A 125,901-nucleotide genomic window follows, 5' to 3' on the forward strand; every position below is an offset into this window, starting at 1 on the left:
CTTTGCTCCCTAGGAAAAGAACTTCCACAAGGTTTAAAAGAAAACTTTATAGAATAAAAAAGAAAGAAAAATATTAAAACAATCAATCTTGCATTAAGAAATCAATAAGGTCTGCTTATAAAGAAGATTAAAGAAACAGTCTGATTTAAAAAGATAAGCCAATAAACCAGCAAACAAACTAACATCAGTAAATCACCCAAAGACATCATAGCTGATAAACATTAAGCGCGGACTTAAGAGTGAAAATAATATTAGGAGAAAGTAGAAGACGACTTGTTCCTCATACTAAGAAAACAACAAAAGACCCCGAGTATAACAAATTCCCGCCCCTGACTTTAAACAATCCAGTTCTCTGATTGGTCCTCTGGTCAGGTGTTCGGTTACCCTTTTCAGGTAAAAGAAACTTAACCCTTACCTTACCTATCCATTTATGACAGCTTGCTACACCTGTTCCAGAATACTACTACTTCTCTTGAGGAGAAAAGCTAAATGTATATGTAAGGAGGAGCAGGGAAGAGTAGGAAGACTTTCACATTTATCTTATGGCCCAATGGGCACTATCAAGGGCGATTGCAGTGAAACTCCAATTGCCTAAATCTAAGAGGAAGAAGGCTGGCATACTCTACTATCCAGTGATATAATTGGACCTGTCAGCCAGGGATAATTGGTTTCTGGTTGACTGAACAAAGGGACAATAGCATCCCTTTATTACGGGAATACTTGTTGTATTATAATAGGATCTCAATGAATAGTTCACTACTGCAAGATAATTTTCGTGTCTTTTGGTGTGCAGTGCAGTGGGGTGCCCAGCTATGCTGGGGCTTCTGGAGAGCCAAAGATTGTTTCTGTGCAGGGGAGGTATGGTTTTATTTCCATAATTGGAAAATGACCTTTTTGATACTAGAAGTATTTTCTCATAAGGGGCTAACATCTTGATTGTGCTTGTGCCCCTCTCTCCCCCCCGCCATTCTGCTCTGCAGACCCCCAGTGCAAGTTAAAGCTGCAGGGGGCAGCGTTAACATACAGAGCAAATGAATCCTCACTAAGGGACTTCATGTACACACTCTTCTCTCCAACCCGCCCCCTGACTCGTCTTCCAACCCCTAACTTGCCTCCTCGCTCCACATTACACTGGGGGCATCATAGCTCTAGTTGAGGAGGTGGTAGCAGAAGGTGGTGGAGGAGGCACAGGAAGTGGCATAGCCAACACTGGCCAGAGATTTTCCCCAACACCGGGGAAGTTCTCTAGGAAGTTTGTCCACCCGCTCTGTTTGTAGCGCAACAAGAACTCAGTGGATGCAAGAATCCAATCCAAGGACTATGATCTCCTCAGTTTTCTTTACTTACCTTTCACCTTTTCATGGTCTTTCATGTAGATCTTTGAAAATAAATAAATGAATAATTATGGAGCTTCAGAACAGTATAACGTGATATTGAACAGGAAATAAGACTCAGAAGGTTATGCAACTAAGCACAAGATTTCCACTGTTGGAATTTCCATTGAAATCCAGGGGAGTTTTGAGTATGCACTGATGAAAGGATTACCCCTGAGTAAGCATTCCACACAGTGTTAATATAGCAATACTACTTCAGGGTTTAATACAACACCAGCAGAGTGTCAAGCCTATTAAATTAGAGATTAACTTTGACCTTGTCTAGTGATTGAAACTTATCTATAAATGTAAGTTCGAGACACATACTGATAAGATAGAGATGAGTCTAGTTTCAGTGTGGTTTGTTTTTTCTGTAAGGGATTTTACATTTTATATTTCACTTTATGCTTCTTTTTATGGTCATTTTTGGGGCCATAACTCTGAACTATTTCAACAGAAAAATTACCTTGAGAAAAATCTCAGACACCAAGTGAAAGCTCCACCTAGGCGGGGAAAGATGCTGCTCACCTAGCTCACTGTTTACCAGGTTCCTGGAATAGAAGTGGGTTTTCCTGAATTTAAGTCAGCTACTAGACAAAGTACAGAAGATTTGTATAAAAAGAAGTCTGATACTTTCCAAGAGACTTTGTCAGGTTTCAATACACAGGAGTAATAATTTATAGGAAAATTGTAGAAATCTGAACCACTGATCTTAAAACTATGAGCTAGTTTCACCTAGGGTTCACAATGGCACAGGGTCCCTGCAGGAGAAAGTGTGCTTTCAGGGAGTCTGCGGCAGGGCAAGGCACATGCAACCTCCTTTCTGCTTGGAGGACTCCCTAAATGGCCAGCATAGCTCCAGGAGAGGACAGCTCTGATTGAGGTTATGCTTATTCAGCAAACACCCAGGCAGCCTCTGCCAGCTCCCTGAAGATATTAAAGCTACCCTCTGCAGAAGAAATCCTGAAGCAGCACAAGTAGCAGTAGTACTGCCAGTGGTCCCTTGCGTTGATCGCTTAGTGGGGTAATATGCCAGCTTGGCACAGTGAGAGAATCTGACCCTCATCTCTGCACATTGCTGCTTCTGGTGATATAAAAGAGGAGAGGCTTGGTCAGTAGGTCATGTATGCCAGGAAATAACATTAGTATTACAAATCTCTGGCTGATTAGTGTCCCACTGAGAACTGAATTGGGAGACCTAGGCTGTCTTTTCATGGCCTAGTTGAAATTGCATCTTGGTAGCATTTTCCCCAATAGGTTTAATTCAGCACAGTTTGCTAGAAAATTTGTTTAAGCCTCCAGCCAATATTTTGATTCTCTTTCTTCATGGCCTACTTTAAAAGTTTTGTGTGAATGTGGCTACTAGAAATAAAATACAGAAAAATCTTAGAAAAGAGGACAACCCAAGTTTCAGTCCTTTTTTCTTCAGACACTTATTCCTCACTGCTGAAATGAAGGAATCAGAAAACAAATGTCTGAATGAAAATATGGGTCATGTTTGAGAGACGTTAGGCTAAGAGTGACCATTAGAAGTTGCATGTACTGTATATCTTCAAGACTTGTAGGGATGAGAATTCTTACCTTGGATAAGACAGAAACTATGGGTAAGGTGAAGACTATTTGTCAGAAGTGAATGTGGATTTTTATGCTAGTGGGTTTGTCATGAGAATATGTTGTGGACAACTGCTGGAGAAGATCTTAGTTTCCCCATTAATCAATGGGACTTGCTGTCACCTTTTAAAAGTTGCATGCTTTTTTTGTGTAATTTTGCTTCTCTTAAATTACTGTTAGGATGATTGGATATAATGATCTTACTACTCACTGCATTAGATCCTATCTGAATTTTTTTTTTACTAGAGCCTGGATGTGAGATTTTTGATCTGGAAGCATGTGTGTAGGGTTGAAACCACCACCTTTAATAACATTGCAACTTAGGGCAAAGCAGAATTCCCCTGATTTTCTAGTATTGCAGATGCATTGTGTTTTTATAGACCTATTTGGTCTATGGTTAAAATTCCATAGGATTACTCATTTTACTGAAGTGCTGTATTTCTAAGCTATGTAATGTATCACAGGGCTCACAGCTACAGTGCAGTGGACTGAAGTTAAAGCTGAGGCAGGTAATTGGATAGCTGATGAACATAGGTAAGGCCAGTGGGTGTGTGCAGAGTTCTTTGTGGCTGATAGACAAATGCAAATACTGAGCTCCATAATGCAAAATAAAAACAAGTTGAACTTTACCTAACTGTGTTGCAGTCTCTTTTTAGTTTGACCTAAATAGCAGCATTTCTTGCATTGTTACTTTGCCTGAAGTCTTCAAGGTTGTACTAAAAGCTATTTTAGGTTCAACTCCTCCTTCCACTCTAGTTCATATCAATGCTTATCTGGCATTAATCTTATTCCTCTATTTTATTATTTTAGAATATATTTTACTATTCAGTCTCATGAAGAGATATTATCAGTCTGGGTATCAAAAAAGATTACTATTTTTTGTCAAAAATAACTGACTGTTAGATCTTGGAGTCATCGTGGATAGTTCTCTGAAAATGTCCACGCAGTGTGCAGAGGTGGTCAAAAAAGCAAACAGGATGTCAGGAATCATTAAAAAGGGGATAGAGAATAAGAAGGAGAATATATTATTGCCCTTTTCTGACTGTCTCTGCACACTGTGTGGACATCTTCAGAGAACTATCCATGATGACTCCAAGATCTTTTTCCTGATTTGTTGTAGCTAAATTAGCCCCCATCATATTGTATGTATAGTTGGGGTTATTTTTTTCCATGTGCATTACTTTACATTGATCCACATTATATTTCATTTGCCATTTTGTTGCCCAATCACTTAGTTCTGTGAGATCTTTCTGAAGTTCTTCACAGTCTGCTTTGGTCTTGAACTATCTTGACGTTTGTATCATCTGCAAATGCCGCGCTCATTTTTACTCCTTTTCTCAGATCATGTATGATACTTGAATGGATTGGTCCTAGGACTGACCTTGGGGAAACCAGTAGTTATCTCTCCATTCTGAGAATTTACCTAATTCCTACCCTTTGTTCCCTGTCTTTTAACCAGTATTGTATATTATTAACGTAGCATTGTATAATTTTTATTCTTCATGAAAGATAAAACTGACAGTAAGTCTCGCCAAGAGGAAGAGAGTCCTGTCTGCTAAATTTTATACTGTAAGCAACTCAGGGCAAGAACCATGGTTTTGTCTCTGGTTTTCACAGCTATTAGTGTTCAACTAACAAATAATATTAGCAGTAATAATGAAGAAGAGGAGGAGATAAGCAGGTGTTTTAATTCATCTGTTTGTGGGGGAGGGGAGAAAATCATTGCTTTTGGCCAAAATCCATCCCGAGAGGCAACTCCTATTGCTATCAATGAAAGATGTGTCTATTTTGGGGGGATAATTTGGAAATTAGTATTGAATTCTGTGCAGAATGCACATTACTTCTGTTTGGACTGGTTTTTTCAGCTTAATATTTCTCAATGAGAATAGCAGCTGCCCGAGAAAATCCAAACCAATAAAAAGATTTTTCTGAAACTGCAATAATAATGTTAAAGTAGCTATCCAGCTTGTTCAGTAGAGAATAAAAAACACCAATAGGGCTGAGGGAGGGAGATAATACTAAGTACTGCTCCTTAAATGAAATCAAAGCGCCACATACACGGTTCTAGCTGAAGTCTGGCGGAACTTAAATAATCAGCAGAATAATCCAAGTTTAAGCATGCTGAGTTTCCCTTTACCCACATAAGGAACTGGCTTGTGAAATTATGGTCTCTAGAGGAGGTAGTAGTTGTAATCCGCAAGCCCCATGGATCCCAGCAGCAAAGACAACCATGATGTTGCCAGGCCACTTCTGCAAAGAGATTTCCTAGTATTTTCTCCCTGCTGGCAGCCTGTACTGCCTGGGGGTTACCCACATCCAATCTTATTACTTTTAAATTGAGAAAATTTGATATGGAAGAGTGAGACCTAATAAACATGAAATCCACTACATGTTGTGATAAGCATGTGTAGGACTCTTCAATCACCTCATTCAATGCACTAACTGCCCCAATTAAAACCATGTGGGTGAAACCAGACAAATACTATGCTCTCAAATGAACTCCCGTAGGAAAATGATAAAAGGCAAAAATACCCTATCATGTGTGGATGAACACTTTTCACAAAGTGATCACTCTATACCTGACCTATCAGTCATCCTCCCCAAAGGAAACCTGCACAACACTTTCAAAAAACAAGCCTGGGAGCTTAAATTCATAACTTTACTAGACACTAAAAATTATGGACTGAAAAGAGATGCTAGATTTATAGCTTATTACAACAATGTTACCCACTAATCCCCCTTTTCATCCTATCACTGCAGGGATGTTAAGGGACCACTTCACTTTCAATGGTTCCTTAAAATATGTGCTAACTATTTATGCTAAACTATCTGTTCAAACTTATATTTAGCTGTGCCAATCTAAGGTGTGTCTATACTTACAACTTATGTCGGCATAATTTATGTTGCTCAGGGGTGTGAATAAACAACCCCAATGAGCAACATAAGTTACACGACATAAGCACTAGTGTGGACAGCGCTATGTCAGTAGAAGAGCTTCTCCCGCTGACATAGCTTTTGTTGCTCGCAGAGGTGGTTTTATTATGCTGAAGAGAGACAGCTCTCCCGTTGGCACCAGATGTGCTGCAGTGGTACAGCTGCATTGGGGCAGCTGTGCTGCTGCAGCACTGTATGTATGGACATGCCCTTGGTACTTTTCCCAGACGTGAAGAAAACTCTGTATAACTTGAAAGCTTGCATCCCTCACCAACAGAAGGTGAGCCAATAAAAGATATTACTTCAGTAAATCTTTACTTATTTTATTATTAAGATTTACTTAAGTAAGATATTACTTATTACTCTGTCTCTCCAATATTTTGGCATACAAAGAAAATTAGATCTTTACCTTTCGCACAAGCAAAACCACAATGACTACTGATTGCTGGATTGTTATTTAATGACACCATTATTACATTTTTAGACCAACAATAAAAATGAGGGAAAAAGTCGAGACATATTTCAAGTATTATTTGAAAATTTAGCCCTGAATTTTAAAAAGATAATCTTATTTCATGCAATATTAATCAAATGCAAAACTAAAATATAACCAAATATAAAAGAGCAGGAGAATTCAATCATTTTACATAGTTGGGTTTAAAATATGAAAGTACAAACAGACAATAAAAATAGCATAATGGTTAATGAGAGGATATACTATTGATGAATAAAATGCATTAGCCTACCTTTTTTCAGTACTAATTCCTGAAAACCACCTCTTGCTAACTATGAGCAACAGAAGTCACTAAAGATATCATTTACAAATCACATCCATAATTACAGAGCAAGGATCCTGTGGAAAAAGCCCAAATTTCCATTTGTGTAGCAGTTCGCATTTATTTGCAGCTTTCATTAGTATTCTAGATCATATTGTCACCAAGAACTAGTTCTTTGTGGAATGGTGAAATGACAATTAACAGAAGTATAGAAGCCCCTTGATATACTGATAAATTGCACCCCCAAGTGGATACATCTTATGTATCTCTGACAGTTGTAGTTTCTTTGCTTCTTTTTTTCAATTTCATAAATACTTTTTGTAAAGTGTTTTTAAACTCTCAAGTGGAAAGCACCATAAGGGCAAAATATTATTATTACTGAAAGATATTTTACTTTGTCAGCAAGAACTTTCTCAATTTCTTTTTTTTGTGAACAGCTATGGTAAGCACAACACAACTTTGCACTTATACAGCCTTTCCAAACTATCCAAACATTCTTTCTTTTGGATGCGTGTGTATGACTTGTGTAGATCAGTGGGTGCTCCATATGCATTGTGGAATGTGCCCATATACACAGCACAACTTGAACTAGCCATGTTTACTTTATTCACAGATGTCAAGTTTTCACAGGACTCTCCTTTAGTAATATTTTTTTGCATAGAAACCATACTTCAATCAGTCCCTGCTTTGCCAAAGTTGGTAGTCACATGATCTGTAATTGTGTATCATAGCTTTTCTTTTTTCAGTGCTTAATTTGTAATGAAAGTTGTGCTGGGCTCAAGCGATTTTTTTACATTCATACAGGATACAGCAAGCCCAGAGGTGCAGAGACTATGAACCGCCAAGCCTAGAGGAGCTGCGGCTCAGCTCTGTCGCAAATTAAGCACTGTTCCTTCATAACATAAGAACATAAGAATGGCCATACTGGGTCAGACCAAAGGTCCATCTAGCCCAGCATCCTGTCTACCGACAGTGGCCAATGCCAGGTGTCCCAGTGGGAGTGAACCTAACAGGTAATGATCAAGTGATCTCTCTCCTGCCATCCATCTCCACCCTCTGACAAACAGAGGTAGGGGACCACATTCTTACCATCTCCTGGCAATAGCATTAATGACTTAACCACCGATAATTATCATTTTTTTAAACACTGTTATAGTCCTAGCCTTCAAACTCCTCATGTAAGGATTCCACATATTGTGCTCGTGAACGAGAAATCCGTCCTGCGTATTTAATGTTTTAAACTGCTGCCTATGAATTCATTTTACCCTAGTTCTTGTATTATGGGAATAAGTAAATAACTTTTTCTTATCCACTTTCTCCACATCATTCATGATTTTATATACCTCTATCATATCCCGCCTTAGTCTCCTCTTTTCCAAGCTGATGAGTCTTAGCCTCTTTAATCTCCCCTCATATGGGACCCATTCCAAATCCCTAATCATTTTAGTGGCCCTTCTCTGCACCTTTTCTAGTGCCAGTATATCTTTTTTGAGATGAGGAGACCACATCTGTACACAGTATTCGAGATGTGGGCTACCGTCGATTTATAAAACGGCAATAATAAATTCTCAGTCTTATTCTCTATCCCCTTTTTATTGATTCCTAACATCCTGTTTGCTTTTTTGACCGCCTCTGCACACTGCGTGGACATCTTCAGAGAACTATCCATGATGACTACAAGATCTTTTTCCTGACTTCTTGTAGCTAAATTAGCCCCCGTCATATTGTATGTATAGTTGGGGTTATTTTTTCCAATGTGCATGACTTTACATTGATCCACATTAAATTTTATTTGCCATTTTGTTGCCCAATCACTTAGTTTTGTGAGATCTTTTTGAAGTTTGTCACAATCTGCTTTGGTCTTAACTAGCTTGAGAAGTTTAGTATCATCTGCAAACTTTGCCACCTCACTGTTTACTCCTTTCTCCAGGTGATTTATGAATAAATTGAATAGGATTGGACCAAGAACTGACCCTTGGGAAACACCACTAGTTACCCCTCTCCAGTCTGAGAATTTAGCATTAATTCCTACCCTTTGTTCCCTGTCTTTTAACCAGGTCTCAATCTCTGAAAGGCCTTCCCCTTTTATCCCATGACAGCTTAATTTATCTAAGAGCCTTTGATGAGAGACCTTGTCAAAGGCTTCCTGGCAATCTAAGTACTTCTGTCGTTATGTGCCAGCTGTTGGCATTTGTCTGCACACTGGAACCAGTGAGGTATCCCTCCATCCTCCTACTGGCTGCGTTTTACTGGTACTGCATGTGTAATTTCTAGATTGTGTCTAGCCATCCAGCGGTCATGTCGGGGACGCTATAGCTCTGCTTCTCTAGTAGTTACAGCGCTGGAGAGAGAATTGCTGCGTCCGGGCGCGCATGTGGGGGGGGTGTCACCAGTAACGCGCTTTGGAAAGTGTAACATTTGCTTCCACGGACACGCAGCACCTAACCGGTGGGGCGGAGATGAGAGAGAACTGCGGCTCCCCCTTTTCCTGCCTCAAGCTGCCCCTCCTCTCCAGCTGTCCCAGCCACGGGGCAAAGGAAAAAGGTCCTTGCTCCCCTGCCCCGGAGCGTGACAGAGCCCACACCCTATAGCTGGCTAGGCAGCCTGGGCGCGGCCTAAGATAGGTCAGCTTGGCAGGCAGGCTCCGCCCCGCTCCCTGGGCGGGGCTTTCCTCCATAGGGCTGGCTGGGCAGCGCACACGAGACACTACGTCCTCCAGCCACGCAGTGACGTACCAGAGCCGCTCTCGCTACCAGAGCTAGCCCCGTCACCCGGACGTCGAGGTGTTCGTTCCCAGAGCGAGGCTACGTCTGACACGGCGCCGGAACCCGGAAATGGGGGGCGGTGGCTCTCTGTGCGAGCGTGACGGTGGAGGTTAGCGACTGACAGGCAGCGGCAGGGGAGCGCCCGGCCCGGGGCAGGTGTGTGGTGCTGCTGCTGCGTCCGCTGCTGCGCGGCGCCTCTGCGCCTGGCAGGCGGATCCAGTGGGGCGAGGCGAGCGCTTTACGCCTCCCGTGGCTGGAACGTCGCCCGGTGTGGAGGGGCGGGTGAGCCCCACAGCCCGATGGGGCCCGGGACGGGGTTCCGCGGGGTTAGGGACTCTGCTCCTGTTCTGAGGCAGGGGGAATCGGGGACCCTCCGCGGGTCCCGGAGCTGGGGGCAAGGGCGCTCTCGTCCCTACACTGTGGCTGAGGGACTGTTCGGCTGCCTGGGGGTGAGGTGGAGGCCCCCTCCCCCCCTCTGTCCTTGGGGACCGTGCGGCGGTGACCCCAGCTTGTCTCTTGGGGGGAGACAAAGGCTCTCAAACGCACAAGGGACGTGCGGAGCTGGGGATTTGACTTTTAGAGGCAAAACGACCCGCTACCTGAAATCTTTTCGCCAAGCCGCACAGGAAGTATCACACTCCTGTTCTGCCGGAGCGCAAAACTCCCCAGTCCGGATGTCAATAGGAAACTGGAGTATTGAGCACAGAATATGTGATTGGTTGGGCTCAACGTGAATACACCCGTTTCGAGTTCAGCGAGTCTGTCACCCAGCCAACATCAGTATGAAAAGTGCACAGTTAATACGGACAACATTTAATGTTAATAATGCTGGGTTTTGGTTTTAACTTTGTTCTGGCTCTGAAAGGATCCTGCAAAGATCAAAACAAATCTGTTTAAGAATGGTGTCTAGTGTCTCTGAGCATTTCACAAACTATAGGAGCGCATGCTTCAGCTGACTAATAAATAGATATTTCATATATCAGTGCACAGCAATGTTACAGGATAGGCTAGAATGGGAAGAGAATAGGTTTTAATAATTTAGTAAATGCTTAAAGTATGCAAACCCATTAAAAGTAAGTAGAAATTGTATATAGTGTTAGTAAGTGATATGATGATGTGTCCCAAGTGTAATTATTATTAATATTCTTTTACAGATTATGAAAATATTCTGATCAATGTGTTTTAAAAAAATTCAGAACTGCATTAAGGCTTCACCAAAAATCTTTTTGGTTGCTTATGAAGTTTTTGGTATTAAAGCTGCACTATTGAAATGAAGAAAAGGAGAAAGTTCCCTGGAAATCTAAATGAGAAGATACATCTTGGGCATGAGAAGAATATTTCTGATGGGGTTCTTATAGTAGATTCTGACCAAAAAACTGTCTCCAGATCTGCAGAAGTAGCTACTGCAGACCAACTCGAGTGTTCCCAAGAACTTCCTCCATCACCAGAACAAAGAAAACTTTTAAGTTCACTGCAGTATAATAAAAATCTACTTAAATATTTAAATGATGATAGACAGAAACAACCATCTTTTTGTGACTTACTTATAATAGTAGAAGGAAAAGAATTTAGTGCACACAAAGTTGTTGTAGCTGTTGGCAGTAGTTATTTTCACGCTTGTTTGAGCAAAAACCCAAGCACAGATGTTGTCACACTGGATCATGTAACTCATTCTGTTTTTCAACATTTGCTTGAGTTTTTGTACACATCTGAGTTTTTTGTATATAAAAATGAAATCCCTTTAGTGCTGGAAGCAGCTAAATTTTTAGATATTATAGATGCAGTCAAACTGCTTAATAATGAAAATATTTCCGGCATACAATCTGAAGCGGTAACTGAAAACCCAATACCAGCTGAAACTCTCAGTGAATTGACTGGTAAACTATCAAATAGTCACCGGTGCACTTTTTGCAGTCGAAACTTCTGTTACAAGAAATCCTTAGAAAACCACTTGGCTAAAGCTCACAGATCCCTTCCACTGGAAAAGAAACATGGTTTAAAAATGATTGAGAAAGCAGACTTTTCTACCAGAAGATCTACAAGGAACCGTAAATGCCCAGCTAAGTTTGATAACAGTGATAACGAAAGCAGTGATATCTCTGACAGCAACTTGGATAAAGTCCATTCTGAGAGAGACATATCAGTTAAAAATGAACGTGAAGATAGTGGAAGTGACTGCAATGCAGATGAAGAGGGTCAGGAAGAAGAAGAAATATCAGATGAAGAGTCTGATGCTGAAGAGCAAAGTAAAAAAGAACATAATGATACTGAAGTGAGTCCTGAGCCGGTTGATTCAGTAGGAAATATTCCTGAAGGTTTAACTCCAGTAATCATTCAGAGTAGTAGCAAAAAACTATTGCAGTGTCCCAAGTGTGACAAAACATTTGATCGAACAGGTAAGAACAATTAAAGTTTTGTCTCCTTCCTCTTTACCACATGGTGCTACTTTCAGGTGGAAAATAAACTGAATTCTTTTTTACTTTAATGTTTATAGAGAATTAGCGTTTGTTTGCTAAAATTTAGTATGAAGTGTCAGTCCTTATAGATCTTGAAAATCAGAAATTATCATTACTGTAGCACTAAAATTAGGAAGTGAATTAATAAGAGTGCTATTTTTAAAATCCTGCAAATGACAAATCTTTCTCTTCCCCCAATCATGGTCCCAGTTCTTAGTATACAAAAGAGGCTTGAGGATAGAGTGCAGTAACTTATTAGTAGAATGAAAGGTAAATTGTAAGAAATCTGAAACATGGGCTTGACTTTCCACCAAACTGTCCAACTTTAACTGGTTAAGTAAGGTAGCTGACTTTTCTGTTGGAGCTATAATATGTAAAATGCTACATAAGCAATTATTTCTTATGATAGAAACACTGTCTCTCCCCAGCACGTGACTTCCTGATGATGAAAACACTTGAATGTACAGTTGTAATTCATAAGCAAGATAGATGAGATCTGTTTCAAAATGAGCCTGGTGTGCTTGTACAAACATAGTAACTAGTTTTATAAGATGTTTTGACGTATCTGCATGTCCAATAAAGTAACGCTAAACTCGCTTCTAGATTTAAACTGGGTCTGATTGCAATATTAAGTGGTCTTGCCATTAGTAAATTTAAATTTTGTTGAGATCTGAAGGCAGAATTTTTCTTGTGTGGGTCACTAGTAATAGTGGTTACTTAATTGCATTTTTACTTACAAGACGTGATCCATTGAGAGATTTTGTCAAATTAAATTTTATACCACTTGTTGAGGGACATGCTGGCTGAAATTTTAGATGTGGGATAAAATAACTCTGCTTTTACTGAGCCAGGTTAAAGTCTTTTAATCACACATTATGTTCTGGTTTAGGTGTGATAAATGTTCCTCCAGCACTTCAGTCTGTACCCAGAGCTTCCCCACTATCTAAAGCATGAGTCGGCAACCTTTCAGAAGTGGTGTGCCGAGTCTTCATTTATTCACTCTAATTTAAGGTTTTGCATGCCAGTAATACATTTTAACGCTTTTAGAAGGTCTTTTTCTATAAATCTATAATATATAACTAACTAAATTATTGTTGTATGTAAAGTAAATAAGGTTTTTAAAATGTTTAAGAAGCTTCATTCAAAATTAAATTAAAATGCAGAGCCCCCCTGGACCGGTGGCCAGGACCCAGGCAGTGTGAGTGCCACTGAAAATCAGCTCACGTGCTGCCTTTGGCACGTGTGCCATAGGTTGCCTACCCCTTTTCAAAACTGAGAGTCAAATCGTGCCTGCCTCATTCACATAAGCAGTCGTGTTGACCCCATGGATTTGGCTCTGAGTTTTTTCATCTCCCTGGGTATTTTTCATTTCAGCTGGGATAGTTAATGTATTGCTAAGCTTTTGATTATGAGGTGTTGAGCCGCCTCAGCTGATTGCTGAAGTCATGGGAGTTATGAGAGCAGCATCTCATGAGATCAGGCCCTTTTTAAGACCACTATAACACTACCACTGTAAATTTTTATCATCCTGAGATCTGAGTGTTTATAGTCATTATATGGAAAAGAAAAGCTGACTTACGTGTTTAGACATATAGTGAAATGAGCAAGCTTGCTCTGATGGTATTTGAATTTAATCATTAAGGCAGGAAACCATTTTGGTTTCAGACCTTTCTTGTAGCAAAGCATTATTAGCTAGATACTTGATAGCTTTTATATAGTGCTCTTTATCTTCAAAGCACTTACAAGCATTAACTAGTTGATCCTAACAACAACCTGGTAAGTATTATTATCCACATTTTACAGATGGGGAAACTGAGGCAGAGGTGAAATGAGTTGTCCAAGGTCACAGATTATATAATAATAACTATTCAACATTTTTAAAAAAAGGTGAGATCTCTCTTTTAACATAAACTTGTGGAAAATTCTCTCAATTTTATAACAGTAGTTGTGGGTTTTTTTGTTTTGGGGGGTGAGGGGGAATACTGAAAGTCCAGACTACAGAGCCTAATAGTCTGAAGCTTTAGGGTTTTGTTTTGTTTTTTTTTTAAATGAAGTAGTTTGAGTGGTAGCACAAAGTCAATCTTTTTTTTTTTTCTCTTTGCACTTTTGTATGGTAGAGCCACAAAACATTTGTGTTTTAAAAAGGGGCTTGGGGAGTGGAAGGAGGAATAAAAATCTATCTTCCATTGGTCATTTTAATAACCACAATACACTTCTTTCTTTGTTAATAGTGTGTCCAAAAAGTAGTATGTAGATGTTCTGACAGAGAAATAACCCCCTTCCAGGCCAAGGCCCTACTGTTTGATTCCACAGGTGCAGATCCATATTGCAGGATTGGGGTCCAATTTTAGCCAAGTCATGAATGAGAATGAAAATCAGTGTAGAAGGAATGGAGAGATTATTAATTATTGTAGTATTGTTGTAATGGCTTGGGACTCAGTCATGGATGAAGTATGAGGGTCTCTATCTTTCTTAGTCTTTGATTATACCAAAATAAATGGCATGAAGCTCTGTTTTTAAGTTTCCAAACTGTTTCCTATTTTGAAAGAGGTACTTTGTGAACTGGGTTATTTTTAAAAAAAAAATAAATAAAAAAATGCATCTCTCATTAGTCTAAGATAGAGAGTGCTTTACAGAGATCAGTATGTAGGCTAATGTATACAGGATGTGGTAACAGCATACGTGGAGTAAATATAAAACACATTTTTAAAACAGTGAAGATTAAAATATTTTGGGAACCTTTATTTGATTGATGTATATAATCCCTATAAGCTACCCCGTGAAACTCAGTAAAATTGTATGTATGTATGTGGAATATGCCTAGACCTCCGGAGGGTTGGCTGAAAGCATTTAGTGCATATAATATACAAGGACACCCTGAATTGTGTAAGGCCCCGTATTGTTTTAGGCTTCAAAACACTGAGTGGAGATTCTAACAAAAATAGAAATGTACTGAAGATGATAAAGAATGTAAGTTAGTTTGTTTGCCAGTCAGTTTGTGTCTTTAAGCAGACTGTAGCTGATGATTGTTCTATGTTAAACTAAGACTCTATTTTTTAGGGAAGCTCGAGATCCATACCCGTGCGCACACAGGTGAGAAGCCCTTCGAGTGTGATATTTGTCATCAGCGCTATTCCACAAAATCTAATCTGACAGTTCACAGAAAGAAACACAGTAATGAAACAGAATTTCATAAGAAGGAGCACAAATGTCCATATTGTAATAAACTGCATGCAAGCAAAAAGACCCTAGCAAAACATGCAAAGAGGTAAGTATGAGCAGGGTTGTCGTTACACTTCTGCATATTGTATTTTCCAGCCCTAAAGCTGTGGTAGATAAAAACAAAAAAATTGGAAAACTATTTAACTTTTGGTTTCTTTCTAGAATTGTTTTTAAAATTGCACCTCTTTTAACAGGACATAAGAATTAACAGCAGTAAGCCACCTTCCATATGAGGTGGTATAAGGATAAACTAGTCAAAGTTTGTACGGCACTTTGAAAATGGAAAAATTATATAACGTATTAGGGTACTGTGAAAATGATAGTAGAAAGCTACAGTGACACTATAAATTTCAGCTAGCTCAAGAAAGATAATTACAGAGCGCATCAACTTTAATAAGTATCTCCCTTTTTTTAGGTAAGATTGTGAGGTTTTGTTTTGTTTTTTCTGGCAAGGCAAATCTGATAATATCCAGAATCCTCCTGTTTCCCTGATCCCTTTCAGTGTGGTGTTAAGTTGGGCTTGATGCAGGGACAGCACTGGTTTTGGTGGCAATGATATATCCTCCTGGTGAATGAAGAAAATCAAATGTCCATGCAGAATCTTAGATCTATGAGATGCACTTAATTCAGTTAACAGTGAAGTATTTTTATTTCCCTGTAGACCGTGGCAGGGATGTATTCATTTAGTGGCTCTGTTCTTTTTAAGAGGATCTCTAGAGTGGTATAATACAAATGATCTGGCCTATAGACTAGCATGAGGTATTGCAAGATTCCTTAGTCCATTTTTTTTAATATGCTACACTTTCAGGGTTCCAATGTCATCAACCTGCTGATGACAGCTTTGTCAGTTCATTGGATTGGAATGGGTAATGTTTGACTGGCTTTCATGCTTTACAGCCAGATTTGAGGCCTGCATCAGCTTAATCTGGGTGAACTTCAATTTAGATACAAGTGATAATGTTCCCTTTCAAATAAATACAGACTGTTAAGAGGGTGGAATGTAAACTAGGTTTAACATGTATATTAGAGCTGTCCAGGGCCATCTGTGAAATTATATTTCTAGTCTGGTTTGGGGCAGATATAAATATATTTGGAATTATACCTATATTGACCTGATCTTAACTTATGTGGTTTAATGCATGTAACTTCAGAATATGTTGTGTCAAGCAATAAATATTTCATATACAGCATATTTGAACAAAGGCTATGTTTTTAAAAAAAGTTTGTCAAATGTGGAGATAAGTAGACTTGGGAATGACAGGAGAGCTGCACGCTAGTACTGCTTGCTATGCTAACTAGCATGTGTTAATATAAATAACATAGCAGTTAAGAAATTTATAGCTAACCTTACTCATTTTCACTGATTTTTCCTCTTAGGTTTCATCCAGAGAACATACAAGAATTTCTTTCCATTAAAAAGACAAAGAGTGAAGGCTGGAAATGTGATGTAAGCATTAATTTGATTGTACCAAAAAATCAAACAACTTGAGGGGTTTTTTTCTACTGGGTTTTTTTATAATTAGTTTATACAGAAATTGCTTTAATGATTTAATGAGTATTTTATTTTCATTGCATTATTCACCCTCAGATCTCAATAAGCTGTGTAAGCCCTAGTGAAAGTTAATACTTGTGTTGATCAGGTTGATATTATTAAATACTGTGTTTTTAGAGTGTGCATAAGACTCTGTGGCTGTATAGAAAGTACCAGATTTCATTTTACAAAATATGTGGCCATTAAAATTACTAAAGTAGATATCTTTGCATATATTTCACATTAAATAGGAGTTGAGTGTTATGACTAGCACAAAGACAAAAAATAAAGCCAATACTGAGAAACTAGTGAAATACCTTATCTTTAAAAGTGGGAACAAAGAGGACACTGGGAAGTTATAGACCAGTCAGCTTAATTTCTATGCCTGGAAAGATCCTGGAAGGAATTATTAGCACAGTTTGCAAATACCTAGAGGATAATAGGGTCACAAGGAATAGCCCGCATGGATTTATCAAGAGCAAATCATACCAAATGAACTTAATTACCTTCTTTGACATGATTACTGGCCTACTGGATAGGAAAGCTGTAGTCATGATGTATCTGACTTTTAGTAAAGGTTTTGACACTGTTGCAACTGATGTTCTCATACACAAACTAGGGAAATGTGATGTAGTTTAAGTTACTATAAGGTGGATACAAAATTGGTTGAAAGACTTTACTCGGAATAGTTAGCAGTGGTTGTCTGTCAAACTGGGAGAAATATATATCTAGTTGGGTCCCACATGGATCAGTCTTGGGTCTGGTATTATTCAATATTTTCATTAATTACTTGGGCAATGGAGTGGAGAGTGTGCTTATAAGATTTGCACATGACACCAGGCTGGGAGGAGTTGGAAGAATTAAAATTCAAAATGAACTTGAGAAGTTGGAGCATTAAGCATCTACAAGATGCAATTCAATAAAGATAAGTCAAAGTACTGTGTAATAGGAAGGAAAAATCAAATGCACAACTGCAAAATGGGGAATAATTGAATAGGTAGTTAGTGCTGCTGAAAAGGACCTAGAGTTTAGAGTGGATCACAAGTTTAATGAGAGTCAAGAATATGATGCAGTTTCTAAAAAGGCTACTATCTTTCTGGAGAGTCTTAACAGGAGTGTCACATGTAAGACATGGGAGGAAATTGTCCTGCTGTACTTAGCATTGGTGAGGCCTCAGCTGGAATGCTGTGTCCAATTCTGGGCACCATACTTAAAGAAAGATATGGACAAGTTGGAGGGAGCCCAGAGAGAGCAACAAAAGATTTAGAAAACCTGATCTATGAAGAAAGATTTTTTTTAAAATAGACACATTTAGTTTTGAGAAAAGAAGACTGAGGGGGACCAGATACGTATTCGGATATGTTAAAGACTGATATAAAGAGGACAGTGATGGAAATTTCTCCATGTCCATTGAAGGCAAGACAAGTAGCAATGGCAGTACACTTCTGATTTTTTTTATCGTAATCATACACTCCATACGCTAAGGTATATTCTTGGAGGTGTTCCGGCAGGGGAAGACAAAAAAAAGTATCGTAATATGGGCAAAGCTCTCCCCCCACCCCCCCGCATACTTTCTCATTTAGCTGTATGCTGATACCAACTGAACAATAATCAGATACCAATATAGGCTTTTTAGTGCTCTAAAGGTATTGTGCAGACCTCCTAAATCTAGTTTTAGATATAAAGCCATAGATACCTTTTCTAGGTTTCCCCAAGAAATTGGGTATCAGTAAAATAACAATTTAGTATGAAAGCTTTGGCTGTGTGACTTCTCTCCCCTTACCCCCCACACTTTTTTTTAAAAAGAGGCTATAGAAACATTTTAAAAAAAAATACCTGAGTTTGTCTCTAGCTAATGTTTGACCAAGTATTTTGTCATTTTAGATTTGTAAGAAATCTTTTGCTCGAAGACCCCATTTGGAAGAACACATGATTCTTCACACTCAGGATAAACCTTTCAAGTGTACCTATTGTGAAGAGCACTTTAAATCCCGGTTTGCAAGATTGAAGCATCAAGAAAAATTCCATCTTGGTATAAAAACCTCCTTCTGACATGCAAACAGTAGATATGAAGTAAAACAGTCTTCCTCCAATGGGTGCAGAGTTTGATTTTTTTTTCTCCTTTGCTCCTGTTAAATATTTTATTTTATTAGATGTCTTAAGTTTTGAGAGCTTTAAAAAAAAAATAGCTTGATGATAATTTTTGATTTTTTTCATTAAACTGCAATGATATTTTTAAAAAATATGAATCCATATAACTGTACCATGTACCAAATCCAGTGTTGGACTAGCTGACTGGGAAATTCTGGTTATTAAAGGTGTAGGTATGTTAATCACCTACAAAGTACATGTGTTGCCAGTTCACTTTATGATAGGCAGCACTGTTATACAAATAATAGATAATTCTAGGTGGGAGAAATATTCCATGAGTCTGGAAACTTTAATAAAACAAAATCCAAAAATATAAGATTAATATAAACTTCTAAAGATACTCAAATTATTATGAACTGTTCAGTCTCTTGTACATATTTTCTGATACCATAGCAACTGAGATATGAGATCTTAGAGTGATAGCTGTCTTAAGTCTGTATCAGTAAAAACGAGTCCTTGTGGAACCTTAGAGACTAACACATTTATTTGCACATAAGCTTTTGTGGGATATAACCCACTTCATCAGATGCATGGAGAGGAATATACAGTAAGCAGGTATAAATAGACAGTACATGAAAAATATGAGAGTTGCCTTACCAAGTTGGGGGGCGGCTCAGTGCTAATGAGGCCAGTTCAGTTAGGGTGGATGTGGCCCACGTCCAACAGTTTACAAGAAGGAGCGAATATCAATATCCACTTTGATTGAATTGGCCTCATTAGCACTACAAAAAGTAATTTTCCCTTTGTTGATATTCACTTCTTCTTGTCAACTAGAATAGTTTTAGAAGAATCCAGGCAGATTCACATCATGGTTGTATATTATTAGTACTGAATTGTTATGTTTTTTTATGGTAGATGTACATGAGTTCAGAGCATTAGATTACCAAACTTAAATTTAATTGTTGACCCACAAATTGTAAAAAATACTCAAATGCTTATATTTTACATACTGAAAATTTGAGGCATGTTATAATAATTCATTAAACTAGCCTTGTTGTATTGTAGCTTGATTAAGGCATGCATCAGTGACCCAAAATATATATCTGTTTGTGACTTAATGTAATTACTTACAACTAATAACAGTTCTGGTTATTTTCTTTCAGGCCCTTTCCCATGTGATATTTGTGGTCGTCAGTTCAATGACACTAGAAATCTAAAACGCCATATAGAATGTACTCATGGGGGGAAGAGAAAATGGGTGTGTTTTATATGTGGAAAATCAGTCAGAGAAAGGTAAGAAGGAATATCTCAGTCAAGGCATGGCATAACATGAGATTTTAATATAGAAAGTAACTAGCTTCGAGAGTATGAAATCAGTTTAATTTCAGAGGGTTAATAAGCCAGTGTATCAAAGAAGCAGTGTATCTGCCACAAACAACATACGCATTTATGGTATTATTTTAAATATGAGAGTGGAGACCAGAGGTGACTGACTGCAAAACACCAAATATAGAAGACCTATTGAGGAAGTCTGTTGGCTATATTGGAATGTGCTGCATTGTAAAAGAACATCTTTCATTGGCTACATAACTGAAGAGAGATTGAGATTTTTCTGCGATTGGTACATTGCTGAGAGTGATAATGAAAAACAGGAAAAAGAGAAACAATTTCTAGGAGTGGCTGGGGGAAACTTTGAGAAGTTCTGAACTTCCATTACTGCCTCCCTTCAAAATAAAAAAAATAGATTTTAGAAAATTGATTGGAAAAACTCATCTTTTTTCCGCTTCATTTCCTAAATGGATTAAAACTTATTGATTTCTAGCCGTGTGCAATTTGAATATGGGTAATAGCTTCTGCCATTCCAGGAACTATATGCATGGTAAAGATATATAACCATAACAATAATGCCAGATGCTTAACTTTTATTGCAGAACACAAGCATTTTAATATAGCTGGGTCAGTGGATGGCTCCTATAAAAACTATAAATATGTACAAAAGTAGAATTCGTGTACTTCAGGGGTTAATATTTAACTGATTGTATGAGGAAACTGGTGTGAGTGGGTTTTTTGTTCTGTTTAAAATGAAACAGCCTTTTCACATAGCTGTGCAAAGCATCTGAGCTAAACCAGGCTTTTTTTTTTTTTTTTAACTGATTGAAACATCTTACATTAAACCTGATATTAGTTTACCTTTTTACATGAAATTCAAATATATACTTTTCCCTTTTGGAGAAGGTAATTTTTATTACTTTCTTGGTTTGACAGAAATAATCTCTGCTTTTAGTTATTGGGGCTGAGATGTTACACACATCTTAAGATATCACGCATATAGAATTTCTGAGCTTATGTATGTTCCCTATGGACTCGTTTCAAATAGCTGACTGCTCCAACTGAGTGCTGTTGGAAGAGGATTTGGCCCAAGTGGGACTAGTTTTGTTAGTTTATTTTTTTAAGCAGATAAAGCAGTCAAGCAGAACTCAAAGTGGAACATCAGTGCTTCTTAAAATTATAGAACTGACGGGCATGAACGCATTTAAATAAAACATATACAAATATAACATGCCAGTACGTAAGTTACAAAAGCCCAGCATTTTTTTCAATTCCCTGTAACTCATTTTTACCTTCTAACACAAGCAGTTGGTTTAAAAAAAAAACCAAAAACCTACTTTGCATTAAGATGGGTTTATAGATTTTATGTAGTTTGTATATGTGCACAGAAGTAAATATATTTGGAGTTACTGGTTTCAATAGCAAACTTAAAAAATCACAGTACTTCTACTGAAAATATTTTACCTATTACTGATAACATCTAGAATTATTAATTAAAAGAAACTAGAGAATTTTTTTTCTTTCAGACAGCTTATATATTTGACAGCACTCTGTGAGTAGTCAGTTTCACTGTTTCAGTTGTATAGTCAATCATTTCCCTCTGTTGCCTGAGTGGCATCACAAAGTCACAGGAGAAGAATTAGAAAAAGAAAAGAGGAAACTGGCGGGGCTGCATACTTTCACATTAGTGAGTATGTGAATTAGGCTTGCAGTGAGGACTATAATTTTGATTTTTCTCTTTTTGACTTTAAACTACAGATTGCAGTAACTTTTTTGCATTGAATTTTCTTGTCTTCGTATAAGAAGCAAAGAGAGGTTCCAGTGATATACACACACAAATCCAGAACTTTTGGGTGCATGCAGTGAACCAATATCTTAGGATCAGACTGAAAAAGAAGTTGTGCTGGGGAGGGATAAGCCATCATTAAGACACAAATTGTCAATAACTGTGGGGACAATATAGAAAATATTAGCAAAAACCACTTTTTGTATAAACATGCATTCCTTACGTGCTTTGATATAATGTGTCCCTTGAAGAGTATCTTGTTTCCAGAACAAGCCTGTAGAGAGAAGATTAGACATGATGACTGAAATTCAGGAACTTTATTTGTTCGTATTCTACATAATTTAATACAAATACTTGAGTATTTAATCCTCTGTTTACCTAAAGTGATGCATCAGGATTAGAGAACATGATTCCATCTACACTTTAAAGTAATAATAGCGCTGAGTTTCTAAAACATTGCTTGCTTTGTTTGTTTGTGTTTTTGTTTTAACCTAGAACAACTTTGAAAGAACATTTGAGAATTCATAGTGGGGAGAAACCTCATCTTTGTAGTATTTGTGGGCAGAGTTTTCGTCATGGAAGTTCCTATAGGTAATGAAGCAGATTCTAATTCTGTTTAAAGAGATTGTTACCACTTTCTAGATGGTGATAGTTATAGAGAGATCTCTCCCCCCCTTTTTCCCCTCACACACCTTGCAGAATTATGTTGAGAATGTTTGATTTGGGTTTCCAATACGAGTAAACATTTTAAAAAATTGTTTTTTAACTTAAAAGAAATGTGGGGAATTTAGATTTATATTAGTGTGTAAAATCCTTTTTATTTTTAATTATCTAAATTTGGATCTTAAATTACATGACAGAATCCCTTTCACATACTAAACATATCACAGTTTCAATGACGAACTTCAAGAAACAAAATGTTTGCATTGTTCTTTTCCTCAACTTCAGTAGAAATTGTTTTATAGTTGACTTCTTCCAGACCTTATTCAGAGTTTGAATAAGTGCTGTTTGGGGGACGGAAAACCATGGCAAGTAATGTACTGCAGTTTCCATGTTCACATTCGTTAAGGTGAAGCTATAATCTAAAAAGTAATTAAACAGACATCCTGAGTTCTCAGTGACTTCCATATCAAGTTTGCCAAGCCTTACAAGTAAACAAGAAAAATATTACAAGTACTGCAAATTTAATTTGGGATTTGAAAGTAGAGCTGTCATCTTTCTGGCTCATTTAAGAACAGTAGATGATTCTGCAACTGGAGGTTATTTAGTTGTGTGAGCCAGAATGGAATCCAGCTTCATATCCTACAGCTGTACTAGTTCTGCATGCAGATCTGTTGAGGAAGATGCTATTTTTATAATAAACATGTTAAGCTTGAACAGTGACAAATTTCTCTACATATTAATATAGACTTCATCTACGAGTTCACCATAATGACAAAAGATATGAATGTGAAGAATGTGGGAAAACGTTTATTCGGCATGACCATCTAACAAAACACAAAAAAATACACTCAGGTAGGCTATATCTTTGGAAGCTTGATCAAAGTAAGTAAGAGTGAGCAGAAAATTAATTTGGGATGCTTATACTTTCTTTAAGGTTTTAATAAGAGTGGTATTTAAATCTATTACAAATGTTACTTATCACTTTCAGTGTCCTATGGTAGGATTTATTTATCTCTTCAAACATTTGCGAAGTTTAAGAGTAGAATGTTTCCTCTGTGTTAATAGAGAGAGCTGAGGGACAGTCAAAAGATGTAACATTTATTTGTTTAAAAAAGCAAATGTGATAAAAGAGGATTTTTTTGAGTTAAGATTTCTTTTGTATTAGCAGCTGTTTGAAACATTAACACTGTAACACAAACAAAGCTGTCATTCACACAATCTCTGAAGTTTTCATCCTGATCACTTTAATATAGAGTTCAAATATGGGAAAATGACACTTGAACTGTGTGTTTCTAAAGTTCCCCATTGTGGATTGGTAATTAGGAAATCCTGCATATGGGGAAAATCAACTCTGAGCACAATAAAGCAGGAGGAAGAACAGAAGAAAGGGTTTTTAACCACTCCCCTCCTGCTCAGCTATTTTGCATCTTGAGGCAAATGGAAAGAAGAGGATCAGATCTCTAGGGAAAAAGAAATATTGGAACCATTGGGGATTTCTTTCTTCCTCCAGAACATGCTCCTAAGGGAATATAAGATTCCCCAGAGGGTGGAAATTACTTTCCAAAACAGTGTGAAGATCTGAAAGTGATCAAGGACTAAACTTTGTGAGCCCTTGTTTGAATAAAACAGCTTATTTAGTATTTGAAACCCTAACACCCACTATAAAACAAAGAAATCTTTGAAAACTCAGATAGCAAAAAAAAAATCCCCTTTTCTACTCTATTTGCCTTTTTTCCTTTAGAAAGTTACTTACTTTGACTGTCCAAACTCCCTCTGATTATATGAGAAGAAATATTCTGCCACTTTGTGAAAGATCTCAAGATGACTCAAAAGAAACATCAAGACTTTTAAACAACATAAAAGGTAACTATGGAAAATCAGAAAAAGGATTAACATTTGTATATAGCACTAAGTTCTTAAAACTGATTGTTGAACTGGCAGTGCAAGAGATATAAGTCCTACATTTACTCCAAAATTTAGGCTTTTTCAAGGCTCTTGGAGCTTCGATTGTAAAAGGTGGAAATTTCAAGTCTCGTGAAAGAGGGTGAACTTTCAGTCATTCTTTTGCCTCTTACTCCTCTTCTCTCTGTGGTAGTATGGGGTAACGTCCCCCAGCCGTGAAGATTAGCTACCATGTAGGAGGAAGAAGAGATTAGGGAGTGAGGAACCAAAAATGAAGAGATGGGTAAAAACTACGTCTTCCTGGATCAGTCCAAGGTCATGAAGTCACTGCTTTGGGTAGTAGAAAATCCTTTTGAGATACGGAAGAGCTTTTGGTTGTCTGGAGCCTTTGTTCAAAACATGGTTGTACTTTTTTCTGAAACTTGAATTCTTGTTACAACTTAATTTATATTTGTTATTGGTCTCCTTTTAAAGGTGAAAAAGCACATCAGTGTGAAGAGTGTGGAAAGTGTTTTGGCCGTAGAGACCACTTAACTGTCCATTACAAAAGTGTTCATCTAGGAGAGAAAGTGTGGCAAAAGTAGGTATTTTTTTAAAGTTTAAAAATTTAAACATTTCCATATTGTAAATGAAATTGGACAAATTTTCATAAATTCTGATATGTGAAATATTAGTTTTGCCTTTCTCTGTAATTCCATTATGCCAAGGTTCTTAAGTGACCCTAAAGCCAGTGCCAAGATCTGTGTTTTGAAATGGCCATGTAGAAATCATAGCCATCTTGACAATCTAAACAAGACCTTTTTCATACTATAGTTAGGCTGAATAACCTTAAGATTTAAAAGGGATCAAATTTAGTTCTTCTGTCAGTCTAGTTCAGTAGTCTGTGAGCTCTCTCAAAGTCTTTATACTTTTAAGGTGGAAAACCAGAACTAGCTTTCAGGACAAACGCATTGCTTTCAGTATTCATATTTTGAATAATTTACTGTAAATCTTAGCTAACAGAAGTGTATAAAATCAAATACAGGGTTGTTTAGCTTTTATTTTGTCAGTACTTAAATTCACTGCCTCAGTCAGCTTGTTTCATTGTCACTTTTTTCTGCTTGGGAGGAAAGGAACATAAGCCAGTCTTAAGGCTTGTCTTGTAGCATAAGTTGCTGCCAAACTGAAGACCAAGTTTGGATGTTGACCTGAAGAATCCCCATCTGAAACCCAAATGTGTCCTGGAGAGAAGTTTTTTAAATAGATTTTGTCTGAACACAAAGTACTAGACTACTCTTTACAGAGTAGTCTAGAAAAAAATCTAGATGGCCCTCTGATAGGTGGATGCCTAAAGGAATTGCCTGTCCTCTCCAGGTATGTTTTGTATTGTAATATAAATGTAGAGGGAGAAATACAGAAATATGTAACTCTTATGCAGTTTGTGGAATCTTTAAAGGCTATGTACCTATTTGAGACATTGGAAAAACCTGATCTTCTAATGTAAACATGTTTTTTCTTCTTTGCAGATATAAAGCAACATTTCATCAGTGTGAAGTCTGCAAGAAAGTTTTTAAAGGGAAATCAAGTTTGGAAATGCATTTTAGGACACATTCAGGTAAAACTTTATCACTCTGTGTAACTGCCAACTTGGATTGACTGGAGGAGATGATGATAAATTATCACAGGACTGACAGAATCCTTCTAACTCTTCAGGCTTTGATCGTTTAGGGCAGCAGTAGCATGAACTGAGCTCCCTACTGCTTGTTGTATGCCATCCCTTGCTGAGTGTGAATACTTCCCTCTGAATGTAGTAGTCTGTTGTTTTTAGACTTCCCTAGGCAAAGGTGCTTCTGGTTTTGTATGTGTTCTACTGATGCTCATTGTATATTCTTACCAAATTTACTCATACCTTCTACTCAGTCTGGAGATCATGGGAATACTTGATTTAGGTTACAAACTGAAATTAGTATTTGGAACCCAACTACCGGGGAAAGGTTAGTGTCTTAATACACTCAGCTCTGCTTCCTCTGTAAGAAAGTAATTGTTCACTAGAAAGATCTACAGAAAATGCAAAATAGAGGTTCTTTAGCAATATACAATAATGTGAATGTTATTTCTCTTTGTTAGATTTATTGACTGGTCCCCTTTGTGTGCACTTGGCAGAAATCTGAACTAGTTGGATTTGACAAGAATGCTATACGGATATCACTTCAAAATAACTTTTCTGTTTTTACTTAGTGAATTTTATTCTCAGATGCCAAACATTTTTTTCCCCCAGTACAGCTACTTGAGAACCATGTTTATTATATAGTATAGCCCGGGGTAGGCAACCTATGGCACGCTTGCTGAAGGCAGCATGTGAGCTGATTTTCAGTGGCATTCACACTGCCCAGGTCCTGGCCACCAGTCCGGGGGGCCGTGCATTTTAATTTTATTTTAAATGAATCTTCTTAAACATTTTTAACCTTATTTACTCTACATACAATAGTTTAGTTATATATTATAGACTTATAGAAAGAGACCTTCTAAAAACGTTAAAATGTATTACCGGCATGCAAAATCTTAAATAAGAGTGAATAAGTGAAGACTCAGCACACCACTTCTGAAAGGTTGCCAACCCCTGGTATAGCCCCCCATCCCCAACCATATGATTTCTACATAGTGATACTTGACTTCACATTTTATCTATTAATACTGACTCGTTTTCTTCTACAGGTGAGAAACCATACAAATGTCAAATTTGTAGCCAGTCTTTCAGAATTAAGAAGACATTAACAAAACACATGGTTATTCATTCAGATGCTCGACCTTTTAACTGCCAGCACTGCAATGCAACATTTAAACGAAAAGACAAGTTGAAATACCATATTGACCATGTACATGGAACAAAGGCTGCAGAAGAGACAGTAACCACTTCTGAAGAAAAAGTAATTTCCTTGCCAGTACAGTACACCCCTGATGACAAAGTTTTCCAGATTGAGTCTAAACCATACATGGATCAGCCTGAAGTTTACGAAACAGAAGTCAAACCTATGCTACAGAATGTACCAGCAGGAGTATGTGTACCAGTAACACTGGTACCAGTTCAGATGCAGGAACCTCAAGCTGATCTAGTACAACATACCACTACTCTCTCACCCCAGTCTCATGGCATTCTTCCGCCACAGGCACAGCAGCCAGATTATCAACGAACAACGGATTTGGCATTTCTGGAAAAATATACTCTCACTCCCCAGCCTGCAAATATAGTTCATCCTGTCAGACCTGAGCAATTGTTGGATCCTAGAGAGCAATCTTACCTTGGAACTTTACTGGGGCTTGATACAGCTCCAGCTGTACAGAATATGTCAAACAATGAACATTCATGATTGGACCCATAACATTCCACCAAACTTCCTAAGCCATTAGCCACCAGAAGACTAATATGGATACTAAGTTAGTTTATTTGGACTTCTAGTATTCTGAACAGTTTTGTTGAGTGCGAGGAAAAAATAGATTTGTTTGCGTATATGAACATTAAGACACATTTTGATGTATATTTATAGTTTCTTGTGGTTTTAAAGGCTTTTAAAAATCTTATAGGTCTTTTGAAAACAGGTTCTCATATCTTTTAAGGATACCAGCTGCAGCAAACTTTAATCCCATACCTGGCCATTAATAAAAACAATTGTTCACCTGTCTACATCTTACTTTCCAAATAAACCTTTCTGTGGATAATGGAAAATATACTAGAAGGGTTATGGCCAATTCATTAGGGTCATGATTGAAAAAGAACATGAAACTAAACCTCTTAATGATCCCTCACCTTAAGCTAAAATTTAACTGTATCCTAGACAAACCTGGTTACATGTTTTTTTACTGTAATTCATATCTGAATAGTGTAATTATGAATCTGAGACTATAAACTATACTTGTGCTCTTTAACATTGGTTCAGTCTTCTAGAACGTTTCCAACATTTGGGCCTTGAAAGGTTTAGAGACGTGTTGATAATACACTGAAACCCTTGGGCAGTAATAAAAGATTGGAATAGTTCATCCTTGTTCATGAGCACAGAATCAAACCAAGCTGAAGCCCTCACTGGTGTGGCCATTTCTACTTTACTGCTGTGTAAAAGTAATTTGAAAAGTAATTTGCATAAGTTTTATTAAAAGATTAATGAAATCAGCAATTATAAATCTTGGATTGGCTTCTGGAAAAGAGAGTGAAAGGAAATCCATTTGTTTTTTCACCTTACTTGATATACGTCGTATATAGGTGACAAATAATTAGGAAGAGGAAGGATGATTAGAACATGTAAGGGCTTTAACTATTCTTTTACTGTTTTCTTATTGTTTTTTCTAGTGTAGAACCATATCAAATCCACTATCTAGAACAATTTAAATGATTAAATCCCTGAAATTCTCTTCTGAGTGGAGCACTGCAAATCCATGGATATCTGCAGATCATTTTTGTGGATTGTGGGTCAGATGCGCGTACAAACTTTGTATCCGTGCAGGCTCTATTTCTAACCTCATTACCGAAATAATAGTTTCCTTATTTTAGACTCAGTCAATCTTGTGCCAAAGGAAATGCATAGAATCATACTGGTCTCTCAGTTATGTCTCATTAGGGATTACATTTTAGACTAAACTTTCTCTACTTCCCATAAAAATCTGGTTTTCTCACTTTTATTATTATTGTAAATTATTTATATCCAACTTCTAAATTATGAAACGAAGTTCATTTGCCATGGTGAGTTATTGTTAAACTTCTGCATTTGGTAGGAGTATAAATAGTTTCTGAAAAAATGTCAGTATCCTACTTCTACAAACTCTTAATGGCCCTGTCTTGTAAAATGCTAATCACTTTCTGTGAGGTGTTTGAGTGCTTTTCAGGATTGGGGCCAGAGATGGGTGTTTGGTCACGTGTAGAGGCTTTTCAACCTCACTGATTCTCATCTAAGTGCACCAAAGATTTCTATTAGCTGTTGAATAGTACTAGCATGCATAGAATTTAAATGTATCATTATTTAAATAATGACTTGTCCAAAGAAGCACAATAGAAGTCCTAGACTTACAGATCTTTAAAATTCAGTTCCTATAGTAGGACTAAGTGTATGTTTAACTTTTGTGTTTATATGTACAAAGCAAGATGAGATAAATACTCTGGGAATGCTCATACTGAGATTCTGTATGTATGTCAGGTAAAAAGATGAGTACTAATTAACATAAAACAAGATTCAGCCCACTGAATGCCATCTTCTAAAAAGACACTGTCAAGTACTGTGCTTCCTGCTTGTTCTGTGCCCCCCCCAAAAGACCACCATACTTGCATTTCAGTGCACAAAAATACTATTTAATATGTATCTTTCAAGTTGACAAGCACAGGAGTTTTTACCCCTCCGTACACCCATACTGTTTGTGAAACACAAACCAATGTGGTTTCCAAAGGTTATGCTCATACCATCAAAGATAAACTGACAACAATGCTGTCAGCACAGTTCTGAGACTGACATTCTAACTTTGCATTCTTTACTGACTCTTCCTCTGAAATGAGTGTGGAGAGATTACAGTTAAACAGTGGCGTAAAAATATTGGTAAGGTTTTTTTGTTTTGTTTTTAAATCCAATCAGTCTGGAATACACTTCACATTATTTAAATGTTGAGATTGAATTTTGGGCATATATTAATGTTCTGTTGAGGTCTTTCATGATTGTGCCTATTTATCCATTGACTGGTCACTGTAGTTGATTTATTAAAGCCGTTATTTTCAAAAGTGCCTAGTGACTTTGGATGCTCAACTGGAGACATTTTAAAGGTGTTTACGTTGGGTACCCCATATCACTATGCTTTCTTAAAAATGTTGGCCTAATAGTTAATCAGTGCAGCTTTACAGTTAACCAACCTGCTGGTCAGGCTCAATTGTTGCTTGAAGGGAAAAAATAGTTCATGTAGGAAAACTTACACAGAAATGCTAAATTATTAAACAGTTTTTTTCATGTGCTGGGTTTTGATTCTCATGGCCTTATGGGTATAGTGAATTTGCATGTGAGTCAAGTAAATCACGATGGACTGGTTCACCTCTACCTTGATATAACGCTGTCCTTGGGAGCCAAAAAAATCTTACCACACTATAGGTAAAACTGTTATATTGAACTTGCTTTGATCCACTGGATTGCGCAGCCCATGCCACCCCGCCACCCCCCCGCCCCCGAGCACTGCTTTACCACGTTATATCCAAATTCGCGTTATCGGGTGGCGTTATATCGAGGCAGTGTTGCACTTCATTCTATAAGCATGAACAGATGATCTTCAACCTGAGAGACCTATTTCTGAATAAAATGGTTTGGATTGGGAGAAAAATATGAACTATCTTGACTGTACAGGTCAGAGCTTCTTGGCCATCGTACTTTCATCTCAATAAACACGTATCTATACCTATATAACTAGAGCATATTCTATAAGCATTGAGAGAGTGAGTGTTTTTTACAATAAAGACTGCTTTAATCTTGTAGCATTGACTCAGCTCACCACTTAGACTCGCTTCGTCATTCAGCTTTCTCTTTAAAATGTCACTTTCTGATCAGTGCCAAATATTTAAAAGTTTTTTTTTCCTCCCACAAAAACAGCTTTAGAAAGATAAGTGGAATCTTCATTTGTGCTCTTCTATCTAAAAGGGTCTCTGTGAAATTTTCTTGAATCTTAAAAAGGAGTACTTATGGCACCTTAGACTAACAAATTTATTTCAGCATAAGCTTTCGTGGGCTACAGCTCACTTCTTCGGATGCTCCTCTGTAGTTTTGCAAAAAAAATACTGCATTTATGTTCTGTTTACATATTGCACATACATTTAAAAAAACTTTGATTTTTTTTCCCTTGTATTTACCGGGTTACTGGTTATTCCAGGATATCATTTCTTTGAATGAGTTATATTTTTTTTTTTAAAGAGATTCTTCCTGAGCATTGCTACTTTTTCTACAGTAGTATCGTTTTCCAAGGCTGTCCTTATTCTGAACAACGGCAGTGGTAGTAGTAGTGATAGTGGTATAGGTTGGCTTATATTGTGGTATACCTTGAAGATAAAATATTTTACATTTAATTTGCATATTTTTAAAGATGAATCATGTCTCAAATACCCCTCAGAAATTAAAGTCTTAAAGTGTAAAGACAACTGATATACTGTAGTGAACAATCCTGGTGAGAAACATACTGGGAACAGAATTTTCTGGGAACAGGTCACTTGTTCCAATATCCAAAAACATAATGCTTCAGAGCAAGTCAATAACCTCTTCATAATGTGCTTGACCAGGTGTAAAATGCATTATGATGTAGACAGAGAATGAATTACCCTTTTTTTTCCCCCCTTTTCTTTTTTGTGTGTGTGGTTTTTTTTTTTTTAAGGTGTAGCTTTCACGTAAAGCAGACATAAACTGCGAGAATATAGTTGCAGATTAGAGCTTTTTTCCTTCTTGGAGTGGGGATGGGGAATCCATTCGTGGATATCTGCATAAAAATAACAAAAGCAATTCAAGATCAATTTCCATAAATTGATCTCACATGAATAATAACGTCAGGCTTCTGGAATGGATATGGTGCGTGTGTGTGTGTGTGTGTATCCTTATGATTTCTGTCATCTTTAACCTTGCTTATAAGATCAGGAGTATTTAGGACATGTCGTCATGGGCCTTTTCTTTAACAAGCTAACATGCATAAGTATTGATTGAATGTTACTGCTGAAAAAAGGGGCAGACACTTTGATAAAACCCATAACTGTCCTGTCTCTATTTTATGATTATTCTGGTGCATTAAAGGTAACAATATTTTCAAATTGTTTGAAGTCTCCCATAACAAAGCATTTTGTTCATTTTAAAATGTTAAACGTTTTATATAAAAAAGCAAAATAAAAATAATTTGGTAATATTTTGCCACTGTTATATGAAATATTGTGCTTTTTAGTGTGGTCTGTAATAGGTTGATATTTTAGGTGGAAGTCTTTAAGTTCAATTGTCCTTTTTTAAGGGAAAAATCATTCTGCTATAAGGCATTGTAACTAGAATAACTCAGTCCTGTTTGTAATTGTTTGATATTAAAAAATTTAAAGTTCATTTGTCCTAATGTTGCTTGCATTTCAACATTTCTTGCAGGAGTGGTTGTGTAGGGGCAGGATTTTATAACTGTACTATGAGAATTAAAGTATGATTTGATTATATCCTGTCAGCCACCCTTTTTGAATAGCAGAAAGGAGTGAACAGACCAGAACAATCCTTATGACTGATTATGGTCACCCTTTTGTTGTAGGATAAGTTATGTCTACTATGGTTTCCCATATGCATTACAAAATTGGGCTCTCTTTAGTTCTTTGTTTTAAGGTTTAGATAGTAAGAGACAGAATTCTGTATTGTATCTATGTTAAGTAGATTAGGGGAACACTGAAGGCCTGGGTCTCAATGTAAATTGTCTTGGTTATTGGTTGTAAAACTTTAGCAAGGTTTAATTTGCAATGCCTTTTTGCTCAATATAGACTAACACTGTATTCTCAAAGCTCTGTTTGAATGAGGAATGTATGCATCAGAAAAAAATGAGTGAAGGCTATTGTTATAGCCAAATGGCCAAGGAAGGAGTGAAGAGACTTAACCATCAACACGCATCCATAATGAAGAGAGGGCAGATTGACAACCCTAAGGTGAAGGCTGGCACCCCTAAGGACAGTTGATTAAATCTAAACAGGACAGGATGACCCTCTCGGAGGTGTACTGGAATGTTAATATCAAAAAATACACCAATTAAGAAGCAAAGAGTCCTGTGGCATAAGCTTTAGTGGGTAAATACCCACTTCGTCAGATGCACATGCGTCTGACAAAGTGGGTATTCACCCATGAAAGCTTATGCTCCAGTACGTCTGTTAGTCTATACGGTGCCATACGCCTCTGTCACTTTTTACAGGTCCAGACTAACACGGCTACCCCTCTGATACTTGACACCAATGAGAAATAACCCAGTCACAAACTGACACAGCAAAATCCATAGACTTCAACAGAAAAAAAACCCCTATGAAAAACAGTGTGCTCTGCCATGGGGCTTTGGGTTCGTCTTGCCACTCTCCAGAAGCATCGGATCACGACTGCCAGAGCCTGGCTCCCCTCTGCAACCAATCTGGCTGGCCACTAGATTGATCAGACTCTGAACTGGTAACTATAAACATCAACTGGCATGCATGTGTGTGTGTGAGAGAGAAACTAAAAAGCATATGCTAACTGTTATATTTTCAATAAATGTGGCATATTTACCTTTTCCTCTATAAAAGATCCCATGTTCTTTGTATAGCATAACAGTTGTCAGTCTAGATTTGAACTGATTTTAACAGCATGAAAATGCAGTAATCTGCATATCTTTCAGATTCGAAGATAAACTATCTGTTTTTTGGGGGGATTTTGTCAGATTTGTGGCTATCTCATGATCTTACATTTTAGTTTGTAAATCAAACCAAGGGTTTTTTCCTATATTAAATTTAATCTGATCTTTGAATGTGAGAAGCCTTGTTTAATAATAATAACTTTTTAAAAAGACTTACTAAAGTCATTTGTAGTTCATCTATCAAAGGAACTGCACTTACTGTGCAAATTAAGGTAAAATCTCCAAAACTAAAACAGGAATAGATATTCATATACCCAGTTATGCCTGATTTCTTAAACTACGTGCAAGCAATAGACAGTAGAGGTGGATAATGCATTGGCCATTCCCAATGGGAAGTTAGGGGGGAGAGTTTCAAAGTCCGGTTTGTGCCTTTTGAAAATCTCCCCCGGCCTGGACAGCTTCCAAAATGCCTGGGTGAACTTAGAGAAGTGAAATTGATTGGTTTTTTTTATGCACATAAAAATCACATGAACTTTCTACTTGGTCGTTTTAGCTGTTTGCCTCTGAATTGGTAAACGAATGCACCTTCGAAGGATCAGACAGTCTGGATGTTGAAGTTATTCTAGGCTTTGGACTTGACAGGCTTGATCATGAAACATTATTCAAATCCAGCCCAGGTTTGGACTAAGCAAAAGTAATTGCCATTCTTGGAACCATCATAATTGGTCATCCCTTTTTATTTTTTTTTTGACATTCCCGACATAAGAGAGGGAAATAACTGCTTTTAACCTGAAAGGTGATCCTTCTCACTCTAGATCCAGCAAACTAGCCATTTTAGATTTTTTGGGGGGGATGTTAAGAGTCAAATACAGGCCTGAGGTTTGCCAGTGACGTAATTTAAAAATACTGTCTAACATCTGTTGGAGGAAGAGAGACTATAGAAATAGAGGCAATGGCAATTTGAATAAGGAAGTAAAAATATATGTTCCTATTCATTGAAAGTTGCCAAATGAAAGTATTCACACAATATTACCTGTGAACATACTCCAATTCTGTGCATACTCCAATTCTGTGCACAATTACCTTGTGACATACTTTTCATCAATTATCTGACAATAACATAGCTGGATAATCAAGTCCAGCAGTGGAAGTGTGAAGAAACTGGCTTGGAGAAGAAGGGTGGCAGTAGCTCAGTGAAGATCTCATGGTATGCCTACCTGAAGCTATCAGCCTTGTGTTTATCTGACGTTGCAAACACCTATTTTTCCAAAGATATTACCATCTCACAAGCTGTTTTGCTAATCTAATGTTGTTGAAAATCCATTATACAGGATGTTTGTTAGCATACAGTGTGTGAAGCCAGCATGATTGACACCAAAGGTTTTTAAACTATATTAACCCTAGTTGACATCCTACATTCTTTACGAAAAGTGAGTCAGAGATGGCTTTTCTAGCACTCTGTCACCATTTGTGTAAGTAACTCATTTTTTGGGTATAATTCCTTGTAAAAAATCACTTTCTAGGCTGACTTTAGCCCAAGAAAAATTAGTTGTGTTCTTAACATGTACTAACTGGTATCTGAGACCTTAAGGATTGACTACCCTGCACTGTTAAGTGTGTGGGGGGTGGCGGGAGGGGGGGGGCACATCTGGCTGGCTGAAACAAGAGAATGGTACTTTATGGCTGGAGGCAGGGGGATTAAAACGGTTGCAAAAGGGGCCCCTGTGGTCGCTGTCTCATCCCCTAGGAATGCAGAGTTTAAAAGGGGCAGCCTAGTGCCTGAAGCCTCCCTTTTACATGGAGAAATCTGAAGCAAAATGTCCCCCAACAACTGAGCTGTGGTAATTGGGTTAAGGGCTGGTTTCAGGGTTTTTGTGTGGGGTGCACCCAGTGCATTTTCACTTCTCTCTTTTCTGTTGGGCTCAGCACTAACACTGGGAGAAGGAGGGGGGATTCAAAGGCTGCACAGGGCATATGTAGTGGGGTTATGGTAGTTAAGGGTAATAGGCACGCAACTGGGGCATGGGGCTGGTGCTAGGCCAGGGGTTGTTGGGCCCCAGGGCTTTCTGTTTCATTACCAAAGGCATTCCTCCCCAGGTTCATGGCTTGGTGGAGTCTAAGGGCAGCAAACTTCTACTTCAGTCAGCAGGATTTTTCATGCAGTTGGTTAAGACTGTTGTTTTTAAGGTTGCAAACCCCAAATGCTGTGAAGACCAAGTATATAGGATCGCCCGGAGAACTGTTGTTCATTCTTCCCAACTGATTACCAGCTGTGAGGGCAACACTGAAAGCAGGGGTGTGTCAGGGTAGCAACAAATGCATGTGGGGTTGGGTGCTGACATTGGAAAGGTGTCTACATCCATCATGGCAGGTGTGCTTATAGATTATATTTTGGGGCACATGCGGTGTGTTCATGCCAAAGCGATAAGGAAAAGGTCTCAGGAGAAACCAGCATAGGGGTTAAATCAAGTGCCCCCCAACTCAGCTGGAGATGTTAAGGTTACTCATTTGGATGTACCTTAATAAAGCACATTGGGGGCACATTTCTGTGGGTTTAGGATTCTGTTGATGGAGACTATAAATAGTACACTGTGACACCATGTCACCACCCTACTATTCACCATTGTCATATAATTAGGATATGTTTTGTACAAAGTACGTTTTTTGAGGTATCATTCTAAAAGTCTTGATCTACTAGACAATATCTTGTTGGATTGTATGTGTTATTGTCTAATGTGAAGTTATGCAATTTGGCTATGTCTGTATTACTGAACCATGGTGTGAGGTTGAAAGTGCCCACAAGCAGCCTTTCGAGTGTGACAGTAAAAAGGCCAAACAATGTTAATGGCTTATTGAGGAAATGCACACACACAAAAGGCTTACCCCAGGAACTGTGTACAGTAGAAACTTCTCACAGATAGCACTATACAATGGGAACTATCTGACTCAGGTCACAGCAAAAGAGCTTTCCAGCAAGTGGGAAGAAGATATAAAAGGGGGACAGTGACATCATCAGGGGCCCTTTATTCTCCTTGCAACAAGATACCTTGAAACACCTGAGTGGCAAGGACTGAAGTGTGGGAAGTGATAGTCTCAGGCTAGAATTATCTTTAGCTTGTGTATGAAAACCTGGGAAAGCTAAGGCAACTTGTGCTTTAAGAATCTGCCAGCCTGTTTATCACTCAAGGTGAGAATTTGCTAATTTCTATCCTACCTATGTAGTGTGGTGTTGGTGGTTGTTTACTAAGTTAATCGGCTTTGATCTATTTGCTATCCCTTAAAATCTAACTTTTGTAGTTAAACTTGTTTTGTTTATTTTAAAACCCAGTTTGTGAAATTCATAAGGGAGAGAGAGGAGGGCCAAAAAGCTGTGCATATCTTCTTCCACATTGAGGGAGGGAGTGAATTTCATGAGCTTACACTGTACAGTTTTCTGTGCAGTGTAAGACCATACAGTTTTGGGTTTGCATTCCAGAGGGGTGTGCACTTGAGCACTGGGCAATCCTGTAGCAGAAAGACACAGACACCGAAATCAGCAGCTTGCGTGTGTGTGTGTGCTTGCGTGCTAGAGAAGGCTTGAGGGCCTGGCACAGCAGGACAGGGTGAGAGAGCCCAGGCTGGTGCAATGGGCGGGCTCACCGGGACTCCAGTGCATCAGGTGGCACCTTGGAATGGGGGACAATCTATAACAACACTGTCAAACAAAACCACTTTACATACCCACCCATGACTGAATGTGCTGTCAAACAAAACACATTAAAAGGTGGGGCATGCTTGGGCTACATGGTTTAAACAACAACAACAAAAAAAGGGGCTGTTCCACAGGAATCAGTTGAGGGCAGGGTAGCTGGGCCCTTCATACAAAGAGCTGCAAGTTATGTGCAGTTCAATCTCATGGGTCTTGGTCTACACATAGGATCCAGAATAATATCCATTACTTTATTCCTTTTCCTGGATTTATTCTGGCATAGCAGATGCCTTGCCTCACTTTTGCATAACAGGGTTTGGAAGCTGGCATCAGGAGCCGGCCAAGAACCTGGGTGAATTCTGCTAGCTACATGGAACCTGGGGGTAGGATGGCTAGTGATGTAGCATGAAGATCCACTGCCTCCTTTCTGATGGCAGAGCTATGGGACAAATCTTAACATATTTATGTAATTACAGGAGTGGAAAGGCTGGTCACCAAATGTCCACTTACACTGCAGTGGGTGCTGCAGTGCACAGGGTCACAGGAAACCTGTCAACTGGAATCCTCAACTATCTTGGAATCACCTCTCAGCTGTTACATTTGTCAGTGGGCTAAATAGTTATCCATATCCACACAACAGTCTTAACTCAAAGTTTGCTGGCAGGGTGGCTGTATTCCAATGGTCCCGTGAAGCAGTCATGCGGGCACATCACAGCTAACATTCTCAGGGATCTAAATGGCCTTGCTCAAAGCAGCATTCTTAAAGCAGTTTTGGTACTTTCAGAATCAGCAAGCTGATGCCTGGGTTATGTAGGAGCACTTTCGAGGGGGAGCTTGGAACTGGGTGATGTACATTGGGAGGGGCAAGCAGGAATATTAAACTTGCAATGACCAGCGACTGATCAAGGAGACTGACAGCATTTATCTTCTGGAAAGGCTGAGAACTTGGTTCTGCCCTATGGAATTTGGTTCTCAGTCATTCACAGTCAGGGGTCACAACAGCAGTGGTGCAGCAGGATACAGGGGCACAGGCAATTCTGACAATTGAGTGTTGACATTTGGAAGCATACAATATGGTGTGCAATCTCGGGTGGTCAGTCACCATTAATGTGTTGTGATTCCATTCCAAATGCCCTGGAGGTTGTGGTGTGGGTCTGTGGACACAGGATTATTTTTCTTATGCACATACGCAGATGTCCTAGAGGCTTTAAGGATTCGCAGCCAGGGTCCAGGGATGGGGAAAGTCTGTGCTGGCATGGAAGGAGAAACATGTTATTGGACCAGTTCATGCCACTGCTGTGCGCTAAAGGGCCTATCAGCAGTCACTGACATGATGTGGCACACATTGGAAAACACTATTTGGGAGTGTGTAAAGGAGTTCAATTACTGCCCAGAACAAGAAGGGACTTGATGCAGATACTTATTGTCAGACATGTATTCATGCAGGGTCTGCTGAGAGCCATGGAGCGCCACCTAGGTGCACAAGGCTTGACAGAGTCTAAAAGGGGAGGTGGCCAAATCCCTTGGAGTCATAAAAGGCTCATCAATTTGGACATCCTGGGGAACCAAATTATGCAGGGAGGATGAGGTTCCCTTGTAAAGCTTTGGAGTCCATTTGTTTTGGCCAGAATAAAAGGGGGAGGCAGTAAAAGATGTCTAGGAACCGGACTGGGTTTAGGGGAGGGGAGGCAACCAAGCTAATTGCTGGCGCCTCCTTGTGGTGGATGTCCAGTGCAGGTAGTCCATAGGAAATTTATACAGTGACCGGCAAAAGAAGTGTTCATTAAAGGAATGAATAGGGGGGCGGTTGGGGACTCCTATGATTGGTACAGCAGGGAGCCAACCCCCACATTCTTATAGCCTACCTTAACCCTCTTATGAGGGTAAGGTCCCAGCAATGGATTTGCTTGAGGAACCTGGGTGGCAAAAGAGGGAGAGCTGGTAAAAGCCCCCTTGAGTAATTACAGAATATGCATGGGGTTACCTGCACTGTACACTTTTATCTGCTGGGTAGTCCCAGACATCTAATAATAAAGTTGTGGCCTGATTAAGCCCATGTCAAATGTCTCCTACGCTTCTTGTGGTGTAGCCAGACAATACAGTATTCTCCTGCTTTGTGGTTTAACCTTGTCTTCTATTTAGTTAAATTAACCTACCTTTAAGTTCCTCAAAGGAGGTACCTGCATAAACTGGCTTGTTAAATGTCATGTGCATCCATGGTACTCTAGACTTTAATTATTTTAGCTTCTTAGTCAGAGGATATAGGGAAGATCCTACTTCCACTGAAGTTAATGGCAACTTTGCTATTGTAGAATTGCCAATAGTAATTATATGGCAAACTAATGTTGTGTGAAAGTAGAATGAATTATATTGTAAAAATAAGAATGGATTAAAGAAATGTTGTACGTACCTTTAAGCAGAAATAAGAAATGTTGAAATACAGGTGCCAGGAAAAGAAACATTAGGCATAAACAATGGTGCTAATGGCGAAACATTAACAGAAGATCGGTAACAAATAGTAAGGAAATAAGATATGCATGGCTAGCCCAGGTAAATTTATCAGATTCTGCTTCCTTAGTTATCTTGTTAAGTTCTCGCCCTTTTATCTCTATAAATAAGATAGTTTTGTGTCCATGGGAGACAAGTTTGTAGAAATTTTGGTGGTGCCCAGAACCCGCCCCTTAAACTCCGCCTCCACCTGCCTAAGGCTCTGGGTGGCGTTTCAGGGGGGATGTCTGGGGTGCAGGTCCTGGGCTGGGGATTAGGGTGCGGGAGGGGTGCAGGCTTTGGGACGGAGTTTGGGTGCAGGCTCTGGGCTGGTGGTGGGGGTGGGTGTGCAGGAGGGGGTGAGGGCTGCAGACTTTGGGACGGAGTTTGGGTGCAGGCTCTGGGCTGGTGGTGAGGGTGTAGGAAGGGGTGAGGGGTGCAGGCTCTGGGCTGGGGCAGGGGGTAGGTGTGCAGGAGGGGGTGAGGGGTGCAGGCTTTGGGATGGAGTTTGGGTGCAGGCTTGGCTGGTGGTGGGGTGTAGGAAGGGTGAGGGGTGGCAGCAAAGGCTCTGGGAGGAGAGTTTGGGTGCTGGGTGCAGGCTCTGGCTAGGGGGGTGGGTGTGTGTCAGGAGGGGGTGAGGGCTGCAAGCTTTGGGACGTGAGTTTGGTGCAGGCTCTGGCTGGGGTGGAGTGTAGGAAGGGGGAGGTGGTTGCATGCTGGGCAGAGGATCAGGCTGCAGGGACAATGAGGGTTGGGGCTGAGGATGAAAGGGTTTAAGTGCTGCAGGGGGATGAGGGCTCCTGGCTGGGGCAGAGGATTAGGGTGCAGGGGGATGAGGGCTCTGGCTGGGGATGAGGGGTTCATGATGTGGAGGGATGAGGGCTCTGGCTGGGGATGAGGAGTAGGGTGCAGGGGGGGATGAGGGCTCTGGCTGGGGATAAGGATCAGGGTGCAGGGGGATGAGGGCTCCGGCTGGTGAAGAGGATCAGGGTGCAGAAGGGTGAGGGCTCTGGCTGGGAATGAGGGGTTTGGGGCATTGGAGAGACTCAAGGCTAGAGTAGAAGAGCAGGGTAAGGGCAGCCTGCCTTGCCATTAGCAGATGGCAGGCGCTAGGACCCTGGGGCAGCAGACAGCAGTTCTGCCGGGAGCTGTTCTCTGGCAGCAAGAGCAAGCAGGGATGTGGCGGAGGGGGGACACAGGGGGAGGGGTGGAAGGCAGAGGCCGGAACCCACTCCAGGCAGGGAAGCGGTGGGGCGGGGCGGTGGGGGAAGACCCGTGGGGGCCGGGGCCTGGACGTGATCCACTAGGCAGAGCCGGGGGAGAGACCCAGCTCCAAATATTGCTGGAGCAGGGCCCCCAGCCCTGAATATTCTTGGAGCCCGGGCACCTTGAGCCCATATAACCTGCCGCCTATGTTTGTGTTAGTGCTCACATTATCTGGGTGTTATTAGCAGAGCGCTGTGCTAATAAAACAGAGTGGTCTGACAAACTGTGAGTCCTGAGTCTAACTGTGACAGTTGCCTCCCATTGCATTAAAAACTAGAGTATAGGGTGGATATTTGCTGCTTTAATAGTAACAGGTGAGAACCAGTATGTTAATGTCATGCAGACTATAGCATGAATGAAGTTGACAATTACAAAAATATATGCTCTATCATAGTAAAAACTAGTATGTTCTGATGCATGGGTGTGTTTTCAGAATTGATCAGTATTCAGCAGCTCCTAAATCAAGTGGACAGATGTTTTAAAAAATATGTAGCCCACAGTGATAAAAAGGTTGAGAACAACTGCTCTAAAGGCTAATGTACAATTAGTGTTATATAAATACAGTAGTGTAGACTTGGATGCAGTGTTGTAGCCATATTGGTCATAGGATATTAGAGAGAAAAATAGGTGAGGTAATATCTGTTATTGGACTAACTTATCTTGGTCATCTCCTGCCCCCAAAGAGCTCAAACGCTTCCCTCCCTCACCAACAGAAGTTAGTCCACTCACCTTGGCTTTAGTGTGTAATAGTGTACACTACACCTTATTTCATAAGATTAACAGATTTATATTTTGATCATTTTGCAACATAAGTGATGTTGATTAATGGGGGAGGGCAGAGACAGCAGCAGCATAAGTCATAGACGTCAAGCCTAGAAGGAAGTGTTAACCTAACCGTGTAGTGTGGACTAGGTATAAGGTAAGGCAGCATATGGTGACCTAATTAATTGTGTCAGAGTACACACTTATACTAGCAGGATAAGGCTGTAGTTGTAGTGTCCTCTTATATCAACATAACTCCACTTCCGGGAGAGGCATAGTGCTTATGTCAGTGTAGTTAAGGTGATGCAGAGTAGACACTACCTTATTTACATCCACTCTTAGTTGTCTTCTCAATCTTACAGCTCCATGCTGGAGCCCTGAAATTGACAAGAAAGCAAGATGGCTAGAGCTGGGCTTGGCGGGGTTCCCCACTCTTGTCTGTGAAGCTATTTAGAGGCTTCCCCTCCCTTTGCGGAGAAGCCCGGGGTCTGCCTGCTGGCTGGAAGCAGGGAGTGGAGAACCCTGGGGAGGGGGCAGTAGGGCTCCCAACACCCCCGTTGGTGGTGGAAACCCCCTTGGACAGATGGAGGGGAGTGTAGAGGTCAGCCATCGCTGTAATGACATAACATATGTCACCGTCAGGCTGGAGTGAAGACATGACCTTAGACCAGTCTGCCCTCCCGAGGAAAGGCATAGCTCTTGCAGTAGCATGTCCATTACACATGGGCATAGGCGCCGACTCTGTGGGTGCTCCGGGGCTGGAGCACTCTGGGTAGGGTGACCAGATGAGATGAAGAAAATATTGGGACACATGCAGGGGGGTCCACTGGCACCAGTCAATTGTTTATGGGGCTGTGGGGGCCTGCGGGCCCCATCAGCTGTTCAGCAGGGCTGTCGGGGAGCCAATCAGTTTTTTGCAGAGCTGGGAGTCGCTGTTGATAGCTGTTTCTTGGTCTGAGCTACTGTGCTGATGAGCGTGGCCAAAACAGCTCTTTCCGGCAGTGCTGTTTAGCTGTTTTTTGGCCACCAACCAATCAGCGATGGGGGACTCTCCTCCTGGGGCAGGGGCTGAGTGACCCAACCCCCACTGGTGCCGCCCCAACTCCTTCTCCTACATGCTTCTAGTGGGCAGTAAGCTGCTTTCTGTGGCTCTGCAACTGAGCAGCTCGCAGCCTCGCTTCAACCTCTCAGCCAACTAAAGGCAGTAGTAGGTAAGTGTATTTCAAAGGGGGTCTTGGGGTGACAGTGGCTGGGGGCGACAAACCTCTTCCCAGCCCCAGCTGGCTGTGCTGAGAGCCGGCATCTCATTGCTGGAGGGGTTGCGGTCTGCATGGGGGGGCACCGGCTGCAGCCCAGCTCTCTGCATCTGGCAGGGAGCTCAGTCAAAGGCGTCTCCAAAAACATCCCGGGGACCCCTGCAGCACAGAGAGACTGAGAGTACCAGCCCCCACTGGGCAGCTGGACTGGGACGGGCATGGAGGGGAAACGTCTCCTGGGCTATTGCGGGGTGTGGTGCCCCCCTGCTTGCCCTCCCTGCCCAGGCAGAGATGCCTGCCTCTCGGAGACAGTGGTCATGTCCATGCAGTGCACTTGGTCCCCTTCCCCTGGCATCTGGGTGACTGTCTCCTATGGGGATGGGTGGGGGTGGAAAGGAAAAAGCAGTGGGGAAGGAGGAAGGGATGGCAGGGGAGGGGAGAGAGGGAAACTCAAGCTATCAGGGGAAACCTTCCAAGCAGTGCAATCTCTGTCTTGGGGTGTAGATGGAATAGTCCCTCAAGGGAAGGGCTAGTGTGTGACCCCTGGGGTACAGCCTGGGCTGGAGCTATCTCCTGTTTAGGCCATGTGCTCTGGAAAACACAAGTCCAGGCATCATGTTGGGGGGAGGAGGGCATTGCTGAGTCCCAGGGTTGAGTAATTCTCTGGTGATGGTTATTGAATTGCTAATTGTCATTCATTTGCTGCACAAATGGCTGGTGATGGTTGTGTAACATCCACCCAGCCATTAGGTCAAGTGCCTTACTGTTTCTGGGGAGTTGCCTGCTGGCAGGGCCGTCCTTAGGATTTATGGTGCCCTAGGCGAGATTATTAAACTGGTGCCCCTGTGCCTGTCTTGCTCTTAGAAACACAAACATAAGCTTACAGTATTGGAAAACTTGCCATAGGCATGTTACTAAAAGCAGTTTAACTTAATTAAGCACACTGTAATGCTGATGAACTAGCACTAAAAAGTAGCATTATAGAAAAAATTCTGATTTGACAGAATGATGCAAATAATTAATTTTTTAAATTCGTCAACATTTTTATTGGAAATGTATATGAAGAGGTATTGAAACAAGGATTAGTTTTTTAATTAAAAGCAATCTGTCTGGCTTTTTTGGCTGCAAAAATCAGTAATGAATGTCATCATATGACAAAGACAAAGTGATGGCTTGTTCGATTGTAAGAATTAGCAAAGACCAGTCAAGTGTTCCTGACTCATTGTAGAGCATGGAGATAGTTTTTAATGAGCTTTAGTTTTGAGAAACTCCGTTCTCCTGATGCTACTGTTACAGAATTGTCAGTAGAATATGAGTTGCAAGTTTGATGGTATGAATAAACTGTACAATGTCCATCATTGATTTTGCATTGTGGCAACAACTCAATTCTTCATACAGTTCAAGTCCATTTAAATCAAAATGATCACCATGCTTCAGAGAGGCTCTCTAGGTCAGGGATCCACAATGTGGTGCCCGCGGGCGCCATGGTGCCCACAGGGGGCTTCTCAGTGCACCTTTTTGCATACTGGCCAGAGGACGAGCATCTGCCGAAATGTCTGCGCCGAAATTCGGCGGCATTTTTTGGCGCCAATGCCTCTGGATGACACTGCTTGCCACCGAATTTCGGCAGCATTTCGGCGGATGCTCGTCCGCCACCAAGGTTGGGGACCACTGCTCTAGGTTCTTTGCACTTTGTCATTAGTTGCTCTTGCTTTCCTATTTCATTTGATTTAGTCCCTTCACAGTTCTTTGATTTAGTCCCTCTCGCCCGTTGCAGTCTGAGTAATGAACCCAAGCGCACGGGGTGAGTTGGCTCAGCCGAGTCTCATGCCCCGGCTGACTCAGGCCTCGGCCAGCCTGGGTCGTGGGGGTCATCAGCCAGCGAGCGGGTGCTGAGTAGGGCTGGTGATCCCAAGTGCAGGGAGCAGCCGGAATCCCAGAGCCAGATGGCTTCCATTCAGCCCACCACTGCTGTCATACAAAACGAGCTCCACGTGCCACCTTTGCCGGTGCCGTAGGTGGCCACCCCTGCTCTATACACTAGTAAGGAGATGAAGCATCTTACAGCTTGTAGGGCTCTATTAGCAGTAACGCTATAGAAAGTCAGCACATTTTTTTTTCTCTACGAAAACTGGCCCACTCCTTCCCTACCAACTTTCACAATAATCATCCAACAGCTTAATTTTCTGTTTTTTGGCTAAGATATTGATTTTTTAAAATATTAATATATTGAACTGAATCAGGACTTTTAGCAAGCTTTTTGGCAACAATTGCTCAATGCATCAAAATGGCAAACAGTACTGCTTTCATGCTGGCCTACCCCCGCCTTGGATTCAACGCTGCAGTAGAGAGAGATAGTGGAAATGAGGACCCCAAATCCACTCTTGGTGGATCAATGGCACACAGGCAAACCCTCAGGTCCAGCACATGCAATGGGCACCACCGCAGCCACCGACCATGGTGAATTACCACCAGCTCTATCCAGCAGCGGCACCCATGGACCACAGCAGCTCATCTGCCTATGACGTCCCCCTGGATGATGATCACTCGCGTCGGGGAGAATGCCTCCCTACGTAGGGTCCGAATCCAATGTCCTATTTTGATAGCCAGTCTAACATTTGGCTGTGTTTATTAGGCAGCATACCCCCATAGGTCCAGATAGCAAGTTGAAAATCAGGAGCGGGAGGCATAGAAAGCCATATATAAGAAAAGACCAACAAATAGGTACTGTCCCGTATAAAAGTGAGCATCTGCTCACCCTACCCCACCTCCTGTCCTGATTTTTCGCACATTGTATGTATCCCACCCGCGTGTTGTGACCCTCCATCCTGGCTTGCCTGGCGACGTGATGTTACTCTTCACTTCATTCCTGCAGGTAAGGCACGCACCTCCCCCCCCCCCCGCACCACCCACACAGCCCTGACAGCCCTCACCGGTGAAAGAGTCCACTCAATGGTAGCATAGCGCACAGTTTGTATATTTTGGTGCCCAAAATGTGTGCCCCCGCCGCCCCACCTCCCCGCTGCACACCTGTAAGCGATTAAAATAAGCCACAATGCTCGGCACCACCAATACAAGGTCAATAAATGTGAAAGTCAGAGCAGCACTTGCCTGCTCAATATACTTATAGTATTTTGTTGACTTGTTATGAAAAGTTGATGTTCTAATGTTTTCCTGAATATGTGTGGGGTGCTCAGTTTCCCCCGCAAGTGCCAATTGAAGGTGCGGACAATAGAGATCCAGAAATGACAAAGCCGCTAGAGGGGGAGGTCAGTTTGGACTGGCTGGAAGAATGGGAAGGCCGAACTTGTCGTGCTCCCACCTTCCAATGACCTGAGTCCTGTTTCTGTCCTACAAGTTTGTTTTAGACTGTGAACCTTCGTCTATAATCTGTATTTACTGGCTGCTAGAGTCACGTCTGACTGAGAGTTCTGTGCAGGACCTCTGTTTCCCAGACCGTGCCTGGCACACTCGTGTGGAAAGCGCACATTGGGCATGCTGAATGCTCTGAGTCAGACAGAGAGTGTAAGCGTCTTCTCTGGAGACAGTCTGCCTCAGAGAAGGATGCTCCCCCAGTCCGACTGCGTTAGGCGAGTGTCCAAAGCACTCCCGCTCCACACCTTCGATTTCCTGATGTCCAACAACACTGACTCATCCTCCTCTGCTTTGTCTCTTTTCCAGCATTGGAGCCCCTGATCTACTTTGTTTCCTCCACACCTTCGTTGGCCCTTGCGGAGTGACCAAGAGCCATCAGTTGCCAGAGACAGGGTTGTCGCCTTCTCGGTTCAGAGGGCATACACTGCACTCTAGGGCTCTCACAATCACCACCTATCACCATGGTTCTGAGAAATGCATAGGGAAACATGAGGCACCCACACGATATGTAGATTCAGATAAGCACATTTATATTTATAGAACGTCCCACTTTGTACACCTGTATAGTTAAAGCATGTAAATAATCAAGATTTGTGTCAACAATGATACTCCAACTGACCATCAAATGGGTTGCACGTTTTTCACGTCAAGTGAGGGCTTGTGATGGGTGGATGAGGTTCACCCTGCAGCAGGTGCTCGGTTGGGCGCTGCGGGCAGCGGCTCTGGGTGGGGCAGGCTGGGGATAAGGAACTTGGATGCAGACAGGTGCCCAGCTGGGAGAGACTCATCCCCCTCCTTACTGGAGCAAGGTCCAGGGCGAAGAAGGACCCCTCCCCCCCTTACCCCGTGCACACTCTTGAAGCCACGGTCACGAATGTCCTAGGACTTCTAGGCAGAAAGCCCACGCCTCCCCTATGATGGGTACCGGGCAGGGGGTTGCCATCCTGTGTGGCTTCCACACCCCTGCTGCTGCCACCGGTATGGGGTGGTTGGAGAGATGTCCCAAGCAGTGTGCCCCTCCCCTCCCTCTCCCTCTTCCCTCCGTGGCCTACCTACCTGCCACTGATCTCTATAGCCTTAGGCAAAAGCAGCACAAACAAAGGGAGAGACACTGGCTGTTTTCTTTCAGGCAGGGAAGCTTCGAGGAGGGGGCAGGGGAGAAACCCCAGCTCCAAATATTGGTGGAGCACAATCCCCAGCTTTGAATATTCCTGGTGCTTGAGCACCGGCTCGAGCCCATATAACCTTCCACCCCTGCAGGTGAGTTCCTTCTCCCAGCCCTTCCCAGCAGCCAATCCCCTCCCTCAGACTGTGCTGCATTCAGCTCTCTCTAGGACCCTGCAGCTCTGCTCTTACATGCTCCACTGCTTCCCGTCTGGTGCCCCAGACCTTTTGGTGCCCTAGGTGGCTGCCTATTTTGCCTATGGCTAAGGACGGCCCTGCCTGCTGGGCTACTCCCAAATTTGCAGCATATTTCATTAACACCATACAACACAATCTCATAATTTCATATACTTTAATGATATGCATATATCCACAGAACAGTGGGTTTCAGCAAATCATAACCTTTCCCATGATACCTTACATGGCATATTTTATATGAAATATAAAGAATATATACAAATGATGAATATGAGGCTTACAGAGCACAGACCACTACTCCCCCAAGGTATAGAGCAGTAGCTCTACAAACTTTTTTACTGGTGACCTCTTTCACACAGCAAGCCCCCTTATAAATTAGAAACACTTTATATATTTAACATCATTATAAATGCTAGCGGCAAAGCAGGTTTTTGGGGTGGAGGTTGCGACCCCCCCCATGTAATAAACTTGCGACCCCCTGAGGGGTCCCGACCCCCAGCTTGCAACCCCCCCCCATGTAATAAACTTGTGACCCCCTGAGGGGTCCCGACCCCCAGTTTGAGAACCCCTGGTACAGAGTGTCAGCTAGAAACTCTAAGGCTTGAGACTTTTAAGAGGAGACTGGACAAAACATCTAGTAAGGATCAGCCCTGCATTGGCAGGAAGATGGACTGAGCCAGGATGATCACAGAGGGCTTTTGCCCCTATAACTTCTATAATTCCATCTCACTCTCCTGGGAGTACAAATTCTGGTACTAAAGACTTGGTGCCTGGATCCCATATTACCTTGCACTGGGATTGGGAATTAATGTCCTGACATGTAACTCCTCCTATTGGGCCACTGTAGATCCTGCTGTTAGTACAGCTATTTGCCGGTGCCCTGGTGTTTAGCTGAACCTTTGGACTCAGTCCCTGAGCGTATCCTCACTAAACTGAAAGCTAATCCGACACTACTGTCCTGCTGTGTGGATCCCAGTGTGCTTGTACTGTGAATTCTTGGCATGCGCACATGGCTATACTCATCTCATTGTGCTGGTAGTGCTATTTCTTGGCGTAATGATGACATTATGCTAAGATGAATCCTGAAAATAGTGCCCTGGTATGACGCTCACTGCGCTGTTTATGTGAATCCTGCATTTCTGTATGCTGTGTTCTTCTAGCCCTGTTGTTCCCAGGAAATCAGCGCAACAATGTGAGTGAGGGAATCTCTTTTATTGGAGCAACTTTTGTTGGTGTGAGAGAGAGACAAGCTTTGGAGCTTTCACAGAGTTGCTCTTCCTGAAGAGGTGTGTGACAGCTCCAAAGCTTGTCTCACCTGCCAACAGAAGCTGGTCCAATAAAAGAGATCACCTCACGCCCCTTGTGTCTCTAGTGTGACCAGCCTCTCCACCAAACAGGCAGAGGTGCTTGGAGGAGGGGGTGGAGAGGAGCGAGCCGTGGGCAGGCGGGGGAGGGGGTGGAGCGGGGCCCAGAGTCAGCACCTAGGCACACGGGAGTGGGCTCCGGCTGGTTGTCAGCCACTTGGGGGGTGGCAATAGCAGCTTGTCACGCAGTCAGGAGTGGGGGAGGGGCGTGACGCTAACTGCCCCAAACATGACGCACACGGAATTCTCCGCGGGGAATCCTCTTTCCTTCCGCCTTGTGCTGGGAGCGGCGTGGAGGGAGCCAGCCCGCTGCCTGACCTGTCCCGCCCTCTGAGCGAGGCGCTCGCCCGCCAGCAAAGGCTACTCTCGGGAAGCTCATCTCCAGCCAAACAACTCCGAGCTGATGTTTAAATAAAACGCCGGGTTCTGATTGGCGGAGGGGCTGGAGGGTGGGCCCTGTATGGCGATTGGTGGCCTGGAAGAGACGCTGCGCTGCTGGTTGGTGGGCGGGATGTGACAGGGCTGTGTGGGGATTGGCGGACCGTGGGGGCGCTTGGGGATTGGCGGTGGCGCTGGGTTTGAATGGTTGGCCGGGGCGGTTAGTGCCGTGTTGCCTGTTTGTGTTCGTGAGGCCGGCTCGTGTGGTTCTTCTGGGCTGCGCGGGGACTGGGCAGCGCTGGGTCCCAGCAGCAACAAGCCGCCGATGGCTGCAGAGCTGCTGCGCAGGGGAGGCGCCATTGCCTGCGAACCGAGCCCGGGGCGGCGGAGGCGGCGCTGGGCTGGCAGGGACGAGGAGGAGGAGGACCCCGCCGTGCTGACTCTCACCCACTTCTCCCGGCCGCCCTTCCTCAGCTTCGGCAGCCTCCGGCCCGGCGCCTCCTGCACCCGGCTCCTGGCCGTAGACAACCCCAACCTGGAGGAGGTTGATGTGGCTGTTGACCGCTTCCCGGCTCCTTCCACGGGCTTCAGCCTGGAGCGCCGGCGCTTCCTTGTCCAGGTATGGCCGGGCTCGGGGAGCGCCTGAGCTGCTGCCCCGCACGGCTCCGCGTCCCCTACCACACCTCTGCGGGGCGCCCCTGGCAGCCCCGTGTCTGGAGGGGCTCGTGGGGGCGGTGCTGGAGGCAGGGCAGAGCCGCAGGCTCCGCTGCTGCCTTCCCTGGGCGAGGGGTCTCCGGGAGAGCGGGCTGCGGGCTACCCACCTTGTCCTGCCCCTGGTGGTTTCTCCAGGAATTGAAATTAGGGGCGGGTGTTCAGATTTGCAGGGTGTGTGTGTATGTCAGGGCTCATGAGGGGTGAGACTGTGAAGGTGGGCTGTATGGCACCATAGTAAAAACTAAAATATGTTTCATGACCATTTTATTAGATTTAACTCCTGTGTTAAAATCATCACACAAATTAAAGTTGGCTACTCAAGCTTTGTATGAAACAGTACGTCTGTATCCTTCTTGGGTTCTTGTTATAGTTTTGCAGGACTCTGTTAATGAACTTCTTGAATGCAATGCGTTCATTTTTGGTGGCTTCTCCTGTGTTTGGTACTTCCATTCTTTCAACTGATATTCTCCATAGTTCATTCACATGGTCAAGCAGAAGGCAACTTCTTTCAGAACACAAAATTCTATTCAGTGATGAAAAAGAAGGCTCAACTATAGCTGTTATGACTGGGAGTAGCAAAAGATGAATTCCTACTTTCATACCAGGAAAAAGAACACAAAGATTGGGTCGAGCCACTAGTGATGATAAAAAAGAAATTGAAGTCAAATCAATCATTCATTCATTCATTCATTGTATGATATTCCACTCTGTGTTCAAATTCTCTATTCTGTCCTGATCACATGGCAGCCCCATTGCTGGTAGTGCCTCACTTCACTCAACTGTTGGTGTTTTGTAGGCCAGGCATCTGTAAAACCTACGTAGAGATTGAGCAGAATCTAGAAGTCGCTGTGGTAGTTTTTTAAGAATCAGGTCTGTGTACTTTTTCAGTTGTCTTAACAAACACTTCTTGTTGTCGTCACTTAAGGATTCAATATAAATGCCTTCATTAGTCAACTTCTGGACTGAAGTCTTTGCTTCTTCCAGTACTTTTTCAGTGGATAGCTCTCTGAGCCAAATGTAGCTTCTATTGCTGGACAAAGATCTACTATTGTAGCAGATGCCTGGACTTGTTGCCTCAACAATAGACTTACGACAGGGAGAATGGCAATAGTCTTCTCTGAACGTAGTAGCAAAAGTAATCCACCAGCCTCACTACTTAGATCCATCTCATATTGGTAGATACTTTCCAAAGCCAGTAATAATGGCTAGAGTAATTTTAAGATAAGAGCCAAGGATTGCTCGTGAGAAAGCTAGCAGGTTTTCCCAGATTGGACTAATCTGAACTTCAATCCCAGATATATTCTATAGTTTCCAAGATATTCAATCTTTTTGGACTCTTGCTGAAAAAAGAATATAATGAAGACCTGAAATTTATAGCTTTTAATATGTCTTTTGAAGATTCTGCAGCTCGTGCTAGTGCTAGTTGGAGTAGATGGCCTCTGCAGTGTGTATAGGAGAGATTAGGGTTACACTTTTCTCTGAGCAAAGTTTGTACTCCACCATGTCTTCCAGAGAAGTTTGCAGTGTCATCAGATGCACAAACAGCCATCTGTTTGGGGTCCAATTGACAAGCATTTAACTCTTCTAAGATGTGGGTTGTCACAGATGCAGCTGATGTGTCTTCTATATACTGAACCAGGCTAAAAATGTCAGTCGGTACTGACCTGACCGACAGAAGATAAAAACATGATTAATATTATGCCCATTTGCATCGTGCTTCCATCACCATGAATGCAATTTTTGAATGTGTTGAGTTCTTTCACATTTCAACTATTGAAAAGTCTTTCACTGGTGCAAACCACAGCTTCTACCACAGTTGAGCTTTCTGCAGAAATAGTGAGCATTGCGCTTGTTCAGTAACCCAGTGTTCAACTTCAGGATGAACAAAGACCATGAACATGGAACATTCGGCCTCCAGTTTGTATGTTGGCATCTCTTGCTTAAATAGAAAGTAGTATCCACAGCCATTTTGTTCACATGAACTGGGTGTCTTCTACATTCTTCAACAGCCCATTACAGTACTTCAAAATTGGCTTTGAATGCTTGTAAGCTCTGCATTTGAGCACTCTAGGCCTGTTGCTTGCAGCCTTTTCCGTAGTTTGTCAGCATGGATTTACTGATCGGTTTTGATAAACAAAAGCTCCTCCACTTTTACCAATTATAGCCATGGAACTTTCCTCTTGGTTAGCTTTTTAGAAAGGTGCACCCAGTATGCCACTTCTGTAACTTCAAAAGAATGGGAACACTGTGACCGACAAACATTGGATCTGCCCTTTAGGTTTTAGAGATCACACCGTTCTGTTCGGTAGTAGCTGTGATTGTGCTTTGAGCTGTTGGATGTAGATGTATCACTTGACCTATCCACATCAACTCAGATGTTGATATAATTTTGGTCTTGATGTTTCTCACCTTTGTTAGTTTTTGAGGCCTTTAAGTGGAAAAATTGTTGTATTTTCTTAATTCTATTTAATTCACTTTGACTCTGTTATAACATATAAAATGAGATATCATAAAATAAATGTTTTGTCAGATTTAATGCAAGTTACACCAAAAACACAATAACAGTCACTAGATTTCTAACAAAAAACAAATAAAAAAAAAATTTTTTTCATTAAAAATAGTGTTTACATTAACATTGCACTTTCGAAAAAGTAAGCCATCATGGGATAAGAGGGAAGTCCTCTCATGGATCGGTAACTGGTTAAAAGATGGGAAACAAAGGGTAGAAATAAATTCAGATTTCAGAATGGAGAGAGATAAATAGTGGTATCCCTGAGGGGTCAGTACTGGGACCATTACTATTCAACATATTCATAAATGATGTGGAAAAATGGGTAAAGTCGGTAAACAGTGAGGTGGCAAAATTTGCAGCTGATACAAAACTGTGGAAGATAGTTAAGTCCCAGGCAGACTGCGAAGAGTTACAAAGGGATCTCAGAAATCTGGGTGACTGGGCAACAAAATGGCAGATGAAATTCAGTGTTGATAAATGCAAAGTGATGCACATTGGAAAACAATCAACTATATATACAAAATGATGGAGTCTGAATTAGCTGTTAACACTGAAGAACAAGATTTTTGAGTCATTGCGGATAGTTCTCTGAAAACAACCACTCAATGTGCAGCGGCAGTCAAAAAAGCAAACCCAATGCTGGGAATCATTAAGAAAAGGATAGATAAGAAGACAGAAAATATCGTATGTTCTCTGTATAAATCCATGGTATATGCACACCTTGAATACGGTATGCAGATCTGGTCACCCCATCCCAAAAAAGATAATTGGAATTGGAAAAGGTACAGAGATGGGCAACTTAAATGATTAAGGATATGAAACAGAAGGAGAGATTAAAATGACTGGGAATTTTCAGCTTAGAAAAGAGACGACTAAGGGGGGATATGATAGAGGTCTATAAAATCGTGACTGGTGTGAAGAAAGTGAATAAGGAAATGTTGTTGTTTAATCCTTCATATCACACAAGAACTAGCTTTCACCCAGTGAAATTAATAGGCAGCAGGTTTTAAAAAAAAAAAACAAACAAACAAAAACAAAAGGAAGTACTTCTTCACACAACTTGAAGTCAACCTGTGGAACTCTTTGCCAGGGGATGCTGTGAAGACCAAACTATAACAGGATTAAGAAAAGAACTAGATCAATTCCTGGAGAATAGGCCCATCAGTGGCTATTAGCCAGGATGGGGAAGGATGCAACACCATGATCTGAATGTTCCTAGCCTGTTTGCCAGAAGCTGTGAATGGGCAACAGGGGATGGATCACTTGATGACTACCTGTTCTGTCCATTCCCTCTGAAGCACCTGGCCTTGACCACTGTCGGAAGACAGGATACTGGGCTATATGGCCCATTGGTCTGACCCAGCATGACCATTCTTATGTAAAAATTCAAGTGATTTTGTAACCCATCCTCAGGCAAAATCTATCACTTGGGCAACACAACTCTGTTTGCTGGATACCTAGGTAGATTAGGTGTGAATATAAATAAAATCTGGTCCTGAAGCCTTTCCCCTCAGCTCATCACTAGCTGTCAGGGAGAGCTCATTTAGACTTTGCTTACAAATCATCATTTGAAATTATTAGGTTAGCCAACATCACCAAAATGAATGCACTGACATTGTCATAAAAAAGAAATAGCTGTATAAGGAAGCTAGTCTATGTTCATAGTTTTCAAATCTATTAAACTTTTTCAGATACACGTATTTTAACACACACTGTATATGCTTTTAAAGTGTGTGTTAATGTTTCAATTTCAATTCAAATTTCCAAACAGTCACTAAATTGGCATGTAACAAGTTCACAAAACTGGGGGGGGGAGGGGGTGTTGGAGAAATTCAGTGGGGAGGGTAGGGAAATCACTGCTGCCCCCTCCCTGGGGTGCCAAACTTGTGTGCTGTCAAAGCCACTGCCTCACCAGGGCCCCTGCCCCGTACACTAGTGTATGTGTGGGCACCTGTTGAACAGCCAAACCTCGCTCGGTGGATTCCCTGAACATCCCTTGGTTACGTGCCCTGTGCAGGCGTGATGGAGTTGGAGCTGCCTGTAGTAATTTATGAACCTTGACTGAGTTAATCTGCGATCAGCTTTGCCAGGGAAGGGGGAGGATAACCTCCCCTCCCCCAATATGCTCAGGAGCAATGCGTTCATTTCCATGCCCTGGCTCAGGCCCTGTCAGGGGGAGGAGTATCAAAAGCTTCAGAATGGTTTAAAGACATACTCGCTCTAGAAGAGGACAGATAGTTAAGGGGGAGAAACTGACCAATCAACTCTGCAGGGGGTAGGTGTCTCCAGGAAGCTTAACCTATGTCTGTTTCAGAACATTCAGGCTTTAGGTAAGATAGACATGTGTTGCCTTTTGTGTGTTTTGAAAAATTTATGCTTTCCTAGTCCTACTGTTAAGATAAAACATTCTAGAGTAGGTCTCCCATATACCAGGACAGCATCCTGTCTATGGGCATTTTGAGGTAGGTCTTTCTCAATCTCTTGTATGTGTTCTTTGCTGTTCCTACTCTTAAGATAAAACATCATACAATTTAATCATAAGGCTGTTTTGGTCACTGCTAGACACAAGCTCCCAGTGGGAAGAACCACAGATGGGGTTGTGACTTTGTCTGATATGACCTAGTAAGGAATCCTAGTTATTTGTCAAAAAAACATTTCCTGAATCTTTTATGTTATCTGTATTTTTACAGACATACTTTCTGACATTTAGTTTGAAATAAATGACCAAAAATAATTGAAACTGGTGTGGTTATTTTGACAAATATAATATGCAGAATTTTAAAATATTGTGTTTGGAATTTTTAATTTTTTGGTGCAGCATTCTCCCAGGAGTATCTTTGTAACAGCAGGTAGGAAATTTTGGCAAGCCCCTTCTCCTGACAGCAATATTTATCTATATTCAGTATAGGGAGCAGAATCTTCTGAGAAAGTGACAGCTGCCACAGTTTACTACCAGTAGTGCAAGTAAATGTGTTAAATGAGTTAATTGTGTATGGAACCTTTTTAGCATAAAAAGATGTATGGCCAGATTATTATTATTGTTGGTTTTTTTTTTTTTTGCTACAAGGACCAGCAAAGTATAATGAGATTTTCAGGCATTACATAATGCCAGTCTTTGGTTTTCCACACTGCTGTCTTGTTTCTCTCCATCATCATCTGCCTGTTTTGCTGCTATATTGATTCAAATATCAGAGCGAAAGTACAGAAATGGTAATGATAGAAACTGGCATTTTTCACCCTACTGGTGTTAGTGTCAGCAGAGCAGCAAAATGTACAGTTGGGTAGCTCACCTGGTGTTTGGCAAGGATCTTCCCTGAGTTCAAACTGTTCAATGAATTAATTTTAATCCCCTGCACCATCTCAAAGTTGAGCTACTGACACATGAGAAGGATACTATCTTCATTATTTTTCAATAACTTTGTTGGTCTATCTGCTCTAATCAACACAGAACTTAGAACTTGGGTATTTGAGCTAAATGAGAACAAAATTACTTAGAAAATCTAAATATGCTTATTTAAAATTTTGCTTGCATTCTGATCGTTATTTAGGATATTTAACAATATTACTCTTGCATGTCTGTAATTCACCTTCTTGCTTACAGTGCTCTCATATAGCCCTTTTCACAAGCATTAAAATATATGTATTACAAAATATGAATGAAGTACTGATCTTTTTAACAGCTAATAATGTTACACCTGCTAAAATTATTTCTTTGCGATGCTGGTTCTGGCGGGACCCGCCTGAGAGTGCCAATTCAGGACAAATTGCTTAAAGCAGGGCAGTTACAGCTCAAGGCTGGAGTTTATCCATCTCTAAAGTGACGCCAGCCAGCCAGCCAGAGAGGACTTTGGTTTTACCCCACTGGCTAACAATAAGTCACACAAGCAATTCCGTTAGATACTCCAGTTTCCCAGTATCACCACCAGTGCCACACATTATGGGGACAAGTGGTTATGAAAACCAATACCCCCAGTAAAAGAAGAAAGTTTCTCTTGATCCCAAAGGGCCAAGCCCCAGACCCAGGTCAATATACATATCAGATCTTACCCACAGATCACGCTGTTGCCAATCCTTTAGAATCTAAAAACTAAAGGTTTATTCATAAAAGGAAAAAGATATAGATGAGAGCAAGAATTGGTTTAATGGCATCAATTACATACAGTAATGGTAAAATTCTTGGTTCATGCTTGTAGCAGCGATAGAATAAACTTCAGATTCAAATCAAGTCTGGAGTACATCCGTAGCTGGGATGGGTCATCAGTCCTTTGTTTAGATCTTCAGGTTGTAGCAAAGTCCCTCCAGAGGTAAGAAGCAAGATTGAAGATGAGATGGAGATGAGGCATTAGCCTTTTATAGTCTTTTCCAGGTGTAAGAACACCTCTTTGTTCTTACTGTGGAAAATTACAGCAAAATGGAGTCTGGAGTCACATGGGCAAGTTCCTGCATACTTTGCTGAGTTACAAGGCATATCTACCTTCTCTCAATAGGTCAGTTGTGTAGCTGATGGTCCTTAATGGGCCATCAAGCAGGCTAGGCAGAGCGGACACCAACTTGTCTGGGGTGACACACTAGACGCATAGCATAAGTTTGAAATACAAACAGTATAGAACCAATATTCATAACTTCAACTACAAAAATGATACACACATATAGACAGCATAATCATAACCAGCAAACAATAACCTTGTCTTAGATACCTTATTTCACCCCCATTATACAAGTTTTGGTGCCACTACAGGATCTTGGTTGCAACAATGATCTATATGGTCCCAGTTCAAGTCAATAATGTGACAGCAGGTTTTCCTGTCTGGGGATTGGTATTGTTTTGAGCAGGGGGTTGGACTAGATGGCCTCCTGAGGTCCCTTCCAACCCTGATATTCTATGACTCTAGGAAAATCACATCCCTTTCTTCTTATATCCATTCTATCTCCTGACCTCAGTATTGTATATTTGTACTTTCTCACCTGTCCTCCATCATAACAACTAAATTCATCTAATAAGTCAACATCTTTAAAGTTGGGTGCATAAATTTAGAGACACCAATCCATATTTATGCACTCAGTGGCTGAAAATGTAAGCCATACTAAATAGCATTTATATAGCATTTTATTTAAAAGCATTCACAGACACTAACACTTTTGTTCACTGCTTCTTTTTTAAATGATCGATTCTCTTAAAAATATTTTCATGTCCTTACAATGTTTTTGTTTTACCGCTTCATTCTCTCATAGTCTGGAGAAAGAATCTTTATTTCTATAACATGGATGCCATTAGAAGAAGGAAAAGTCCGAGAACTGGTAACTTTTATTGTTAATGGTATTGTAAAACATCAGGCTGTGTTGCTGGGTGTTGCTGAGCAGCCTCTGAAGAAAAAGGTAAGAAATGTATTTTTAATTACACTAATTATTTTGGTCTTATTTGTTGCTTGTTTGTGAGTCAAAATTTTGCAATGTAGCAAATGTTTCTACTAGTGTAGACGTGGATGAATTATTGAATGGGTATCCTCAGTAGGAGCCCTCAATAACTTGGAATTTGCTCTCCTTTAACCTGAAATAGCCCAAGTCCGGTGAACGCTGCAAAGTTGTTCTTTCCCATTTGAAAGTGGTAGAACATCTTAAGGGTGAATTATTGGAGTAGAAAAGTGGCTTTAGCTTATTTTCCTGGTTGGTTTGATTATGGATTATATTGCATAGTATTGCTGTGCTTCAGCTATGTTGGTGTGTTGTTTTTGATGTGGGCATTTTAAAGTTTATGATAAGTGCATAGAGCATGTGGCTACGTATTACTTTTTTAGTGTGTATCTATTCAAAATAACTTATAAAAACTATGTTTTTAATTTTGGATTGTTATTTTTTTTATCTGTTAGCTATCAATTCATTATCTATGTGGATGAATATATAAGTGCATTATATTTAAAAAAAAGAAAAAAAAAGCTACTTTGGAAACTCCCTGCCCTTTTTTTTTTTTTTTTTTTCAGAAGAGTCTTTGGGATGCTATTAAAAAGAGAAATACTTCAGAAAGATCAGTTTCTACAAGAGCTAAGAAAAAACATTCCAATGTTAACAAAACTTTTCGTGTTTCCAAAAAAACAGATACAGTTAAAAGCCCACTCCAATCCTGTGAAAATTTGGATGTGATACGAGGTAGCATGTCCCCCCCAAAAAACTCGCTTATCACTTTAGAAAACAAGTTACCTATATCTCCTATCAGTCCTGTATTACAAGAACATCATGATACCATTTGCACACCTCTTTCAATGAGAAGATCTACTACATACTCAGTTCTTGGTACAGTGGTAAATGATGAATTATTGCAAGAAATACACACATGTAACATCAAGAAACTTCATTATCCTAATGAGGAAATAAAATCCTCAAGTATACACAGTTCTTCTGGATTAGTACAAGCACACAGATCAAATACACATTCTCCTGTTTGTGCTCCGGAATGGAAAGCAGCCTTGCATTCCTCTTTGAGTCAAAGGAGAATTTTGAGTCCAGATTCTTTTATAAATGACAGTTATCAACTTAATGTAGAAGTTGTAGCAGAGCAAGTTGCTCCCATATTGTCACCCGATCAGTTTGTAAAAGACAACTTAGCTATAGAATCAGTGTCTCAAGTCCACGTATCTGTTTCACCATCCTCTTTATCCTCCAGTATGGAGACTTGTATCACAAAGAAGTCATCTTCAAAACAGAAAGAAAATGAAGAAATGCAGTTCATAAGTGTATCTGTAGAACATAAGTTTCCAAATAACGTCCTTGATGAGACGCCCGTAGTGAAATCTCAGTTATTTCATTGTACCAAACCTGAACAAAATCATCTCAGTTTTCCTCTTTCTGATGAGGCTCTTCAGATTTGCAGTTGCTCCCAAAGAGAACAACCGAAAAAACGTCCTGTGCTTTCTGCTACTGTCATAAAAAATAAGTTGTCTCCTGCTGAAAGAAAACGAATGATGACAACTAAGCCAAAATCTAGAAAATCTCTTAATATGATAAGGGAAGGTGTAAGTATGGTTCCTAGACATTCAAAGTTAGAAATACTCCAGAACCTTCCAGTTATAGATCCCATCTCAGATGAAACCAAATGTCACAAAGATGAAATACATGCATCTTCCGTTGGATCTACTTTACATAGTCGTAAGAGGAAAAATGAAGTACGCTTGGAAGATATTAAGGCTACAGTTACAGAATATGTGGAAGAAACAGAAACCAAAAGAATCTTTACATCTTGTGTTGACAGTAAAATAAAAACTACTGTAAGACCACCGGTTTCTAAGCACATAAGCAGAGAGAAACTAAACCACAGAAAGAAAGCTGGTGAGCATTTTTCATTTGTATTCTCTAGTGAAAGAAAATAACGTTAAGTGTCTGTCTATTTTTCTAAAATGTTATAAGGGGCCCCCTAGAACTCAGCATTTCCGTACCTCTTTCTGCAGCAAGTATGATGATACTGTAGCAACTTCTCAAGTTGTCTGGTAGCAATAAAGCTTGGCTATAGAATACACTGTCTGCATTCATTTAGCAGACGTCACTTAACTGGTATCTGCTAAATAGTCTTGTAGTGTGCTAGAAGACTTGTCATATTTAGCAACATTGCTGGGGAAGTACTAGATTTGTTTCCTGTGGCTTTGTGGAGCAAAGCCTTGGTTCTGACCAGTTTATTTCAACAGGCAAGACATTTGGATAGAGGTGGTAGATGAAGGGGTGTCATGGTACAATTCCCTACTCTGAACCTTAGCGTCCAAAAGATGGGGTCCCAGCATGAATTCCTCTAAGCTTAATTACCAGCTTAGAACCTGTAGCGCCGCTAGCCAACAGGAATTCCATGCCTGGTACACTCTGGTCCCCCCCCAAAACCTTGCCCGGGACACCCAAGACCCAGACCCTCTGGTCTTAACACAAGGAAAGTAAACCCTTTCCCCACCGTTGCCTCTCCCAGGCTTCCCTCCCTGGGTTACCCTGGAAGATCACTGTGATCCAAACTCCTTGAATCTTTAAACAGAGAGGACAATTCACCTTCCTCCCTCCTTCTCTTTCCCCCTCCCAGACTCTTCCTGAGAGAGAGAGTAATCTTGACACAGAGAGAAATTAGTCTGTCTCTCTCCCCCTTCCCTCCTTTCTCCCCACCAATTCTCTGGTTTTTTTTTTTATTCCGGTGAGACCGCAGAGGACTTGGTCTGGATTCACCAATCAGGTTCTTAAACAAGAAAAGCTTTTAATTAAAGAGAGAAAAACAGTAAGAATTATCTTTGTAAATTTAAGATGGCTTAGGTACAGGGTTTTTTAGCTATAGACACTGGAAATACCCTCCCAGCCTAAGTATACAAGTACAAATTAAAATCCATTCAGCCAAATGCACAATTGAGCCCCTTCCAGCCAAATACACATTTGCAAATAAAAAAAACAAACATAAGCCTAACTCGCCTTATTTACCTAGTACTCACTGTTCTGAACTTAAGAGCCTGTATTGGAGAGATTGGAGAGAAACCTGGTTGCACGTCTGGTCACTCTCAGAACCCAAAAAGAACAACCACCAAATTCTAACAGCACACACAGAAACTTCCCTCTCTCCAGATTTGAAAGTATCCTGTCCCCTGATTGGTCATCTGGTCAGGTGACAGCCAGGCTCACTGAACTTGTTAACCCTTTACAGTCAAAAGAGTTATAAAGTACTTCTGTTCTATTAACTCCTACTATCTGTTTATGACAAGGGGATTTTAAGATGGGGAGAGGAAGTGCAAGATGAGCTTTGGTGGGGCTGTGGAAACTCTAGCATGGAATGTGACTGTCAAAAATGCAAATACTTAGTATTAATGCATTTCAAAAAGTTTGCTTAAATGTCTCAGCTGATATTCTCTGAAAGACTATTCACAATGGCTCACAGGTGTGAATGCATTTCTGGCGCCATAAATTTCTACATGTTCTCTGCTCACTGGGTTTCTTGCAATTGGCTCATTTAGCAGTCTCACATTAGTATAACTCTCTTTGGTGTGCTAACACTTTTTATAATTTTCTTAAAATATACATCTGCTCTGACAAGTGACCCTCATGATGCCATTTCTTAAAAAAGGAGTCCAAGTTTTATCCGTTGTGCAAACTCACCATGGGAGCTGAAAGTTAGGACGGGGTTTTCCTGCCCTTGTATAACTGCCTGTAAAGGTTCTTGCAGGTGAAAATCTGCTCTATTATATCTCTGCAATCTGTCTTCAAAATATGTTCACCATGGTCTTCATAGGGTTATACAGATATAACAGCACAGAAGAAGCGTGACGAGAGAACAGTTTGCCCCAGCCTAAATAAAGCTACATTTCACTAGTGAAATATATCTTTGAAACACACCTACCCAATTTAACTTATCTGAGACCAAGCCTTGTTCTTCTTGAGCAATGTGTTCACATGAATGCTGAATGTGCTTGGCTCTGGAACAGCACAGGAGTTCAGAATGAATTCATATCCTGCCTCCTTCAGTGATGAACACAAGGTAAAATCCCATTTTATAATGGGTAACTGATTCAGAGGCTAAACAACTTGCCCAAGATCACATAGATAGTCTGTGTCACAATAGGGAGTTGAACCCAGGAGGTCCCATGGCCTGGGCTAGGTCCCTACCCACTAAACCATCCAGATAGATGCCAGTGGCTTAGAATTTTGAACTTTGGAAATTAATACCTTGTGCTGGTAATAGACTTTTAAAGTGGTAGTCCATTAGGATGTGTATCTTCTGAGAACAATTACAGGTAATACTTTTTTCTCAGTGTGATGAGGAAGCATGGAATACATTAGTGTTTTTTAACAGACAACTTATGCTTCAATTTTTTCTTTCACTCTTTACAGTTGCAAAGCAAAGCAATTTATCTGCATTCTTCTAGCATTCATTAGCCAGAAAACTTATGTATAATATGCTTACATAGCATTTAGAGAATTAATGTTTCTCCATCACAGAAGACATTGAAATATTGTTTTTTTCTTTTCCTGAAACACACTGAAGGATGCTAATTTAAAGATAAAAATAAAACCTCTAATCAACCTATACCAGCTAGAGTTAAGGAATTTTCTATAGCGATGATCTTTCAGAGCATGTTATACCCCTATCCATAATTTACAGGGTTGGTAAAGAATGGAGTCAAGGCTATAATCCTTAACTACACCTTGCTTGCTTGTTGGTGGTAGTCTCAACTATTTATCACTGAAGGGTTTTTTGTTTTTTTTTCCCCACCTGACATCTGATATTTTGTTAACATTTATAGGTTCTTTGTCTAGAACTATCAACAAAACTACTAAACCAATTGATGGTGTGGCACAGTCTCAGCTGACCTTCGTAAAACCATTAAAAACAGGTAAACAGGTTTACCATATCTATGAAGTCAGAATTTTTCTTGAATTGAATGTCATAAATGAACTGGACAAACCTTTTGGCTAATAGTTTTTGTGAAAAGTGTAGTTCTTGTTGATCCAAAACTGCTTGCGAATTCATGTAGACTTTGCCAGATAGTTATGACTGAACCAAAAAATCAAAATGTTTTGATAAGCTGAAAATGAAAGTTTGTTTCGATAATATTGAAACAGGTTTTTGGGGGGTTGGGGGTGGAGCCACAAAATGGTGGGGAGGAGGTGGTAGTGTGATGATGCTTTCCTTATAACGTTTAGCTCAGTGGTTAGAACACTATTCTGGGATGTGGGAGTCTCAGGCTCAAGTCCACATGCTAGAGGAGGTCTCCTGTATACCAGGTCAGTGTCCTGGCTATGGGGAATTTTTAGGTGGGTCTTTCTCAGTCTTTTGTATTGAGACAGTTTCATGTTGTATAAAATATTAATTGGAGCAGGGACTGGAATTTGACTCTCCCACATCCCGTTGGAGTGTTCTAACATCCAGGCTGCAGAGTCATTCTCACTTTCTGGCCCAATTAATATTTAATTAGTAATGCAAAGTGGAACAGTTTCAGCAGGAGAGATTGAGAATAATCCTTAACCCAGAATACTCCCTAACTCAGTAGTTGGGGCACATACCTGGGATATGGGAGACCTGGGTTCAAGTCTTTGCTCCACAGTGGAGATAAAGGGGATGGGGCTGTGTGAATGGTTCCTAAGGCTTTGTCTACACTACATAGCTTTTAGTGACACAGCTGTGTCGCTGACAGTTGGTCAGTGTTAGCCTCTGTTTTACTTCCACCCGCGACGAGCAGTGTTCACGTTGTTGACAGGAGAGCGCTCCTGCCGACAGTGTGCTGTTCACACTGACACTTTTGTCTCTCGGGGAGGTTATCATCCCTGAATGACAAAAGGTTTGTCGCGCGATTGCCAGTGTAGACCTGGCCTAAGTCCCCTTGACAATGTAGCCCCTTATTTCTAGATTTTTTTTCACCTCTGTTAATAACTTGTTTTATGGTAAACAGATGTGATTCTGAATACACTCATGGAGCAGATATGTGGAATCAAGTGTGATGATAAATAATGCTTCAAAGGTTTTTCAGTATACTTAAAAGCACTAGGCTACTTACCATTACCGCTAATATTGATAAAGCACTAGATAATAGTATGAACTGACATACCAATAACTGTCCTTGTCTTGAAGAACTTATTAGTTGAAGGTGACAGCAAGTACAATAAAAGTGGCATGTGGTCTCTAAATACTTTCCTCATAATTCCGAGTCACTCAAGTTAAAGTGAAGAATGACATATTTTTAGGAAAAAAAACATAAATAACTTTAAATTAAACTTTGTCTATTTAGATAATCTTTTTTTCCCCCTTTAAGTCATTCCTAGGCATCCAATGCCTTTTGCTGCTAAAAACATGTTCTATGATGAGCGCTGGAAGGAAAAGCAGCAGCGAGGCTTTACCTGGTGGCTGAATTTCATACTTACACCTGATGATTTTACTGTAAAAACAGAGAGCTCACAAGGTAAAGTAGGTAATTTGAAATAGTGCACTTCTGCTAAATCATGGGAACACTTTAATGTCAATATATAAGGCAAAATTTGCTCCAGGAGGTTTTTTAATTAAACTTGTATACGATGAATGAAACCACTAGCTAAAAGCTAGTGTTAATTAAGCTTTCGTTAATTTATCTGTGTGTGTGTTTAAGTAACTTTTCAATAAGGGTAATTTTTATATCAAGAGGTGGTTGGTTTTCTTTTTTTTTAATTCCCTCTGCATTCCCCCCTTCTCCCTTCATGAATTTCTGTCCTGAGATTGGAATGAAAGGAAATTCAGTTTGCATCCCTATTTTCAGAGCTACTTTGAACTGTAGCGTTAACATTTGGGTATCTGTGTTTCAGCAGAGGTTGCACTGAATTCTGAATGCTGTTTTGAAGTTTTATATGCTTCTGTATTTTTTTCCATGTTCTTTAACTGAAAGTGTATGGTCTCGAAGTTTGATTTTTGTCATGTGGAGTTCTATTATACTAGATATGTCATCTGTGTATTAGTGTGCATTTAAATAGAAATAGCAAAAATAATGAAATCTTATAAAACAGATGCTAATTTACCTTTATGTCAGATATATAGACCTATTTTTCTTTTTTACTCTCTTTTCAATTAGTAAATGCAGCTGCACTTATCTTGGGAGCAGAAAATCATCATAAAGCCAGTGTTCCTAGAGCACCAACAAAAGAAGAAATGTCCCTAAGAGCTTATACTGCTCGATGCAGGTTGAATAAACTACGACGTGCTGCATGCCGTTTGTTTACTTCTGAAACAATGGTTAAAGCTATTAAGAGACTGGAGTTTGAGATTGAAACTAGACGTTTGCTAGTTCGGAAAGATAGGCATCTCTGGAAGGATATTGGTAAGAATGTACAAATGTTGTTGATATTTAGTATTTTTGGTAAAATAGAATTGTAAGTGTAGCAAGTAGAGTAGAAAAACTTTTTAACCAGGTGGCTTTGTAACAATGAAATATGGTTTAAAAATGTTTGCTGAATTTAACATATCATACTTTGCATTCATTTCAGGAGAAAGACAGAAAGTCCTCAACTGGCTTTTATCTTACAACCCTTTGTGGCTACGCATAGGTCTGGAAGTAAGCAATGCTTCTTATGGATACTCTATTCTTGTAAAGCCTGTGCCAAGAGTGGATCTCAAGTTCAACTGTAGCTGGCAGGCAGCTCTAGTTTATTAGCAGAACAATTTCATATTTCCTTTTAACTCATGGTTGTCTTGTTAGAAAAGAGAATATTTCATCGGGTAATTTAAAAGTGCTTTTCTGCGAGGAGTACTCTGGAACTGGGCTGGTGCTCCTTTGCTGTTGGTAAAGTAACGTTACCCTTCAGTAGTTGGTAGGAAATTGACGCCTAACACATTCCCACTATACTGCAGCCAGCTATGTTGGGACTGGTTGGGGAGCTCCCGATGGAAGCAGAGAACGCTTTCCAGACACCAAAGAGCCAGTAGATCACATTGATACTAATTTTAACTTTTTAGATGGGCATTGCATTTGAGATACCTTCTGGAATAAAACTAGGACTGAAACATTGTTTACTGTCTTGCAGATTAATCTGTGTTCAAAAAAATGGGCTAGGTTACTAATTTCTTGGCTAGTGAGAAACTCTTAAATAGTGTATTTCTATTTATTTTGAATAGATCCTACTGAAAATCTAAAGAAATAAACGATACAATTGTGAGCATTTTTTAACTTTAAAGTTTCCTTTATTTTTTGTTTTTTCCCATTAGACTATTTATGGAGAACTGATTGCTTTGGAGAGTAATAGTGATATTATGGGCTTGGCAATGTTTATTCTCAGTCGCCTGCTTTGGAACCCCGATATAGCAGCTGAGTACAGACACCCCACTGTACCTCACCTTTATCGGGATGGTAACTACTTCTTTTTAAAATAGACTTTTTAGCATTTAACTTTGCATTCATAAATAACATCTTTATGAACTTAATATTTTTAGGTCATGAAGAAGCTTTGTCTAAATTTACACTGAAAAAATTGCTGCTGTTAGTTTGCTTTCTTGATCATGCCAAACAGTCTAGAATCATTGACCACGACCCTTGCCTTTTCTGCAAGAATGCAGAGTTCAAGGTGAAGTATGTTTGAAAATATGACTTTGTATGCATATAATATAAAGTTGCTTTTTTAATATTAAGACTTTAGTACTATTCACACTCAGCAAATCTTCCAGGAGGTCACTAGCTATGTAAGACTTACCATCAGGACTTCTGAAGTGCCTATAATTTATAGGGAGAGCTCAAAAGCCTTGTAGTATAGAGGAGCTTTCCTTCTCTTTCTGAGACTCAATACTGCTCTGCCACAGTATTTGTCATCTGAAGTTAAATCCTCTTGCATTTTAAAAGTTTATCTGAGGGCTGTCCTACAATATTTAGGACATGCAGCCTAGCTTTCTGGAACAGTCTGTCTTGCTAGATGTTTGATTAGTAAATAGCCTCATTTATGTTCAACTAAAAACCATTTTTACTCTAGTCAGTTGATGTCATGGTATAAAAATCGTATGGAGTCTATTACTTAGATTGCAACACTGTTTAATGAGTTAAATGCATGAATAAATAAAAAGAAAAAGTTGTTCATGAATTACTCAGGATGCAGAACAGGTATTAGCTAATGTTACGGCAGCTTGATTGTTTTTTTGCTGTACGCTAAGGAAGTTATGAAAGCAGTCATTAAGAAACCAGTTAGCATTATAATATTGTGGACACAGTTTATATGCCATGAAGAGATATTTAAGTACTTGAATTTTGGTATCTTATGTGTAGTACTAAATGACAAATAATAAAGCTCCAGGCATTTGGGGGAAGGGATCAAAATGGTCACTTGGTCTAAGTTTATTTTATTTCCCCTTAGAATAGTAAAGATGTTCTACTGGCATTTTCAAGAGACTTCCTGAGTGGTGAAGGTGACCTTTCCCGTCATCTTGGCTTCCTGGGATTACCTGTTAGTCATGTTCAGACACCACTTGATGAATTTGACTTCGCTGTTACAAATCTAGCTGTAGACTTGCAATGTGGCATTCGTCTTGTGTAAGTTGATTCAGAATGGTTTTATGACTATCTGTATTTGTCTAATCCTCTGTAAGCTGAAATATGTAATCTTTTTATTGTTAGGAGAACAATGGAACTTCTCACAAAAGACTGGAGTCTCTCAAAGAAGCTAAGATTTCCTGCAATAAGTCGTCTCCAGAAGATGCATAATGTTGATATTGCCCTTCATGTTCTTAAAGAGCGGGGAATTCAGTTGAAAGATGAGTGTGGTAAGAATTGAAAAGTAGTGCTAGAATAACTACGCATTTGAAGAACAGAAATACGTATCTTAATCAGTGTTGTATTTCATTTATAGGTGCTTCAATTGAGTCTAAGGATATTGTGGACAGGCACAGAGAGCGAACTTTAGCACTGCTGTGGAAAATTGTCTTTGCTTTCCAGGTATTGTATAAAGTTGTGTGTAGTTGTAAAGAATTTTAAGAAATTACAACGAGAGGAGATAATGCATGGCTTGAAACAAAGAATTTGTAGTCTTTGAAATCATCAAGTCTGGATTGACCTGGCTGGATGACCCATATGAGAATGATCTTTTGTGGATTCTCATGGTTAGACGTGATTGTATAATGTATGTTCAAAGTGCTTTATAACTATTAGCTACATTGAGCTAGGTTCTAAAATGTAATACAATTCAGAACTCCTTTTAATTAGGTTTTGTACACTTGTTCATAGAATTTTCTTTTGTGTTTGTGCCAGATACTATAACAAAGGTTAAGTATGTGATAACAATGGTCAGGTAATTTGGCCACAGAAATTAACTTCTTGCTGCCTGCTGAGGAATTCTCTTGGAGCTACTAAAAATAGCTCTGATAGATGGATGTATTTAAAACCACTTCCAAACACTTGAGGAACATTTCCTTTGATGAACAATCATAGGAAGTGAATTCTAGAGCTGTGGCTCTTCCACCTAACATACTCCACCATATGTCTCTGGGATCAAACTGGGAAAAACTGAAGACTTAGGACTTAGTATGAAGGCTAATTAGTGTACCTGTAATTGAGTCAAGGATTTTGTATAGCCTTAAATGGAAGAAGGAAACAGAGTAGAAGAATTGGGTTTAATGACAAGGTTAAGAGGTCATTTGAACCAAAAAACTATTCTTCAAAACTGTGTATCCAGCTTAAGTGAATCCAATGGGAAGGAGTATACATTATGGAAAGTAAGACATAAGATGTAAGTTAGGAGAGAATCTGAAAAGCAAGTAGCCAGAGACTTTTTTTTATTATATATAATATCTAATGCAAGAATCCTGAAGAGAATACTGCTGCAGAATTATCAGGAAGCTAAAGGAGCAATTGAATGATGAAGAATATTGCAGAGAAAATGAATTTATTCATTTGTATCTGTCAACAACAAGATGTTGGGGGAGTTCCAAAGTCTCTCTAATTAGTTAAGTAGATGACCACTTCCACAATTGTATTAGGATTTAAAAAAACAAAAAAACCATGGTTTCAGTGTATAAACTAACCATTGATCCAGGTAGGTAGAAAATTTCCCTATAAGTTTTTATTTTAAAAGCATCTGGTTTTGGCTACTGTCATCTGGACTGAAGTAACAACTGGTTCTTCTTCGTGTGATTGTTCATGTCCATTCCACGCAGGTGTGTGCGTGCTGCATGCAAGCGATCCAGAAGATTTTCCCCTAGCAGCGCCGTAGGATTGGCCTGTGCGTCCCCTGGAGTGGCGCCTCCACGGTGCCGTATATAGGGGCCCACGGACCCTCCACCCCCTGAATTCCTTCTTACTACTGGTGATGGCTAGCTAGAACTTTTCTTGCTCTTGAAGCAAGCCTAACCGTGTCTCTATTAAGTGTATATAGTTCGTTCTTTTTCTCATAGTTTATAGTTAGTGTTAGTTGTAAGCTAGTTAATAGCTGTTGGAGGGGCTTTCCCCCCCAACATAATTGTCGCCCAGTCCTGGGGCATGCCTGGGTCCCCAGGGCTTAAACTCTGCGCAGACTGCGGGAAATTTATGCCGAAGAGTGACCTGCACTCTTCCTGCTTGAGGTGCCTCGGGGAGAGACACCAAAGAGACCAATGCAGTATCTGCAAGAGGTTCTGTCCCAGGGCTCTTAAGGACAGAGAGCAGAAACTTAGAGTGCTCCTGATGGAGGTGGCCTTACAGCCAGACTTGGAACATGAGCCTGCCAACCCAGCACCTCATCCTCGGTGCGCAGCACTCCGGCACCATTAGTAGGAGAGGAGGCCCAGTCTAAGAACTCTAAGTCCCGGCACCGGAGAGAATCGGGATATAGAAAATCGGCCTTCATGCGGCACCGATTACCATCACCAGTGCCCACGAAAAAGAGGCCAGTGATTGGCCAATCACCCCACCAGGACCTAAAGGGCCGGCGGTGTCCACAAGTGTGGTGGGACAAGCCGTGCCACAGCCTCATCCTCGCAAGGTCCCGTTGACTCCTGCCCCCGTGGGGGTACAGTTGAGTCCAGACCAGTCTAGGTCCCCAGACCTCAGTGAGCATGTGCACCTCCCATCGATGCCGGAGGCGTTCGAGGGGGCCTCAGACTTATTAAGCCTCCCAGTGCTTGCCTCCCTGCGACAGAGGGAAGAGCTTCCAGGGACTACCCGACCCCCGATCCAATCAAAGGGCAAGCCAGCCATGATGATGCCACGGTCCCTGCCCCGCACCGCTCCGGCAGCACTGGTGCAAAGAGAGTGTTCCCCGGCCTTGCGGCACCGCTCCCCAGCAACAGTGGGTACTGCCCTCCTTGGTCTTCATATTCGGAAACCTCAGAAGCAGAATCCTACCACTCCAGTAGATCAAGGAGAAGGAGGTTGGCTTCATAGGCAAGCCAACGACTTTACCTGGCACAGTGGCAGCAGAAGTGCCAACCACCCTCCCAGTAACCATTCTGGACTCCCTGGGCTTACCGTCAGACCCTGGGACAGGTGCACGATCCGCGCCCCAGGTCTGCGTCAGTCTCTTCGATGTCGGTGGCTTCGTCGCAAATGCCTCCACCACTGGCACCGCCGTCCGACAGGAGTGTGCTACAACTGACACCGGCACCAATGGGGGCCATGTTTTCGACGCCGCAGGCACTGCCCAGCACGCCTCGTCAATCGGCGTTGACCCTGGTACCTGTCATGGTGCCGCATCCTATATCTGCACAGGCCACGCAGAGTACTGTGTGCTGCAGGACCCTGCGGAGGCTGAGGGTAGCGAGGAAGATCCCCTGCAAAAGATCTTCTCTTCTTCCACGCCAGATGAGGTGGTTGCGGGAACTTCAGCGGCACTGGTTCTAGAGGACAACCGGGTGCTTCAGCAGCTACTTAAACGTGCTACACAGAGCCTGGCGATCCAGGTGGAGGAGTTTGAGGTGGATGTAGATCCGGTAATGGACATCCTGGCTCCCTCGGGCCCATCGAGGGTCGCCCTACTGTTGATCAAAACAATATTTGATACATCCCGCACCCTTTGGCAGACACCAGCTTCTTTGGTCCCTACGGCCAAAAAGACCGAAAGGCGCTACTTTGTCTCCTCCCAGGGCCATGAGCACCTATATTATCACCCTCCCCCGGACTCTCTGCTTGTGGATGTGGCCAACCAAAAGGAGCGTCAGGGGTTTCAAGGGCCTACACCCAAGAACAGGGAAGCCAAGAAGTTGGACCTTTTGAGGTAGAAAGGTGTACTCAACAGGGGATCTGCAACTATGCATAGCCAACCAACAGGCTATAGTGAGCCAGTATGGCCATAATACATGCTCGGCCTTGTCCAAGTTCACTGAACTCCTTCCCCAGGAGTTGCAAACAGAATTCTCCACTCTGGTGGAGGAGGGGAAGCTGATTTCGCATGCATCCTTCCAAGCACCCCTGGATGCGGCGGATGCAGCCTCCCACACACTGGCCACTGGTCCAGTGATGTGGCGGACGTCCTAGCTTCAGGTCTCGGGCCTTGCACATGAGGTCCAGCAGACCATCCAGGACCTCCGCTTTGAAGGGCACACTCCGTTTTCCAAGAAAATGGACAAGAGGCTCCTTAGTTTAAAGGACTCAAGGGCTACCTTATACTCGCTGGGCCTGCATGCTCCAGCCACCCAGCGCAGGCAATTCAGGCTACAGCCAGCCCCGTGGCCGTACCAGCCCCAGAACTGTCCAGAGCCCTCGCTTAGGTGGAGCAGAAGTGGCAGGAGAAGGCAACAACAGCCCTATGGACAGTTGTCTGGCCAGCCGCAGACTCTGTCAGGGTCTAGACCCCAAATTTTTAAGGTGCGGTCAAGGACGACCTACCAGTCGGGACTTTGGATTCTACCAGTCCTACTTTTTCGTCACATCTGTTCCTCTTCTATCGTGTCTGGTCCCAGATCACATCAGACAGTTGGGCTCTCCACATGGTAGAGAGGTATATTCTATCCAGTTATCCTTCCCCGTCCCTCTTTATGGACCCTTCTCAGGAGCAACGTCTAATTCAGGAATTGCAGTCCCTCCATGTTGTAGGGGCAGTGGAAGAAGTTCCTCAGGAACCCCAGGGGCAGGGGGTTCTACTCCTGGTATTTCTCAATACCGAAAGCGAAAGGGGGCCTCAGACCTATTCTGGACTTGTGGCGTCTGAACAAGTTTGTGGAGAAGCTCAAGTTCCGTATGGTCTCCCTGTCCTCCACCATTCCTTTCATGGATCCAGGAAACTGGTATGCTGCCCTTGACTTGAAGGACGCTTATTTCCATATTGTGATAATTCCTCAACATAGATGTTACCTCAGATTCATAATAGGCAACACCCATCTCCAGTTCACAGTCATGCCCTTCGGCCTGTCAACGGCCCCGAGGATCTTCACAAAGTGCATGGCAGTCGTAGCAGCCTTCCTGCGCAAGCACGAAATTCAGATGTTTGCCTACCTGGATGATTGGCTCATCAAGGGCTGCTCCAAGGCACAGGTGGAGGCTCGGGTGGTCTTTATCAGACAGACCTTCCTCGAGCTCGGCCTCCTGCTGAATGAGGCTAAGTCTACTCTGGCTCCCGTCCAACAAATAAAGTTCATAGGGGCAGTTCTTCTTTGAGTGATTTGCTCAGGTGTATTCCACAGTAAGTGTGCATGCTCGCCACATGCACCAGTGCCAGAAGTTTTTCCCTTAGCAGTGCACTGCTGCGACCCCGGGAGTGGCACCCCTATATCGTGCTATAAGGAGAGCTGCACCCTCTGCCCACCCTCAGTTCCTTCTTGCCGCCAGTGAAGGTAGTCGAAACTTCGTGCTCCAGTCTTGCTATAGCTTCTCTAGTTATCCTTAGTAGTACAATTCTTCAATAGTTAAAGTTTTCTCCAGTTAGTCGTCTGGGTTCGGGGCATGTCCCGTGCCCCAGGCTTCGAGTCGTGCAACTCCTGTTGCAGTTCTATGCTAAGAAGTGATCCGCAGATGCAGTTTCTCCGCTGCTTGGGCAAGACCCACGTAAGTGAGCACTGTAGGATCTGTAGATCTTTCAAACCATGGACTAAGAAGGTGAGGGACAGTAGACTTGATGCTCTCCTAGTGGAATCAGTGCTGACCCCAGCACTGGCATTCCGAATGGATTTGGCGCCTGGCACCGCGTCTTTGGTACAGAGAGAAGTCCCCTCCACTAATTGACACTGCTCCCCTTCAAAGAAGCAAGGGAAGACTCAGCGGCGCCGACACAAAGATAGGGGGGTAAGGCTGGACCCGAGCTGGGCAGCCCGCGATCCCCCTCGGGATCCAGGCCTCCAACTCGCGGTGAGCGGAGCAGCCCAGTTCCGTCCATGCGTGCCTCCCCTGCGGAGAGGATGCTGTTGCGGCCGGAGGCTACGTGTGACATTATAACCCTCCCAGTACCTGGGGCGCCGCCTGAGATGGGCTCCCAGTCTCAAGGGAAGCCTCCACTGGGAGCACAACTGCTTTCCTCTACCTTACTTAAGCTGACCAGCTCGCTGCCCGTGAAGGAGTCTCGGGGCTTCTCTACGCCCCGTGACTGGGCATACAAGCACTGGGATAAGCAGCACCAATGCTCCTCCTCGTGTCGAAGCTACCTGTAGAGGAGTGGACTCACCCCTGCGGCGCCTCCTGCTGGTGTCTTCTGGGAATTAGCTCGATTCAGCTCTGGAGTGTCCTCTGTAGACCGGTGATCCGCCTGTCCTCTTGCCCCCGTGTCCCTCCCTGGACCTGGTGGCCTTTTTCCTGGTGTGCTGCCCCCTGGCAGTAACCCCTCAGTCTTAGGGTCTCCGCCAGGGAACCCCCACCCACTATCCCCACCTCGCCTCAGTATATGGCTACTGCCAGTCATCGTCTAGCCTCACATCCTGGGGCATACTGCAATATCAGCCTACGCATCACTGGCAAGGAGGGTTTGGATCTTCTGCGTTGGCCTACTCCTGGGCTGCCCTCTGCAACCCCAAGTACCTGTTGGCCTTATATTAGGCCATAGCTTGGGGCTTTTCAGGCTGGAGCTCCCCAGCTCCTCTGCCTTTCCCCAGCCCTGCTTCATTCAGGTACCTTGTGTCTAGCTCCCTGCAGTCAGGCCCATCTCCCTCTACAAACAGAGCACAACTCTTTGCTCCTGGCTTCCCTGGCCTCTTTATACAGGCGAACTGTGGCCTGATTGAGGTGTGGCCCAGCTGAGCCACTTCCCAATCAGCCCCGCCTAAAAGCTGCTTTCTCCAGCCACAGTCCCCTCCCAGGGCTGTTTTTAACCCTTCAGAGCAGGGGTCCACCCTGCTACGCTACCAAAGCTAATCCCATCACCACCGATGTAGGCGGTCTGACTCAAGCTCCTGCTCTATCAGACATCGCGCCCGGGACTCATCTCGCTATTCACCAGCACTGAAGCGGCCTAGTTCCAGCCGCTGGGGCGAGTAAGGAGCAGCACCTCGGATGGGTACTGATCTTTGTCCTTGAGGTCCTGGTCACATGGACGGCACTGTCGCAGGCACCATTGCTCATGTTGCTCCTACAGTACTGTGTGGTCGTTGGTTACCTCCTCATTAGCACCCAGCCACCTGTCTCCAAGTCATGCGACTCTGCGAGAGCAAATTGCACTGTCCAGCACCTAAGTCGGTCAGTGGTACGGAACACTGTGTGGCAAGGACAGTGGTGTCAATGGGCACTGTGGCCGCAGATACCCGTCCAGGCGAGACCCCACTTGGTGGCCGGAGTGTCTTGGGCTCCTTCGGCCTCCTCTCCATGGCAGAGGGAGAAATCAACAAGTGCCAAGCCCACAGCACCGTGCCCGACTCTGACCTGGGGATTGACCCACTAGTACCATCTGATGCCCTAGGCTCTGTGCCAGTTCCTTCACCGGAGCCAGAGGATACCATAGTAGCACTGCTGCCTGTCCCCCAAGAGGGCTTCAGGGCTCACCAAGAGCTCATCAAGCGGGTGGCGTCCAATCTCCAGCTCCAGGCTGAGGAGATGGAAGAGTCGTCTGACTCTTTTTAATGTACTGTCATCCTCGGTACCGGGCCGTGTGGCCCTACCTCTCCACTAGGGGGTAGCCAATATTTTGACTACCCTGTGGTAAACCCCAGCTTCCTTGGCCCCCATTTCTAAGAAAGCAGGAGAAAATACTTCGTGCCGGCTAAGGGCCACAAATACCTGTGCTCCCACTCAGCACCTAACTCCCTGGTGGTAGAGTCAATTGACCACCAGGAACATCACGGTCAGCCCATACCCACCCCTAAGGACAAAGATGCCAGGAGACTAGACACTTTTTTGGCAGGAAGGTTTATTCCTCAGTGAGTTTCCAGCTCAGGGTGGCCAATCACTAAGTCCTTCTAAGTTGATATGACTTCAATTTATGGGGGTCCTTACCAAAATTTGAACCTCTCCTCTGCGAGTGGGACAAAAAGGAGTTCAGGACTCTGGTAGAGGAAGGCCCGTCGGCGGCGAAAGCAGCCCTCCAGGCAACATCAGACGTGGCAGACACAGCAGCCCATTCGATGGCCTCCGCCGTATCCATGCACAGGGTGTCATAGCTTCTCCTGTCCGGACTGTCTGCGGAGTCCCAGTCCTTTGATGCAGGACCTTTCCTTCAATGGGAAAGTGTTGTTTGCGGACCAAACTGACATCTGCCTGCATGGGATGAAAGACTCCCGTACAGCCCTGCAAACCTTGGGCCTGAACGTTCCTTCAGCGAAGGACAAACCTAGGCTGCAAACTTTGCCTCCTTCTGCTACGGGCAAATACGAACCCCTGCCTAAGTCCCACTCAGCCCCACTGCCTGGCCCTTCAAAGGGCAAAAGGCAGGGAAAGAGGCGGTTTTGACTCTTTGTGGGGTGCCACCGGGCTTGTTGCCAGGAAGATCCCCCCAGTTAATAAAGTTTGTGTTCTGCAACTGTTTGTTTGCCTTCCGCGTGGAGTGGTCCCAAATAACGTTGGACCAGTGGGTCCTCAAGGGCTACATGTTGCAGTTCACTTCACATACACGCTACCTCCCTCTCCAGGTGAGCCTTGGGGACCTGGAGCATGCCCACCTCCTAGAACAACAGGTGGCGTGCCTTCTCCACCTGGGGGTATATAGAAAGGGTACCAGTAGAATTTTAGAACAAGGGCTTCTGTTCCTGGTATTTCCTGATCCCGAAGGCAAAAGGGGGGCTCAGTTTTACGGTCCTCTACAAGTTCCGTATGGTATCCCTGGCCTCTGTCACCCCCTCCCTGGACCCGGGGAATTTATTCATGGCCCTGGATCTCCAGGACGCCTACTTCCCTATCCATATTTTCGAGGGACATAGGCGTTTCTTCCAATTCCCCGTAGGGGGGGACCATTACCAGTTCACGATCCTCCCGTTTGTCCTTTCCACAGCCCCGAGGTTTCACCAAATGCATGGCGATGGTAGCAGCCTATCTCCAGAGGAAAGGAGTACAAATTTTCCCTTACTTGGACAATTAGCTTCTCAAGGGCAAGTCTTGGTCCAGGTTACAGGCCCAGGTGGGACTTCTTCTGTCTATGTGCGCAGATCTTAGTCCCGGTTCAACGCATACAGTTCATAGGGGCTCTTCTGGACTCGTTAGAGGCCACAGCGTCTCTTCCCTGGAATAGGTTCGAGATCCTAAAAGGTCTCATTGCCTTAGTCATGATCTTCCCAGTGACGATGGCGACGGTGTGCCTTCAGATCCTCAGTGATATGGCGGCATGCATGTCCATAGTTTGCCATGCCAGGCTCAGAATGAGGCCCTTCCAGCTGTGGCTGGCATCCCAGTATTCCCAGGCCTGGGACGGGCTGGACAAGGTTGTCACGATACCATCCCAGGTAGTTGCTTCCTTACAATGGTGGTCCCTCCCGCGCAACATGCTGCAAGGAGTCCTCTTCTGAGAAATCTCCCCCTCACTTGACCTAGTGTTGGATGCCTTGGACCTGGGTTGGGGAGCCCACATAGGGAACATTCAAACCTAAGGGAGATGGTCGGCCTCGGAATTATCCCTACACATAAATGTGAGGGAGCTCAGGGTGATACGGCTGGAGTGCATGGCCTTTAGCGGGTACCTTTGTGGGAAGGTGGTCAGAGTCCTCACAGGCAATATGGCTGTGATGTATTACATCAACAGACAGGGAGGAAAGTGCTGCTCAGTCCTATGCCTGGAAGCCTTGAGCCTATGGGAGTTCTGTATAGCCCACGATATCTCCCTGTGAGCCTTCCACCTACCCGGCGCCCGCAATGTGCGGGCCAGTCACCTCAGCAGGTTTTTTTCCCCACTGGTACGAGTGGTCATTCCACTGGGAGGTCATCCTACAGCTCTTCTGAGAGCGGAGAGTTCCCCGGGTCGACCTCTTTGCAACTGCCCAGAACCAACGCTGCCCCCAGTTCTGCTTCGGGGAGGGGCGGAAAGGGAGGCGATCTCGGACGCCTTCCTCCTTTGGTGGTTGGGCCAACTTTTCTATGTCGTCTCACTTTTCCCCCTGATAGGCAAAGTCCTGCAAAAAGTAAAAGCAGACAGGACGAGGGTCATCCTCATATCCCCGGATTGGGCCCGTCAACACTCGTATGGGACCTTCCTGCAACTCTTAGTGGCTCCTCCACGGAGGCTCCCACTTCGCCCAGATCGCCTCTCCCAGGAAGGAGGATGTCTCCTGTACCCCAACCTGGCTGCGCTTCCCCTGACAACGTGGTTGCTCTGTGATTAGATGAGATGGGGAGGTGTTTGGAGAACGTCAAATGAGTTCTGTTGGAAAGCAGAAAGTCGTCTATCCGAGGGATGTACCTGGCCAAATGGTCTAGGTTCTCTAGGTGGGCGGGGGAGTGGGGAACTTCCCCATCGTCCGTGTCATTTCAACTCAGTTCTCGATTACCTTCTGTCCCTTAGGACCCAAGGGCTAACTCCCGCCTCTGTCAGGGTTAATTTAGCGGCCATATCGGCCTTTCACCCTCCGGTAGAGGGCCACTCGGTCTTTTCCCACAGTATGACCTCCCACTTTCTAAAGGTCTTGGATCATTCATTCCCGTATGCTAGGCCCCCCGTGTCACAACTGGATCTAAACCTAGTGTTATCCTGCATCACGGGTCCTCCCTTTGAACCCTTGGCCACATGTTCCTGGTCTCACCTGTCATGGAAGGTAGCATTCCTTGTGGCCATTACATCAGCCCGACGTGTCTCGGCGCTTAGGGCCTTGATCTCGGAACCCCTGTATACAGTCTTCCACAAGGATTAGGTCCAACTTCACCCACACTCCGCTTTTCTCCCGAAGGTGGTTTCTGCCTTCCATATCGATCAGGACATTTTTCTACTGATACCCTGTCCTAAGCCCCATTCCTCCAACGAGGAGCACCACCTACACACACTAGATGTGCATAGGGCGTTGGCTTTTTAGCTAGATCGAACCAGGCCATTCTGGAAATCCTCGCAGCTGTTCGTTGCATCGACCGAACGGATGAGGGGACAACCAATTTTTACCCAGCACCTTTTGCGCTGGATCACCTCATACATATGGATGTGTTATGACCTGGTGGGGGTTCCCCCACCGCCTATTGTTAAGGCTCATTCTACGAGAGCTCAGGCCTCGTCAGCTGCCTGTGTAGCTCGCGTCCCTATCCAGGACGTGTAGAGCTGCCAAGTGGTCCTCTGTCCACACCTTTTCTTCGCATTATGCTGTTGTCTCCCAGACCAGGGAAGAAGTTGGGTTCGGCAGGACTGATCTCCATCCTGAGAACTTGTGAACACCTACCCACCTCCAACAGATATAGCTTAGAATCACCTACTGTGGAATACACATGAGCAATCACTCGAAGAAGAAAGGACAATTACCAGTTCCGTAACTGGCTTTCTTCAAGATGTGTTGCTCAGGTGTATTCCACATCCCGCTCTCCTTCCCCTCTGTTTGGAGTTGTCTGGCAAGAAGGAATCAAGGGTGGGGGGAGTGCGCAGCTCCCCTTATAGCGTAATATAGAAGTGCCACTCCAGGGTGCTCCCCTATGGATACTGCTAAGGGAAAAACTTCCAGCACTGGTGCACGTGGCGAGCGTACACACCTATTATGGAATACACCTGAGCAACACATCTCGAAGAATGCCAGTTATGGAACAGGTGACTGTCCCTTCTGGAGTTGATGCAAGCCAGAGAGTACCTACCAGAGGCCAGGTTTCGATCCACGTCTGACATCATTCTCAGTCTCCGGTGTTTCCTGACCACCACAGCAAGGAACTGCCTCAAGTTGCTGGGGCATATGGCTGCGGGCACCTATGTGATGAGCCACACCAGGCTCAGACTGCGCCCTCTTCAGTCCTGTTTAGCAACTGTGTACCAACCAACCAGGGACGCACTGGACTCTATGGTGACGCTTCCCCGAATGGTGCTAGATTCCCTCCAGTGACGGCTCAACCTGCGGGAGGTCTGTGCGGGAGTACCCTTCGCCAGCCCTCAGCCATCCCTATCCTTGGTAATAGACATGTCAGATCTGGGGTGGGGAGCGCATCTGGGGAATCTCAGGACACAAGGCTTTTGGTCCCTAGAGGACCTCTCCTTGGACATCAACGTCAGGGAACTACGGATGGTGCGTCTCACCTGCCTGACCTTCAAATCTCGCTTGGCAGGCAGGTGGGTTGCAGTTCTTATGGACAATACCTCTGCAATGTTCTATATCAACAAACGGGGGTGCATGCTCCTCTCCACTATGCCGGGAAGCCCTCACTTTGTGGGACTTTTGCGTACAGAATGCAATTCACCTAATGGCATCCCGCCTCCCAGGGGTGCAGAACGGCCTAGCAGATGCCCTCAGACGCTCGTTCCGTGGTCACAAATGGTCCCTCTGCTGGGACATGACACATTCTATTGTCTGTTTCTGGGGCTATCCCCAGATAGACCTGTTTGCCTCGCGAGACAACAGGAAGCGTCAAGGGTTCTGCTGCCTCATGGGGCGCAATCCAGGGTCTCTCACGGATGCCTTCCTCCTCTCATGTGAAGATGGCCTGCCTCGCCTTCCCTCCTATTCCGATGGTCCACAGAGTACTCTTCAAGATTTGCAGGGAGCACGCTCAAGTCATACTGATGGCACTGGTGTGGCCACGCCAGCATTGTTTCATGTCACTACTGCAGATGTCCGTTCAGGTGCCCCTTGTGCTGCCCCTGCTTCCAGACCTGATCACACAGGATCGAGGCCGCCTCTGGCACCCAAACTTGGAGTCGCTCCACCTCACAGCCTGGATGCTCCATGGCTAAACCCGGTAGAAATGCAATGCTCACAGCAGGTTAGACAAGTTCTCCTTGATAGCAGGAAACCCTCCACCAGGGCCACATACATGGCCAAGTGGAAACTTTTTCCATCTGGGCAGAACAGCAGGGACAGGCTCCATTGCTCGCCCCAATCCCACTCATCCTTGACTACCTACTTCATGTGAAACAGCAGGGTCTTTCTCTTCGGTTCAGGTCTGCTTGGCGACCATCTCCACTTTCCACCCAGGAGCTGACGGTGGTTCAGTCTTTGCAAACCCACTGGTTGATCACTTCCTCAAGGGCCTGGATAGGCTTTTCTCGCATACCCGACAACCTGTCTCGGCCTGGGACCTTAATTTGGTTCTGTCTGGCCTCACGGGGCCCCCCTTCGAACCCCTGGCTATATGCTCATTACTGTATCTCTCCTATAAGGCTGCATTCCTTGTGGCTATCACCTTGGCCAGGAGGGTATCGGAGCTCAGAGCCCTGACATCCGAGGCTCCATACACTGTTTTTCACAAAGACAAAGTCCAACTGAGGCCACACCCGGCATTCATTCCTATGGTGATCTCCCAATTCCACATGGCTCAGGACATTTTTCTCCCTGTGTTCTATCCTAAGCCACACTCCTCTAGCACGGAGCGTAGGCTGCATTCCCTAGATGTTCTCAGGGCCCTGGCATTCCATATTGAAAGAACCAAACCATTCAGGAAATAAATCCAACTCTTTGTTGCTGTGGCCGGCAGGGCGAAGGGACTCCCCGTCTCATCACAGCGTATCTCCTCATGGATCACAGCCTGCATCAGCGAATGCTACGATCAGGCTAAGGTGCCTACCCTGCCGATCACAGCCCACTCCACAAGAGCAGGCCTCCTCCGCGGCATTCCTGGCTCAGGTCCCAACACATGCAGAAATATGCAGAGCTGCCATGTGGTCTTCAATCCATACATTCACGTTGCACTATTCCATCACACACCAGGCCAGAGGCGATGCAGCCTTCGGCCGTGCAGTGCTCCAATCCACAGTGAACTCCAACCCCACTGTCTAAACTCAGGCTTGTGAGTCACCTGCTTGGAACGGACATGAACAATCACTCGAAGAAGAAAAAACGGTTACCTTTTTGTAACTGTTGTTCTTCGAGATGTGGTGTTCACGTCCATTCCAATACCCACCCTCCTATCCCTCTGTCGGAGTGCCGGCAAGAAGGAACTGAGTGGGTAGAGTGTCGGCAGGCCTCTATGTAGGGTGCCATGGAGGCGCCACTCCAGGGGGCGCACAGGCCGACCCTACGGTGCTGCTAGGAGAAAATCTAGCGGCTGGCGTGTACACTTGCTTGGAATGGATGATGAACAACACATCTCGAAGAACAACAGTTACAAAAAGGTGAGTAATCATTTTTTTGATCCGGTATGGAAACTGTTATATTACTGAATAGTGGGAGCAGTCAATCCCTGGCACTTACTTAAGATGCTTTCTCCCAAACTAACTCCTCTCCAATTAACCACATCAAGTATATAAGATCACTGTAACATTTTTATGTATCAGAAAAATTGATTTGTTTGTTTCCATTAAAGGTGGATGTTTCCCTTAATGTGGAGCAGTTAGAAGAAGAAATTTCTTTTTTAAAGAATACACACAACATTAAGACAAAAATGGCTACTCTAGTGTCCTGCTCTAATCAAAGTAAAGTGAGAAAAACCAGCAATACTTACTCATCTGAAAGTTATAGCAAAAATGTGAAGCTGTTGATGGATTGGGTCAATGCTGTTTGTGGGTTTTACAACACTAAAGTAAGTAGTCCTGGGTTTTTTGTGTATATATTTCCAGGTTTTGTACATCTGCAAGTACATTTTCTTGTAATGGGAAATGTTTATAATTATATAAGTCTTTCAACACTAAATCTGTTCTATCGAATATATATTGATTAACACTGATCTGTTACAAGTATTTTAATGGATGAAGTTCTTTCAGTCTTACTTGGACTATCCCATTGGTGGGATGTCAGATATCCAGGATGCATTTTCATAGTCCCAGTTGCATTTCTGTCATTTTTAATACATTCCTCCCAGTAGAGAATTCCCACAGTGAATGTGTATACTACTTGCTTGGCTACATACCAGCCCAGGGAAATCCTCCCTCTATTTGTAAGCAAGCAGAATAAACTCTTTGAAAGAATTCCCAGAAGGATCCTATTGGTGACTGATTCTGGTCTGCGGGAAAGGACATGTTCTTAATGAGCCTTTTGGTCCAAAGTAATTCCTCCACTGTGTAAGTTTTTTTTTTCATAACCTTCAAGAACTTCAGGCACTAAGATGAACATTAAAGATAGTCATGTGAGAATTTGTCTCTCCCCAAGCAGTCATATCATTTTTACAAGAGGTAGGGTGTTTCTTATGCATAGGGAGCAAGGAGTGAAACCCTGTTCAAGGAGACTTACTGCTCATCAGAATGGCTGACAAACCTGCACTCTTTAGGAAAGCAATATCTAACTTAATTATTGTAAGTTTAGGAGACTTCAAATTAATTTCCTTGTCATTGCCATTTCTGAGTCCCTAATCAATGAAGCCTCCTTCCTCTCTGAACTTCATGAATTTCACTTTGTGTAGTTTCCTCTGTTTCTGTCTCAAGTGCATCCATGCCTACTTCTCTTTAATACTCGTGTATGTGGAATGTCATCCTGATATTGTGTGTCTCACAATCAGTCTTCATTTAAATGCCTTTGGTTTGCTTGAGGGATTGTGACCATTCTTTAACTCCCATAAATAAAAATCAAGGAACTAAGAAGATGAATACTGTACCACCCAAGCAACTCCATAGCATTTTATGTATTCTTTTCTCTATTCTGCTTGTCTTCCTTTCCTAATACTGCTTCTCTGCGTATTCTTACTTTCCAAGATAGTAGTCAGTTGGTTAAGTATGTTTAAGATTTATGGGCTACAAGTGCTATCTTATTCTGAAAATATTTCGCACATTTTTGACGCTGGATAAAAACATCAGTAACATACTATGCTATAGAAGGTCCTTTCTAGGATCCTTCCATAGAATTCTTCATTTCTGATTTCTTTAACTATTGTTGTTCTATGAGATGCACTTTTACTTTGGTAGACGTCCCTTTTATATTTCTGACTTTCAGGAAAGGAGAGCCATAGCATGGACTCAGCAAATGAGCATTACTTTCAGATAACTTGAATTGCATATATTTAATTTTCCTTTGTATATATTAAAATAAATGTGCATAGGCACAGTCCTATCCAATTACAGATATATTATGAGAAATGAGACGTATTTTAAACTTGTACTAATTCATGCGTGTGAAAAATTTCAAGAGAATTCTATCTTATCTATCTATCTAATTTATTTTTATTTTTGTTTTAAACCAGGTGGAAAACTTCACAGTATCTTTCTCAGATGGCAGAGTATTGTGCTATTTGATTCACCACTATCATCCATGTTATGTGCCTTTGGAAGCTGTATCCCAGTGTACCACTCAAACAGTAGAATGTGCAAAAACTGGTACAGTAGCACTAAATTCTTCCTCTGAATCTGATACATCTCTAAATATGTTGGATGGAACATTTGACCAAAGTGAGTCATTCTTTAATATAAGGTTTTGAAGCAGATTAAGTGTTTAAAAAAAAAATACCCTTAATCTGACTGACAAACATGATTATATTTTTCCTTCTGTTATAAAGCTATAACTACCTCAGTCCTCTATAAGGAACTTCTTGACAATGAAAAGAGAAATTTCCAGTTGATCAATACTGCAGTTTCTGACCTGGGTGGAATACCAGCTATGATTCATCATTCAGATATGTCAAATACTATTCCTGATGAGAAGGTGAGAGAGTTTTATTTATTTATTATTCTATATATAATATAAAAATCATATAAACTGTCATCTCCTGGACAGGCTTAACTTACCGAGGGTTTTTTTATATATATTTCTTTAGGTTGTTATTACCTATCTGTCGTTTCTGTGTTCACGGCTTCTAGATCTTCGAAAAGAGACTCGAGCTGCTCGGCTAATTCAGTCAGTTTGGAGGAAATACAGACTGAACGCAGAGCTAAAACTCCATCAGGTATTTTTATCGAGGACTTCATTCTTTTGTGAAGTAGTACAGTAAAAGCTGTGTTATCTGGCCCTGTACCAACTGGAAGGCTCTATAAACTGGCATTTCCAATATTCATAAAAAGTCTGGTTGGCGCGAAGCCAGCAGGCTTCCTACCTGGCTCTGTGTCACTCCCTAGAAGTGGCAACATGTCCCTGCTGTGCCTAGGCAGAAGAATGGCCATACAGGCACCACCCCCCGCAGATCCCATGGGCTGTGGTTCCCGGCCAATGGGAGCTGCAAAGGCAGTGCACAGGGCAGGGGCAGCATGCAGAGCCACCTGCTGCACCTGTGCCTAAGAGCAGCAGGGATAGGTAGCCACTTACAGGGAGCTGCCTGAGGTGAGCGCTTCCCAGAGCCCACGCCCTGCACCCCCTCCTACACCCAATGTTTAATTAACTGGCATTTTTCACTTACCAGCACCCCACATTTCCCCAGCATGCTGGATAAAAAAGTTTTTACTGTAATAATCACTCTTGGTTTGTGGTAAAGTGCGGGATGCAAAATCAACAAAGTTGTGAATGGATAGTCTTCAGAGAGTAGTATTTGTAACTACTTTTTGAGTACTTCATATGTGACTAAGGTGGTGACACAATCTTGCTTTAAAGCAAAATGCATCTTTTCACTCTCTTTAGTATGAGAAGTAGTCAGTGTAAAGGCTAGTGCTCTGCCAGGGTTACATTTAATGTTAATAAGAGTGTTTCAGTCCTTTTCCCAAGTGAAGGCTGAAGTGGATTTACTGGACTTTATGAAGAACTCCACACTTATGAATTTTACTTCTTTACAATTTAAAATGAGATGAAAAGAATACCATGTTTGAGCTAGGTCTGTTACCACTGTGCAATGTATAGGATTTGGGGCACAACTTGACCAAAATATTTCAATTGGAATTTTCAACAGTCTTGGTGTTCCATTTCTGACTTTCTGCAGGGAGTTGTGCTAAATTATATGTTCATTTTGAAATATACAAGACTATAAAAATTGCCAGACAACTTGTTGCCCACTTCAAACTTGAATTCAGGTACTTAAAAGTGAAAGGTAGCTGGGGTATATTCAAGGCTGCAGGATTTCACCATGCTTCTATACCACATGTATAGCATAACATTTTTCTTCTGTGTGTAGTGTCCCTATGGGTGCTCTACTGTAAGTGTGCTTGTGTCCCTACACTGCAGATTGAAGAACTTTGATAGCAGTGTCTGTTAGGTCCACTCATGCACTGTCTCTCCTTGTGCTTCCCTTGCGTGGTGCACCAACAACGTGTCTCTTGAGCCTCGCCCAAGAGCCCTCCTGGAACACCCCGTTGGCAGCACTATCTAGGGCTTCTTAACTGCTTCAATAGATCGAGGAACAGGAAGCTGGTACCAAGGAGAAAGTGACACCAAGGAGCATATTCTAGTCTACGGACGAAGCCATCATGCCTCCCACACCATCTTTGGCAGATGACTTTCATGTTTTCCAGGAGCTTGCAAACACCCTCCAGATACAACTGGAGGAAGTCAAGGACACCTACCATCAGCTCTTTGACATCCTCCACTCTTCATCCTCCTCAAAAATCGCCTTCTTGATTAATCAGGCCATCTTAGTCCCAGCAAACATCTTGCGGCAAGCTCTGGCATCAATGGTGCCAACCCGCAAGTAAGCAGATAAAAGATAGTATGTCTCAGCCCAGGAATCTGAATTCTTATTTTCCCACTCCTCAGACAACTCCATTGTGGTGGATGCCGTCAACTCCCACAGCCAATAACATCAATCAAGGACTACTCCCGATGATAGGGATTGGAAGCGCCTCGATCCTTTCGGCAGAGAAGCGTACTTCTCAGTCACTTTGCAGTTCTGTATCGCCAGCTACCACGCCCTCCCAGCGAAATACAACTACATAAATTACTCAAAACTGAATGATTTTATTGAAAAGTTGACAGAGACACATCACAATTCTTTTTAAGGCCATTATCCAAGCGGGCCAATTAATGGCAAAGACATTGCTGCAATCTTCCCTCGATGCAGCCGACATGGCAGCTAGGTTAATCTCTACAACTGTGGTAATACAATGAGCATCATAGCTTCATTTTGTCAGGATTCCCGAACAAGGGGTAGTCCACAGTTGAAGACCTTCCCTTTTGAGGCCATGAAGCACTCCGCTGGAACGACTGACACCTTCCTTCGCACTCTGAAGGACTCCGGGCCTACTTTCCAGTCACTGGTTATCTATACACTGGGACAAAAGAGACGATTTAGTCCTCAACCCCAGCATAAACCACACGCCACTCACCCATTTCCCCTCTACTTCAGAGGTCTTGTCAATGACTCTGTGATAGAGAGGGAAATAAGAGAGGTTAGCCTGCACATGCTGATGCGTCTTGTGGTGCAGCATGAGGAGAGAGACAGTACATGTATGGCCCTAGCAGACACTGCTACCAAAGTTCTCTGATAAGCAGCGTAGGGACACAAGCACACCTACAGTGGAGCACCCATAGGGACACACATCTCAAAGAACCATCATTACTGCACAAGGTGAGGAACTTCATAGAAGAATTCCTTAATATTGAAGTTAAAAGCTAGAACTGCTGCTAATATCTAAAGTTAAAAGTGCTGAAGACTGTGAATAAAGAGGGCAGATTGTCCAAGGGAAGAAGGCAAGAACATATGTACCATCTATAATGACTTACCAGCTGAAATCTCTAAGATCTATTTTAGGAAAGTTTGCTTCTAGTAACAGGAGGTGAAGAAATGACAAATCTTCTTGCTAAGCTAAAGCGGTGGAGGAGGGATTGAAATATGATACTACATATATTTTAACCAACTTTTGTTGTTAGTGGGAAACTGTCTCCCTCTGACAAATCTCTGAAAATAACTATAATCAACATAGTAGTTCTACTAATTAGCATTTATGTATTGCAATTAGAGAGATCCTGTTTTGATGCTGAAAAAGCACGTGAAGCTTATTTGAAAATGAGTGTTTGAGGGAGAAATAAACATTGTTACTCAAACTAAGATCTAGTGAAATGTGTATTCCAGTAAATTTTTGCAGCTGGCAATGCTGTGACCTCATTTTCCTTCAAGAAATGGTGGAGGCATAGCTTTGGGTATTTACTCTGTTGTTTTTTGTTTTTGTTTTTAAACTAAAAACAAACACAACTTTCAATGGAAATTCACTCCTTGCAGGAAAAAGACAAACCTGCTCGGATTATTCAATCAGCTGTAAGAAATTTTCTGTCTCACCGGCGCATCCAGAAAAAAGTTAATGCTGCAATTTTCATTCAGAAACACTGGAGAAGATATTTAGCTGAGAGGAAAACTTTGAAATTAAAAAAAGCAAAACTGGAGGAAACTAAAAGTGAATCAGCTAAAGTCATCCAGGTACGATTAAATTAAGGGGAGGGGGAGGAGGGGAAGCAATAAAGCTTTTAAAAAGAAACTTCTTCTCTACTTAAAGTTGAAGGAAAAGGCGCATTCCAATGTCAGAGGTTTTGCTGGTGGCATCACAAAGGCTTAAAGCAGAATATTCTCTGCCTTCAGTAGCTGCAGACTACACTACCCAGAACTCTAGACTATTCCTCTGAAAGTGCCAAATGGGACGTAATGCTGTTATTTGCTATTGTTTTTAATGTTTCCCATTGGTACACCAAAGGGTTTTAAACAGTGGTTCCTAAATTTCTGATCACATGGTGCTGTTTTGCTTCTTTTCCAGCTGCTAAATAGCCCTGAGCCTGAAAATTCTTTAATTTCTTAGTAATCCTTCTCTATATAAGCAACTGCTGTAGCTACCAGAGGGATGCTTGTTTTTAATGGGAGGAGAAGTAGACATCTACTGTCTCATTCCTGATTGTGCCAATACCTAAGACATTTTCTCTATTAAGATGTGGTACATACTTTGAATACGTATGAGAACCCCTTATTGTTACCTTTAATTCAGAACTCTTATAAATAAGAATATATAAATAAATACCCAATAGTAACTCGTGGACTTCAGCTCAAATGCTAATTAAACTTTTTGTAAGAAAACTCTGGGACTTTGTGTTAATTCTCAGTTTATTTCTCAACAGTTTGAAAGGGAATCTTAACTGCTTTAATAGGTTCACCCTCTGGCACAGAATTGGTATGTAAAAAGAAATAGCCTTAATGCGTTCTGTATCTGTGATCATGAAAAAAGTTCTGGACCATTAGTCTGAGGATAGGGTAGGAGTGAATAAATTGGAACCCACAGACCAATAGTCTATAAACTGAGGATTAATGTTGAAAGTGGCAAAATTGGAGGTGATTTCTTATTAAAAAAAAAAAAAGGTAACTAGCTCTTGAGGTGAAACTTCTAGGCCAACTTGAATATTAATCATCAGAGGGGTAGCCATGTTAGTTTGGATCTGTAAAAGCAGCAAAGAGTCCTGTGGCACCTTATAGACTAACAGACGTATTGGAGCATGAGCTTTCATGGGTGAATACTCACTTCGTTGGATGCATGAATATTAATATAATCTCAGTTTAATCCATACATTTATCATTCTGTTCTCTTTTGCAGACTTACTGGAGGAGATTCTCTGCTAGAAAAAGATATCTTCAGCTAAGATACTATACTATCCTTGTGCAAGCTAGGATAAGAATGTTGATTGCTGTTTCTGCATATAAACGACTTCTTTGGGCAACTGTTACAATTCAGACACATTTGCGTGCTTCCTTGGTGGCAAAACAAGATCAGCAACGATATGAAACTTTAAAGTCTTCATCACTTGTCATTCAATCTGCATTTAGAAGATGGAGAAAACACAAAATTGAGCAGAAAATTAAAGCTGTGATAGTGTTGCAAACTGCTTTCCGAAAATGGCAAGCCTCAAAATTAGCTAAGAGAGAGCAAGCTGCTGTTGTCATACAGTCTTGGTATAGAATGCATAAAGATTTGAAGCAGTATTTACATGTTAGAAAAAGTGTTATCCAGATTCAAGCCTGGCTTAGATGTGTTCAGGCTAAACATGTTTATGAGGAAAAAAGGGCATGCATATTGATGATTCAAAAGTATTACAGAGCTTATCGGTTGGGTAAAATTCAAAGAGAAAACTATTTGCGAAAACGTGCAGCAGTTACAGTCCTCCAAGCTGCTTTTAGAGGCAAGAAAACTTGTCTGTTATATAGACAGACAAAAGCAGCCTGTGTAGTTCAATCACATTGGAGAATGAGACAAGAGCAGCGAAGATTTTTGCTCATGAAACAGTCTGTTGTTATATTACAGTCACATGTGAGAAAATATCAACAACTAAAAAGATACAAAGAGACTAAAAATGCTGTTTGCATAATTCAAACTCGATACAGAGCATATATTGCATCTAAAAATGCTGTCTCTTCTTTCCAGAAAATGCGCCTTGCTGCTATTGTGCTACAATCTGCCTACAGAAGAATGCAAGCTAGGAAAGAGGCCCATATATTGAGATCTGTGGTGAAAATTCAGTCAAGTTATCGTGCTTATGTTGCCCAGAAAAAATTTGAAATTTTAAAAGCTGCTGCAGTGAAGATTCAGGCTTTTATAAAAATGATACAAGCACGTAAAAGTTACCGTGCTTTAAGGGAGGCAGCACTCTATGTTCAACGAAGGTACCGTTCCCAAAAATACATTCTTCAACTTAAAGAAGAATATAGGAAACTGAAGGGAGCTTGTGTTAAAGTTCAAGCTGTAGTGCGAGGGCATCTGATCAGAAAACAAGTACAAAGATGGAGAGAGGCTGCAACCTTGCTCCAGGCTTCCTACAGAATGAAAAGGGATAGGCAACACTATTTGAGGGTGTATTCCGCTACTGTTATCATTCAGAATCGTTATTGTGCATACCAAGGGCAAGTCTGTCTCAGGCAGAAGTTCTTGAAAGTCAAAAAGGCAACTGTCTGCTTGCAAGCAGCCTACAGAGGTTACAGAGTACGCAAAATGCTTAAACTTCAGTATATAGCCACTGTTAAAATTCAGACAGCTTTTAGAGCTCATGCTGCAAGAATGAAGTATCAAGCAATGATTCAGGCCTCTATTGTAATTCAGAGATGGTACAGAGCCTACAAAACTGGTTACAAAGTGAGACTGAGCTTCTTAAAAAGAAGAGCAGCTGTGATTTCTCTTCAAGCAGCTCTTCGTGGTTGGCAAGTACGAAAACAGGTTCAAAGACAACATGCTGCTGCAGTTACAATACAGACCGCCTTTAGAAAGTTCCGGGCTCAAAGATTCAGGCTTATAAACAGTGCTGTGCTAACTATCCAGTGGCATTATAGAGCCAGTATTGTAGGTAGAAAACAGCGGGAAGAATATATGCAACTGCATAACTGTACTGTACAGCTCCAGGCAATTTGGAGAGGAAGAACTGTGAGAAAACAAATTGAAAAGAAGCATCAATTTGCAGTAGTCATACAATCCTATTACAGAATGCATGTAAATCAATCAAAGTTGAAAACTTTGAGACAAGCTGTCTTAGTGATTCAGAGACACTACAGAGCTTACTGTATGAAAAAGGAACAACGTACACTTTATCTAAAAACAAAAGCAGCTGCCTTAGTCTTGCAAGCTGCTTTCCGTGGGATGAGAGTGAGGAAACAATTATCGGAACTCAACAAAGCTGCTACTATTATACAAGCAACCTACAAATCCTATGTAGTAAAAACAAAATATGCAGCACTTAAAGCTATGATTATCCTGGTTCAAAGGCGATATCGTGCAGTTGTTCAAGCTAAGTATCAAAAGCAGGAATATCTGTCTTTAAAGAATGCAGTTGTTAAAATTCAGGCTATTTATAGAGGTATAAAAGTAAGACGACAAATTCACTGCATGCATCAGGCAGCTATTTCAATTCAAGCCATGGTTAAGATGCATCGTATAAACGTTAGATATCGTGCAGTGAAACTGGCAGCAACTGTAATTCAAATTAGATATAGAGCATTTTGTCAAGGGAGAGTGGAACGTAAAAAATACATAGAGCTACAGAGGTCATCTCTTGTCCTTCAGGCTGCCTATAGAGGCATGAAAGTTCGAAGAAAGGTAAGAATTATGCATAAATCTGCAACAATAATACAGTCATATTATCGAATGCACAGACAACAAAAAGATTTCAGAAAGTTATCCATGGTAACTAAACAGATACAGCAGTGGTATCGTGCTTGCAAAGAACGAAATGTTCAAGTACACAAATACAGGATTATGAAGAGAGCCATACGCTGTATCCAGGCTGCGTTTCGCGGCATGAAAACCAGGAGACATTTGAAAATGATGCACGTAGCTGCAGTCCTTCTTCAAAGGAGAGTTAGGTCCTTTCTTAAAAGGAAAAAATATATTTCTCTTTGGACAGCTGCTGTTATGATTCAGAGAAAATATAGGGCAAGAGCACATGCAAAGCAGCAGCACCAAGAATATCTTCATCTCCGAAAGGCTGCTGTTACCATACAGTCTGCTTATAGAGGTTTTGTGGTAAGGAAAAAGATGCAACAGATGCACAGGGCTGCTACAGTTATCCAAGCAGCTTTAAGAATGTACAGAAGGCGTATTTCCTATCAATCTGTCAAATCTGCTTCAGTAACTATACAACAACATTACCGAGCTTACAAGGAGGGAAAACGTGTGAGAAAAATGTATTTAAAACAGTACAACTCTGTTTTAGTTCTTCAGACTGCCTATAGAGGAATGAAAACAAGACAGCTTCTAAAGAAAAAACATAATGCTGCAACCATAATACAAAGCAATTATCGAATGTACAAGCAAAGTTGTTACTACAAAAAAGTACAGTGGGCAACCCAAGTAATTCAGAAAAGATACAGAGCCAGTAAGCTGAGAGGAATTGCAGTACAGCAGTACTTTGCTATGAAGAAAGCAGCAACTTGCATTCAAAGAGCTTTTCGAGAGATGAGAGCAAGAAAAAAATATCAAGACATGTACCACGCTGCTGCTGTTCTTCAGAGACATTTTAAAGCATTTAAAGAACGACAAAGATATCTTTCCCTTAAAGCTGCTGCTGTTGTCCTTCAGAGAAGATACAGAGCTTTAATTTTGGTCAGATGGCACACTCAAGAATACCTTTCTTTTCGTAGAGCAGTTATTCGTATACAGTCTCTGTACAGGGGTATTCAAACAAGAAGAAACATTCAGCATATGCATTTGGCTGCCAGCACAATCCAGTCAGCATTTAGAATGCATAAGATTAAAATTGCCTACCAGAGAATGAGAATTGCAACTGTAGTCATACAGAATTATTACAGATTCTATGTTAAAGGAAAAGTTCAACGGAAGATATATCTGACAATTCAGAAATCTGTGCTGGTCATTCAGGCTGCTTATAGAGGCATGAAAGCACGACAAGAACTGAAAATCATGCATGCATCAGCAACTATAATACAGTCTCTTTATCGTATGCACAAACAGCATAATCATTATAAACAGTTATGCTGGGCAGTCAGAGTTGTACAGCAAAGGTTCAGAGCTAACAGGGCAAGAGATGCTGAAGTGAAAAACTATACCAAAATTAAAAAGGCTGCCCTTTGCCTTCAGTCTGCTTTTCGTGCTAAAAAAGCTAGGCAGTTGGCTACGATCATACAAGCTGCACAGCGTATTCAGTCAGTCTTTCAGATGTACTTAGACAGGAGGCGTTTTCTTAAGAAGAAGACAGCAGCAGTAACAATTCAGTCTGCATTCCGATGCCATAGAATGAAGACACGCTACAAAGCAATTCAGGATTCAACAATTGCGATTCAGCGATGGTACAGAGCCTGTCGAATGACTTGTTTACAGAAAGCTGAGTACTCTGCCCAAAGGCAAGCCATAATAATTATTCAGTCTGCCTATCGTGGAACAGTAATAAGAAAAATAGCAAAGCAAAAACGTGCTGCAAGAAAGATTCAGTCTTTTCTTCATATGGCTGTGCATCGTAGAAAATTTGTTCGACTCAGAGCAGCAGCTGTTACATTGCAGACTTACTACTTGATGAGTAAAACCAAATTACAATATATGACCTACAGAAAGGCAGTGTTTGTATTACAGCAGCATTACAGATCATATTTAGCTATGAAACACCAAAGAGTAGCTTACTTAAGAACCCGGAAGAGCATCATAATTATACAGTCTAGAATCAGGGGATTCATCGAGCGGAGAAAGATTCAGGAAATTAAACAAAGCACAATAAAAATTCAGGTATGTGAAAATGCAATATGTGTTGTGTTGTACACATCCCTGGTTAATACTGTAACGTCTGATGACCAACTGTAATACAAATTGTGTTTAAAAACAAGATCAAAAGTGCAATACTGGTTGCCAGTATGCAATAGGTTTCTGAAGCATGATTGATGCAATTGCTACAACAATCATCAACAGATGAATCAGTTATACTCTGAAAGGTGACTTTAAAAATGGCATTGTTAGTGACTTCCGCATCCAAAATGCTCATTTTACAAGTAGTAACTTTTCCTAAATTCTAGTTCTACAAACTTAACTTTCAGGCTGCGAAAGTCAAGTTGGTGTTTTTCCTGCTTGTGCAGGAAACAAAGATTCTGCAGGTTAAATTATGCCCTTGTATTCAGTTGGTTTGTACAGATGTGACTAATGGTAACTTAATATGAGAAGGAATGGAAACCAGCTTATTTACTTAAATGTGTGGGCTCTGGAGTGGTAAGTAGAGTAAAAGTAGTAACTTAATTTTGTCAAAGTGAGAAGCTATGACAATATACATAGAGCAAGGGGTAGGAAGATGCCATTTCTACATAGTCTCTTTCAGCCCTCTTTAAAAGGCTCTATTTTAGGGTGAATAAATGGCTGATCTTGAGCCCCTTCAAAAAAAAAATTAACGTTAGGTGTTTGAGGCCCCTATTTTTTTTTTTATTTTTTTCCCTAAGAAGGTGTGGGAGTTAGCCAAGCATCAGAGGGAAGAAGGTGTGGTCTGCAAATCCAGAGATATGTCTAGGGATGTGAGGGAAAATGCTAAGAAACCCAGTCTTCCGTCCCTCTGTGACAGGTCAAAGGGCTGCTGGAAGAAAGTAGAGAGCGCTGCTCTTGGTTCCACAGACCACAGTGGGGGACTGACCAGTGGTCCTCTGAGCTCCCTTCTGGTGTTTCCCACTTTTTTTGGCTGGGTATGTTTCTCGCTACTCCTATAGGCTGTTTGTGGGAAGAGCTGCAAATGATTTCATTCTCTAGTCCCCTTAGCTGTATTGTTTTGGAGGACAAGGGATTTCTCTTTGGACTGCCTTAGCCTCCTGGAGTAGGGGGTGCCAAGATACTCCTTACCTTTTTACCTTTCCTTCCCCTGCACATCCCAAAAAGGGGAGTGGGAGTTTTAGAGTTTCTTATAATGTGATATTTTGTTTGGGAGAAGGGGGAAACCCTCCCATTTATTTTTCAGTTGCTGGAGCCGCTGAGATAGTTTCTGCTGCCGTATCTAACCTCACCTCTTACTAATGTGCAAGTGTACCTAGACAGGTGATTGGGCTTCTGCCTTCAAAACAGAGAGTGCGTAAGGTGGGAGATCCTCAGCATCCCAAATTCCCTTAATATGGATGCAGAAATAATTTAATTGGCCACTTACAAAAAGTGAAATAGGTGAGTAGAGCCACAGTTTATGGTAAGAGCAGAAAAAAAAAAAGTACAGCATAAACTGAAATATGTTAGAATTTACCATGGATTTAGTTAGAGACGAGACTACCTTCACTACAAGTTTCCAACTCTGTAAATACAGCGGTGCTACCAAGCCCATCAGCTTTGAAATATTGAACAACAAAAAGTTTCAAATCAAAATAGTTGCAGTTAGGTTTCAGGTTGTTCCACAGTTATCTTTAAAATCTGTAACTTTTATCTTTTAATTCATTTTGGGATTTTTTTCTCTTGCTGAAATTTACATTGATGGAAGTGTGTGTAGTACTCCCCAGCTGTGTGCAAGAGAAACTGACTATACACAAAGGGCTATAGTAAAGAAACTGACAAGATTTTTTCCCCTCCTTTCTAGTAATCTTGTGTGCAATTTGTAACAATAAGAATTAAAAAAGGCATTCAGGCAGAAGTGACTAGTTGGGGGAGTGGGGGATTATCCTAGTTTGTCCCATTAAATACAAAATTAATTGCTTGTTTGTTTTCTTGTTTGACAGGCTTTATTTAGGGGTTTTAAAGCCAGGCAGTTGGCTGGTAAAATGAGAGCTGCACGAACAATTCAAGCCTGGTTCAGAAGATACAGAGCACGAAAAGAATATACAGCTGTGGTAAAAGCTACTTGTGTCATTCAAAGTTATTTCAAAAGCAAATGGCAGAGGACCTGGTAATGTACTATTGTTGTATGACACACATCTTTTCATGATCTTGAGCTATTGATTGTTTCATAACTTAATATTGCTTTGTACTCTGGCAAATCTCTGTCATCTCTTAGGCCCCGATTCTGCAAAGACTCAAGTGTGAGTAATCCATTGGCTCCTTGTGGCTAATGTGTATAAAGTTATTCACATGTTTACGTCTTTGAGGGCTGAGGCTTAATCTTTGTATTTGGTGTGAGTTTTGTGTTTGTTAATCTTGGAAAGACAGAAGGGGAGAGCCAGCTGCAGGTACTTTACCTGCTTTCATCTCCATATGTGAAGTTTAGGTTTACGACACTGCTGTCTTCTCAAGAGTTATGTTTGAGTTTTGAAAACTCCAGAATGAAAAACATGGTTTTTTTTTGTTTTTGTTTTTGTATTTTAATTAAAGCCATTGTATCCTGCTCCAAAGTCAAACTTAATTTTTGTTTTCTATTTATTTGTCTTGAGACAAGAAGATCTAAAATTTCTCAGGTCACTTTTTACTAGTTTACTCCAATGATTCATGTTTTCATTGACTTTAACTAGTCTTGAGCCTTAAGAGCTGGGCCAGTGTTCGAGAGAGAGAGAGAGTGTGTGTGTGTGTGTGTGTGTGTGTGTGTGTGTGTGTACCAAAATGTTTATGGATTTGATAACTTTCCAATGAATTCCACTTGTCTTGCTAATCTGCTGATAGCAATAAATAAATGCAAATGAAAACTTTTCATTTTTTAAAACTCACAGGATTTTTTAGAAAAGCTAAAATGTTTATTTGCATTAGGTTTTTGAAAATGAAGGCCTCTACAATTACTATTCAGAGGAGATGGAGAGAAACCCTTACTGCAAGAACAATTCTGCTACAATTCCTAGCAACCAAGGAAGCTGCAGTTAAGATTCAGTCAGGTTACAGAAGATACAGCACTAGGAAACAGATTAAAAAGGTATTTTCACTCTTAAAGTCAGCTAAGACATGGGTGGTGTTGAATGTGAAATATTTTCAGTGTGTGCAGTAAACTTTTTTGTAATGTACTCCGCGTCATTGGAGAAGAGGCAGGGCCAGGGCAGGGATTTGGGGAGGGATCCAATGGGGGAATGAGGAGGCAGAGTTGGGGGGGTGCAAGTATCCCTCCAGACTATGCCTGTGTGCTGGAGAAGAGGACAAAGTTATTTGTTTGTCCAGGGTCCCAACCAAACATCGGTTGGGACGTGGGACAAACAAGCAAATATCGAGATAGTCCCGATAAAATCGGGACATCTGGTCACCCTATTTTGGATATTTTTCTACATTTTCATATAGTATTCTGTGTTGTAATTGAAATGAAAGTGTATATTTTTTATTACAAATATTTGCACTATAAAAATGATAAACAAAAGAAATAGTATTTTTCGATTCACCTTGTACAAGTACTGTAATGCAACCTTTATCATGAAAGTGCAACTTACAAATGTAGGTTTGTTTTGTTTTGTTACGTTATTGCACTCAAAAACAAAATAATGTAAAACTTCAGAGCCTGCAAGTCCACTCTGTCTTAGCGATTGGCTGAACAAGAAGTAGGACTAACAAGTTTGTTTACATTTACAGGAGATAATGTTGCCCTTTTCTTATTTACAATGTCAGCAGAAACTGAGAATAAGCATTTGCATGGCAGTTTTGTAGCTAGCATTGCAAGGTATTTACATGCTAAACATTCATATGCCCCTTCATGCTTCAGCCACCATTCCACAGGACATGCTTCCATGCTTATGCCGCTTGTTTTAAAAAAAATAAAAATAAAAATGCGTTAATTAAATTTGTGACTGAACTCCTTGGGGGAGAATTGTATGTCCCCTTCTCTTTTACCGACATTCTGCCATATATTTCATGTTAGAGCAGTCTTGGATGACAACCCAGCACATGTTGTTCATATTAAGAACACTTTCACTGCACATTTGACAAAACGCAAAGAAGGTACCAATGTGAGATTTCTAAAGATAACTACAGCACTCGACCAAAGGTTTTAAAAAACTGAGAGGGATGAGGTGTGGGGCATGCTTTCAGAAGTCTTAAAAGAGCAATGCTGTAATGCGGAAACTACAGAACCACCAAAAAAGAAAATCAACCTTCTGCTCAGATAATGAAAATGAACATGCATCAGTCCATTCTGCTTTGAATTGTTATCGAGGCGAACCCATCATCAGCATGGACATATGTCCTCTGGAATGGTGGTTGAAGCAGGAAGGGACATATGAATCTTAAGCACATCTGGCATGTAGATATCTTGCAACACCAGCTACAACAGTACCATGTGAACATCCATTCTCACTTTCAGGTGATGTTGTAAGCAAGAAAGGGGGGCAGCATTATCTCCTGCAAGTGTAAAAACTTGTTTGTCTGAGCTATTGGCTGAACAAGAAATAGGATTGAGTGGACTTGCAGGCTCTAAAATTTTTAATTTTTGAATGCAGTTTTTTGTGTACGTAATTCTGGATTGGTAAATTGAACTGTCATAAAGAGATTGCACTACAGTACTTGTATTAGGTGAATTTAAAAATACTATTTCTTCTGTTTTTTTTACAGTGCAAATACTTGTAATCAAAAATAGTCAGCATTGTACACTTTATATTCTGCGTTGTAACTGAAATCAATATATTTGAAAATGTAGAAAACATCCAAAAATATTTAAACAGTATTCTATTATTGTTAGTGCGATTAACTGAGATTAATTTTTTTTAATTGCTTGACAGCCCTACTTATAATACTTGCTGCTATTTAAAAAAAAGTTTGTCGCCAAAATATTAAGTATGGATGGGGAAAAGAAGTAAAACTAGAACTAAGATTGCACTGGGTTGTCAATGACACCAGGAAATATATCAGAGTTGTTTTTCCCACCTTTTTGAGCTCTTCCATCTCCCTAAAGGTTCAGGTTTCCTTTACTTTGGGAGCAAACAAGATCCCAGTCACTTAAACTATGCCAAATATTGCATTTGCCTAATCTACACTGATAACAATAAGACCTGCTCTTTAAGTAAATGTAAAAATGGCCTATTGCTGTCATGGTCAATCTGCTTAAAATAAAATCCATTGCTAACATTTTTAAGTCCTTTAAGGAGGCGAAAAGCCTCTAAGTTGTGAAAACTCCTACTGCTATTAATGAATGCTGACTGACTTGCTGAATTGAATTTAAGTAAGAAGTTTAGTGGCACCTTCATTTTATTTTTGATCCTTGGCCACTTCTTTCATCTTACAAAAGATCAAGGGTGAGCCTGTGGGCCATTTTAAGCCGACCCGCGAGCTGCACCATGCGGCTTGGCCCACCTCTGGCACTCTGGCCAGGGCGCTGGGTCTGGGGCCACACCACATGGCTTGTCTCTGCTCCACTCCGGCTGGGGCTGTACCACACGGCTCCTGGAAGCTGCGGCATGGCCCCGTGCCGGCTCTTACATGCCCACTGGGAGCTGCGGGGGCAGTGCCTGTGGATGGGAAAGCATGCAGAGACACCTGGCTGCGCCTCCACGTAGGAGCCGGAGAAGGGTCATGCCACTACTTCTGAGAGCTACTTGAGGTACACACCGCTCGGAGCCTGCACCCCTGAGCCTCTTCCCACGTCCCAACCCCCTGCCCCAGCCCTGATCCCCCTCCCACTCTCCAAACCCCTTGGTCCCAACCCAGACCACTTCCCTTTACCCCAAACCTCTCATTCCCAGCCCTGATCCCTTTCCTGCTCTCCAAACCTCCTGGTCCAAGTCCGGAGCATCCTCCTGCGCCTTAAACCTCTCATCCCCAGCCTTCCCACCCCCAAGTCAACACTCTCTTCCGCACCCCAATCTCAATTTTATGAGTATTATGGCCTTCCATACAATTTCTATTTCCCACTGTGGCCCTCAGGCCAAAAAGTTTGCTCACCCCTGCAATAGATGGTAACACAATAAACATGAAAACCTAATGTACTTTCACTATGACAAGAAAAAGCACACTTGACTATCGACACACAATTTATCTTCCAGAAGCAGCAGGCTGCATGTTTGATTCAGGCAGCTTATAGAGGCTTCAAAGAAAGACACACGTTTCATCAACAAAAAGCTGCTGCTTTGGTCATCCAGAAACATATACGAGCTAGGCAAGAAGGAAGACTTGAATGCATAAAATACATCAAAACTAGAAAAGCTGCTATTAAACTGCAAGCATTTTTCCGGGGATGGTTAGTGAGAAAAAAGGTAAATGTCTTTTTAAGTGAGTATAACTACATAGATGTTAAAAATATGTAAGATTGATTAAGAATTAGGCTACAGTGAAAAGCTGTTTCAGACATTACACTAACCGCTGCTATATTTCTTGTAACTCCATTTCTGAGTTAGCATAGATTATGATTATGATGTAGCAAAGACTAACTCTGGATTTGATTATTAATGCTGTTTCCTGTCTCTGTTTTTCTTTCTACAGATTTTAGACCAGAAACGGAAGAAGCGGCTGCTTTGTTTTTCAGCTGCTGCATATCATCATCTCTCTGCTATTAAAATTCAGAGAGCATTCAGAATTCACCTTGTATTGAAACATGCACAAATGCAGATCTCTTCTGTCCTATGTATTCAGGTTAGCATTGTTGGGGGGAAGGAGCTATTGCATACTAATTTTCTTCAACTATTTTATTTAATTATTACCTAACTGGAGTAATCACCAAACTACCCAGCAGGGTTGTTGCAGTGTTGTCATCAACTGTCACCAGTGGCCCCATTGTGGATGTGAAGGCCATGCCTCCTCTACACTCTCAGGCCTGCCAGTGACCCTAACTGGAAACCAAAGTCCTGACCCACTCCCTTCTCTGTGCTGGAGCGAGGAGAGACCAGATGAAGGGGAATTACAAGCTGCATGAGACATGGAGTGATATCCCTTAAACATGCAATAGCATGCTCAGGACCAATGTGTAAGCAACCCCAACTAGGTTACAGGGACCTTATTTGGACACTTTCTAACCCAAGGGTAATCAATTATTTTTTGTTAAGATTCAAACTTCTTGATAAAGGTCCAGACTCCAGAGAAAATAATAAAAATAATGATAGTAAGTAAATAAAAAGATTTCACAGTCTGTTAAAAAGCATCTGGTGGTCCAGATTTGGCCTGCAGTGTACCTATTGACTACCCCTGTTCTAACCCTACCTATCACACAGGGACTTGTCTAAGTTGAGACAACTAATTTAACCTCCCCAGAACAAGACTGCTAAATGGAAGGTGAAAAAAATCCACATGCCAAAACAGGCAAATTTACTATATAGGAAAAATCCTTTCCAGAACCCAAAACTGGTGATCAGCCTAGTCCCCAGCATTAAAGGAGACCCTGCAACTGGATTAAGGATGGGACTAGCAACTTCTCTCCCCATGCACTTCTGCCAAGTGAGAGCTAATCACCCAGCCCCATTGCTACCACCACAGTCCAGTGGCACATTTCCCCCCTCACCAAGGGCTTATTTAGGTGATCCCAGCCCATTTGAAGCCACGCCTTTGCTAGCATGGTGTTCAGTTCCTGGCTTTGCATCAATTAAATCCATGATACATGCAGATTTTAGTCCTTACTCTGTCAATATTTAAGTTACAAGAAGTATGTGCATACATGCATATGTGGTGGTATCAGGAAAAGAAAGCAAGCTTAATTTGTCTTTTAAAAACTTCCATTTATCTTAAACAGAGGTGGTTTCGAGCAAGACTTCAACAAAAAAAAAGTCTACAGGATCGTCTGAAAATCATTAAAATACAGCAAATGGTTCGAAGGTGGCTGAAACAGAGAAATGAGGCTGCAACCACAATCCAAAGAGCTGTACGAAAGTTCCTTTTCTACAAACACAGAAGAAAGCTGAAGAATGGAATAATTAAATTTCAGGTATATGAATTCTCATAAGGGAATACCATCTTGCTCATGTCTCCTATTTTATAGTTATTAAAATAGACGGCTTCTATTTTTATTGCCAACCAATGGTGTTTCTTTAAGAGTACAGATGGATACTTTTTTTTTTTTTTTTTTTAAGATGAATACTGGATTGGAAAACTAAATACCAACTAACCATTAAGTAATAGTAAAAGACACTGTTTCTGACAGATTTATTTTTGAACTGGGAATCTAGTAGTCAGAGGACTGAATACTAAATCTGATCATAGGCTTATAACTTAGAATTCTGCAACTGAAGTATTTTGAGAATAACTTCTATTAAACTCATATAAGGTTGATTTGAGATTCTAATGAATATTCTATCATAGAGCCACTCTTACTTGTAAATCTTTTCCCATTTGTGAAATCTTTCTGCCATGTTTTCTCTCAGGCATTGTGGAGAGGATATTCTTGGAGGAAGAAAAATGATACAGCAAAAACTAAAGCGTTACGACACAGTTTGGAAATGGCTAACAAAGAGAGCAAAGAAGAAAACAAATTGTGTAACAGAACTGCAGTTGCCATTGATTATCTTCTAAAATACAAACATATTTCTTACATTCTTGCAGCATTAAAACATCTAGGTTAGTAGTTTCTTTTCGTAATTAAAAATTGGTCACTCTCAAGACAGCAGTGGACTCCCAAACTTCTGAGAAATGGGAGCACGTGATTATATTCAAGCTTACAGTACAACTGGGAAAAGTGACAAAGTTAGAGCGTACAACAGTATGCAAAGCCATTTCCCTCTGAATCAAATATGGCACTGATAACAAGCTGTCTTAAATAACAACCAACATCAGAATGTAGTAATGAATGTATTATTCTAGTTCCTGGCCTCCCCATGCCCAGCAGTACTACTTAATACATGCAGGGCATAAAGGGAGTCCTACTTACTTTTAATTTCACCTGATATGCAGTGTCACATACGCTGGATATCTTTTGTCTTGACGGAATGTTCAAAATCATAGTTTAAAAACGTGGCTTGAAATTGATTTTGTTTTTGTTCTAATGTATTTACCAAGCCTAATGTTACTGTTTGAAAATAACTTGATTACCATTCACAAATTAACCCATTTATTTTAGAGGTTGTTACCAGGCTCTCCCCTCTCTGTTGCGAAAATATGGCCCAGAGCGGAGCAATCTTCACTATTTTTATTCTGATCCGGAATTGCAATCGCAGTATACCTTGTATGGAAGTTATCAAATATTCAGTTCAAGTCCTGCTTAACGTTTCAAAGGTATTTCAGTATTTTGCTTTTGAAGTTTCTTAAGTTGTGGACTGTCTAATATACAGATATTTACATTTATCCAAAGAGATTAGCATGAATTGATCCATTGTAATAACTGCTAGATTTGCAAAAAACGACCCTTTTCCTGACTTGAAAACCAATCGGATCATCAAATTATTTTTCTTAATGTGAACAATTATTACATCCTATAAAATAGTTTAATTTTAATCATGGCTTTCAATGAATATATTTTATTCGAACTAAAATCTGAGTGGTGGCAGAGGGTGCGTGGTTGAAAAAGTACCAAGCTTTTTACGTTGTGAAATTGGTAAACAGTTTTGTACGGAAAAGAGAAATAATCATTGGTAGGGTATTGCATAGTGAAGTTTTTATGTATGATTTGTAATTAAAATATTGCAGAAAACACTGGTATAGGATGCTTTTCCAAATTCTCTCCTTTTCATATCTATAGATGATATAAACAGTTCTATAAAAAATTATTCTTCTTTGAGTGCTTGCTCATGTCGATTCCAATTAGGTGCGCACGCACCGCGTACCAGTTCGTCGGAAGATTATTACCCTAGCAACACTTGGTGGGTCGGCTGGGTTGCCCCCTGGAGTGGTGCCGTTATGGCGCCGGATATGTACCCCTGCCAACCCAATGGCCCTTCAGTTCCTTCTTACCGCCCATGACGGTTGTTGGAATTGTGGAGCACGACTTTGCTGATCTCCACATCCCTAGCTACTCGTAGTTCTTTGCTTTTGTTGTGTGTATAGTTCGAGTTCTTGTAATTATAGTCAGTATTAGTTGTTGTATTTATAGTTAGTGTATATAGTTTAAGGGGGGATCGGGGATTAGCCCCTTTCCTCCACCCTGGTACGGGCCGATGCCTAAGGCACCAGCATTCAAACCGTGCTTGGTGTGCCAAAAGCCGATGCCCATAGAGGATCCCCACGACTCCTGCCTCAAGTGCCTAGGGGAATCCCACCTTACTGATAAGTGCCGCATCTGCAAGTTGTTTAAACGAAGGACGAAGAAGGAGCGGGACTTTCGATTGAAACAGCTCCTCATGGAGTCGGCACTTAATCCTGCAGCGTCGGTACCGAGCGCCCAACAGACTGCTTCTGTAAGGAGCGCCCCTTCAGCCCTGGACTGCTCCGGTACTGAGAAGGATCCCCGGCACCGACCCCTACCGGCACTGACATCTGCTCGGCACCCTCCCTGTCCCCGAGACCCAGGAAGCAACAAAGCGCTCCAGATGCTTCAGCTCCACAGAAGAAGCGCTCTTTGAAGACGGTTCATCCAGCACCATCCTCTTCCATGGCACCGTCGACTGTGGTACCGCCAATTGCAGTTCCACTGAGCGCGGCACCGTCGATTCTGGTCCCACAAGGGCCGTTGAGTCTGGTGCCTGACAGCTCCCCGGCTCATGCTGTGGTTGAGTTTGCCCTCCCTTCTACACCGGAGACCTTCTCCACGACAAAGCAGCTCATCGCCATGACGGAGTCGACATGGCCTCAACCCCCGGCACCGCCGGTGCGGGTCATACAATCCATCAGAAAACCGGCCCTGGTAAGGCCACCTTCTGTTGGTCCAACAGAGAGATGTTGTTCAAGATCATGGCCTCTCAGACGCTTTCGATCACGCCGTTCTGCTCCCAGTGCCACTCGCAGTCCTGGCACCACTCTCCATCACCGTACCGGTTGCACTCGCGTCACTGTTCGACATCTCGTTCGCCAGCCGGATACTCCCAGTACTGATCCAACTCACAGCACTGCTCTCGGCACCTTGTATCCAGCAGTCGCTCCAGACGAAGGGACTCGAGATCCCGGTCGACCTCCCGGCACTGCTATGGTAGAGGGTCCAGGTCTCACTCGCTGTACCATTATAGCTCCCGGTACCACTCCGGGATCGAGGATCCAGAACAGTGGCGCCATCCCAGGTTCTGTCGGCACCGCCGTGGCCATCGAGACACACACAGGTGTCATCGCAGGCTGGTAGCGCATCCTATCCTCAGGAGCGTGACTCTGACTTCCCCAGCCATATATTCCCAGAGGGCCAGAGCCACGAGCAAGGGCCTCGTTACTGGTCCTTCTGGACACCGTGGGCATACCACTAGGCCCAAGGTGCTCCATCAGTGGCTCCACGGTCGGCCGTGTCAGAACACCAGGTACCAGAGGCGACAGTAAGCCACCTCCCCCCCCCACCATGGGCACGGATGAGGCTCCGATACCATCTGCAGACACCCAGGTTCCACTTGACACAGATGATGCTCCTCAAGTGCAGGAGCCCCCACAGGACCACCTGGTCCTGGGCCTTTCCTGTTCCTCCTCGCCTGACGAGGCGGTGGCGGGAACATCCTCCTCAGGCCCTCCACCAATTGTTCTCAGGGCCCATCAAGACCTTTTGAGACTAGTGGCTCAGAATATGAACTTACAGGTGGAGGAGGTCCCTGAAATAGAGGACCCTGTCGTGGACATCCTATCGGCTGATGCACCTACTAAAGTGGCTTTTCCATTTATCCGCACCGTACAGGCTAATGCGGATACCGTTTGGCAGTCCCCAGCCTCAATTGCACCTACAGCAAGGGGAGTAGAGAGAAAATATATGGTCCCCTCAAAGGGATATGAATATCTCTACATTCACCCACCTCCTTGCTCTTTAGTGGTGCAATCGGTGAACGAGAGGGAGTGTCATGGCCAGCAAGTCCCGGCTCCTAAGTCAAAGGAGGCTAGGCGCATGGACCTCCTAGGCTGCAAAATATACTCGGCCGGGGGCCTCAACTTAGGGTGGCAAACCAACAAGCCCTCCTAAGTAGATATAACTTTAACACGTGGGTGTCCTTGGGGAAGTTTACGGAGCTTCTTCCCCAGGAGTCCCGTCAAGATTTACGGCCCTACTTGAGGAGGGTAAAAAGTAGCAAGAACCTCCCTCCAAGCCTCTCTGGATGCAGCGGACTCTGCAGCCAGAACTCTGGCATCAGGAGTGATGATGAGGCGTATCTCCTGAAAAGGGAAAAAAATCATTTGTTGACTTTTTTCAATGTCACCATATGTCTACTGCATGCTGCTGGTAGACACGGTGCTGGGGCAATGAACAGCAGCATCCTCTCCCCTCCCTTCCCTGGTGGCAGACGGTACAGTGCAGTAGGACTGGTAACCGTCCTCATCAACATCCCGTGAGTGCTCCTGGTTGGCCTCAGGTGAGATTGGCCGGGGGCGCCTTGGTAAAAATAAGAGTGACTCCTGGTTATTCCCGGCAAATGGGACAGAACGGCTGGTAACCGTCCTCATCATAGCAAATGGGGGCTGAACTCCATTAGCCTCCCCCACTTTCATGTCTAAAGAAAAGATTCTGTACTTCCTGGACTATCATAGCAGCGGGATGCTGCACTCCTCTCCCGTTCACCGTTTAATGTCCTGCCTGGTCCCAGCTAACTTCAGATGGTTGGGTCCTGCGCACGGTGGAAGTGGGATACTACCTCCAGTTTGTTTCAACCCCGCCTTCCCACCCTCCCTCCCTGGCCCTCTTCAGGGTCCCCTCTCTTGAGCAATTCCTCTTACAAGAAGTCCAGTCGCTCCTAGCCATTGAAGCCATAGAGGAGGTGCCAAAAGACATGAGGGGCAAGGGGTTTTATTCCCACTACTTCCTAATCCCCAAGGCAAAGGGAGGTCTACGACCGATCCTAGACCTGCGACAACTCAACAAATTCATGATAAAGCTGAAGTTCCGCATGGTAACCCTGGGAACCATTATCCCATCCCTGGATCCGGGAGACTGGTGTGCTGCCCTCGATATGAAGGATGCGTATTTCCACATCGCAATTTACCCACCACACAGACAGTACCTCCGTTTTGTGGTCAACAGTCAACACTTTCAGTTCACTGTACTTCCGTTCGGCCTTTCTACAGCTCTGTGTGTGTTCACAAAATGCATGGCTGTAGTCGCCACCTCCCTCCGGTGTCGTCGGGTATATGTCTACCCGTATCTCGACGATTGGGTCATTCGAGGGACTTCCCAGTTACAAGTGTCACAGCACCTGCGCATCGTCAAAGACCTCTTTGGGAGCCTAGGCCTGATGATCAACACAGAGAAGTCTACTCTGACACCCACACAGAGAATAGACTTCATAGGAGCGGTTCTGGACTCCAATCTGGCCAGAGCCTGCCTCCCGCAGTCGCGTTTGCAAGCAATGGCTTCAATTATTCGAGGTCTTCAAACCTTCCCGACAACGTCGGTGCACACCTGCCTCTGCCTAGTAGGTCACATGGCCTTCTACACCTTCGTGACCAAGCACACGAGGCTACGCCTCCATCCCTTTCAAACCTGGCTTGCTTCAATATACCAACCACGCAGATACAACCTGGACTTGGTGCTCGCTATTCCCCGGAAGGTTCTGGACTCCCTAAGTTGGTGGCTAAACCCCACTCTAGTCTATGCAGGGATGCCATTCCACCCATCGCAACTCTCGATGGCCCTAACCACGGACGCCTCATCTCTGGGCTGAGGTGCCCACCTCGAAGGCTTTCGCACTCAAGGCCTCCGCACAACAATGTGCGGGAGCTGAGAGCGGTCTGTCTAGCATGCCAGGTGTTTCGAGACTATCTCCAAGGCCGTTGTGTATCAGTGTTCACGGACAACGCAACGGCCATGTTTTACATAAACAAGCAGGGTGGAGCACACTCCTCCCTCCTTTGTCAAGAAACCGTCCACCTCTGGGACTTTTGCATAGCCCACTCGATTGATTTGGTAGCGTCTTTTCTCCCAGGAGTCCAGAACACTCTGACGGATCACCTCAGCAGATCCTTCCTGTTTCACGAGTGGTCATTTCGTCCGGACATCATCCATTCTGTTTTCCGGAAGTGGTGGTTTCCCCACATAGACCTCTTTGCCTCCCGAGAGAACCGGAAATGCCAGGTGTTCTGCTCCTTCCAGGGCTGCTCCCCGGGCTCCCTCTGACGCATCATTCCTGATCCCGTGGAAGAGGCACCTACTCTATGCCTTCCCACCGTTTCCGCTCGTCCACAGAGTCTTACTCAAGCTCTGCAGGGACAGCGCCCACTTGATCCTGATTGCTCCAGCGTGGCTGAGGCAGCACTGGTACACCATGTTGTTCGACCTCTCAGTGGCAGAACCGATTCCCCTGCTACTCTGGCTGGATCTCAGAACACAGGACTTTGGCAGGCTCCACCGTCGGGACCTGCAGTCTCTTCACCTCACAGCATGATTGTTGCGTTGTTGAGCCTGTCTAAGGGTACGTCTACACTGCACGATTATTTCGAAGTAGTTTAAACCGATATTACGAAACCGATGTTATAAAATCGGTTTTGCGCGTCCACAATGCGATCACAAAATCGATTGCTTGTGTCCATGGTCCAAGGCTACCATCGATTTCAGGAGCGGTGCACTGTGGGTAGCTGTTCCTCAGCTATCCCATAAGGCAGCATAACAGCGGGTAACATGAAAACAGCTGTATGATACTACCTTAAAAGCGACTGTCTGGAAAAGTTCAGCAAGCAGAACGTCCGTTAAAGAAAGCAGGGAAGTCCCCTATTATACAGGAATAGAACAACAGATGAACAGATGGGCGGAGCACTTTGAGGAACTCCTGAACAGATCCAGCACCACCAAAATCCACCAGACATTAACCCAGCCAACTGAGGACCTCCCAATTAATTGCGATAAATAAACCAGAGATGAGATCAGAAAAAGCCATCACCATGAATGAAAGTTCAACAGGAAGGCGGCTGGACCTGATGACATCCCAAGCAGAGGCCTGAAACAAGACCTGCATGCTCAGTGGAAATGCCTGTACCCCTTTTGAGAAGATATGGGAAGAAGAAGTGATCCCGGCAGACTGGAAAGAGGGATATCTCATCAAAATCCCCAAGAAAGGAGACCTTAGCAACTGTGCCAATTATAGAGGAATCACAACTCCTGTCGGTGCCAGGGAAGGTCTTCAACTGAGTTCTCTTAGAGAGAATGAAGGATGCCGTCGATCCATTCAGCTACGAGATGAACAGCAGGTTTCACGGCTGAACAGATCATGCACGGAGCAGATAGCAAATGCTTCGCATCATAGTCGACCAGTCTGTGGAGTGGAAACTCCTCGTTGTACATCAACTTTGTTGACTATGAGAAAAGCGTTCCGATAGCGTGGATCGGAGAGACCCCTCTGGAAGCTCCTTCAGCACTACCTAAGGCATTCCAGCAAAGGTGGTCACCGATGACAGAACTCATATTGATGGTATACACTGTAGAGTGATCCATGGAGGCAGCAGTCACTAACAGCTTCCAGGTGCGAACTGGAGTCAGACAAGGATGCTTGTTGTCACCACTTTCTCTTTCTTCCTCGTCATCGATTGGATTATGAAGACATCCACTTACGAGCGTCAGGAACGGAATCCATGGACGTTGTGGACAGCTTGATGACCTGGACTTTGCTGACGATCTTGCACTCCTTTCGCACAGTAACCCTTTTTTTTAGATACCATAAGGAGGAATTGATCTCATTGCAAGCGAGTCATCCCAAATGTGATTGCAAATTTTGAGCCCCAAGTTTCATAGATATAAGCTTGTTATTAGCCGTTTGTCCATCTTACGCTAGTGGTAGCAATTTGCCCCGATCGTTGAGCGTTAGGCGGTTCTCCTGGATGTGGGCAGGCTCTGCAGAAACTGTGCTACACAGAGAGAGGAGCGATTCTCTCTCAGTGCTGTAGCGGTCCCGTCTACCGCGCATTCAGTACACATAGGAGTGACATAGAAAGTTTCAAGGAATGATTTCTTACCTTTTTTTCACGTTGGAGGGGGGAAAGAACTGAGGGCTGTCCTGAATCCGTCCTAGACACTCTGTGTTGACCCTACAGACATTGGGGAGCTCTGCCATAATGCAAATATTCTAGACGCTGTGACTGTGGATAGCTGGAGCTCAGTACCCCTCCCTCCCTTCATGGCGTCCATTTGAGTCGCCTGGCCGGTCGCTGTCACGCAGCGTGTGATCGCAGTTTTTTTATTCAACGCTTGGCGTTTCGTGTTCTGTAACGGAGCTGGAGACAACAGATGTGTCTCCACTGACAGCGACAGACCTGTATTCCGTCGCATGCTGGAGCTCTATTCGGATTTGAACTGCATGCGCAACCGGTGATCAGAGCCCACGCGGCAAGCAGGAAGCATCGGTTCGCGGGCTTGTCCTGTTTACCTGCACGCTGGCATCGAGTTCAGATTTTCAGAGCGGTCATGGTTGCACTCTGGGATACGCCCCGGAGGCAATAACGTCGATTTCCGTTCCACACGACCCTAGACGAGTTATCACATCGATTGGTAGCGCTATCACCTCGTTTGGAGGAGTTCGAAAATCGATAAATCGATTTAAGGAGGCGGTTAACTCGATATTAAGGACGACGTCGTGTGAACGGATACAGCGTTAAATCGGTATATCAGCCATTAAACCGATTTAAAGTCGCAGTGTAGACCTGGCCATAGTTGCGTTGCTCTACCTTGGTCAAACAGGTGCTCCTGGGCAGTAGGAAGCCTTCCACTTCGATGACACATCTGACCAAGTGGAAGCGTTTCTCCTGCTGGTGTGCTCAGCGTAACTCAGTCCTCAGGCAGGTGTCTGTTCCTACTGTCCTGGACTACCTCTGGCCCCTGAAAGAACAGGGCCTAGTGGTCTCTTCCATAAAGGTGCATCTGGCAGCCATCTCCACCTTCCATCCAGGGGAAAATGGCCAATCAATCTTCTCTCACTCCATAGTTGCAAGGTTCCACAAGGGATTGGAACGTTTGTACCCTCAAGTCAGATGTCTGACCCCTACCTGGGATCTCAACCTGGTGCTAGCTAATCTTATGGGTGCTCCTTTCGAACCACTGGCCACCTGCTCGCTGCTGTACCTTTCCTGGAAGACAGCCTTCCTTGTCGCTATTACTTGGGCAAGACGAGTATCTGAGCTTCGGGCCTTGACAGCGGACCCCCCTGTTTACGGTATTCCATAAGGACAAGGTACAGCTGCGACCACACCTCTCCTTCCTCCCTAAGGTGGTGTCCGTCTTTCATGTCAATGAAGACATCTTCCTCCCAGTCTTTTTCCTGAAGCCATACCCATTGCATCGGGAACAACAGCTGCACACACTAGACGTTCGCAGGGCTCTCGCCTTTTATATCGAGAAAACAAAATCCTTCCGAAGGTCATCTCAGCTCTTTCTAGCTGTGGCAGACCAGATGAAAGGCCTACCGGTCTCATCCCAACGAATTTCATTGTGGGTAACATCCTGCATCCGTACATGCTATGATTTGGCTCACGTTCCAGCTAGCCACCTCACCACCTATTCTACTCGGGCTCAAGCTTCATGTGCCGCCTTCCTGGCCCATGTTCCCATCCAGGAAATATGTCGGTCAGCTACCTGGTCATCAATTCACACCTTTGCTTCATATTATGCATTGGTTCAACAGTCCGGAGATGATGCAGCATTTGGTTCAGCAGTTTTGCATTCTGCAACATCTCACTCCAACCCCACCGCCTAGGTAAGGCTTGGGAATCACCTAATTGGAATTGATATGAGCAAGCACTCGAAGAAGAAAAGACGGTTATTCACCTTTGTAACTGTTCTTCTTCGAGATGTGTTGCTCATATTCATTCCAAACCCGCCCTCCTTCCCCTCTGTCGGAGTAGCCAGCAAGAAGGAACTGAGGGGGTGCTGGGTCGACTGGGATATATATCCAGCACCATTAAGCATAACGGCGCCACTCCAGGGGGTGACCCAGCCGACCCACTGAGTGTTGCTAGGGTAAAAATCTTCCGACAAACATGCACGCAGCGCGCACACACCTAATTGGAATGGATATGAGCAACACATCTCAAAGAACAACAGTTTCAAAGGTGAGTAACTGTCTTTTATTTAAAGCTAACTCAGCACAACTTTGGGTTGGAGATGTATTTGTTCTATTTACAGATCTAGTTTTTGGATAGAAATGTTTGCAAAACCAGCGAATTTTAGATATACTAACTTGTACTAATATAATACAAATGTATAGATCTATGAAACATTATTCGTATGTGATGTGCTGAAACCAGTAAAATGTTTAGCATTCAAGTCTAATACATTTTCCTAAGTGTATTCATTACTAAAATGGTATATTTTAATCAGTCAAACTGATTTTTAATATTTTTCATAGGCTTACATGATTTTAAAACGATAAAACCTTTTTGGTTGGACAACTGAATTGCATTGTAATTGTCTAAGTAATCTGAGAGCACAATATGTACCTCTGCTGTCCCAGTTTCTAGAAAATTTTTTTTAGAAAAATTGGCGCTGTAGCTTAATGCCCAGAAATGAATTGTTTTTATCTGAACTGCAATCCATATAATAAAAATATCACCTGGTTGGCCTGAATGAGAATAGTCTTTATTTTCTTAGTGCTTGATAGGGCTATATTTGAGATCTGTTTTACATCAGCTTTTCTGTCTTCCTTTTAAGTATGAAAGAACTACTCAAGCAGTTTATGAAGTGGAAAATTCTGTAGATACATTACTGGACTTACTGCAGATGTACAGAGAAAAGGCTGGTGACAAAACTTCAGAGAAAGGTGGAAGCATTTTCACAAAAACATGTTGTTTGTTGGCCATTCTTTTAAAGGATTCAAAGAGAGCTTCTGTAAGTTTTAGTACTTCATTTTTCGTAGTTTCTTATGGCTTCTTCCAGCTGGTCACTATTGAATTATTCAGACTGCCTGTTGAAGTATATGCATCTGACTATAGCAGTGTCCACCACAGCTGCAATAGTACTTGTTGCTGTAATATTGTAATATGGTGTGTGTTTCATCCTGAGTGTGGTGCATGATCTTTGAGTTGCACAACTGGGTCTTTCTACCCTTTTTTTTTTTTTTTTTTTTTTTTAAATATTTAAAAACATTGACAATTACCCAGCGCTCACTTGCCGTTCTTTCTGATAATCCACTTGTACTTTCTTTTTCTTGATGACACTTTGTAAATATTGTCTTTGCCCTTGCTCTCCATTCCAATCCAGTAAGACTTACAATGTTCTCAAATTCTACTTACCATACAGTTGGTATGTGAGACTTGATCTTGGCATGCACCATTGTTTTCTGGTTTGTGGCTGACTAATAAACTGTGTGCACACTAACTGTATTTCTAAAATGATTTCCACCAGCGTAGCTCCATTGGTGGTAGCAACACTGGAAGTGTTAGTGTAAGTAAGGCTCCAGATAGAAATAGCCACCAGCTGTTTATCCACATTTTAAACCTCTTCAGAACAGCTCTGTGATGCTCAGTGGTAATATTGCTGTTATCCATCTGTGGTCTTGTCTAATCTAGCACTTCCACTGGTGCAGCTGTAAATGAATTAATATTTGCTGTATCTTTGGAACCATCATTAGACAAAACTTCCTTCAAGGCATAAAATTCCTTTCTGGATATAGTGTAGTTGGAAATATCTGCTCATAAAGCTACTTGTGTATCTTCCAGTGTCACTGGTAGTTCAAATGTCTAATGCCATCAGGATGTTGAAATGCCAACTGAAATTAAAAATCTATTGCATTCAAATACATTTCAGTGTATGTTCATGGAGAGAAGTGCATGTTCTGTGAAAATGTAGACTATTGAGCAAACTGAGAAGTTTTGCATTATTACTATTAAATTGCCTTTTGAGTATTGATTATGTGAAATTTGCATTTCTTAGGATATCCGAAGCACATCTAGAGCTGCTTCTCGTATTCATAGCTTGTATAAACTTACAGCTCGTAAACATAAAATGGATGCTGAAAGAACTCTTTCCAAGCACAAGATGCACACATCCATGAGTGGGAGTTTCTTTGTTCCAGTAACTCCTGTACGAACAAAAGTAGTTTCAAGGTAAGAATTTTAAAATAACCTGCTTTTTTTCTTGTGAAAATATACTGTTGTCTAACTTCAAGCAATTCTTTTTTTTCAGAATTAAACCAGACTGGGTTTTAAGGAAAGATAATATGCAAGAAATTGTAGATCCTCTGCAAGCTATTCGAATGGTAATGGATACACTTGGTTCTGCCTACCACTAAAATGTAGATACTGTCTTTGAAAATGTGTATGTATATATGTGTGTATTCAAAATGGATAAATGCTTTTGAGAGGGAAAACAAATTAGGGTCAAAAGTGATTACTTAAAGATGCAAATTTACTCTAAAATTTGTCATTTTATTTTGTATGGGTGGGTTTTTTTATGCTACTTTGTACTAATGCCTAAAGCAATTGTACAATAAAATACTGAACTGCTTTGAAGCTCTTGGGTGTTTTTCTTGCTTTAGTGTTTCAAGTATACTGTTGCTATGAAGCTGTAATCTTATAAAAAAAGGCAGCAATTTAACATGCAGCTTCTCACAAAGGCTGAATGTGTTTTGAATGTTCATTTGGCAATGAGGAGCAACTATTTAGTGTGCAAGTCAGCCTGCAGAGATGGTATACATGAGAGGAAGGGTGGTCCAGTGGTTAGAGGACTCCCTTGGGCTGTGGGAGACCCACATTTCAATTTTCATTCCATTACAAATACTTTGGCAAATCACTTAATCTTTGCTTCAGTTCTCTTTCTATAAAATAAGGATAATAGTACAGGGGAGTGTGAGGATATATACATAAATCTCATAATCCTTATCTCTATTTAGACACTTTCTTCCTGGGACTTCAGTTACTGACAGGGGCCAGGACACTTCCTGTTCAACCAGCAGTGAACACGGATGTAGCCCTCCACAGCATCTCCCTTAAATGTTTCTTCTTCTTTCCTACTTCTTACCCACATCTTTCTGAAACAAGTCTAAGGAACAGCACAGAAAGAATTAAAAAGAAACAAACTAAAACTGTATAGGGAGTCTCTTTGGAGGATGGAGAAATTTTCTTCCTCAGAATTATTCCGTTGAGGGCTGGCTTTCTGAAACCAATTATTTAGATAGTCTTATTGATAAGGTCCAAAACACCCTCTCTTAAGTGATAAAGAAGACTTACATGCATAATAAAGTGAAAACCAAAGGAAGACCATGCCTTTCTGGTCCCTGAATCATCAGGTAAAGTTGAACTTCAAATGCCTGTGCTCCAAACGCATGTAGTCCACTGGGTAGGTTTTTAAACAAAGTTCTGAAGGTCAAGCACTCAAAGTTTTCTAGTCTCCAAACCCATAATTAAAAATCTTAAGAAAACTTCTAAGAAGTGATCACTTTGAAAATGTGCCCAATGCGTTCACTACAATTTTTAGTGACCTTTTTAAAGACAATGTCTGCTAGATGATTCCTGTTATATGTCTAAGGCTATTAGATGCTAGCAAATAACCCATTCATGTCTTCTATGATCTTATATGGGGCTAGTCTTGCCAAAACAAGCAGCTAACAGTGGAGTTTTGGGGTGTGTGTGTGCCCTGAGAGAAGAATGATTTTGTATTTTGAAAGTGATCTTGATTTGTGAGTGACTTGCTGCAGGTGTGTGGCATAACTCAGTGCTTTCTGAGTATCCCTTAACAGGAGGGCGGTATTGCCGTAGTTTGGCTAGTTTTAAACACCAGTCACTAGCAAATATTGGAACAGAGAATAGCTAAAGTGGAGTTTCAGTGATAGTTTCGGGGTTGGGGCCTCCTAGGAATTTGGTCTGGGAAGAGACAAGCTACTGAGTTAGCACAAGAAGTGACCTGAGGAGGAGAGGAGACAAAGAAGATGGTCAGATGCAGAAACTTTGAGATGTACGTTGGGAAGAAATTTCCCCCCCAGGTCAAATTTGCTGTAATCTTGGTGGGTTTTTGCATTCTGCGGTATGTGCGCGTTGGCCTCTTGCCAGGATTATGTGAATATATCTGTCATTTCCCTGCCATTGCAGGGGCCTATGGTATTGGTGCATCCTCCTAGCCTCTCCCTGTGAAAAATAACTTCTGTGGGCTGTAATATATGGGTCTAATTTTGGTTGCTAGGTTTCGAGTGCTGGGTAGTGTTGGCAGCCTGTGAAATACAAGAGGTCAGACTAGATGATCTGATGGTCCCTTCTGGCCTTAAACTCTATTACTCTAACTCAGTGATTCTCAAACTTATTTGATTATTTCCCCCCTTCTTTATGTCTATAGTAATTTACACACACACACACACACACACCCCGCCACACAAATACATATACCAATATATGTGGTGGCGGCACACTTGAATCAGTTTCGGCTTCTTTGTTTTTCACTTTTTTTTTTTTTTTTTCCTTGTTGCACGAATGAGCCAAGGATCCATTGTGAGAAGAGCAAAAGCAAAATCGTGATTGTGGTTCATGCTTGCAATGTACACACTGAGTCATAGCAAACAGATTAACATACAGATGGCAATGACTTTGTGTAATGCTGTGCATGATATATGACAGAAATCTGTCAAAATACACAGTGCCGTGTAGAGTCAAATGCACAGCACCATCTGAGGACCTGAAAGGTCTGGAGGAATCAGCTTTTCTAGGTATTCATTGCTGTGGGTAAAATGTGCACAGTACATCCCCTACCCTAGCCAGGAATGTATTCCATGCTCCCCAGGAGCCAGCCCCCTCAGTTTGAGAACCTCTGCTCTAACTCATTAAAAACCCAAATGTCAATATTTCCCAGAGTTACCCACTCTCCACGCAACTTTACCAACTGCAAGCCAATATACTTGAAAGTGTAGAGGAAACCAGAAAGTGTTCAATATAGATCTAACATTTCTTTATTTGGCCATGTTTGTTAAATCCTGGCTTCCAAATTGCAGAAGGCTGCTGTAACAAAGGTAAAGAAAATCCCCTTCAATACTTCCTGTTTTATAGTTACACAGAACTGAACTCTTAAGTTGCACCCTCAGATCATGCACTGTATTTTTAGTACACTTATATAAGCCACCACAGGTATATAAAAAACATAAGCTCTGGGCTTTGTGCCCCCAAAGGCTTCCTCAATATGCAGTCTGTCCTTATGTATGGTACATATATTTGTAAATGATACAGATATAACAATGTCAAATATGTTGTTGCTCTGGGGCACTATAGAGTTATGGCAAGATCCTTGGGGTAAAACAACACAGTTCTGAGGATCTAGCCAGTGGTCTGTACCTCATATGTCCATTCACTGAGATCTGGTTTATATTTCTGCATATACAGAGGCCTAAATAAAATCATTTGATGTCCTTACATAAAAAAGAAAATGCCTGGAACTGAGGAGGTTGTAATGCTGGCAATAATGCCTACATTGTTCTGGAATTTACACAACATCAAAAGAAGTTTGCAAATCATCTAGGGCAGAGATGACTATAGGAACTGATAATTCAATATTGAATTAACATTTCATATTACTTTCTTTGGTGAAAGGACTATTACTTATATGTTTAATGGTGCCTAGCACAGTGGGGTCCAACCTGACTGAGGTGTTACTGCACTATAAACGTAGAGTAATGTGATGTGGTTGTGTGTAATAATTTTCAATTTTTATTTTCAGTGATGTGGCCAGTGAACTGTCTTGTGAAACTAATATATACTAACTACCATGAACTTAATGACAAAAGCAACCCTACCAACACCACCATATCTCCAGCACATAAGTGGAGACAGGATTTCTTGATTTTTAGTTTTAATTGTTCTTAATCTTACTTAGAGGCACTCGTGTAATATAATAAAATATGCAGGAGGGGACTTTTGGGAGCTCTTTGTTTAAAATTTTATAATTTATTTGAAAGGAAGATTTGGGATGATTTTTCTTGTCTATAAGGGAATTGCTGTCTCTTGGGTACTGCTAAATGATCTTTGCCAGAGAATGTCTCTTGGGGCTCATAATTATTTCTGAAGAGCACTGGAAACTCTCCAATTGCACCAGCTGCCAGGTAAGGGCTCACCGTAGATGGGCTACCTCCTTTAGTATCCATATATGGTACTCAGTGTATTTTTTTCTGTGAAAAGTATAAACATTTCTAGCAAAGGGCTTTTAATAAAATGTGTAACTTTTGTGGTGTCTCCTTGTTTGGTTACAGAAGAATAACTTTATTTAAATGGGGAAACTAAACAGATCATCCAGTTTGTTGCTTCTCTTCTATAGGAACCTGAACCCCCTGGTGGTTCTTCGAGTGCTTGCTCATATCCATTCCAGTTAGGTGTGCGTGTGCCGCGTGCACGTTCATCGGAGAAACTTTTACCCTAGCAACACTCGGTGGGCCGGCAGGTCGCCCCCTGGAGTGCCGCCACTATGGTACCTGATATATACCCCTGCTGACCCAACCGCTCCTCAGTTCCTTCTTACCGCCCGTGTCGGTCGTTGGAACAATGGAGCGCAGCTTAGCTGACCTCCGCTTCCCTAGCTACTCGTAGTTCCTGTGTATTTAGATAGATAGTTATAATCCTTTTATATATATATTTATCTATACTTATGCGTTTTTTTTCTTTGCTAGCATAGTTAATTAACCATAGTTAGCGGGTTCGGGAGTAGCCCCTCCCCGCAACCGGTGCCAGAGCCCATGCCCGGCTCACCAGTTCTTAGTCCGTGCTTGGCCGGCCTCCGGCCGTTGCTGACAGGAGATCACACGACTCCTGTTTACGGTGCCTTGGGGGATCGTATTTCACAGCTAAGTGTCCCATTGCAAGGCATTTAAGCTGAGAACAAAATTGAGCGGCACTTCTTTTCCTCCACCTTCTGCACGAGCGCTGGCTACTCGGCGGACAGAAGCGCCTCCTCGGCACCGACCCCGCCGGCACTGGCCGTTACCGGCACCAACGTGGACTCGGCACCGCTCCCTCTCTCTGGGTTGAGAAAGCCATGACTCCTCCTGCCAGTGCCCGACAGCTCCCCGGCACGCGCTGTGGTTGAGCTCCCCTCCTGCTGCTTCTGTGCCAACTGCACCGCAGCCAGAGAGCTCGTTTACGTCGGATCGCTAGGCATCAACACCTGCAGAGGCACTGAGGACGCCGGCACCGTTGATTCCGGTCCCGCGGGCTGCGTCGAATCCAGTGCCTGCCTGCTACCCGGCATGGGCCGTGGTTGAGCCTCCTGCTCCTGCTGCTTCCATGCGAACTGCACTGCAGCCAGAGAGCTCGCCTAAGTCGGATCGCCCGGCACCGACAACCTGCCGCAGGCACCGACAACGTCGGCACCGTCGATCCCAGTCCCACAAGGGCCGTCGAATCCAGTGCCTGACTGCTCCCCAGCGCACACCGTGGTCGAGCTTTCCTGCTCCTACTGCTCCCGTGCAAACTGCACCACGGACAGAGAGCCTGTCTAAGCCGGATGCTCCCCGGCACCGACACCTGCTGAGGCACCGGCGACGTCAGCACCGTCGATCCAGTCCCACAAGGGCCGTCGAATCCGGTGCCTGACAGCTCCCCGGTACACACTGTGGTCGAGCTTACTGTTCCCTCCATGCCAGAGACATTTCCAACGACGAGGGATCTCGTTGCCGTGACAGAGTGGATGCTGCCTGAACCCCCGGCAGCGCCGGGCGGCTACTACAGTCTCTTGGCAAGCCTCCTTGATACGAACATCTCGTCGGCGCAGCAGAGCGGCACCGTTCATGATCATGGTCCCTCAGACGGTCCAAGTTCCGTCGGCACTCCTGCTCCGACGCCACTTGCAGTCCCGACGCTGCTCTCCTCGGCACCGGTCGCACTCGCCGCACAGGTCGGTGACCCGTCACCGACCCGATAATCCCAGCACCGGTTCTGGCTCCAGCACGCTACAGGCACTGTGACTCCTGTAGCACTCCCAACCTCGAGATCTCGGTCGACCTCCCAGCACCGCTCTGGTCGCAGGTCCGGATCTCGTTCCAGGTACCAGTGCGCCTTGCGGTGCGGTCCCAGGTGCCAAGTTGGGCAAGGTCTGGTAGAGTCACAGACTCTCTGCCATGATCTTTCAGCACCTCCATGGCCATCCAGACACGCATCAGTGTCTTCCACGCGGACAGCTCTTATGCTCAGGACGCGATTCTGGTGTGCCCACCAACAACCTGAGAGCCCATCAGGCTCTCCTATGGGAGGGTAGCACTCAATGCGGACCTCCAGCTGCAGGAGGTCCGGAGGTAGGGGACCCGGTAGTGGACATTCTATCGCCAGTTGCCCCGCTAGAGGGGCCCTACCCATTTATTCGGACCATCCAGAGCGAATGCCGATACTCTATGGAGGGTACGACTACTGGTCTGTCCGTCCTCCTCCCTGCGCACTAGTCATTCAGTTGGTCAAGAAAAAGGGAACGGCATGGCCAACAGGCGCCAGCCCCGAAATCGAAGGGGCTAGGCGAATGACCCTACTCAGCCGCAAGGTGTATATTCTGCAAGGCTCTTATAGCCCTGCGTGGCAAATCAATAAGCCCTGCTTAGCCCCTATAATCATAACACCTGGATAACGGGGATAATATGATGGAGCTTCTCCATCAAACTCCCGCCAAGAGTTCACTGCCCTCTTGCAGGAGGGAAAAGACGGCTAGAGCTTCTCTTCAAGGCCTCGTTACCATGAGGAGCATCTCATGGCTTCGGTTTCAAACCTCCGGCTTTCACAACTTACCATTTGTTGGTAAAGGCCTCTTTGCGGTGAAATAAACCCCAGGCTACAAAGCCTGGAGAGGCAACAAGGTCCTAATGAGCTCTCTCTCGGCATGCATACGCCGACGACCTAACGCAGGCCTTTCTGTCCCCAGCCACACCACTACACTCTGTGCCTAGCCACAGATCGGCTTTGGCAGTTGGGCGCGACTGAGGTGGTCACAGACGACCGTCAGGACCCTAGAGGGCCAAGATCGAGGCCCCTCAATCACGATCGGGGACCAAAGACGAACTTTCAAAGGTGTGCGCAAAGGGCGGCGTACCGTTACAAGCGGCTTACCGCTCCTACTTCCTCTTGGCGTGGTCCCAGTTAACTTCAGTTCGCGGTCCCCTGCACATGGTGGAGTTTGGGGCCACCTCCAATTTGTTCCAACCCTGTCCCTCTTCAGGGACTCCTCTCGGGCGTAATTCCTCTTACAAGAGGCGCAGACGCCGATGGACGAAAGGGGCAACTATTCCCCTAATTCCCCGACTCGTACGGAGGTCTCAGACCTATCCTACACCTACGAGGACTCAACCAGTTTATGTTAAGATTGAAGTTCCGCATGGCATCCCTGGGAACCATTATCCTGTCCTTAGATCCTGGAGGCTGGTATGCGCCTCAATATGAAGGACGCGTACTTTCACATTGCCACTTCTCTCCGCACAGGAGATACCTCCGCTTTCTAGCCAACCTTTGGTACTTCCAGTTTACCGTCCCTGCTGTTTGGCCTTGCTACAGCCCACAGGCATTAACCGAGTGTGGGCCGTAGTCGCCACCCACCTCCGCCGACGTCGGATATGCGTTTCCGTATCTGGCGATTGGCTTATCTGAGGAGACTCAAGACACAAGTCACTCAGCGTGGCATCGTCAAGGACCTATTCACATGTCTAGGCCTGATGGTCACTACGGAAACATCCACTCTGGTTCTCATTTGTCTCGGTCTCTCCGGGTCCACGGCTTCTGCTAGTTTTTGTAACCAAACATGCTAAGCTCTGCCTCTGTCATCTCCAGTTTGGCTCAAATCGGCGTACCGCCGGATAGGGGCCCAATGGTCACCATAGTCACCATTCCCTGAGCATCCTAGGCTCCCTAGAAGGTGGCTAACTCCCTCCCTGGTGTGGGCAGGGATGCCGCTCTATCCGCCCCAGCCCTCTCACTGTCTCTGACGATGGACGGCGTCATCTTCAGCTCAGTGCTCACCTCAGTAACCTTCGAGCTTAAGGCCTTTGGTCTTCTCAGGGGCTGGCATTCCACATCAATGTTCAAGAGATGAGAGCAGTCTGCCTGGCGCGCCAGGGGTTCCAGCAGCAGCTGCGAGCCGTAGCATCTCAGTGTGTTTACAGCCAGCACAACGGCCATGTACTACATAGACAACCTGGGAGGGACATGGTCCTCCTCCTTTTGTCAGGAGTCCATCCATCTCTGGGACTTTTGCATAGCCACTCGATAAATCTGGTAGCATCCTTTCTCTTGGCAGTTCGACTCAGCAGGGTTTTTTCCTGTCTCATGAGTGGTCGCCCTGCCTGATTGATGCTTTGTGTGGCCAGAGTGGGTTTTCCCCCACATATGGACTGTTCGCTTACCGCGAGAACGGGAAATGTCCGAGGTCCTGCTCCTTCTAAGGTCTCTCCCTGGGACCGATCTCGGACGCTGTCCTCATGCCGTGGAAGGGCCAACACCTTTATGCCTTTCCGCCGTTCCCCCGGCTCATTGGGTCCTGCTCAAACTTCGCAGGAGCAGAGCGCGCATCATGATCACTCCAGCGTGTTCCAGGCAGCACTAATACGCCACGTTGCTCGGCCTGTCAATAGCCTGCCCAATTACCTGCCACTCCACCCAGACCTCGTACCTCAGGACCACGGCAGACTTTGCCGCCTGGACTGCAGTTTCTTCACCTCACGGTGTGGCTTCCTACGTGACTATCAGGGTGGCAGGATGCCTTCCACTGGTCAACGTACCTGGCCAGGTGGAAGCGTCTCTCCTACAGGTGCGAAATGCTTAAATCTTACTCCTGCTGGGGTCTCGATCCCCTCTATTTTGGACTACCCTCCGGCTGCAACAGCAGGGCCTAGCGGTGTTCGCCGAAGGTACACTTGGCAGCCATCTCTACCTTCCATCCAGGCTAAGGTGGTCGTTTGTGTTCTCACACTCTATGGTTTCGGGTTCCTCAAGGGCTTGGAGCGCATACACCCTTAGGTACGCCGCCCAGCCCAACCTGGGACCTCAACCTGGGTTTAACCAGACTTATGTCTCCTCCATTCGACCCGTTAGCGACCTGCTCGCTGCTATACCTGTCTTGGAAGACAGCTTTCCTCGAGCCATTACATTGGCCAGACGATCTTCGAGCTCAGGGCCACCATAACTTGTTATGTTTACAAAGACACAGGTGCTGCGTTCGTCACCCCCCGGCCTTTCCTCCAGCCTAGGTGTTTCGACCCTTCATGTTTACCACACTCAACGTGACGGGGGACAAACAATTGGCACCTCCCTGACATCGTAGAGCGCTGCCTTTATGTTTGAGGATGGAACAAACACCTTTTGTACACGCGCCAACTCTCCGTCAGTCGCCAAGTAGCAGTCCGAAGGACAAGGCCTACACTGTTTCCTCTTCAGTGGATCTCATCTTGGTGATAACGTCACCCCGGACTTATGATTTGGCTCACAGTTTGCCCAAGCCAATCACCTGCATCTCTACACAGGGCTCTAGGCTTCATCTGCACCTTGGCATCGCTCTCGTGTACTACCCACGGAGATCTATCGCGAGCTCCATGGTCCTCGGTCCCATTACCCTTGCCTTGCGCATTATGCTCTGGTTCAACAGTCAAGAGATAGCAGCAGAGAATCCCTGTGGTCACTTATAGACTAACAGAGGTTTGGAGCGCGCTAGCTTTCGTGGTGAATACCCAACTTCGTCAGACGCAGGGTAGTGGAAATTTTCAGGGGCAGGTATAATATGCTAGGCAAGCAAAGCTAGAGTAACTGAGCGTTAGTTCAGTCGGGGAGGGTGAAGTGCCCTGTTCTAGCAGTAGAGGTGTGAAAACCGATCAGAGGACGAGAAACTGGTTCTTGGTTAAAATTTGGCAAGCCATTCACAGTCTTTGTTTAGTCCAGAGCTGATAGTGTCAAAATTTGGCAAATGAACTGACTGCTCAGCAGTTTCTCTTTGCAGTCTGGTCCTCGAAGTCTTTTTTGGCTGGCAGGATAGCCACCTAAGCTCTGCTATAGTGTGCAGGGGGTTTGATAATTGCTCTCCTACATGGTTTTGGTATATTGCCATTTTCCTGATATCTGATTTGTTCCATGTGTTATCCTTTTCCTGTGACTGTCCAGTTTTTGGTGCGTGTACATAGTCACGAGGGGGCATTTGCGGTCAGTGCTATGACTGGGTATATTACATTGGTGGAACGTGCAGGTTGATCAGTGAGACCAGTGATGGTCGCCTCGGCTGATCTGGTTAGGTTCATGATGTCGCTGGTGTTAGATATGTGGGCAGAGTTGGCACGAGTGTTGTGTTTGCATGGATTGGTCCTGAGCTGCGAGTTACTATGCTGCGGTGGGTGCAGTTGCTGGTGAGAATACGTTTCAGGTTTGGGCAGGTTGTGCTGTGGGCGAGGACTGGCCTGCACCAAGTGTGAAGCCATGGGCCCCACAATACGCCAATATTATTATGGCTGACCCTCGGAACAACGCTTCCTCAGCTGCTCGTCCGACTCACGCCCCTTCTCTTACCTACGGCTACATTATGAAATGACATTCATCATCTGGACCCATGGGAGGAGACTCTAGAAAAATTCCAGCCACATTTCAACAAACTTCCGACCCCATCCTGCACCTCAGCCTGAGCCACCAATCTACACGGAGGAGGTTCACTTTCTAGATCACCACCGGTGCAAATAAGCGATGGTCACGATTAACACCACTCTAATCGAAAACTACCGACCAGCTACGCTCTTCATGCCTCCAAGCGTTCCATCACGGCGCACATCACACGATCCATTGTTAAGCCAAGCACTGACCGGTACAACCGCATCTGCTCTAACCTCAGACAGAGTACCAACACTACTAAAATCTCCACGCAAGCATTAACTGCTAACTACAATACCCGCACGAGAAATTAGGAAAGCAGGATCAACGAGAGCCAACCGTGTACCCAGAAACTCCTACTGCAAGACAAACCCAAGAATAGAAACCAAACAGGACTCCACTGGCCATCACATACAGCCCCCAGCTAAACCCCTCCAACGCATCTCAGGATCTACAAACCCTCCTGCGACAATATCCACACACTCTTCAACAGGTCGTTGGGTGGCAGGCGAGTCTCCCCCACAGCAACCTGCCAACCTGAAACCTTATTCTCACACGCAACTGCACACCGAACCATACGTAACTCCAGTCAGGCAACAATCCATGCAACAAACCTCGAGTGCCACTCCTGCAATTGTTTACACCAGCGGACACCTCATAGGACCTACCAGGATCAGCTCACGCACCATCACTGGTTCATTTCACCTGCACGTCCACCAATGTAATATACTCCAATCATATGCCAGCAATGCTCCCTCGCTAATGACATCGGCCAAACTGGACATCACTACGGAAAAGGAGTAAATGGACACAAGATCAGATATCAGGAATCGGCAATATAACAAAAAACCTGTAGGAGAGCACTGTGACTCCCTGGCCACAACTATAGCAGACCTTAAGGTGGCTATCCTGCAGCAAAAAAACTTCAGGACCAGACTGCAAAGAGAAACTGCTGAGCTTCAGTTCATTGCAAATTTGACACCATCAGCTCTGGACTAAACAACAAGACTGTGAATGGCTTGCCAATTACAGAACCAGTTTCTCCTCCCTTGTTTTCACACCTTACTGCTAGAACAGGGCCTCACCCTCCCTGACTGAACTACCTCGTTATCTCTAGCTTGCGCTTGCTAGCATATATATACCTGCCCCTGGAAATTTCCACTACTGCGTCTGACGAAGTGGGTATTCACCCACGAAAGCTCACGTTCCAAAACCTCTGTTAGTCTATAAGGTTGCCACAGGATTCTCTGCTGCTTCACAGATCCAAGACTAACACGGCTACCCTCTGATAGTCAAGAGATACTGCAGCCTTTGGCTCCGCAGTTTACATTCTGCTATTTTCACTCCGACCCCACCGCTTACATAAGGCTTGGCAATCGCCTAACTGGAATGGATATGAGCAAGCACTCGAGAGAGAAAGACGGTTACTCACCTTTGTAACTGTTGTTCTTCGAGATGTGTTGCTCATATCCATTCCACACCCGCCCTCCTTCCCCACTGTCGAGTTAGCCGGCAAGAAGGAACTGAGGAGCGGTTGGGTCGGCAGGGGTATAATATCAAGGCCT

General features: G+C 43.1%; 2 protein-coding genes across 3 annotated transcripts; both read left to right on the top strand.

Moving 5' to 3' along the window:
* Window positions 1–9,361: 9,361 nt before the first annotated feature.
* ZBTB41 (zinc finger and BTB domain containing 41) lies at window positions 9,362–32,512 on the top strand. Its single transcript, XM_032770893.2, has 11 exons — window positions 9,362–9,615; window positions 10,614–11,855; window positions 14,976–15,183; window positions 16,515–16,584; window positions 18,553–18,700; window positions 19,923–20,052; window positions 22,370–22,465; window positions 23,283–23,389; window positions 24,914–25,019; window positions 25,945–26,033; window positions 27,134–32,512. Exons 2-11 carry the CDS (start codon window positions 10,730–10,732, stop codon window positions 27,784–27,786), a joined length of 2,733 nt encoding a protein of 910 aa, XP_032626784.1. The 5' UTR covers window positions 9,362–9,615; window positions 10,614–10,729; the 3' UTR covers window positions 27,787–32,512.
* Window positions 32,513–50,014: 17,502 nt separating this feature from the next.
* On the top strand, window positions 50,015–114,277 carry ASPM (assembly factor for spindle microtubules). Of its 2 annotated transcripts, XM_032770896.2 has the most exons (28): window positions 50,015–50,308; window positions 58,148–58,291; window positions 58,894–60,235; window positions 63,166–63,255; window positions 64,672–64,818; window positions 65,458–65,703; window positions 65,870–65,937; window positions 66,588–66,729; window positions 66,813–66,943; window positions 67,721–67,896; window positions 67,981–68,126; window positions 68,213–68,298; window positions 82,093–82,308; window positions 83,899–84,103; window positions 84,211–84,356; window positions 84,469–84,597; window positions 87,790–87,984; window positions 89,141–93,763; window positions 95,707–95,873; window positions 96,665–96,824; window positions 99,868–100,077; window positions 100,304–100,453; window positions 101,544–101,735; window positions 102,172–102,364; window positions 102,864–103,018; window positions 112,485–112,661; window positions 113,706–113,878; window positions 113,958–114,277. In XM_032770896.2, exons 1-28 carry the CDS (start codon window positions 50,015–50,017, stop codon window positions 114,061–114,063), a joined length of 10,209 nt encoding a protein of 3,402 aa, XP_032626787.2. In that variant the 3' UTR covers window positions 114,064–114,277. The 2 variants fall into 2 exon arrangements, with proteins under 2 accessions (XP_032626787.2, XP_074923952.1); XM_075067851.1 differs by lacking the exon at window positions 50,015–50,308 and having other exon boundaries at window positions 58,166–58,291.
* The last annotated feature ends 11,624 nt before the right edge of the window (window positions 114,278–125,901 follow it).

The sequence above is a fragment of the Chelonoidis abingdonii genome, chromosome 7, assembly GCF_003597395.2.
Source record: "Chelonoidis abingdonii isolate Lonesome George chromosome 7, CheloAbing_2.0, whole genome shotgun sequence".
NCBI classification, from domain to species: Eukaryota; Metazoa; Chordata; order Testudines; family Testudinidae; genus Chelonoidis; species Chelonoidis abingdonii.

Bases quoted from the DNA above. Each gene is read 5' to 3' on its own strand.
- ZBTB41 (XM_032770893.2), top strand. From the start codon at position 10,730: ATGAAGAAAAGGAGAAAGTTCCCTGGAAATCTAAATGAGAAGATACAT. The intron at 18,701-19,922 runs GTATAAAAACCT...ATTTTCTTTCAG, and splicing joins TCAAGAAAAATTCCATCTTG to GCCCTTTCCCATGTGATATT. The intron at 20,053-22,369 runs GTAAGAAGGAAT...GTTTTAACCTAG, and splicing joins GGAAAATCAGTCAGAGAAAG to AACAACTTTGAAAGAACATT.
- ASPM (XM_032770896.2), top strand. From the start codon at position 50,015: ATGGCTGCAGAGCTGCTGCGCAGGGGAGGCGCCATTGCCTGCGAACCG. The intron at 67,897-67,980 runs GTAAGTTGATTC...TTTTATTGTTAG, and splicing joins CAATGTGGCATTCGTCTTGT to GAGAACAATGGAACTTCTCA. The intron at 100,078-100,303 runs GTAAATGTCTTT...TTCTTTCTACAG, and splicing joins GATGGTTAGTGAGAAAAAAG to ATTTTAGACCAGAAACGGAA.